The sequence below is a fragment of the Mauremys reevesii genome, linkage group 7 (assembly GCF_016161935.1).
Source record: "Mauremys reevesii isolate NIE-2019 linkage group 7, ASM1616193v1, whole genome shotgun sequence".
NCBI lineage: Eukaryota > Metazoa > Chordata > Testudines > Geoemydidae > Mauremys > Mauremys reevesii.
In genome coordinates, this window is record NC_052629.1 from 45,269,885 (window position 1) to 45,414,063 (window position 144,179).

Here is a 144,179-nt window from a genome sequence, read left to right on the forward strand (position 1 = left end):
CTTCTCTACAAGGGCCTTCATCTTTTTCATCTAGTTTCTTGCTCAACCCCCAGCAAGCTGTAGAGGGTCAGCAGTCATCCACACATTCCCCCACAACATTTGAGGCAGTGTCTGCATCCCCACAGTGGATTGTACAGCATCTGTATTCAATCTAATTCTGACCCCGTTTGTCTCAGGGATAGTACTTCTCTCCTCCATGCTTCTGTAGACTCCTATTGGGTGAGTAGCTGTAAGAACCACTGCCATCACCACCAGATCTGCTTTACCTACAGCCACTGATCATCATCAGATGAGAGGATGCCACTGGCAAGTTACTGGAGAAAGTACTCACCAACTCAAGCCTGCCACTGCACAATGACCTTTTAAAACCACCTGCTGCATGTTTGCCGTTATGTCGCCCATTATGGTCTCATCCGCCACACCAGGATGTAAGGGCAGGAAAACATTCTGGCAAGAGGAATCGATATCTATTATAATCCCCAACCAGTCCCTTGTTGCTGACCCCACAATTTGCCCGCCTGGCTTTGACCTGCCCCATTGCCAATGGTCCCAATTGAACAGGTTATGGACTGGGCAAGGTTACTGTGCAGCCAGCCAGTATTGCTGGGGCCTTCATGACAAGCCCTTTGTGCCGCTGCGATGCAACACATATGATGATGCACATCGTTGATGAATGCCTGCTGACTAGGTTCAGCGGTGGCCTAGAAGAACTGCATCACGCCACTGAAGATGCCATCACTTGGCTAGTGACTATGCACATGCTAAATAAATACTGAATTTGTGCTGCTGGAGATCCACTCCTTTGTTTGTCTGTTGCTTCCTTTTTTCTATCTGCAGTTCACTTTCTGCTGAGGGCAGCAACTTCTTACAAGTTCACTTCCCAACAAACAAAACCAAAGACCTATGCCTCTTGTCTACTCTTTAACAATAGGCCGAGCTTCTGTTGTTTATCCTGTGCTCTGGACCCCAAAGCAAGCCTTCATATCCCAGTTCACATAAGAAATGCTTGCCCTTATGTTCCCCACTTGCCAACAGGCATTGCACACTCAAATGTAGGCCTAAGGCCTTCCCACCAATATATTTTTCCTACGCAGTACTGTGGCCATTGATTGTTTCCTTTTGCAGGTTCTGAAGCAGGTCTTGCTGCTGCTCTTTTAATATCATCAGTCACCTCTGCAGATCCAACTGCACACACCTCCCACTGCTTCTTTTTGTTCTCCAGGAACAGCAGGAGGACTACCTGGTCTGCTTTGCTGCCTGCTGAAAATGAAGCAGGAACTCCAGTGGTCATAGTTGCCCCACCAGCTTGGGAGAATGGACATTTCTCAATGAAGAAAGCTCACATATTGATTTAAAGCTTTTATTCTGTGGCCCTGTAGTCAAATTTGGAATTCAAGTCCAGGTCATCAGTGATTTTCAAAAAACACATTGGAAGAAAAGTATTCTCCATTTCTATTTTGTAATTCTGTGTGATATAAGGACTACTCTTTCAGTGGTAACAATGAGGTTGTCCTTCATGTCTATTAAGTCCTAGGCTTTTCTGTATTTCTCAAATTATATTTCTTGTAAGGGGAAGTACCTTGTACTCATGAGAAAGTTATTTGCACTTCCTCCCTGAAATATGTGGTTTTGGTGGAAATTAATTCATACAAGCATCCAATGCTCTTCAATGCTTCTTGAGTTAACAAAGAGAAATGGATTGCTGCAGTTAAAGAAGTCACTTGGGAGCTATCTCACAAAGAAGAAAGGCTGATCTTAGGGACATTGAAAGAAAAAGTGATAAACTCTACAGGGAGATCTGATTTAATGACAGTTATTGGCAGCTTTGATGAGATTGTTTGAAATATCTGAATTTACATCAAATATTTCTGTTGCTAACTATATGCTGTTGGATGAGTTCACAAAACCTTAAAACTTTTTCCTCTAAAGAATTAGCAGGAAAACAAACAAACAAAAATATTATGGCAGTACCTCAACCAGAGCTCTTCTAGAATGAAAATATATGCTAAATATCAAGAAAAGCTTCCTGTCACAGAGCTGTAAGAAATGGTGGAAGCTTCATCCCTGGAGATACATAAAACTAGATGAGCAAAAACAGAAGGAAATATACCACAGGGATGAGATGAAGTGACCCAGTAGCTCTGTTCTCTCTCTAATGTATGAGTTTATTATTCAACAAAGCACATTCAACTAGTTTTGGAAGTTTATCAGCTTCCAACCAAAGCAGTGGTCTTTCAAATGAAAGCCAAAATAGGATGGTGCATTGACACTAGCCCATATGGCTTTTTCCAATGCTAGAAATGGTATCCAGAATAAGACAATCCAACTCCCCCCTACAAATTCAGGATTAAGTTGGGACTTCCATTTTGTCTTGAACAGTCCATAGGATATTGGAACAGATTCACTAGATTTAAAACACGTAAACACCTCCAAGTAGAGTGATATTTAGAATTAATGAAAATAGACAATCAGTTTTATCCAATTCATTATATTAATGTATCAGTTTAGCTATACTACCTTTAACAAAAAATAAATTGGAAAGAGTCCTGTGGACAGTCATAGATATGTTCTTACTTAAGTGATAATGGAGAAGGTTTTGCTTTGCAAATGAGAGACTACAGAAGGATTGAAGCAATATAGATTATGGGTCACAGAGTCCCACAAGTCCCAGAGAAGTATAATGACTTATCTACTTTCAGGTATCAATCCTGGATCAGTCCAGTGACCATGTGATCAAAAAGACCTGCATAATCAATTATGCATGAGTTTAGTTCAAAAGAAAGATGGTCAGTCTTGATAAAAAGTATTCCTGTCTTTTGAAAATATCTCTTGTTCTATTGTCCATGTTGGTTTTCATCAGAAAATGAGCACACAAGCAGCTTACACGGTAATAGCTTGTTTCATTTCTAACTTGTGAGCTCCATTTAATAGCCTTGCCAGTCTTTCTGCCTTTCCACAGATATTCAGCCCTCTCTAACACCGCCCACTAGAGTAAATAACAAATCTTTTTAAGGAACAAAAGATTAGAAGAGAGTTTCTTTGGAATCAGATAGCACCACAATTATTATACAGATTTCACTGTGGTAACCCAGATGTATATCTTTGCTTGATTGAATTGCTTATGGATTTGACATTGATGATAGGAGTAAATTACCTTTCCCAGCTACTTCCAATAATCATAAATCCACACTACCATCTGTTCATATTTCCATACAGTCCAGTAATCAGGTTGTTAAAAAGAGAGGCATAGATTATTATTAAATAGTACCCCATAGATTATTGCTCATTAACTTTTCAAGGCTGGTACATGAGCTAGGTAGCAGTTCATGTGTGAAATATTAAGGGAAAATCCTGGAGAATTACAGTAATAGCATTTTTTCTTCCTAATTTATTTGTGAAGTGAAAAGGTCAGTTTTGGGATACCAACATTATATTATCATCTTCATCAGAGCAGAAAGCTAGACAAAACAGGTTTCGAGCATATCTATACATGCTACCATTTTGAAAGCCAGACTGGTATTTATGCATTCTGAATTAGGTTTTGAAAGCACATGCCTGATGCTGCGAGATGAAATCATTGTTTGATTTCTTATTGTATACTATTTTGTTCCTTCAAGAATGGCTCCCAAGGCTAAAGGTGGCATGTGGTAAAATTTGTAATCTATGTAAGGTTTCCTTGCAAAGTAGGATCATTTGATGAATTTTCACTGAGACATTTTTGCTCCAATATTCATCACCACATCACGCAGAAACACCATGCTGACATTAAATGGTGCTTAGGTAATATATAGCATTTCAGTATTTTAGTTGCAAAATCCACTACTCTTGATAGTGTGAAAACCACCAAAAACAGTTGTTCCAGTTCATCTCTAGACAGCTGAATATGGAGGATATAGAGTAAATATTTTAAGTGTAGGGCAGAAGACCAAAACGTAGAGTTCATCTACTAATGATTGTCCTAGCTGTATGAATAAGGTTTCTTTTGTTAAGGGGAAGCTTTTTCAGTTTTGCAATAAAATAATGTGGATGGTAGAAATCCTTCGTACTCACACAACATTCTCCCTCTCTTTCTCTCTCTCTCAAATAAGTACTGTACCTGAAAGCCAATGAACTGATCAAGCTGTTTCTTCCACAGACTAAGAAGGAAGAAAGATTGTTAATACTATTTTATATATTTGAATGCACTCAGACACTATGACAAAGAGGAAAAGAGAGGGAGTATCTTATAGTTACAAAGAAGGTTTAGGTTGCACTTTCTGTACAAGTTTGTAAAGTACTGCAGAGACTCACGCATTGAAGCAGCAGGATCTCAGAGGACAGCTCCTGAAGTGTGCTGTTTCCACAGGATAGGATGGTTCAGGAAGGCTGGGGACAAAGGTGTTCTGCAAGGATTTTTACTGCAGATCCAAAAAAGCACAGCATGTGCTCCTACACAGCACCTAGTGCCAATGGTAGCATGGGAACACAAGTCCTGGTCCTACTCCTTTAGAAACTAAGGAGCAACAAAAGGAGTGTTATTTACACAGAGAGAGAGAACTGAAGGGAGCACTGGGATCATATCCTGCCATGCTTCCCCCACATATTATGTAACTTTGCAAAAGATAAACTCAGAAGTCAGTGTAAAGGGAATATGCTCCTTGTACCCTCTTGCTTCACCCCAGCACACCCACACATTACTGGCCCACCTGTGCCCCAAGAAAGATCTTCCAGATGAAAACTGTTCAATTCTTTCATTCATTGTTAGGATGCCAACTTCTATACTGCAACCCAAATAGATAAGAAACTGAAATCAAATAGACACTACTGCATGTGTCACAGTGAGGGCTGGCCAAAAAACAACAATTATGTTTTGTGAGAAGTGGTAAAGTCTTAGGGTAGGTCTATACTTACCTGCCGGGTCGACGCGTAGCGTTCGACTTCTTGGAGTTCTAACTATCACGTCTAATCTAGACGCGATAGTTCGAACTCCGGAACTCCACCACCGCGAACGGCGGTGGCGGAGTCGACGGGGGAGCCGCGGACTTCGATCCCGCGGCGTCTGGATGGGTGAGTAACTCGAACTAAGGTAGTTCGACTTCAGCTACGCTATTCGCGTAGCTGAAGTCGTGTACCTTAGTTCGACCCCCCACCCTAGTGTAGACCAGGCCTTAGATTTTGTTTTTGTTCCAATGTAGACCCAAAGAGAACCAAACCTTTTGAATTCCCCCCCCACACACACACAAAAATGAGAAAGAGACTGAGACCCACACACCACATAATAGCCACAGACCCGATATGGAGGAAAGGCTTGAACCTGATGTCCCACATACCATGTGAGTACCTCAACCACCAGCCTATTGGCTTTTAGGGTGGGCCTCTCCTCCTGAAATTGATGTGGAGCCGCCACATAATAATCTAAGAATAGTGACATGAAACCTAAACTGTAATTTATATTGGGATAGTGGAATGTTTACGATATGCCTATAATGTTTGAATTCAGTTGGAGAAAGCAGCAAAGCAGCACAATGGTCCCAAATAAGAACATCTGGGCACATACTTGAAAGACATTCAGGGAACCTGTTAGTATCAATGGTTCTAGCTCCTGACTCCAACAAGTTGCAAGTCTTATTTTGCCAAAGCTGGGAGTTACTAGATCAAAGGACTATAAACTGGTTAAAAAGTGACCTGATTCCTATGAAGAGCTGTCAGTTACCAGGGGCTGTTCAGGGTGTCAGTGAGCTGTGACTACAAACTTCAGCATATTCACAGCAAAACGCAAAACCCACTTCTTTGATCTAGGTCAAGATTTTTGAAGTTATTTACATATCTAACTCTCACTGATATCAAATTAGGTGCCTAAATACCTTTAAAATACATCTTCTTACAATATCATGGAATACAATCTAGCTCCAGACTGGAGAGAAATAAACTCTGTGTGTACATTTTATAATTTGGGGAGATGCTCAAACACCACAGGGAGATCATATAAGTATACAGTTAACCAGCAATAATATCAGGAGACAGCTGATATCAGCCATCCTGGCCCCAATCCTGAACCTATTGACATCAGGGACAAAATTTCATTTCAGTGGTGGGAGATTAGGTCAACAGTGGCAGCTGACTATGTCCAACATAAAAGATACATTGCCACCATGGCCAAGATACCTCAAATCGAGCCAATACAGTAAGGGCAGGACACTGTTTACGGCTTCTCTGAGCAGTAGCAACATGCTGAATTTAACTGCTTCTGGCTAGTGCCTGCTGTTATTAACAACATAATAGGCTTGTTGAATCGTTTTCTAGATTCACATCTTTTCTACTATGCTGCATAGAATGTGCTATGAAGCAGTAAGCAGACAGAGATGTCATCATATCCTCTTTGGGCACAACAGCTGCATTTTGCACATCTGCCTGAACTGCACAGGTTTCTTGTGCTCCACTTTGCAACTTCACATTCCCTTTTCCTTTTTAAGATCTGTCTACACAGCCCTTTAGTTCACACCAGAAGGGTGTAAATTTCAGTCTGCACTAGTATGTCTTGCACTAACTGGCCCACGTGGACCCTGCTGGTATGCACTAAACATTCCCATTTCAAATAATATTATGCTAATATGTACAAGGGAACTTTTAGTGTGTGCACCAGCAGGGCTCACACAGGATAGTTAGGGTTGCAATCTGCTAGTGCAGACTAAAATTTTCACCCCTTTGTTGCAGGCTAAAGCATCATATAAAGAAGCCCTTACAGTGCCTATGAATGCAGGACAAGATTTAGGCCTTTGTGCTACATTTTCAGCCAGACCCTCAGAATGTACACAAGAATAGCCAGCTTCATTTGCACACACAAAAATTCCTTGCTTTTGTTTGCATAAAATGGCCAACTGCATGTGCATGCAGCCATTTTATGCACATACTTACTAATTTTGGTAGGCTGTTCCTGATGAGTGCAATATACCCTCAATTCCCATCAAAGTGAGTATTGAGGGCACCCAGCATCTCTCGGATTGGGTCTGTAAGGTGACTGCCATTGGGATTGATGTCACAAAACGTTTTAGTAATATGAACAAGAATGGCAGAATCTTTGTTTCTGTTTCCAAGCCAGAATTCCTTGTCCTATAGTAAAAATGTCCAGTTTGGGTGGATCTATATGTCCATAAACATTTAAGCAGTAAAGACATCAGTTTACCCAACATTAAGTTTATATTCACTCAAAACAGAATAATCAAGACTATTTAAGAAGACTTTACACATTATATTATCAATCATGTTTATTACAGTAGTGCCTAAAAAAATAAAAAGCAAGGGGCTTCATTGTGCTAGGCACTGTATAAACACAGAGCAGCAGATGGTCCCTGCCCTGAAGCGCTCACTAAATACACAAGATGGACACAAGATTAGGGCTCTGTCAGCCGATTAGCCAATTCAGCTGGTGCCAGTGCACAGGGTCCCATGCAATTTAGAGGGCCCTAGGAGGCTCAAAAAGTAGGGTTGTCAGCAGTCCCTTATTTTGATAATAAATTGTCTGACCCATACTAAGTCACTACAGGTCTTCTTTTGCCCCTTCATTTCAACCATTGGTTTGCAAACTGTGACCCTGTGGTTGAAAACTCACAGTGCCAGTCAAATTTGGCCGTGCTACTCTTCGCAGATGGACAGAAGGATGGTGGGGCCAAATTTGAGTAGCATTGCAACCAGTGTTCCCCTTTAGCCCTACCTTGTGGACATGCATTTTGGGTGGCTCATTACTAGGAGTGCTCTTCCTGCTGGCTCCAAATATCCCAAAGCATGGAGAGGAACCACTGTGGGTCCCAGCAAGGGGGATGGGCAGGGTAGGCACTCCTGCCCTTCTGGGAGGGAGAAGCCCGGCTGGTACCAGGTCCTGCTCTACCTGCAGGGCCCTCCTGCAGAACCCATGGCAGTTCCTCTCTGCTCCAAGAGAAGCCTGGGCCACCCTCTCCCTTCCACTGCAGCATCCGCCTACTAGACAACTTGCTGCAAGTGGGTAAGGGACTTGTAATTGGCTGTGTCCCTCTTCCCCCGTCCCTTCCATTCTCCCCATATTTCCCATTTCAATTCCAAACATAACGCCTTTCTAGATAGCACCCACACCCTATCCCCATGCTAGCTGTTCATCCGAAGTCGGAACCAAGAATAACTGCAAATGAGAAAATCATATACAATCCTTGGGAAAGGGGATGGCTCTATTAGACGCGACAGTTCGAACTCCGAGAAGTCGAACTCACCTCGTCGACCCGGCTGGTAAGTGTAGACTAGCCCCAAGAAACAACATTCACACAGCCACTGTTTGAGTTATTTAAATAGATTAGCAGTTTCCTCCTTCCCTTAACAGAGGCAGTAACTCCTAATATCAGGTAGCCCTAACTAGTCACAGGCCAAATTTGACGACAATTACTGCTCTTAGCAGATACAGTTGTGTTCTTTCCCTTTACGTAGAATGTTATCCCTCTCCTGCCAATCCCTGGAACACTTTATCACCTATTTTTGAAAGTTTGGCCAGATTTTAATAAAAGTTTCAATATAGCCCCATATTGGAGTCTAAAAGAGCAGTTAGGATGAAAACTGGAAAAAGAATACTGTGGTGTGGGTCCAGCACTGGAAGGTTAGCAGCAAAAGAGCAATTGCCTGATATAGGTTTGCAATTCAATTCTGGTTCTAGATCCAAATACACCTCTACCCCGATACAACGCTGTCCACGGGAGCCAAAAAATCTTACCGCGTTATAGGTGAAACCGCATTATACTGAACTTCTTTTGATCCACCGGAGCACACAGCCCCGCCCCCTGGAGCGCTGCTTTACCGCTTTATATCCGAATTTGTGTTGTATCGGATCGCGTTATATCAGGGTAGAGGTGTTCAAACTTCTGCAAAACGTTTAGGTGTTTGATCTGGTGTTCTACTAAAGGTGCTCTGGCATTTATGAGCAGATCATCATATTGGATAAAAACCAAGTAGCACATAGCTAGGGCTGATGCTAATATTGCTGCAGGAAGTATAAACGTATACATCGATCATACTTGAACTCAATAATAACAATGAGAAATTGCAAACACTAAAGAAGTCATTATCTCATGAGTCCTTTTAGATTATATGCTATTCAGAAGAGCTGGATGAATACTGAAAATTTGAAAATAAATTCCAATTTTTAAAATAAGTGTATCTAGACGGTCTACTCTACTTTTGGCATTATTTCCCCTCACTATTCTAATAATTTCATAAAGAATGTTTGCTGGAAGATATTAGTAAATATAGCCTCTACTATTCTTTATATCAATCGTTCCTGTGTATAAACCAAAGTGTATTGTATCTATAACATCTAGTGCTCTGTACCTATCAAACTGAAGAGGGTTTTTTGTATTTAACTTCAACAATAGTAGATGACCAAATAAAAAATAATTGTATTTATGTAATCTCTTACTCTGGACATTTGGACACAATTCTCTAGAGGTCAACAGAGTCAGAGGCCTGGTCTACACTATGCGTTTATACCGAATTTAACAGCGTTAAACCGATTTAACCCTGCACCCGTCCACACAACGAAGCCCTTTATATCTATATAAAGGGTTCTTAAAACCAATTTCTGTACTCCTCCCAACAAGGGGAGTAGCACTGAAATCGGTATTGCCATGTCGGATTAGGGTTAGTGTGGCCGCAATTCGACGGTATTGGCTTCCGGGCGGTATCCCACAGTGCACCATTGTGACCGCTCTAGAAAGCCATCTGAACTTGGATGCACTGGCCAGGTAGACAAGAAAAGCCCCGCGAACTTTTGAATTTCATTTGACTGTACGGGCGATACTGGATCTGATCGCTTTATGGGGAGACAAATCTGTTCTATCAGAGCTCTGTTCCAGAAGATGAAATGCCAAAGCATTTGAAAAAATCTCCAGACAGAGGCCACAGCAGGGACTCAACACAGTGCTGTGTGACAAGCGTAACAGAAAGCCAAAGAATCAAATGGATGCTCATGGAGGAAGGGAGGGGGGACTGAGGACTCCAGCTATCCCACAGGCTCCGAAAAGCATTTGCATTCTTGGTTGAGCTCCCAATGCCTGAAGGGTCAAAAACATTGTCCCGGGTGGTTCAGGGTATATCTCATCAATTTACCCCCCTCCTCCCCCCGTGAAAGAAAAGGGAAAAAAATCATCTCGCCTTTTTTCAATGTCACTGTATGTCTACTGCATGCTGCTGGTAGACGCGGTGCTGTGGCACTGAACAGCAGCAACCCCTCCCCTTCCTTTCCTGATGGCAGACGGTACAAAATGGTGGAAAACCGTCTTCATCATCCTGTGAGTGGTCCTGGCTGGCGTCGGTGAGGTCGGCCGGGGGCGCCTGGGCAACAATGGGAATGACTCCTGGTCATTCTCGGCAGACGGTGCAAAAGGTTTGAAAACTGTCCTCATCATAGCAACTGGGGGCTGAGCTCCATCAGCCCCCCTTTTCATGTTTAATGAAGAATCTGTACTGCCTGGACTATCATAGCAGCGGGAGGCTGCCTCCCCCTCATTTTATCTCACTAAAAAGTCAGTGTTTCTTATTCCTGCATTCTTTATTACTTCATCACACAAATGGGGGGGACACTGCCACGGTAGCCCAGGAAGGTTGGGGAAGGAGGGAAGCAACGGGTGGGGTTGTTGCAGGGGCACCCCCTAGAATGGCATCATCATTTCTGCAGGATCTCTGGGGCTCTGACCCAGAGCGGCTGTGCTCTCTGGTTCTCTAGTACACTTGCCCCATATTTTAGGCAAGACTGACTCTACTTTTAGACAAAACATAAAGAAGGGAATGACCTGGGGAGTCATTCCCATTTTTGTCCATGCGCCCCCGACCGACCTCAGCAAGGCCAGCCAGAAGCACCCATGACAGCAGCAGATAGTACAAAAGGACTGATAACCGTCATCGCTAATTTCCAATTGCAAATGGTGCAAAGTGACTGATAAACGTCATCGCCAATTTCCAATTGCAGACAGTGCTATAGCTGGTAGCCGTCTCTGCTACCTTGCAAAGGCAAATGAATACTGTTGTGTAGCACTACAGTACCGCATCTGTCAGCAGGATCCAGTACACATACGGTGACAGTGACAAAAGGCTAAATGGGCTGCATGGTTGCCATGCTGTGGCATCTGTCAGGGCAATCCAGGGCAAAAGGGTGTGAAATGATTGTCTGCCGTTGCTATCACGGAGGAAGGATTGAGTGATGACATTTACCCAGTATCACCCGCGACACTGTTTTTGCATTGGGATCTCAACCCAGAATTCCAATGGGCGGGGGAGACTGTGGGAACTATGGGATAGCTACGGGATAGCTACCCATAGTGCAACGCTCCGGAAATCGATTCTAGCCTCGGTACATGAACACATACCACTGAAATAATGTGCTTAGTGTGGCTGCGTGCACTCGACTTCATACAATCTGTTTTAAAAAACAATTTATTTAAAATCGGAATAATCCCGTAGTGCAGACATACCCATAGATGCAACTAACAAAGGATGCCGGTTACTAGAAATGTGTAGTGTAATGAACAAAATGGTCAATACATAAGGAGGATTTATAATCCAAATATATTTTGTGATTATTAAGGCATATTTGGTACTAAAATGTTTTCTGTAATTTATAAAATAATACATGATAAAGAGATGTTTTAATTCAGGGGTCCCCAACGCGGTGCCCGCTGAAATGCCACTGACAAGGAGCGTCATCAAGAGGTGTTGCCGCCGAAATTCGGCGGTATTTCAGCGGCGATGCCTCTGGATGGCGCCGCTTGCCGCTGACAAGCGACGTCATCGAGAAGCGTCACCTCCGAAATGCCGCCGAAATTCGGCAGCATTTTGGCGGATGCTCGACCGCTGCCACGGTCCTTCATCTGGCTCCTGCCAGACGAAAAGGTTGGGGACCACTGTTTTAATTAATTAGAAATTGCTTGTTTTTAGTACTTATGAATGGTTTTAAATCCCGTAGCTTATCAATCATGTAAACTAAAATACTATAAAAATGTTCCAGAAGTAAAGTGAGATAAATTGAAATATCTAAAAACAAAACACATAGTGGGATCAATTGTGAGAACGTATCTTCAGTTTCCCACAAAGGAATTTCTTTGTCCCACATGCTATAAAAGGGAAAACATTTGGGGAGTTAAGATGGAAGTGGACAATCTGCTATCACTTCACTAGTTATGGAGGATTTGGTAAAGTATGCTTTCTTTCTATATTCTGCTATATTAATCTAATAATCTCTGATTAAATAATTCCAACTGAGCTGATTTTCTGATCTCATGTTATTAATACCATTATTAAATTCAAACATGCAACATTTAAAGTGAATATTGCATAACATTCTCAGACAGTACGTTTCAAAATTTGTAAACATGGTTATTCAATCAAAACCTGATTCTAATAACGATGTGCCTCTAACCAATGAAGAAAGAGAATGCCTGTCTTTAGAGGTGGCATTTCAAGTATCAAGTCCTCGCAGTGAAATTGTCACAAGAATTTGTCACAGAAGCTATTTAGCAAATAATTTTGAATGATGTATAAATTAGAGAAAAAAATCACAATCTATCTGACCATTTTACAAACAGAAAAAGGAAATTAAATAATCTAATAAATGATTTGTTATGAATTATTTGACTAGCTGTGCTATCCGGTATCTGTTGCTTTTGTTTCACTCATCCCTTAGTGGCCAGAAGATATAAAGGTTCTATTTCTTCTGAGACGCATAGCAATCCCTGTTTGGTCCTAGCCAGGACATCCAGGCCTGTGTGTCTCAGATCTGTCTTAAAATTGCTAATGACAAATATGAAATTATGCTAATGGTGTCTCAGCATCCTCTTCATACATTACATCCCCTAAAATTTTACTGGATGATAGTTCGATATTGTGTCCCACAGGTTTGCCATCTGGGGATAATTACAGACTCAGTCATGTAGATGAGCAGCGTGGCATCATCTTGGGAAAGCAGAGATTAAAACCTTGCTGTGTAAATGATATTGTTTTGGTTAGCTGGCTGTTCCAAAAAAAATGGAAAACAATTTGGTTTGACCAAAATTTTAAATTTCACTGAAAATTCTAAAAAGAGTCAGAAAAGTTCCATTTCAGGTAGAACAAAACATTTCATTTTGGGTGTTTTTGCTAAAAGCTGAGGAAATGAGGGACTAGATTCACAAAAACACAGGAGAAGGAGATGGTGCCAGGCCCCTCATGCCCAGTAGTTAGGGCACTCACTTAGGAGGTGAGAGACCCAGGTTTGAATCTCCACTTTGGAGAAGGAACTTGAACCCAAGTCTCCCTCCACTGGGGTGCTTATCCCAACCACCAAGCTATGGGATATTATAGGGTGGGACTCTTTCCTGCTGAAGCTGTCAATACTTGACTAGTCATTGACCAGAGAATGAGCATAGCCTGGTGGTTATGGCACATGCCTTGGACGGAGGGGCATCCAGGTTCCACTCCAATGAGAGTTAAGTATTTATACCAAGTGGAACAACTTCAACAGGAGAGACTGAGAAAGACCCCTCCCCACATACCCTACAGTCTGGTGGATAGGGCATTCACCTAGGAAAGGGGGAGACCTGCATTCAAGACTTTGCTCCAGAGCAGTGACTCAACTCTGTGTCTCCCACATCCCAGCTCAGTGTCCCACGCACAGGGCTGTTAGGTAATAAAGTAATAATTGGAGATATACTAATCTCCTAGAACTGGAAGGGATCTTGAAAGGTCATTGAGTCCAGACCCCTGCCTTCACCAGCAAGACCAATTTTTTTGCCCCAGATCCCTAAGTGGCCCCCTAAAGGATTGAACTCACAACCCTGGGTTTAGCAGGCCAATGCTCAAACCACTGAGCTATCCCTCCCCCCATATGGGTGATTTTATGACTGGTGCCTGAATCAGCCTCCTCTTATCCCCACCAAAAATTACAGTGTTTTGATAGTGTCTAAATGGTTTGTTTTGGCATTTCCAGATATGTCTCAAAATGTCAAAGTGCCTAGTACCACTTACATTGGCCTTACACAGTTTCTGTACTGGAGGAACTCTCCAGCATCTTGCATCTCCTTTACTATCGCTGGAGTGGTGTATAGGGACCAGAGCCGACCCCTCTATGCACAGTGCCTAGCACAATAGAGCTTTAGGGTCTCTATATAAATAATAATGCCACCCCTTCCCACAATCAGCCAGGTAGAGGTGGGTGCCTTCGGAGGGGGCTCAGAGGAGACCTGTGGCAAGCTAGAGGAGGAAATGCCACAGGCACACTTATTGTAGCACTTTCCCTCCCTGCTCTTAGCCCAAACCTTTGTCCTGCCACTGGATTTTAATTTTGATTTGGACCTTAAAACAGGAGGAAGCAATTTAGATTTGGGGTCCAACTCAAATGTCCTGATCCCATGTCAAAGTGGTGGCAAAGGAGAAGCACATATTTAAGGTTTTGGCCATTTCCCATCTCTACTTATACTGAAAGAAACACAATAGTTTAAGAGTTTGGGTCCTTTTAGTTTTATTTTCACTAGTCAGATGTGCAATGGGAAATGTTTCACTTTTATATATCAGATTCTTAACACAAAATCAGATGTTAAAGAGGTCATTGAAAGTGTCAGTCTCAAATGTTCACTAGAGGAAAATAAAGTAGGATAAAAAGCCACAGCAAAGGCTAGAAAATGATTTTTATAAAGGAAAGCACTGCTTTAAAAAGAAGGGGGGTTGGGGTTAGTAGATGTTCAGTGCAAACATTTCCAAAGGAACTTTCAATATTCCATTCTTTTGATAAGCCTCTCATGTGATACTTGTAGTGTCTGATCAAACTCCTCTTCAGAAATAATCAAAATCATCATTGTTAGTATGCTTTTGTTTGACCAGTTTTCCTCTAGATATAATCCTTCTACTGCCTCTCCTTGCACTGTTGATTTAAGGAAAGGTCCCTGCTGACAAGGGCTGAGCAGGAGTAGGAACCAGTGGTTTATGTCTCCTTTACTGTTCAATGGTTTTTCAGTTCAGGTATAGTTCTTTCATGTTTTATGCTTGCATATTTTCAGGGTTTTCAGATTTTTTAAAAAATTCTCATTTCTATTCCATCATATTGCACTACCTCAGACCTCCAGCTTTTTATTTATTCGGTGATCTTTTCTTGGAAAAAAATTAGCATAACTGCAGTAACTGTGCGTTTTGTCTACCTTGAAATAGGAAATACATGGCAATAACATACACAAAAGGAGCAGCTGAAGTCCTGAGAGCCAAATTTATTATTATAACCAGCTTGAGCTAGTTGGGACAGTGTTCTAAAATAACAGCTAAGTATTATATATCATAATTTGATCAAAATAAATTAAGATTACAAAAAGCAGCCAGGGCATGAAAAGAAAAGGTTGACTTTATAAAGTTGTGATGTCTACCAAAACAATAAAATGCCTAGCTATTGAAATAATTTTAAAGGAGATGCAATTAGGCCTGATTACACTTCTTTGGGTCCAAGATAGGGTGTGTCTTGCGCAACTGTGACACTAAAGTGAGCCACCTTTTCTTATTTTTTGTGGGGAAGGTGGCATTGATATTACATTGCAAGCATTTGAATTACTTGACTAGGCTTGTCTTTATATGTGACTTGTTTTAATTAGATAGATTCATAAATGTTTATTTTGTTTAAGTAAAAGGCCCATTTTGTTAAGGGAGAGTTTTTCATCCATATCAGCCAGAAAGAAAAATTAATATCACAGTGGTTTGGTTAAAAGAACCACCACTTCTGAACTTTCACCTGTCCTTTGAACCAATCCTCTGACAGTTCTGAGGTGCTGAAGAGTTCAGTTAAAGTTTGGTGCTTAGATATCAAGGCCATAGACTGCTTCAAAATAGACAGAACTCTACCCATAATTCTTCCACCCTATCTGTCATTCTCACCTGCAGTGTTGTCTTCTTGGGGAGACCTGGGAGACACAGCATTTACTGCTACCCCTTCTAATATGGGGGTCTTTTCCTGGGGTTACTAGATGGTCCAGTCTATCACTGGATCTCTTTGGAGGTCAGTCTGCTTCCCTTATATCTTCTCAAATGGTCTTTTCAGATATAGGGACACTGTAAGACCTTGTTGGGGTCCTTCTTTTGCCATTTTAAAAGTCTAAAAAACCCTTTAAAATTTACCTTGTAGAATGCATCATGATTTCTCCCCCTCAATATCCATGGATATGAGGCACCATAGGGAATGGTGTTACACTAAATCATACTGCACGCCACATCACATGCTCCAGAGCACCTTTACGACTTCAAAGTGGTAGAGCAGACAGATACACCTGAAAAGATACTAAGGACCACTGCACTAAAGTATGTGTGTGGCGTGTATGGGGCGAACAGGCCCTGGGGCCTGCCTAGAAAATGAGCATTATGAGACACCACCACTGTGGGGAAGCAGATCAGTTCACTGGTGTGAGATTCCAAAAGTGAAACAAATTTCTTTGCATTACTATTGATTTTGTTAGCACCTACCCACAAACAGAGGACTGGCTACATGGATAAGCAATCATCTTTCTCTTCTCTAGATATGAGCTCATAGAGAACAGGGCTCTTATTAGCTGATAGGCCTTTCCTACTGCCTGCACTCCAGGGATAGGTTCCCAGAGCTCAAGTTCTTCTGGGGCAGCAGCATGAAGCCAACTTCATGAGGTTACATACTGTTTTATAAGCCATTTGCCCAGCTCTGATCTGGATGAATGTCAGTCTAATCGATTTGCCCACATTTGCTGTTTTGTGCTGTGTTATGAGATCAGCATCATACAGAACTTACATCTAATAAATGCACACAGAAGATTGCTGTTAGAGTCTCTAAGCACTGAAACAAGCAACTGCAGAACCTGTTCTCTAAGGCAAATAGAACGACTTGAAAACCACTTGTAACAAGAGTAAAAAATGCTTTTGGTGCTACAAGTATGATTATACATAGATAACTTTCTGAAGATATAAGTGAAGGAATAAATAGATAATCAAAAAGTGCCAAAATAAGTAGGCTGTTAGAGTATTTTGTACTTAAAGTTGTTCTTATCTAAAGAACATGCTATAGGAAATGAGTGTGCTGGAATAGCTATGTAAGGAGTAGCAATAGTAATAGATTTCTCCCTTCTCTATCATTTTTGCCACTCAGTAATACATATATTTGGATCAATTTGTCAGTGTTTTGAATTATTCTTTTGTTGGCACATTTATCTAAATCTCTCCTAAACCAGTGGTTCTCAACTTTTCCAGACTACTGTACCCCTTTCAGGAGTCTGATTTGTCTTGTGTACCCCCAAGTTTCACCTCACTTAAAAACTACTTGCTTATGAAATCAGACACAAAAATACAAAAGTGTCACAGCACACTATTACTGAGAAATTGCTTACTTTCTCATTTTGTCTGTCGGAAATTTTAGTTTGTACTGACTTTGTTAGTGCTTTTTATGTAGCCTGTTGTAAAACTAGGGAGTAACTGTAAGGTTCCCTCTATAACAACAACACATCACACTTGTCCAGGGAGTGACTGCAGATTACTGTCCTGCAGCCCTTTTCTTCTTTCAGCTGCTGGGCTTTATATATGCTTCTCCTATTCCTGCCCCAGTGAGCCACATGCCTAATCAATTCCCTATCTCCTTCTCCAGGTGCAGCCTGGGCAGTCAATTGACCTGCCCGGCCACCTTAACCCCTTCCAGTCTTCTGTGGGGTGGACACCCCATCACAGCTATTCTCCTGATTCACTAATATTCTTGTTCTGATCCCTACTCCATAATTCAGTGATTCTCTATGATCCACCCTCTGCTCTTCCACTGCATCCAACAATGCAATTTACTTGGTCATCCCTAAGTCCTCCTTAGGCTCTCCTTCTGATTTTTTTTCCTTCACATCTGCTTGTTCTAGTCTTCTTTCTGTATCTTTGATTTTACCTCTCCTCTTCTGATTGCAGCTACTTAAAGTTCTCCTCATGTTTTTTCTAGCTTGATTTAGGTAATGGCATAGAAAGTAGACATATAAAGTTTGCTGTCGATACCAAGGTGGGAAGGGCTGCAAGTCTTTGGAGGATGGGAGTAAAATTCAAATGATCTGGACAAACTGGAGAAATGGTCTAAAGTAAATGGGATGAAATTCGATAGGACAAATGCAAAGTACTCCACTTAGGAAGGAACAATCCGTTGCACACATACAAAATGGGAAAAGACTACCTAGGAAGAAATACTGTGGAACGGGATCTGGGGGTCATACTGGATCACAAGCTAAATATGAGTCAACGGTGTAATGCTGTTGCAAAAAAACCCAAACATCATTTTGGAATGTATTAGCAGGAGTATTGTAAGCAAGACACGAGAAGCAATTCCTCTGCTCTACTACGTGCTGATTAGGCCTCAACTGGAGTATTGTGTCCAGTTCTGGGTGCCACATTTCAGGCAAGATGTGGACAAATTGGAGAAAGTCCAGAGATGAGCAACAAAAATGATTAAAGTTCTAGAAAACAAGACCTATGAAGGAAGATTGAAAAAAATGGGTTTGTTTAGTCTGGAGAAAGAAGACTGAGAGGGGTCACGATAACAGTTTTAAAGCACATAAAAGCTTGTTACAAGGAGGAGGGAGAAAAAATGTTCTTCTTAACATCAAAGGATAGGACAAAAAGCAATGGTCTTAAATTGCAGCAAGGGTGGATTAAGTTGGACATTAGGAAAAACGTCCTAACAGTCAGAGTGGTTAAGCACTGGAATAAATTGTGTAGTGAGGTGGTGGAATCTCCATCATTAGGGATTTTTAAGAGCAGGTTGGACAAACACCTGTCAGGGATGGTCTAGATAATACATAGTCCTGCCTTGAGTGCAGGGTATTAGACTAAATGACCTCTCGAGATGATTCTATGATTTTGCCATCTTATGGCCCTTAATATATCTTTTGCAAGCTAGCATAAACTCAGAGGACAGTGACAAAGATGTTTCAGAGTTAAGACCAGAAAGGAACATTAGGTCTTCTAGTCTGACCTTCCTATCACAGACCATTAAATTTAATCCATATACCCCTCTATTAAGCCCACAGGTTTTAGACTGAGTAAAGCATTTCAGTCTGAAGAAGACTAAACTCTGTGCCCCAAGCAGAGCACGGGAGACCCCAAGGTGCCACCAATGCCTGAGGCTGCATCAATGGCAGGGAATCAATTAGGTGAGGTATACCCAGATAGCTCAAGTAAACTCTACCTATGTAACTAAACACATCATGTGTTTATAGATATGTTCAACTTATACATTCCTCTGATATCATGTGGTATTTTTATGTTACAAAATCATATGTATTTCTTATTTGGAGAAAATATTTTAATAATAATTTGAACAGTGATTGCATTTGATGATTAACACGATTATCTAAGGTCTTCAAACATGTATTGTCTTTCAAAATCCTCTGTATTTTTATAAAAGTTAGCATTTCTTACAGTTTATACAGAAAACCTCATTTCTGAATTTCTTCTTTTGTGATTATTTCAGCTTGATGTTTAGTTGTCAACTATTGCATTCTTCTCAAGCTGTGATATTTTATTCTTCCAATGCTTACCATATGTTGGCTGTTCCTTTTATCTGATTTTTTAATTTGTTTCATCTGTCACCCAATGGTAAGACATCAACACAGTTGTCTGTGTACCTTGTGTGTTGCTGATGTTTCAATTTGCTGAGACTACACCTTAGGTTTTGTTCCCTTTGGAGAAATATGAAGATAAGTACATGAGATAAACTATCATCATGGTTCTTTGTCATTACTTAGAAGATATATATACTGGTGAGACTCAGTGTACAATTGTTTGCACATATTTTAACTTTGTGCCTGACTTTTTTAGATATCCATATGGAGCTGAAAGTGCTATTCTCTACAAATATGCAGTAAAGAGGGTTATTTAAGATCAGATCTTGCACTATTAAAGTCAATGGAAACCTTGCTATTGACTTCAATGGGCAGAGAATAGACACCCACTCCCCACACCCAGTCAGTGAGGTTACTGCACATGCAACAACTTTGGAATGCAGGAGTTACTCTGGATTGCTTTTTCAACATGGAAGCCTATACCCTGGTCATATCGTATTGTGAGTTGCCACTCTTCTGCAAATCTGTACATGAAACATTTTTTTCATGAAAACAGAAGTTTCCACAAGAAATGTGCATTGTTAAACAAAAAAATGGGATATTCATGAAAAACAAAATCCAATTTTAAATGTTTGTTTTCAGCACCCAAAAATTGAAACATTTTGCACAGTAGGGCAAAAATATTCCATAAACCCCAAATTTTTATTAATGATTCAGTTTTCAGTTGCTGAAAACTGAAAAATGAGGTTTTGTTTTTTCCCCAAACATATACCCAAAAAGTTGTATAGAAACATTTCAACAAAGACACATTGAAATTTTCACAGGGAAAAAATCAATTTCCTTGCCACTGCTAGTCAGCCCATCTTTCCACAGACCTCATAACATTCATGCCTCTAACATGGGACTAGATTATTGTAGTTCCTTCCTGTGTTTCCCCATGAAACAGCTCTGAAAACCAGAGTAATTTCAGGATGCAGATTCTTATTTGCTCCTTTGCATAAGGACAATATCATCATTACTGTCAGCTCACTGCACTATGGATAGGTTGCCAGTAAGCCACTGGACCCAGTTCAAATAAACTTCTCAGTTAATAGCAAAAGGTACCTATATTACATTCTCTCTCCTTATATCCCACCAAAATATTTGGGATGGCCTGAGTGATCCTTGGTGCCTGTCTGAAGGGACCATTTCATTCAGGCTGTGGTCTGAACCTTCTCAGTTCAAGAATTGTGTCTGTGGAACTTCTTCTCTAAGGATGTCCATCTGAGTCCCATTACAAAACTATGACTCCATACAAAGACTTCCTATGCATGTCAGACCATCATTAAATAACTATTATATTTCTAGGTGTTATGTTTTTTTATCTCCTGGGAATCATGCCACCTTATTTTTCATTTTGTGATTAACGAACTGACTCCATAAATCAATGTTAGATGAAGGCTATGTGACCTTCATTCTAGCATCCCTTTGTTTATAAAAAGGGTTCACCTCAGTGCCTAAAATATTTTTCACTCTATGCTTGACAGAGAATCATGATGTAAATTAGGACATGGAGTATGCAGATCCAATTTAAATGCATCACTAAACACACGGCTTTCAAAGTTGCCATAATGTAAGTTCTATTATCTTACTAAAAAGAAAGTTAATAGAACTTATCTAACAACTTTGAAAGTCTTCAGTTTTGTCATGCATTCACTGGTGAGATATGTTTTCTATGTAATCTACTTAATCAGATCTCCAGCTGGAAATATTAACACTTAGCTCTGATAGGTTGCAAAATGTAAACCAGGAATCATCATTAAATGGGTGTTTCCCCTCTGAGGTCCCACAGGGATCAGTTCTTGACTCTACACATTTACATTTTTATTATCAGTGACCTGGAAAAAAACAAAATCATCGCTAATAAAGTTGGCTGATTATACAAAAATTTGGGGAGTAGTAAATACAGTAATGAAGGGAACAGGTCACTGATTCAGAACAACCTGGATGACTTGGTAAACTGTGGGATAAGCAGATACTATGCATTTTAATACACCTAAACATAAATGTCTACATCTAGATATAAAGTATGTACTTATAGAATGGGGGACTCTATCCCCAGAAGCAGTGATTCTAAAAAAGATTTAGGATTGGGGGATGGTTATCAGCTGAACATGAGCTCCCAGTGTAACACTGTGGCCAAAAGTAGAATGCAATCCTGCGCTGCATAAACAGGGAAGTCTCGAGTACAAGTAAAGAGCTTATTTTACCTCTGTATTTGGCACTGGTCTCATCTGGCCCTGGAATCTATGACTCTACAATTTAGAGCTTTTCACTGTAGATCTCAATGCACTTTACGAATGAGGTAAATATTATCCCACTTTTACTGATGGGGAAACTGAGGCACGAGACACAATGTGACTAGTCCAAGATCATTCAGAAGGAAAAAACCAGAAATAGAAACAAGGTCTTCTGAGTCCAGCTCCCATGGCACTATCTCCCAGTGCTGTATTAGTAACCTGTCAGCTTTCAGACAGGAGAGAAACATTAGACTCATTCAAGATTGAGAAACAGATTAGAATGAGTGTATTTAAGCATATTTTTAAAAATTATATTTCAGACCAAGCTAGTCACACTGTCTCCTTCACTCCTTCACATTACATAAGTCAAAGCTAGTCCTTATACATCTACCTAGTCTTCTTCAGATTTTTGTTTTTGAGTGGATTGCGACATCCAGAAGCCAGGTCAGTTATCAGAGCAAAAGGTTTAAAAGGTGGGGAAGGTGCAGCTATAAAGCCCTTTAAAAAGTTTTTTTTTCTCCTCAAGTGACAAAAACTGGTAGAGTAAATAAGATAATGGAGGAGTGTTATGTGAGCAAACAAAACTGAACTTGGAAGTGAGTGCATTATTCTAATAAAATCAACATGTGTTGGTGGAGGAGGAAACAAGCAGAGAATGGGAATCCCTACCAGCACTTTCAAGTAGTTTTCTCCATTACTTTAGTCTTTTCCAGGCTTTCAAGCCAGGAGTACTCAAACAGTTTTGAAAAAGAGCTGAATTGTTTACTTCTTCAGCCGAGTGCTCTGCTTGACTTTTTTTTCCATTCTGAGCGCCCCACCAATTTCTGACATTCACATTTGCCAGGGAGTGATCTTATCCCCTGTAATTCTCATTCTATCCACACACTTTTATTTGAATAAAATCAATAATAAAAGATACATTATGGAGTTACTCTTACCACACAGCATCCTTCCCATAGACAGACATCACAGAAGTCAGCATGAAAAACTTATAAACAACCTTAATTTTTGGTGGTAAGTTCAGTTTCATCACTACATGAAAGGTGCATCTCAGGTGTGTGTGTGGGGGGGGAGTTGTTAGAGGGAAGTCGTAGTTGCCATTATGCTTCTAGGTCGCTTTCCAGTTCAGCCCACTTATCCATTAATTAGAACTAAACCTGAAGATAGTGTTTATCCATTTTGTGAACAACACATTCAAAGCTATTGAACTGACTGCTGTTTGCCACAGCGCATCCACTTTTCATCATAAGCCTGAACACATGTATGAAGAACAGGCTTTGAAAGCATTAAAATATCATACTGAAAGAAGTACACTTTGAGCGTGTGATGCGATGGAGCGAAGGGGGAACAGTGGAAATACTACAATGCCAAATCACATTTGGAATGAAATAATTGAAAGTGTCCTCACTATGTATTTTTGGTAGTATGTGAAGTGAGGTTGGATTGGTGTGTAGGAACTTTACACTTCTTAAGCACTAAGAGGGTAGGAAGACCGCCCCCGAATTTAGAGCGGCTGAAGTGGTTCCCCCCCACACACACACTCGGTCAGGAGACTCACTGATTAAGCGCCGACCAGGTGTTTACCACTGGAACACGCAGTGCATAGAGCACCAATCAGGAGAAGGGGCGAGAAGTTGGACTGAGTTAGTACATGCGCATGATAGGATGATTTATGTAATCAATTATAATAAAAGGACGTGGAAAACCCCCGTTCGGGGCGCTCCACCGGGACAGATTGACCGACTTGGCTTCGTTATTTGCAACATTGGTGAATATGATGGAAAGACTGAGCTGCAAGAGAGAAAGAAGAGGAACTCCAAAACAGCAAAACGGGGTTTTTTTTAGCAATGTTATAATCAAAAGAAAGAGAAAGTCAGCATAACATTTGATCTCTCCTTTTTCAGATATGCAAGAAAACTGATTTTTTTCCTTGCAGATTTTTTTAATAATATATCTGAAGCCAGTAAAAGAACAAAACTTTTTGCATTTGAATTGCAAGGAATCTAAGTTTTTTGAAGGATGAAATGATTAAAGAAAATTTGTGAAAAGTTAACTAAAGCCACTTTTCTGGGTTCTGCAGTTTCTGCAACCTCAAACAAGCCTGAGTCAGAAAGATACACAACCCCTTCTTCCACTGTTGTTGCTCTAACAGTCAGTCCCATTGTTAAATAACCATCAGAAACATACCTTCAGAAAAACAGTATTATGTGGTCCAGCATTAGTGGTGAATGCCATCTCAGAAAACAGTGATCATTACAAAGCAACAACATTAAAAGAGCTTGTTACCATTTCCTCCTTCACAGGAGGAGAAAAAAATTTACTTTTGCCCTTGATGATAGAAAAACTCTCAAATTCAGGTCCAGATTCTGAGCTCAAGTATCAGAGGGGTAGCCGTGTTAGAATGGATCTGTAAAAGCAGCAAAGAGTCTTGTGGCACCTTATAGACTAACAGACGTTTTGGAGCATGAGCTTTCGTGGGTGAATACCCACTTCGTCGGATGCATGTAGTGGAAATTTCCAGGTGCAGGTGTATATATATGCAAGCAAGAAGCAGGCTAGAAATAACAAGGTTAGTTCAATCAGGGAGGATGAGGCCCTCTTCTAGCAGTTGAGGTGTGACAACCAAGGGAGGAGAAACTGGTTCTGTAGTTGGCAAGCCATTCACAGTCTTTGTTTAATCCTGAGCTGATGGTGTCAAATTTGCAGATGAACTGAAGCTCAGCAGTTTCTCTTTGAAGTCTGGTCCTGAAGTTTTTTTGCTGCAGGATAGCTACCTTAAGATCTGCTATTGTGTGGCCAGGGAGACTGAAGTGTTCTCCTACCGTTTTTTGTATATTGCCATTCCTAATATCTGATTTGTGTCCATTTATCCTTTTCCATAGAGACTGTCCAGTTTGGCCGATGTACATAGCAGAGGGGCATTGCTGGCATATGATGGCGTATATTACATTGGTGGATGTGCAGGTAAATGAACCGGTGATGGTGTGGCTAATCTGGTTAGGTCCTGTGATGGTGTCGCTGGTGTAGATATGTGGGCAGAGTTGGCATCGAGGTTTGTTGCATGGATTGGTTCCTGAGTTAGTTACTATGGTGCGGTGTGCAGTTACTGGTGAGAATATGCTTCAGGTTGGCAGGTTGTCTGTGGGCGAGGACTGGCCTGCCACCCAAGGCCTGTGAAAGTGTGGGATCATTGTCCAGGATGGGTTGTAGATCCCTGATGATGGATTGGAGTGGTTTTAGCTGGGGACTATATGTGATGGCCAGTGGAGTCCTATTGGTTTCTTTCTTGGGTTTGTCTTGCAGTAGGAGGCTTCTGGGTACACATCTGGCTCTGTTGATCTGTTTCCTTATTTCCTCATGCGGGTATTGTAGTTTTGAGAATGCTTGGTGGAGATTTTGTAGGTGTTGGTCTCTGTCTGAGGGGTTGGAGCAGATGCAGTTGTACCTCAGTGCTTGGATGTAGACAATGGATCATGTGGTGTGCCTGGGATGGAAGCTGACGGCATGAAGGTAGGCATAGCGGTCGGTAGGTTTTCAATATAGGGTGGTGTTAATGTGACCATCACTTATTTGCACCGTGGTGTCTAGGAAGGGGATCTCCCGTGTAGATTGGTCCAGGCAGAGGTTGATGGTGGAGTGGAAGCTGTTGAAATCATGGTGGAATTTTTCCAGAGTCTCCTTCCCATGGGTCCAGATGATGAAGATGTCATCAATGTAGCATAGGTAGAGAAGGGGCATGAGTGGACGAGAGCTGAGGAAACGTTGTTCCAGGTCAGCCATAAAAATGTTGGCATATTGTGGGGTCATGTGGGTGCCCATAGCGGTGCCACTGATCTGGAAATATATATTGTCATTAAATTTGAAATAGTTGTGTGTGAGGATAAAGGCACAGAGCTCAGCAACCAGTTGTGCTGTGGCATCATCAGGGATACTGTTCCTGACAGCTTGTATTCCATCTGTGTGTGGGACGTTTGTGTAGAGAGCCTCTACATCCATGGTGGCTAGGATGGTGTTTTCTGGAAGGTCACCAATGCATTGTAGTTTCCTCAGTAAATCAGTGGTGTCATGGAGATAGCTGGGAGTGCTGGTGGCATAGGGTCTGAGTTGAGAGTCCACATATCCAGACAGTCTTTCAGTGAGAGTGCCAATGCCCGAGATGATGGGGCATCCAGGATTTCCGGGTTTGTGGATCTTGGGTAGTAGATAGAATAACCTTGGTCGGGGCTCTAAGGGTATGTTGATTTGTTCTGGTGTTAGTGTAAGGAGTGTCCTAAGTAGATTGTGCAGTTTCTTAGTGTATTCCTCAGTGGGATCTGAGGGAAGTGGCCTGAGCTCAGTTACACCTGAGTACATTTGGAATAACTCCTGAGTGCAGCTGAGTTACCTTAATGTAACTGAGTTAAGATTCTACCCATAAGTGTCTGATAGCACTGGTCTACAATTTTTGAGAAGTCGTCTGCTTCAGAGATAAAATGTGATATTTATTATGTATTTTGATGTGCTGAATTCAAATATTACAATTAAAACAACTGATTGGCTACTGTTTCTAAGATATTTAAGTTTTTACATTTTATGTCTATGCATATTGTGTAGATAGTAGAGTTTTAATCATAAATTATAAACCTAGGTCTTTTCATGTGTTTATGGTTGCTTTACATGATAAAATTTCACCTGTCCTGTTTATGTAACACTTTAAAAATCAGCAAAAGGGTTATCTAACTAAAATTTATTATGAAACAAAAGGCAAAAAACTATTATGTACATAGTTTAGTCCTATTCAGTGTCTACTCGGCGCTCCTTGGCTTGTCTCTTGTATTCATTAAATGGAGCATCTCTTGTCACTGTCCAGCAATAGTCTGCAAGCATTGATGGGCTCCATTTGCCCTGATAGCGTTTCTCCATTGTTGCAATGTCCTGGTGAAATCGCTCGCCGTGCTCGTCGCTCACTGCTCTGCAGTTCGGTGGAAAAAAATCTAGATGAGAGTGCAAAAAATGTATCTTTAGTGACATGTTGCAACCAAGGCTTTTGTATGCCTTGAGGAGGTTTTCCACCAACAACCTGTAGTTGTCTGCCTTGTTGTTTCAGAGAAAATTTATTGCCACTAACTGGAAGGCTTTCCATGCCGTCTTTTCCTTGCCATGCAGTGCATGGTCAAATGCATCATCTCGAAGAAGTTCACGAATCTGAGGACCAACAAAGACACCTTCCTTTATCTTAGATTCACTTAACCATGGAAATTTTCCACGGAGGTACTTGAAAGCTGCTTGTGTTTTGTCAATGGCCTTGACAAAGTTCTTCATCAGACCCAGCTTGATGTGTAAGGGTGGTAACAAAATCTTCCTTGATTCAACAAGTAGTGGATGCTGAGCACTTTTCCTCCCAGGCTCCAATGACTGTCGGAGTGGCCAATCTTTCTTGATGTAGTGGGAATCTCTTGCACAACTATCCCATTCACAGAGAAAACAGCAGTACTTTGTGTATCCAGTCTGCAGACCAAGCAAGAGAGCAACAACCTTCAAATTGCCACAAAGCTGCCACTGATGTTGGTCATAGTTTATGCACCTCAAAAGTTGTTTCATGTTGTCATAGGTTTCCTTCATATGGACTGCATGACCAACTGGAATTGATGGCAAAACATTGCCATTATGCAGTAAAACAGCCTTAAGACTCGTCTTCGATGAATCAATGAACAGTCTCCACTCATCTGGATCGTGAACGATGTTCAGGGCTGCCATCACACCATCGATGTTGTTGCAGGCTACAAGATCACCTTCCATGAAGAAGAATGGGACAAGATCCTTTTGACGGTCACGGAACATGGAAACCCTAACATCACCTGCCAGGAGATTCCACTGCTGTAGTGTGGAGCCCAACAGCTCTGCCTTACTCTTGGGTAGTTCCAAATCCCTGACAAGGTCATTCAGTTCACCTTGTGTTATGAGGTGTAGTTCAGAGGAGGAGGATGGGAGAAAATGTGGGTCCTGTGACATTGATGGTTCAGGACCAGAAGTTTCATCCTCTTCCTCGTCTGACTCAAGTGAGAATGATTCTGGTGCATCAGGAACCAGCAGTCCGTCTCCATGGGGTACTGGGCGTATAGCTGATGGAATGTTTGGATAATGCACAGTCCACTTTTTCTTCTTTGACACACCTTTCCCAACTGGAGGCACCATGCAGAAGTAACAATTGCTGGTATGATCTGTTGGCTCTCTCCAAATCATTGGCACTGCAAAAGGCATAGATTTCCTTTTCCTGTTCAACCACTGGCGAAGATTTGTTGCACAAGTGTTGCAGCATATGTGTGGGGCCCACCTCTTGTCCTGATCTCCAATTTTGCAGCCAAAATAAAGGTGATAGGCTTTCTTAACCATAGTGGTTATACTGCGCTTTTGTGATGCAAAAGTCACTTCACCACAAACATAGCAGAAGTTATCTGCACTGTTCACACAAGTACGAGGCATCTCTGCTCACTTTGGCTAAACAGAAAAACTAGAGCCAATCAACAATTTTAAGCATCATTTTTGTTCTCAGTGACCTAGAATTAGTAAAGTTTGACTACATTTATTTCAGAAGCATTTTGGCTGTAGAGCAGTGTAGTAAGTAGTTGCTCTTACCACTGTAACACTGGCCAGGTCACTCGAAAGTTCAATCCCCCTCCAAGGTAACAAAAGGTCCTAAATCCAAATAAATATCTAAATATTTCTTCTGCTCTTCTTAGGCTACCCAGAAGTCCTCTGCTTCTTGGGTCCTATAGAGCTTTCTCCTATGCTGCTTCCTTCCAGCGGGTTCCCACCCTCCACACACACACTTCTTCCCCTCCCTAGAGATTCTGGAAGCTTCCCTCAGGGACCATCCTGCTCCTTACAGGCCACCTAACCTGCTCCTCCTATACATCTCTTCCAGACTGATTTCCTGAAGCCCTTTCCAGAGAGGGAGCTCTCCTGGATCTCCTCTCTAGACTCAGTTCACAGCTCTGTTTAAGTAGTCCTTTTCCCTGCAGCTGAGATCAGACACTTTATTTAAGTCTCCATCACACTCAGCTGGGAGATAGCTATCTGGTCACAAGCAAGGCTCAGCCTAGCTTGCCAGCCAGCTCTGACAGATATATGGAAAATTTTCAGCATTATTACAACAGGTATGGTGGTTGGGATCTACTGTGAGACAAATTTCATACTTACTAATCCAGCAAATCTCCCATTAGTTTCAATGTGAGTTTTGCCCTAATAACTACAGAATCTGCACTGTACTGTATTTGCTAGATCTCCACAATAGATAATAGCCTTGGGTGACCGAATGCACCACTGTACTCATGCCCTACACACAATTGTAATAATCTTTGTATAAAATATGCCTTTTGAGGTATCATTTGAAAACTAGTTGCTGGTCAGTATCTCATGATGAAATGTATGTGGCAACATTATGTGTAAAGTTTGACCATAAGCTGAAATTATGACTGAAATATGTTTACCAGACAAATCTGGGAAATGGGTAAACCTGTTTCTCAAAGACAAAGGACAAGTTGATGCCCCTAGACAGGACTCATCAAAGCTAATGGGCAATCACCTATCTTTGGCATGGAAGTGGGGAGGAAGGCAAGAGATATACAGATCTGGATTTTAGCAAACAGAGGTGAAAAGCAGCAGCATAACACCTCTTCCTCACCAGACTCCATATATCCTTGCTCTCAACTGGAAAGAACTTTATATAGGGGTCACTGTCAGGAAATTGGATTTCAAAAGGGTGACTGAACTATAAAAGTTAGATTCAAAACATCCCAAGTTATCTCTCCCTATCCATCTCTCTTTTTTTCACCTAAGGAGACAAAAGAAACAGATGTTGGATCTTGGGAGCAGATGCTGGCCTGAGAGATTGGTCAGCAATGTTACTGGAAACATATGGTCAGAGATTTCACCTTGAAACCAAGTCCAGTTTGTTAAGTTTAGGAAGCATTTTATCTTTATTTTCTTGTAACCATTTCTGATTTTAATGCCTTAATACCTGTAATCACTTAAAACATCTCTTCGTGGTTAAATGTATTTTATTCTTTAATCAAAATTAATTCAATTTGTGAACTGTGTGTGTAACTCTATTGAATGTGGAAAGCTTTTGTACCTTGATCCCCTTAGAGAGGCAACAGACCCAGTGTATCTGGACTATCCAGGAGAGGGCAGAACAGTGCTAAACACATGTTTTTGGTGAAAATCCAGGACAGGGAGGGTGCTGGAGTCACTCTGCAAGTCATAAAAAAGGCTGGTGGAAGCTGGAGTGTGCTGAAGCTATACACAGACACTCAGGGTGTTACCTGCATGCTGGCAAGCTATTTGTGAGTGGCCCAGGTGGGAGCTACAATAGCAAAGCATTGTGAGGCACCCAAGGTTGCAGGGCAGAGGTTATGCAGCCACTCACTGGTCTGGATTGCACCCAGAATGTCATATCTTGATAACAGACATGCAGGCAATATCTACAAACAACTGATCCATTCCTTACCCAGCTACCAAAACTTTGCTCCTGACAATTTCTATGCATCGTCAATAAACAAATCTGTGACATATCACAAGTGCAGGACCAATGTTAAATAAACTGAATTTAGTATGGAACACAGGGGCTATGAGACTGAGTGTACTATTCAATGTCTAATAAATTAAAAAATGTGGAGGTCTAAATATAAGTGAAGCAATTCCAGAATTTTTATTCTGCTGCAAGTGTGTATTTCAGAATCCAGGAATCTTACAACATACTTTAGGTTCATCTTATTATACATTAAACAGTGTCTTGCCTCCACTGATAACTGATAACTATATGGAAGAAGCCCAGTGACCACCTTCCCCTTCCTCTCATTCTTCACTATGGAAAAAAAAAGTAGCACTTATTCAGCTCCGTAAGTCATTCAGTGCAAGAAGCAACTAGTTTTTAATGCTCAACTGAACATGAAAAACACTATAGTAACTCAGTTTAACTGTCCTTCAGGGTATGTCTACACTGCAATTAGACATCAGCGGCTGGCCAATGCCAGCTGACAGGCCCGTGGGACTCAGGTAAAGGGGCTGTTTAACTGCGGTGTAGATATTTCAGGCTTGGGCTGCAGCCCAAGCTCTGGACCCTCCCACTTTGCAGGGTCTTAGAGCCCAGGCACCAGTCCAAGCTGTTACATTAATATACACAATATAAAATATATGGGCTGAGCATCCAAAGCAAAGAATTGGAGCCTAGAGACTTTTTTTTTAAATAAAAATCTAAAATGTGAATCCAAAGTTAGAAAAAGTACACTATATTATTTGAGAAATAGTAATTAATTGTATGAACACAACAAAAAGTATTATGTAGTATTTCAAATAAAAAACAGAAATGCAAATTACAATTTTCCATGACCCTGTTTTTTTTCTAGTCTCCTAACACTTGTATAGGTACATTTTCTATTCACAAGAATGTTTGTGGAAAGTAAAATCACCTTGGATATTCATAAAAATATACAATAGTGCCACATGTACCACCATATATGTTTGGTCCTGATTCAGCAAGGTACTTATGCACCTGTGTAACTTCAAGTGCACAAATGGCCCCATTTAACTTAATTCCACACATACTTATTTACCTTGCTGAATGGAGGTCTTTGGGGGCTGAGATTTAGAAGAGTAAGAAGGAAATGTTTCCTCCTTCTCAGTATGAAGGAAGGACTTGGCATATGGTATCATGGACATATGCCCTGTTCTTCCATTAAAGAGAAATCATATAATTTTCAGCTTTATCTTAAATACAAAAGTAATCTTCTCAACTGTTTAGAATGCGCCTTTCTCTCACTTTATTCTCTTCCATCCCATTCTTGTAACTTTCCAACTCTAGAGTTTTATACTTCTAGGCTTGCTATTTCCAAGTTTGCTCTCTGCACTGCATTTGAAATCCCCAGCCATACATGCAAGGCTAATAAAGTGCTTAGTGAAACCCAAATAACATTCACTCATGTATATATTACAACTTTTGTCTGAACAGAAGTACCACTTGAAATGTACACATATTCCCCATGGAACTGGCCTGAAAAAAATGCAATTAAGTAGAGTTAAAATGAAAAACCAAAACATAAACAAACAAGAACACCACAAAGGTACCTAGAGCCTTTGGCAAAATTAAGGTGAATTATGTAGATTTTTGGATACTGTTGACAGCATGGAATTTATTGTAAAACAATATCACATGGGAATATCACAAAACAAAACCCTGAGCTTCACAGCATTCTAAATAAGACAGAAGATATATCCAAAAGGTTAATTGCTTCTAAGTAGAAACTCAGGTATTACATTTCAGAAATGTTGCTGAAAACCCAGAATGTTGGTTATCTTAAGAAATGAGTAAGCACGGCTTCATTTGATTGATCATTTATGTTCAGAAAAGAAGTAGGATTCAGCTTGCTGGGAATCTGAATTGCTTTTCAACAACATGGTGCTTTTCAGCTCAGTCATAAAAAATTCTCACAATTGTCTCCTTATGGATTTCTCCTCCCCCAAGGGCAACCTCAATAACCCTTGTCTGATTCTCTCAGATCAAGAAACTTACTGTAATCATTACTTGTGCTATGTGTGACTTTTTCAGAGGCTGTAGAAAATAACCTACAATATGTTGACACAGTGAAGTAGAATGTATAACTATGTCACTAACATGCTTAAAATTTTTGCTCTTAACTTATATAAATCCATTCTGAAACTATAAGGAATTTAATTTCTATTTCTCATCAAAACCTGTGTATTTAATATTCTAAAGTTTATTTGATGAGTTTAACAAACTAAATTAGTAGGTTTGATATGTTACTTATACCTGATATCAAGCTACTTAATATTATCTTTCCAACAATATTGTCATTAAACAAATTAAAACATAAAATAGCCAGTTATTAAAAAACTTGTACCCAAGAATGAAGTACACAAAGCCTTATGTCCCCACCCCCACCAGCAGTATTTATGGGCCAGTTTCTACACTTAATTAACTGAATTTCAGCTGAATTACTCAGAATTTACACCAATGCTTTAGGGAGTAAAATCTCTCCAGTAAGTTAGGGCTACTTCCCTGAGTTCTAAGTATGTTTAAATACCACAGAATATGAATTTGTTACATTGATTGTTCCCTAAAAAGTTCATTATGCATGAGATTGACTTTAGCAAGAAGGGTTCACATATAAAATAAGTGACTATTCACATAGATGGCTTATCCTTGAATAATTGTTTAATAATTTAACTCACTTAACTTTTGTAATCACGACGCTCATAATTTACTCCAGAATTTAATGCATTTAAAATTTCTTCTTGCCTCTGGAATGCTTCAGAAGTGATGCCCTTGCATGATAGAAGAGGGTGTTTTACTACCACATCAGTTTGGGGACACATTTACAACCAAAGGAAATAAGTCTTCAGATGTAGAGAATATATCATTGTAACCATTCTGCCTAGGGATATTCTCATAAGGGTAGATTTTAAAATGCTTTGACTAAGAAATTATCCTGGCCTGATTGTGCCAAGCATTAATCCATCTCAAACATGAAAAACTAGGATTCATATTTTAAAGCTGTGCAGTTGCATCTATAACTGCTCAGTGGTTCATGCAGATAATGGTTACCTCATTTAGTATATTAGTAATACAAATAATTACACTGAAACTATTGACAAAAGAAATGGAAATAAGAGTAAGAAACTAGAATGTTTTTAATTAAATACAAAACTGGTTTAGAAACATGGAGATAATTATATTAAAACTAATTGGACTAAAAGCTATTTTTTCACAGAGTTTGATATAAAATTATCTTAAAATACAAGCATGTACACTGGTAAATGAGCAACAGTCAGGAACTACAAAATGTGAAAATAAAAGCTGAACATGTAACCTTAACTCTGCCCTCTTGTTTCTATATATTATGACAGCATTTATTGATGTAGTATTCTCAATAATTATTTATTGCATTACATAGTTTACTATTTTATTTACAATCTGTGTTGAGTCAGTGCTCAGAGCCCTAAGTGGAATCAGGACCCCATTGTTCTGAGCTATCTACTAGTAGACAGGATGGCACATTCCTCCCCCAAAGATTTTACAAAATAACATAATACAAGATGCAAGAAGTGGGTGTAACAAACAATAGGAGTGAAGTGGATCAGAAGAGGAGCATAACCAAAATAATTATTTGTATTTAGGGTGAAATTCACCTATAATGTGGGAGGGACACTATAAGACCTTTCACTCTACTTACAACTCATTCAAGAGCTGCATGGGAACAGGACAGTATGAAAGGCCACTTTGGGAGAAAATCCATGTTTAAACAGATAGCCACTCCATTAGCCACTGCAACTGCTATGGAGGGGCTGACTGTAGAAGCCCCTATCCCTGTGCTATGGACGTGTGTTTCATTTCCCTCAGTTGCTCCACACTCTTTCTGCATAAAGCCCAAATATTCTGGCACTGTTCATTATGCAGATGGAGTGCATTTCAGCCCTATGGCCCTGATCCAGCATAGCACTTAACCACATGCTCAACTTTCATTGAAACTTCTCATATACTTAAAGTTAGATACATGCTTAAGTGCTCTGATGACTAATGATGGATTGTTGAATTGGGGCCTGACTGTGTGGAAATGTGTAACTGAATTAGAATACGATTTTTTATTTCTCAAATAATATATTATTGTACCTTTTCTATAAACTTAGATTCATATATTAATTTGCTTTATAAAAATCTCATCTCCCATTCCTTGCTCTAGATGGAGACCCCATAAATTGACACAATATAAAATAACTACTCCCCAAAAGTTTGGGAAAGGAGATGGGCATTGGACTGTGCACAAAAGGCAGTCAAATCCAGGCTTTGCCTGGCTAAAAGGGAGCAAGTTCCCAATGGAGTACACCAGTGCACTAGCTGCCTCTCACTTATATTGAAAGGGTTCCTGTTCAAGGCTCATCATTAACCTCAGCTGCAGCAGTACTATATGGGGAAATGAGACAATGACACTCTGGTACCGAGGTCCCAGACCACATAGAACTTTATGGGCCAATATTACCAACTTCAATTCCAAAGGAGGCCATCAAGTAACTTATACAATTTGCAGATGGCACCATACCGGAAGGGGTTGCTAGTGTTTTGGAAGACAGCATTAGAATTCCAAATGACCTTGATAATTGGAGAATTGGTCTGAAATCAACATCATGAAATTCAAGACAGGCAAGTGCAAAGCACTACACTTAAGATGGTAAAATCAAATGCAAAACTACAAAATAGGGAATAACTGGGTAGACATTAGTACTGCAGAAGAGGATCTGGGCGTTATAGTGGATCACAAACTGAATATAGGGCAATAATGTGATACAATTGTGAAAAAGGCTGATATCATTCTGGGATGGATTAACAGGAATATCATATGTAGGGCATGAGGAGTAGTTCCCCTCTACTCAGTACTGGTGAGGCCTCAGCTGGAATATTCTGTCCAGTTTGGGATGGCATAATTTAGGAAAGAGGCGGACAAATTGGAGAGTCTCCAGAGGACAGCAACAACGATAGAAGATTTGAAAAACAATACCTATGAGAAAAGGTTAAAAAAACAGGCATGTTTAGTCTTGAGAAAAGAAGCCTTCAATAGATTTAAGAACCTCACTTTGGAGCAGCCATTTTGGAAAACCTTGTCCAAATTTTTAAATGGCTACCGATAGCAAAAAATAAGTAAATATGACTATCAGAGGGTGTTTTCTTCAGAATAAGAGAAATAGTATTATATCTTGAATTTCAAAGAAATAAGCTAATACAGATTACTTGCATTATCAGAACTTTCAACAAAACAGGAGAATTATCCTTACCAGGTTGTGCCTTGATTCAGCAATATGCTTAAACACATACATAACAGCTTTGCTGAGTAAAGACATAAGTTCCCAAGCATACGCTTTGCCAAAAATTCTGTGATTCACTGTGAACAAATCTTAAAAAAATCAGAGCATTTTATGAAAATGTTATCCCGGTTTTGGACCAGATGTAATTCATAGGTTCAATCCGATTCAGATAACCACCCAGAAATACAGCCATTAGTCTAAGGAGTTGCGTATTTCGTTGTAGACTGTTCACATGTGGTAAAAAAGTTGGAAACTTAATTTGACACAACCAACTTCAGAATGCATTGATTTTACCGATTCCCATATGACCACAACTGGCAGAACAGTTGTCAGACTAAAGTGAACAAAGGTAAAATCATTAGTCTTGCCCATCTTATCTGTTCTCAGTCATGTCCAGCTTTCTGTTGTTTTAAAAATCTCTCAAGTACTGTATCAAGTAATTGGAATTTAAATGATTTGCAAGTTCCTTCCCCATTTCACATTTAGGCAAATTATTGACCAGCTGTCACTTCATGTTCTTAGTCTTGACAGATTTGCCGAATTGGTCACAGATTTTCAAAGACAACAATTTTTATGCTGTGTTTCTCACATAGAAAGATAATAAGCTGAAACACAGCAGTCGTTTTTATAAGAACCAGAAAGATAAGAAATGAGCAGCTTCAATGGGAATCACAGCCGACTATCCCTACCTATCTCACTATTCTTAGTCTAACATTTCAAAACTCTAGCATATCACAGATACAGTGGACAAGGGTCTTTAAAAGCTTTAAAACCTTGAATATTTTGGGAGGTAAAAAAATCAGATAACGTGTTTTAATTTGTTTTAAATTGATTAGACAGCGGATCAGGAAAGTAACATGTTTAAATGATGTTTTCTTCCACAGAATCTCAGTTTTTAAAAAAGGTAAGACCCTGCAGGAGAGGGCAGTATCAGCTGAACATCTTGATATCACACTCCTGGTTCCCTGTAAAATAATAACTGAAAGATCCATATTTTTATGTACAGTTTTCTCCAAAATGTTCGTATTTTATGTATGGGAAAACTGATCAAGAGAAAATAGGGAAGCAAGAGGAGAGAGAGCTATTCAAATTGTGGCTAAGAACAATTTTTTGAAAAATCCATATCAATATTAAAATTTTCCTTGTGCCTGGAAGATTGCTAACTTGGCTTCTTTTAAAACTTCTTGGTTTCATCATTAATATAAAACAAAATCTGTCACAGATCATCCACAACTTCAAGGAATTAAAAAACAGAAAAAACAAAAGGATCTCTCTCCTATATTATATATAAATTCTCATTTAAGCAGTTCAGATCTGCATCTCCTAGGTAGCATCCCTTTTCTGACATTAGAGAAGACAGGAATTCTGTTCTTTAAATAATCCTTTTTTTCCCTTGCTTCATCAGCTTTTATATATTACTCTTGACAGAGGCAAGATCAGAGGAGATCTGATGCAACCCCAACGAGGCTCCTGTTTTAACTGGAGCATTTCGTTAAAAATTTGTCTGAATCCAATAGAAACAGCTTGAATAAGCCCCACTGGTTGAAAGTCTTCCAGTAGCATCAAACTCTTCTTACCACACTTGACTCCCCAAAGCTGCATCCTATCTGACCTCTTTAGCAGCATTCCAAACCTTAAGGGGACAGCGCCCAGGAATATATAGCCCGGGCATTCCATCCAGTTCTTCCCCAACAAATAAAAAGGCCACATTGACATTAATACTTTAGCATACATATTCTAACTTATGAGAGCTACAAAGGCAATATATTCCCTTTCATTTCATTTATTAAAAATATAAAAGGGTTATCTACTCATTTGGATTGGGGATAAAATACTTTTGTAAATTAAGCAGGGATCCTTACTCATGGGGTCATTACTCTCTATATACTTGATGGAAAAGTCCTATACAATTTAATAGGGAAGAAACCAATAAGATTCCAAGGAAAGATACTCTAAAAATATAAAGAATTAAACTGAGAATATCTGTTCTATAGGATGTCCCAAAGCCTATAAAATTCTTTGAAAGGAATATAGTTATCTATTAATTTTGCAAAATACACAGTAAGGTTACCTTTTCCAATTAAATTCTATAAGGTATTCTCCATAAGTGAGTTGTTTCAAACAAATATCAAATACATAGATTTGAGATAAATACATTATTTCCTAGAGTATCACCTTTTCTAGGCGATTCATTATTATAATTTCCTCAGAGAGCTACGGACAACTAAGTTTTTTTCATATCTGATTTCATCTTTTTTTTAATAATTGCAATTGTACCTGCAAATTATCCACGGGTCCTTCAATGTTGATTATAGCACTAAAGACACCTAGAGTAAAAGTTTTTAGTGCTTCTAAATGACTTAGGAGCCTAAGTCCCATTTTAAAAGTGACTTAGGCACCCAGGCACTTTTGAACATTTACCCCAATCTAAATTGCTGTCATTAATTTTGACAGCCTCCACAAAAGATTATATAAATTCTTGACACATTTTAACAATATTCTTATTCAGATGAAAGCATAACAAAATGGAGAAAATGTATTTTTAGTACATCGATGACTCCCAGCTGCTGTCTCTCTTATCCAATCAAGCCATGGAGAATGCATGACAAAGTGGTTGACAGAGATTGGGATATGAAGAACTGGTTTACTGAAGCTCAGAGAGTGATTTCAGCATGGCTCCATATGAGGTCAGGCTGCCAGCATGGATCAGCTTGCAAGCCTTAGGCCTTGATTCAGGAAATCACTTAAGCATGTGCTTGAGTGCCCTCCCTGAACAGAGATGGTGTCCTTTATGAGGCCAACTTCACAATCTGAGGCCATCTAACTGTTTGTGCCAATTGAGTGCTCACTAAACATTGCAGTGGGGTCTTCTAAGGCTATTCCTTTGTGTTCAAATGGATTTGATGGTCTTAATATGAATCTTTTATCTGCATTAAAGAGAAGAGAAATCAATGGTTATTGATAGTTTTTCCTTTCATGCATTTCATGCACACCTATCAGAGTCTTTTTAAAAATATGTATGCATGTCTGTTTAAAACAATACTTCAACAAGCTACTTCCAAATCAATAAGAGGCTGAATACATAGGAAGGTTTCTGTTTGGTATTTTGTAGAATAATGGATACTCCACATCATGAAAAGCCAAGTACTGTTTTTACCTAATTGCAATATTTCTGGATAGCTAATGACAATGTTCTGAAGGATATTTTGATCTTAGATGATTGTGGTGTGAAGGCTTCAAGACTTGATGCTAACGCTTTTGTTACGGAATGGCCAGAAATGCTATAAATATGGACTGCGGCTTAATGCATTTATCTTCAGGATTCACCTTTTTCACCATCTTCATTTCAATTTCCTCTGGCATGTTTATTTTTAGTGGGATTTCCAATTATCACCAGCCATGGCAGCTTCTTCTCTTCAGAATTTATTTGGTAAAGCTCAGAAAAAAAATTGTGTCTGTCCATTTGGTTAGGATTGGTAAACTTGGGGTGGGGGGGGAGGGGAGGTGAAAGGATGCAGCTACTCTGGACTGAAGAGTGGGTCTGGCTGATATGTTATTAAAGACTAAACCTCTGACTGGCAATCAACTAATGCGAGAGTTTGGTGTCTAGGTTTCATATCCCTAAAGATCTTTATTTTCAATTTATCTCCATTGCCAAGAAAAAGGAACTTCTTGTGAAGCACCAAGGAGACCATAGCAATTAGGATTACCCCACAAGGTAAAAGTTGCTGGACTGCAAAAGCCCAGCATAAGCAGGGGTTCCCAGCCTCAGATCAACTTTAAGAAGCAAATAAAGTATACTAGAGCATATGTATGCTAGCTTTATGATGTAAAATGATTCTAGATCAGTTATTCAGGTTGCATTGTAGGTTAAACGGGCAGCTGCTTAAGATGTTCAATAAAGATTAGAGGAAAGTGATTTTAGAATAGTTTTTTTCTAATACTGTAGGAAAAGCCCAGACAAGAGGCTTGAAAACTTTAACAATAGACATTTAAAAAGGCAGTCTGAGTTTTTACAAGTGCTTATCTTGTCTACAATTGAAAGGAATAGTGACTCTCACTCTCAGGGCTGAATTGCCTTGCTGTATTGTAGCTTGCAATAAAAGAGAAAGGAGTGCTTCAAATATGAGAATGTTACTCGTTCAAATGGATATTGATTTGTAATCATTTTCCTTTCATGTATTTATTTTCTTATTTCAATAAACCTGGACTTTAGACAGAAGTTATTATATATCATTCATCACTCAATCATATTACTTCATATATAGAATAATGGATAGACATTCTTGATTATGAATATTGGTCAATTGGTCCATCTAAAACTAATTATTTTGTTCAGTGGTATATAATCAATAGTTCTGATAAAGAGAAGGTTTCCTTTAGAAATGCTAAAGTCACAAGACTCTCAGGAAACATTCCAGTGTAGTGGAATAGGACAGCAAATCATTCATTTAAAGATGAAGAGATAATGTAGGGTTTTGTTTGTTTTGTTTTTTGTTTCCCAAATGTCAAATATATCAAGACTGGCCTAAACTCATATTCTTTAAGTGTATCCTGGATCACTATCTTGCACCAATATCTCAAAATAATCAGCTCAGCATAGACCATATTTGCGATAACTGTGTAAATCCTTCTGAGTATTTTCTCGCTTCTCCTAAAAATAATGAGATTTATTTGCACAACAAGAACATGTTCCGTATAACTAGTACTAAAAGGAGAAAAAAATGATTGATACTAGGTTTTAACATAGTTACTATAGTAGTAACTTGGTGGAGGCTTGCAATTTCATGCTTCCCAGATGGTATTTGCACAATGTCTCAGCAGCCAGGAAAAGCTAGAACTACAGCCTGCCCAGTAGCAGATGTCTTCTTTATACAAGTACAGTACATGGCAGGAAGCACAGGTTTCTGAGCCACTAAACTTTTCAGTATATAGGTTTAACTTTTGTATGGTTTCAATAGTTGTATTAGATATTTTTGAGAGGCTAAGATCTTATCTTTATAATGCAAGATTTCTTTGGTATGTGTCATACTGGCTAATACATAATCTCAAGATGGTTGAAAGGGCAACTTTCGTTCATCCTTCTCATACTTCCTTTGTGATCATAGTTCATCATTTGTCTCTGTATGTGAACAAACTAATAATGATGGAGGAAATGCCGCTGCTTATAGGTAGGGCTTCTCTTCTTCAGGGGTTAATTTCATTTTATGAGTTTATTTTATAGCAATTTGAATTATATGTAGGTGTCCAAAAATTGGTGGTTTTCCAGGATCTTTGCATATAATGTAATGAGTAATGCATGCTATACACATTGCTTATGACAGTAGTACATACTGTACAGAATAACCTGTTTATAATGTTCCCAAGTGTGCTTTAAAGGTAGTACTGTTTTAAATAGCATTATGTTAAAGCTATTTAAGTAGAGAACCTTAAGTGCACACCAGCAGAGTCTACCTGGACCAATTATTGAACAACATGGTTTAGAAAGCACATCCCCATAGTCCATATTACTGGTCTGTATAGACAAGTCCCTTAGATACATTTAACTTTTTCTAGTGTTTTTCCAGTGCCCTTTTTTTTTGTAATCAGGGTGTGCTTTAGTGGGATTTATAGGTTCAAGTCAAAAATCAGAAGCCCTTCATGTAAGGCTAAATCCTCAGGAAAAAAAATCCATTGACATTCGTAGGCTTTATGCAATATTATTTTATTTATTTATCTATCAATCAATCATATTACTATAGCACCTAGGAACCTTAGATAGAAACCAGGACCCCATCAGGCTAGGTACTGTACAAAGAAAGAACAAAAGTCCCTATCTCAAAGAGTTTATAATCCAAGTATGAGACAAGGGACAAAAGATGGATACAGATAGACAGATGAAGAGTACAAGGAAACAATGAGACAGTTTGGGTCAGCATGTGATAGGCAGTGTTCTCAGCACACCAGCATCCTAACTGTTGTCAAGTTTTTTGTACGCATGGCAAAGAAGAGCTTTAAGGAGGGATTTAAAAAAGGATAACAAGGTGGTTTTGTAGATGTTTGCAAGCAGCTCCTCCCAACTGTGAGGAGCAGGGTGGGAGAAATCATGAAGGTATTTGCTTAAAAAATTAACAATTGAGTGATGGAGGCTGGCACAATTTTCCAATTGGAATTGGGAGTCAATATTTAGATAGTGAATGAGAGATGGTGAGTAGGGTGGGGTTAGGTCATATAAGGCCTTGAAAGTGAAGACGAGGAGCTTATGTTAGATGCAATAGAGAAGAAGGAGCCAGTGGAGAGGTGCTGCGGTTCACTGTGGTTCACTGGGAACCACGGTCACTGGGAGCTGCGGGCAGCTGTGCCCGCAGACAGTCAGTGTAAACAAACTGTCTCATGGCCTGCCAACGGGTTACCCTGATGGGCCACTTGCAGCCCATGGGCTGCAGGTTGCCCACCACTGGTTTAGAGCATCTTCTTTAAAGCAATACAGCAGCACAGCATTTTAAGTATACACTGCCCTTAGGCACCCAAATAAAGTGGCCTGATTATCAGAGAAGTGTATTGTCTTCATTTAGACTGTACATAGAAATGGAGATCTACATGCGATAGAGTAAATTTAAAAGGCTTTTTATTAATGAGGCTTTTCCACTACACACACTGCTCTCAGCAGCACACTCACAGAAAGAGAGAGAAACCATATAAACGAGTCCCTTACTGTCTCTCAAAAGGGACAATGTGCCAGTTATCTAAGTGTGTGTAAATACAAGACACCGAGTACCCACAATTCCCACTGACTCTTAAAATAAAGCCACTTAGGTTCATAAAAATGGATTTAGCATCTTAACATCAGTTTCCCGGGTTTGGAAATGCTGATCCACAGAAATAACTATATATAGCAAATATAAACCGTGTTTTCCTCAAGCCATAAACATGAGCTAGTTATCAATAAACACCTCACCTTAACTAAAGAATCAGGAACAAAGATGGGTTATTTTGATAGTTCACTGAAAAATTGTTATGGGCCCAGATCCTCAACTCTGTATCTTGGTGCCCCTTCCTTGGTGCAAAGCTGCTCTACAGATTCCTAATTCAACCCCTGTTGGATTTCCCAAATGTGGGTGGGTCTTCAGTTGGTGTTGAAGCACCATCGCGGCCCTTACAACATCCTTACAACATTCCTTGCAGGCAGTGCATTGGGCGTGACTGGGGCCTCCATATACCTCAGTAATCCCAGGCTGTTGTAACAGCTCCTTGGAGCCACAGGCAGCCAGCACAACATAAGCAGCCCTCATGCACGTAGGACCAACCCAGCACTCAGTGGACAAGGATCAGGGTGTGGACTGCAAAGGTGATGTTAAGACCACATCATTCAAGCTCACCATTCTCCTTCAATGAGAAATCAGACATTGCAAAGGGACCTTGAACAAATGTTACTCATTTTCCAGGTTTTCTGATAGGAGCACTGACTAGTCTGCATGTCAACCAAGTTTTCACTTCCTTTGATGCCAGAAAGAGGCTGCTTTACCCAAAAAAAGAAAGAAAGAAAAATGAATGTTTGCTCCCTAAACTCCCTTCACATGCTCAACAGGTACAGAAAAGTACAGCATAATCCTATCTTGCTCAGCTTTGCTTTTAACTGGACCAAAGCTTTTCCTTTTGTTCAGTAGGAAAACACCACATACTGATGTTCACACTCTGAAAAGAAAGCTCACCTCTATCATGTGGATTTCAAAATAAGATTGATTTTGCAAGAATGTAATAGTGCATGTAATCAGGGGTACTCTTGGGGAAGAAGATGAGGCTTTGCTTGTGGAAATCAAATTTAACATTTCTTCAGAGACCACCTACCTAATTATAATTCCTAAAACTCAGTTTATTTTCATAAGAACATCACAGCTGCCCCAACCTGCCACTGCCTCAAGCCCCTGTTCTGAGATCCTGCATTCAGTGGTGCTTCCCTGAGGCACCACAGGAGAAGCAGAAAAGATTTAAGACAGCACTGATAATCTAAAGCTAAATTATTTTTTGTAGATAAATATATTTTGTATGTGCCCCAGGCATCTGGATTTGACATTTGCCTTCTGCTGATCATTTCAAACAATGAAAAGAAACGAGCCCAGAATCGGATGGGAGGAAAAAAAAATCACTTTTAAGCTACTGTTTTCCCCTTCCATCCCTCCCTTCCTCTTTAATCAACAACTTGTATCAGAAGTGGCTCATAGGACCACATTAAAAGAGGTACACATTTTTATATCCCTGCTTCCATCAGCCCAGTACTAAGTGCTTCAGTGCCATTAGGGTCTGATCCAGCTCCCATTAAAGTCAATGGAAAGACTTGAATTTCAATGGGAGTTGGATAACTCTCTCTCTATTCTGCCTCAGCAGAAGATTTTCATTTCATTATTGGGGCAATCTTTCAGCTGAAGATTGCAAATCATTACATAATTTTCTCTGTTCCTGTTCCTTTTTAACACTGATTCTAAAGCTTGACTCATATTGCCATTTAAGATACTGTGGTTGAAGCTGATGAACTGGGCCTCGCAGAGGCCTACTACCAGGATATAAACCCTATGGAGGAGATTCTGCACTGTGCCACTGAGATGCATAGCAGCACAGAATTCACAGCCCCAGTGAAGCAGGGACTAATGGTAGCTTTATGCCAACCTTGTACCTTCCTGATCCTCAGCTGTTCCAAACGTTGGAGAAACCCAAGAGTGACTTAGATTTCCTCCCAAGACTGTCTAAGTTACGGCAACCTCCCCAGGCTGCTCTGTGGGCTTCAGGACCATCCAGAATCTCTGCAGTATTGAATGCTGTGACTTCACCCGGCTTGCAAGGAGATTCTCAAGACGCAGCCGTGTGGCTACCTTCTACTGTGTCTGCACCAGGGGAATGCTGGATATGGGGCTTTTAGAGTCCCTTTACATCACTCCAGCAATTTTACACACCTTAAAGGGACTGAAGCATGGGTGTGAGTCTCACCGTAAATCTCTGGCTGAAGCAGAGGTGAGGATCTCACCCTAGATCTCACTTCTATTTGATTATTTTTAATCACTTATGATTTTTTTAAAGATTATAAAGCACAGTGCAACAAGCCAAATGCAATATAGTTTTCTTTTGGGATTTTTTAATCTAAGGCAGATCTATGAATCATCTCATAGTTCAGAGATAATGCATTAAGTTACATTCAGCCAAACAGTGAAGTGCCTCATGAAATATGACAGCATTGCAGAGATGCACACAAGTCTTCTCTGCACTGTCCTGATGCTACTACTACATTTGCACGGGAGGACTGCGTATGGAGCCCTATTGCCTTCAGTGCAGCTCCTGTTCCAGTATCCTTTTCTGGAGGTCTAGGAGAAGAAAGCTGCTTTACATTTATTTAGATGTTCACAAGGAGCCACTGACAAGTGAAAACTACCTCAGAGAGATGATAGTCCACATCTCATCTTGCTCAAAGCCACTTTTGGAACTGCCTCGGGTGACTGTAGGCCCACTAGAGTTAAGGCAATCCAGGTCTTAGGCATGATTCAGGGCTCCTGTAGCTTCACTTCCATAGCTCCATTGCTATACTGTGGCCACACATTCCACTTGGATTATTGGTTATCACAGTTTGTTCCAGTCCCCTTCTAGGACACCGGTCTGTTCTGAGTGGACCCAACCACTGGATCTCATGTGATTCTAAGATTCATAAGTTAGGATGGAACTGGATCACTGTTCCTAGCTCTGGATCTTTAAAGCACAGTCCCACATCTACTGCCTTTCCCTTGGAACATGGGGTTCTACAGCCCAGCTTCTTTGAACTCTGAAACCTGTGCCTTGGTGCTCCTGAGGCCCCATTTGCTTATACATTCTCCCTCAGTGTACCACGTCTCCATGGGTGCAAGGAACACAGGCTTAGCCAAGGAACTTCTTAACCACAGTCAGAAGGGAAGAGATTGATTAGGGCTGAAACAGGTTACAACACAGCATGGTGCCCCTGAAACAAAATAGCATTCAAGATTGCATCCACAATTCAATATAGACATATCCCCCTTTGTTAAAGAGGTGACAAGCTCATTTTCTCCCCCAGGAACAGGATAACAGGAGAAGCATCTCCCCACTCCAGAGAAGCAGGGCCAGCAACCAAAATATGTCTGCTTGGGTGGGTGAGCTGGCCTTGCTGGACAATTGTCCTCTTGCCACACCCACAGTCCTCTGCTCTGCCCAGAGCAGTGTCTCTTGGAGTTAACAACCCATTGAAATGAAGAGGAGTTAGCACCTTTCAGCTATCATTTCAGCCTTATAACAGTATTCAATTCTTTGTGTAGATTACCTTAATTTATCATAAAATTTAGTTGCTAGATTTTTGGGGTGTTTTAACTAACATTGTTTGATGCTAAGAAATAAATAAATACAATCTTAACTTTAACAAATTACTTCATCTAAAATATTCTTTGTTTTTGTTTGATTGATGCTTTTTAAAAGAAATTTAAGATGTATTTAAAACATACATGTAGGCTGCTTCAAGACTTCAAGTCTATATAGACTTGTAGGGATGTGTGTGTCTCTCTCCCATTCTGACAGGGTGGGCGCAGCTCACAGTCAGTGAGTCCACCTGGTGATTAGTCCAATTAGCAGTAAGTCCTTCTACCAAACACCTTAATCAGGGCAGTGAACAGGCCTGGCCAGCAATCAGCTCTGGCCTTAATTAGTCTTTCCGCCCCAGTTCCGCAATCATGGCAGTTCATAGTTTATCTCAGGCTGAATTCGGGTGATACACACCAGCAGTTCAGGGTGGGGAATTAGCTCCCAACTGGGAGCGACAGCAAATGTTCCTGGCACCCTAGCTCCGGTGGGTACCAGACCAATTCAGTTCTCCTGGCCTATTAGTGTGGAGGTGGCCACCCTTCACAGGTGGGGTGCCCAGGGCAGGGGGATGCAGGCCCTCCCCACTCCACTGCATCCCAGCCCAGGGCCCTACTAGTGGTGGGGTAGTTCACCACTAGGTCAGCGGAGATCCGCTCACAACATGCTGGCCAGTTCACAATAGTTCCACAGCCAAACCCTATTGGCATCCAGGGGCTCCTGCCTACCCTCCCCCGCTTGGGGTACCTGGGTCATCCTCAGTCTCCCCTGGGTAAACAGCCAATGGCAGCCACGGCAGTTCATCAGCATTGCTGGTTTTCGGCAATTCAGGTAACTCCTCTGGTCAGACAGTCAGGTTTTTGGCAGTCTGGTAACTCCTCTGGTCTACTTCAGCTCCAGGCTCTGGCAGCAAGGAAGAGACATCCTGCTCCTCTGGCAGCTCTCCCCCTACTGAGCTAGGAGGCTGGCCTTTTATAGTCTCGTTTCCTGTCCTGCCTTTCACCTCCAGCAGGGTGGCCACAGGTGGCCTGGTTCTGGCCTCCAGGGGCTGATTTTGGGTCTCTCCCCTTCTGACAGGGCGGGAGACTGAGCCTCCTTGCTACAAGACTCCTAAAGACCTGAAACTGCTCTCCAGAGCAAGTTACATTTTGAAATTTGACCAGGTCTCTCAGTCAAAGCTCCTGCATCTCTCTCCAGATCAAAAATGAACCTGTTGCTTGTTGGCATTCTCTTTCAGCAATCCCAGTCCCAGATTCTGCTTCTAAACTATGCTTTATGGGAGTTTGGAAGCTCATCAACTATAGTACGTGCTGTAAGTTATGAAATCAGCACCCAGACCTGATTTCAGCAGGAAAAAGCAAGAGCAACAGAGAAGAAAGGAGAATTGGACACCACACTGTTCATAAATCTTTAGACTTCTTACCTATTCTATGTATACATTTTTATGTTCTGAAGTCTTTTTATCATATAAAGTGATATTGTATAAACAATAATGTTGAATTAGTTTCAGTGTATAAAGACTTATGTGCCTAATACTGGATGCAAACACTTCAAGACATAAGTACTTATATACCGAAACTTCATGAGCTGAACTGTATCTTTTCCATCAGTTGACCCAAAACTCTCAGTCCAAAAAGTATGCATAAAGTCCCAGACCACATTTTCTTCCATTTGCTGTAGTCAATGTAGTGCTTAAAAGCTCAGCACAGACTGATTCTAATCTTAGAAGCATTATATAGCCTGATTGCACCAAGCATTTAAGTTCCATAACTGTCTTTGAGAAGCTGAGTAGCACTGCCTAGAGTGCAAGAGGAATATGACCCAGAGACCATAGGTTAGGTTTGGTTTGGCTTTGGAAGAGGAGAGGCAGTGTATTACAAAGGGAGAATGAGAACATTCAGCACACCCACACAAAAAAAGGCAATTCACCTATAAAATTTCGCTGCTTAAATTCACCAGCACGCAAAAAGATTTTTGTGCAAACATTTCAGCATGTCTAAAATATACTTTGTTGAAAAGATTCACTGTACGTTCTCTCTCAGAAGAACTTATACATATACTTTTACCTATTAGCTTTGATAGAGACATTTTTCTCTGTGCACATTCAATTTTTATTCAATCACTTATTTGGGAAAAAAAAATTCCTCCTGACTTTAATGGATATTTGCCTGAGTAATGACCTCCAGATTTATCATTGTATTAATACAAATAAATCTTTAATATTCATTGATTCTATTAACTTATTTCTACTGATTAAGAAATTAATCAATCAGAATACAGAGGTCACTTCTTAAAACCAGTAGCATATATTAGCTGAATGGTTATTATAATGCTATTATGTCATTTTATATTGGACAAAGGTATTCTAATGAATATATATTCTTGTTTGTTAATAGGCTTTTATATTTTCAGGAGAAAGGAAATAACCTTCTAGAGAATTTTGGTGGCTGGTACTTGATTCCAAGTTTTGGTACTGGTTGTCCCATACATTTTTATTCTGATCTCCCCACTGCTTTCAGTGGGGAGTTCTGCTTAAAATAGAGGGTAAAATATAGCCTGTTAGCCTTCTAGTTAGATTGCTTTTAAACAAAATCAAACAAATAATTTGTAATTAAATCGAACTGATAGCTTTTTATAACAGTGCTTTAAAGTAAATCAATTACATTTTTAGTCTGATGTATGACTTATGAGATAAATGTGTAATTATTCTATGTATAAAACAGAAAAAATTTGGACAATCTAAGTTGACCCGCTGGGTGCATAAATCTGTTTTATATTTTCATTATATGTAGCCGCCTTTTAAATTGACAAAATAAAATTAAGTTGTAGTTTGTACTTCCCATTTCTGTGCAATTAAAAGATAAACCATACAATACTATATATTTTTAGTCTGCTTTACAAGTGCATCGTGACTTGATGGGCCATCATAGATTAATTGGCTATTACCGTGATCTATGACTTTAGTAGTTATTCATCAGTGGTTTTCATTACACAAATAGGAGCGAGAATCTGTTGCAAATGTATTTTTTTTCAACTGGTCCCTAAACATTTGATCATGCTTTTTATGTCTGAAGCTTTAGGTTGCAAATATATACAGTTGTGAAATGTTTTTACCTCTGAAATACCCATTAATCATGACTGACTCACTCATAATAAATGAGACAGACTGGCAGTCTGGTATTGTCCCAGGTTGACGGCACTGCAGAGCCACACCTTTCAGGGAAGCCCATAAACCCCTCCCCCTCAGCACATGGAGGGAAACACATTTTCTGTGCTATTCCTTGGGAAGGTGTACCCTGCAATCCCTTCTGTAGAGAGACAACTGCTTTGGCCAGTGTTTGTCCTTTTGTGGAGCTGGCTTTAACAGACAGGAGTTGTCATGTTCAAGGGAATGTCCAAGACTGCATTTATCACTAGCCCTTCACTTGTGTCTTCCCCTACCTCTGCATTAGCAACTCACAATCCAGTCCTATCTAAGTTTATTTCTCATTAATGAAATATTATTGGACCATGGCCTATTAGTCGAATAGGTGCCCAGAGAGCTACAGAATAAACATTTTCAGATCAGTTGTGTTGCATGGCTAAATATTATTTGAATGTTGGAGTGCAACAGTCAAACAAATGTTCATTGTGGAGTGCCACTGACTGAACACAGTTCTCAAAAGGCAGATAGACACAAAAGCTATGGGATCCAATTGGCATGTACATGCCTAGATGCCAACTTTCAGAATTATGATTCCAAATGCCTTAGGCACCTGCCTCCTTGTTGCACTCAATCCTAATAGAGCCGGCAGGTGTTGAAATGTCTCTGCCGGATGCAGACTAGAGTCAGGCTGCTGCAGAAATGGTTGGTTTGGTTCCTTAAGGATGTAGTTCTTACATATTAGCTTTTGATCGCTGAATACTTGCTAGTTTTTTGCAGGGGGCAGGCGGTTCTTCTTTACTGGCATACAAATTACATTTGAGAACAACATTCTTCACGAATCCCTCATGACCGCCGGCTACTATGCCATTTTATTTTTAAAAGAGTGGTCCCAAAAGCCCATACCTATCTTTGTCAAGAATTGATGAACTACCCATAAGCACCACTGAAAGCCTGATACATGGGTCACTTGCACATCTGTTTTTCTTGGTGAATTATTAAGCTATTAAACTACAGCTATCTCAGCTTTACACCATGCACTTTCACTGTGTGCAAAGAATGAATAGCTTCAGTAAATTCTATTATACTAAAGAACAATGAGAATAGTGTATCTCTGACTTTAGAACAATGAAAGCAACACTGGGACTCTGATTGTTTTGTTGTGATTAGTTTGGTATTCTCATTTTTCTAGATGACTGATTTTCCTCAGGAGACATATACAATAGCTGAATTTCAGGACACCGTTACATTTTTTTATTATTTCTATTACTGTACTGTCCAGAGCTCTCAACTCAGATGTGATCCAATTGTGCTGGGTGTTCTATATAGCTATAGCAAGAGATGAGACAATCCCTACTCCAAAGAGTTCAAGGTCTAAATTTCTGACAAAGGGGTGGCAAAAGCAAGTATTATTTTTCCCCTTTTTATAGATGAGGCATTGAGACAGATCCTACCCCACATAGTCTGAGTGACTTGCCCAAGATCACACAGGAAGTGTGCGGTAGAACGAGGCATTGGAACCCCATCTTCTGAATGTCTTATGCATTAGACCATTATAGATTTATGAAAATGTGGGCCAGTCCCCTCCTGGTCTATTAGTATTAAACCCTACAAATATTTAATTCTTTCAGCTTTTTGAAAAGTCACTTATTTGAGTGCCTAAATATAATTTTAGGAGTCTAACTATAGGCACCTAGGTTGGAAAATTTTAGCCTATGCATTTTTATACCACTGCTATCATCAACACACCTAAGAGTACAGGGAGCTGAATAACTCAGGAAACGACTAATGAAACATGGAGCTTTCACATAGGTTTCTGTTTAAATTCCACCCCAGACACTGATGCCAATAACTGTTACCATCCAATAGTTATTTCTCTTTCTTGCTGTTCAGATGTCTACATTACAAAGCCATCACCACAACCGATTCCCTGATTAGTAATTGCAGAAGAACTGAAGACAGAAGGGTTGTCATCATTCTTAGAAAATGTCAGTGGATGCTAGCAGTTCCTACACTCTGAAATTTTTCATTTTAGCTTTTCTTAACAATACACACACACCCCAAGAAAAACACTCGGTAAAACTAACCAAGCTTCATTCCTACAGGCTGGGAAGAAACAGAATGTGGTTCTGTCGTTTTTATTTTGAAATATCAAGGCGATACTCTGATACTATGCGGGGGGTGGGGGGGGAGGTCAGATGATAAAAATACAGACTTTAAGGCCAGAAGGGACTATCACGATCATCTAGTCTGACCTGCACATTGCAGGCCACGGAACTTTCCCACCAACTGCTGCAATAAACCCATAACCTCTGGTTGAGTTAAAGACTTCAAGTTACAGAGAATCCACCATTTGCACTAGTTTAAATCTGCATGTGTGCCATGTTGCAGAGGACAGTGAAAAAGCCCCAGGGTCTCTAAAAATCTGACCTGGGGGACAATTCCTTCCTGACCCCAAATATGGTGATGTTAGACCCTGAGCATGTGGGCAAGACCAAGCAGTGAGACATCTGGGAAAGAATTCTCTGTAGTAACTAAGCCCTCTCCATCTAGTGTCCCATCACCAGCCATTGAAGATATTTGCTGCTAGCAGTCACAGATTGGTTACATGCCATTGTAGGTGATCTCATCATATTATCCCCTCCATTAACTATCAGGCTCAATCTTGAAGCCATTTAGGTTTTTTGCCCCCACTGCTCTCCTTGGAAGGCTGTTCAAGAACTTCACTCCTCAGATGGTTAGAAACCTTCATCTAATTTCAAGCCTAAACTTATTGATGGCTGTGTCAACATTGCTGCTTAGCTTAAATAACTTCTTCCCTTCCCTGGTATTTATCCCTCTGATGTATCTGTAGAGAGCAATCATATCTCCCCTTAGCCTTCTTTTGGTTAGGCCAGACAAGCTAAGCTTTGAGTATCCTCTCATAAGGTATGCTTTACATTCCTCTAATCATCCTAGTAGCCCTTCTCTGCACCTGTTGCTGTTTGAATTCATCTTTCTTTAAACACGGGTCTCACCAGTGCCTTGTATAATGGTACTACCCTATCTCTGCTGGAAATACCTCACCTGATGCAGCCTAGGACTGCATTAGCCTTTTTTGCGGCTGCATTACATTGGTGGCTCATAGTCATCCTGTGATCAATCAATACACTAGGTCTTTCTCATCCACTCTCTTCCAACTGATGCGTCCCCAGCTTATAGCAAAAATGCTACTTGTTAGTCCCTAAATGCATGATCTTGCACTGTTAAATTTCATCCCATTTCTATTACTAGAGTTTTCAAGATCATCCTTGTATCTTGATCTTCTTGTAGGATATTCTGATACTGCTCCATATTGGCAATACCTCCCAACTTTGTGTCATTTGCAAATTTTATTAACAAACTCCCACTTTTTGTGACAAGACCATTAACAGAAATTCCCTTGTCTTGTCTGTTTAGTCACCAATCCAGCAAATACTTATGCGTGGGCTTCCCTTTAAGTCAATGAGACTACTCCTGCGTGTAGTTAAGTACAGGGGCGGCTCTAGAAATTCCGCCGCCCCAAGCAGGGCCGCCGCTCGCGCCACCCTGCCCCGGTCCCGCGGCCGGGGCAGAAGTGCCTGCGGACGGTTCCGTGGTCCCGCGGCTCCGGTGGAGCATCCGCAGGCATGACTGCGGAAGGTCCGTCGGAGCCAAATGCCGCCCTGCCAGGACAATGCCGACCCACGCGCCTGCTTGGGGTCTGGAGCCGGCCCCGGTTAAGTACATATATAAGGGTTTGCATGTTAAACAGTAAGATCTTTGGGACAGGAACTCATTCTTACTATGTATTTGCACAGTGCTTAGCACAGCTGGACACTAATCTCATTTGGATGCCCTAGATGCCACTGTAATACAGATAAGGAATAATAATTATGTTTGTAAAGACTTTGATTTTTTTTTTGGATAAAGATCCAATATCAGTGCAACAAATTATAATAATTGCCTGCCATGGGAGAACTTTTGAAATCTTTTGAAGTATCACAAAAATACTCTATGATATGGGAAAGTCAACTTCCAGAAGATAGTTCTTCTCTAATAAATACTTTTCATAAACTGTTATTTGATTAGAAAATGGAATTAGTTTTGGAATAGTTATGATAATCCTAGGACTAGCAGAACCATAAATAGCACAGAAATGATTCATTCCTGAGAAAATATAAAGTTACAATAAGAAGGCAAAATGATTTAGACAAATGTTATACACCATATTAACAGAAGCATATAGTGTATAACCTCAGTAGAACCACATTAAAGTATTAAGGACTCTAACATTTTGATTTTTTAAAGATGCACAATAACAATCTGTCAATTTCGCCCCCAAAATATCCTTTACTGTGTCTGATTGAATAGATAAACACAACATATATTTCATCTGTCCCTTGAACTTCAGTGCAAGTGTCTGCGATCTGGAGAAATCCTATTCACGTTTCATTCCAAAAACATTTCAAGCTCCATTTCCTGCAAAATGCTGATACTCACCATTACCTGAACTAATTGAGAATCATTATATGCTGCTCTAACTAACATCCCCTTGTGATCTTTAAACCTCCTCTAATGTCTTGATGAGAAACAGCACATAGGGAATGTGATTGGTATATAGAACAAACTACCAATATACAGATAAGGCCGAGGGGAGAGTTTAAATTTATTATTACAAAACAGTGTGATTGGACCTTTATGACTTTGTTTTAAAAGTATATTGAGATTATGAACAGCTAAGTGGCTAATTAACATTGTTCTGTACATTTATATTTTAGATATAGGCTAGCTTATTTGCTATTACTCTCTTTGATCATTTATAATTTTGATTATTCGTAGTAATTATGAGATAGTGCAGTGAATTTAATAAACAGAAAAACTCTTAGGTTAAAACCCATTAAGTGAATAAAACCACAATGTGTTTTAAGAATTAAGGATTATTAAGCAAAAACTGCTAAGAAAGAAGTTTATAAAAATAGCTATTACATTTAAATAAAAATTCCATTTAGTTATTGAACAATATTGTGCAAGAATCACAATATTTAAGGAGAAAGAAATTGTATTTTCTGCTTCAATTATATTCCTGTTGCTAGGAAAGTTTTATGCTATCTTTTTAGACTTTTAAATAAAATGGGTTTGGCACGTGAAAGAACTCTTCAGAAACTGGATTTCTGAAAATTTAAATACTGTAAAAATTAGAGTAATTTTAAATGTGGCGGCTTCAGAGCAATTCTTGGGAAATTTCAGATTTATATTATAACAAATAATTTTACTTTTATATCCCTTTTCTCTCCTGCTAATATGCTTGGATATCTTACAGCAGAATAAAGACAAATAAAATATCATTCTCTTGGAACACAAATAAAGGACTGGTCTAATTTTAAAGTGGGAAGGAAAGGGAAGCTGATAAATATAGCTCCCAAACTAGCCATTTTAAACAATTTTATGAAGGAGAAACAAAGGACAACCAGTAGTTGTGGTTTGTTTTTAATGAAAAGGGATAAAATAAATTGTATTTCAGAGGCGGTACAATTTCTACATAGTAGCATACACCACATCAAAAGCAGGTTCCCCTGTCCACAGAATGGTGGAGTCCTACCATTCCTACACAGCAGTGAATGGCACATGAGTTCAGATTATCAGTCAAAAGAAGCCTCGAGGTGCAGGATTTAATTATATCCAGGGCCAACAAAATTAAGGACTTTTAAAACCAATAGAGCCAACTCAAATGGATCAGTGGTTGCATAGGCAGACAACACAAATAATGTAGGATGTGCATAATGTCTCTATTCCGAAGCCCAGTGAAGTCAACTGAAGGAGTTCCACTGACTGCAGTAGGCTTTGGATCAGATCACAATAGCTCAAACCATGCTACTTCCAGAGGTGAAAGCAAGTCGGTACGGTACGGTATGCCATACCGGCAAGAGCATACTGGTACACAGCCGACCGTACCAGCAGGGGGACAGCTTTCCCAGGTCGGCGATTTAGAGGACCTGGGGCTCTCAGCAGCAGCCAGATTTTTGGTGACTGAGACATTCCTGGTGAGACTGGGGCAGCTTCCAAGAATTCAGTCAGTGATAATGAATAGTTGCTTTGTCACCAAGGAATTTGAAATATGATGTCCCTCAACAACTGATCCTGTCTCCCATGTTGTAAAATGTATATACAAAACTTAATTAGATAATTTCTAACTCAGGGTAAAATAATGTTATGAGCTGGACAAAACCTTGTGATGGGTTGAGTTAAAACCCCATTTAGATTGGTAGGTGTGAACTCACCCATCAATTAACATAATGAAGCATAAGCCCTACTTAAGACAACAGGTGGGTATGAACCCACCCAGGAGCTTTTGGCAGAATATTGTTCTGGATAGGGGTATATGTGTGAGAGAGAAGAGAGATCTCACATAAACTGAGGTCAGACCAGAACAGATGGAGTGAGACTGGTCTACAAAATTTACATTGGCATAGCTACATCTCTCAGGAGTATGAAAAATGCAGGAACCCCGGTCAGAACCTATTCAGAATATTGCTGGAGTCTAAGTGCGCCTAGATTTGAATAACCACCACCTTCTAGTCACCTTGAAAGGTTTGTGACTAGACAGTAGTAGGCAAACATTCCTGCATGTAAAAAAGTTTAGATATATTCTAATCTGTGACCTGTTTGTTGGTTTTCAATGGAACCATACACTTGATTCAATAGCTTTTTCATTCTGAGTTTTATAGCCACATCTTGTTTTAATCAAACTTCAACAGCCTTTGAATATGGCAATTTTCTCCAAAATAAAAAATAATCAGATACTGCCACAATTATCCATGTCTTTATCTCCTCCAAGTGGAATCTAACATGGCCTTTGTTAGCAAAACTGCTAAACAAATTTTGCCTGCAGCAATATACATAAATCTACTTCAGATAAACCCTTAAGTCTTTCACCTGTTTACAAATGTAGTGGGAGAAAAACATTTTCTAAAGCCCCATCCAAAACAAATGTATATTATTTTTGTGTTTAACTTTCAGCTGCAGCGGAATGAGATCTATGAGAAACAAAAGCCGCACTTTGAAATTAAGTATTAGAGGGTGGTGGGGTTTTTTAAAACAAAATGCTTGAGAAGGAAAGCAGAGCAACTTTTATACACTTCTTTATGCAACTGTCAATCAGATAAAGCTGCTTTTTGGGGAGGAGAGGCCGAGTCCTATGCTACATTTATCAGTTAGCATAAAGCTAAACTGGTCTTTAATGAAGACAGGTGATAGAGAGTTTTTTTGTTTGTTTCACTCAATCCTCTTTATATTGCATTTAATCATATTATAGAACAGCCTTTTGTGAACACTGTAGTGCATCCTTGAAACTTGTCATTTGTTTTCACTGTCCTTTAGACAAGTATGGATGTATGGGAGTATGGGAGTAACTGCCTGGCCTTATCATAGAAAAGATGTATATGATTTGAAATAGCTCCAGTAGGTCCTTTGTGGCATGAGCCACTCCAATCTTGTCTCATTGTTTTTACCAATCTTGTTGGCTCCTATGTAAGAAAAGTCCGTTTTCTGTTTAAATGCAGCACAGTGGTGAACACAAGCAAATTGGACTAGATGTTTTACCCCTTGTGAGATAAATATTCTGCTACTGACATTTTACTCAGTCTAAAGTCATGCTACGCATTTATGTGATGAGACTCTGTCAAAGAATGTAAATCTGCTGAAGTTTGGTAAATCAGATTTTCCAGGCAGAACAACTTTGACCTCAGTCAAATCTGATAATCCCATTGATTGGCAATGGTGTTACTTGTGTTTGTCAGGGTACAGAACTTGGGACGACCAATGGTCTTGATCTAAAGCTCATTGACTTTGATAGGTACTGGCTCCAGCCCTATCTGGTAAGGTCTTCAGTCTGTTGGATACATTTTAATGGGGTGGGGGGCATCCTCCACAAATCAAAACCCCTAAGAACGTAAATGTTACATTATGATTGTTTCTCTGTTCATGGTGAAGCTGAAGTTAATTCTGAACAATCACCACTGGAGAATGGCTTGGGGTATTGATTGTCCAAAGCCAAATTCTGATTGGCTACTTAGCTTGCTTTAGTTATGCAAAATTCCCAGCAGTTCATAGTCGGGAAAAATATCCCTATGTCCATTGTCAAATAAATGGACTAGTGGGAGCAAGCGAGAGAAGTTCTCTCTCTCCAGCCTCTCCCCTGCCATTCTACACAATGGTTGTAGACATTCAGAGCTAGTTATCACCCTTGGGCCTCTCTCCTTGTGCCAAAATTTCTTCCTCACAAGCCCCTCAGTGTGCTCTTCTCTCTCCCCACCGAATCTGCCCTCTCTATTCCTTTCCCATCACAATACAGTAGGGTGACCAGACGTCCCGATATTATCGGGACAGTCCCGATTTTAGGGGACTTGTCCCGCGTCCCGACCTTACATCGGTTGGGACGCACTTTGTCCCAATATCGGGACCGTCTGGCCAGGGGCGGCTCTACAAAGTAGCCTGCCCCAAGCAGCGCGGAGCGCTGCGCCGCCCTTCCCCAGTCCCGCGGCGGGTCCCCTCTTCCCGCGGCTCCGGCATCCTGGGGAGGGCGGCATTTGGCTCCGGTGGAGCTCCCGCCGGCATGCCTGCGGCAGGTCCACCGGAGCCCGGGACGAGCGGACCTGCCGCAGTTATGCCTGCGGGAGCTCAACCGGAACCGCGGGAAGACGGGACCCGCCGCAGGCATGACTGCGGCAGGTCCGCTCGTCCCGGCTCCGTGGACCTGCCGCAGGCATGCCGGGCGGGAGCTCCACCGGGGCCAAATGCCGCCCTCCCCAGGATGCCGCCCCAAGCGGGCGCTTGGCCCGCTGGTGCCTAGAGCCGCCCCTGCATCTGGCTAGAACCGTCTGCAAGCTGCCACCGGCGCCGCTGGCTCACCTCCCTGGGGCAGCTCCCGGCGCGCGCGCCCCCCGGCAGTAGCCTGCAGTGCAGCCCCAGGCAGGCGAGGAGGTCTCCGCCGCGTGCTGCGGGGGCGGGGCTTGCAGGCGCCGGCAGCAGCAGGGCCAGCTCCACGGTTTTGCCACCCCAAGCGGCAGGAGAGGGGGAAAAGAACAAAAAAAAAAAAGCCGCGACCGCGATTGGCGGCAGCTCCACCGCACCGCTCTCTTCCCCCGCCCCCGCCCCGCCTTCCCTCCTCGACCCGACCTGACCCGCAACCCTAGGAGCCAGAGGGACCTGCCTGCCGGATGCTTCCCGGGAGCCACTCCAGGTAAGCACCCGCTGTGACTCACCTTGCTCCTTGGCAGGTCCCTCGAGGGGAGGGAGGGGCTCTGCATGCTGCTGGTGCCTGCAAGCCCCGCTCCACGGCTCCAGCAGCTCCCATTGGCGCCTTTCCTGGCCAATGGGAGCCACCAGCCACGGAGCTCGTGCTTGTGGCGGGTGCAGCACGTGGAGAGTCTGCAGACTCCATTTGCCGCTCTCACCCTAGGAGCCGGACACCTCCCAGCAGGGCTGGTGAGTGCAGCCAGGGAAGGGGGCAGGGTGTGATGGTGAGTGTCTGGGAGGTGTGTGTGGGGATGCTGGGCTGTGAGGGTGTGGAGGGTGCTGGGCAGTGGGGGAGGTTTGTGTGTTTTGGGGTGCTAGGCAGTGGGGGCCTGTTGGGGTGCTGGGTTGTGGGGGCGATCTGTGTGTGTCACTGGGCAGGGGGGATCTGTGTGGGGCATTGTGTAGTTGTGGTGGTGGGGCTGTGGGGAAGGGCACAGGGAGGTAGGGAGGGGAAATCTGTATGTATTGGGAAACTAGCAAGTGGGGGTGTTCTGTGTGGGGTGCTGGGCAGCTGTGGTGGGGCTCTGGGTGGGGGGGTGCTGGGTAAGGGTGGTGGTGTGCACAACACTGTGCATTTGTTGTGGGGGAGCTCTGGGCATAGTGGGTTCAGGGGGTGCAAGACATAATGGATCCAGGGGCACTGGGCAGGGGAGCTGTGTGGCGCAGCATGGGCCCACCCCCAACAGGAAGGGGCATGCTGGTAGCACAGGGCCAGCCGGACCAGTGTGCCTCTGGCCACGCCATGCATGCCCCATTTCCCCTGGCCAGCCCTGCCCTTCCTGCTGCTCACCTCCTCAACTGAAGGCGGGGGTAGGGAATGCAGGCGTGGGTCCCGGCAGTGCTTACTTGAGGTGGCTCCCAGGAAACGGCCGGCAGGTCCCTGAGGTAAGTGTGAGAGGCTGCATCCTCCTCCACAGCAGAGTGTGTGCAGACCGGTCCACCTTGCTCATGGCAGAGCTAAGGAAAGGAGGCACCTGCCTCTGCACATGCTGATTCTACGCAGGGCAGGCTGGGGCTGAGAACTGCTAAGCTGCTGCCCAGTTCACTTACCCACATTAGCAAGCAGGGATTGCACCTGGCAGTGTACATCTGCTTGATGTACAATCGGGACGCCATTTGTCCCGATATTCAGGTAAAATTTTACATTTGGTAGTGAAATAGAAAATTAGTTGATTGGGAATGTCCCATTAAACCCGATTGTGATCGGTTATCTATTGGCAATTTTGGTTTTTCAGGTTGTTTTCCGGTGTAACACAAATTTACAGTAGGAATATGTAGTTTACAGTTCTGAACTGCAGTGCATACCGTAGGACAAACTACAGTGAGCACGTAATAACACGTAAGAAGCACAGAGACTGCTCAGTTCTTTTCAGTGGCTAGCTATCTAGCTAACGGTCTTCAGCCGAAAACCCCACCTGAAATGGCAATGGCTAGGGAGGAGCAAACTACCAAAAAACAAAAAAGACAGTGCAGATACAGGACAGAATGGGAAGCCACTTACACCTGGATTCGGAAATCCTATGAGTGTGATGCAAAAGCCTTTTGTAAAGCATGCAGGAAGGAATTTAGCATTTGCCATGGTGGTGAGTCTGATGTTAAGCATCATGCTGAATCAAAAAATCATGGACAAAACACCCAGACTCACAAGAGCAATACCCTGGTCTCACATTTTTTCAGCAAGCCAAATGAATCCTTCAGTAACAAGGTTATCGCTACTGAGCTAACTCAAGTTTACCACACAGTAGTCCATCAACACTCCTATCGCTCATGTGACTGTGAACTTAAACTGGCGCCTACCTTGTATCCAGATTCAACGATTGCGAAGCACGTCAGCTGTGGCCAGACTAAAGCGGAGGCATTGATCAAAAATGTGCTGGCACCGCTCTCAACAGAATTTTTAAAAGACCTCAGCAAACCAGATGGTCCCTATTTCTCAGTTGCCACAGATGCATCTAACAAGGGCAATGTGAAAACTTTCCCCTTATCACTGAGATACTGGACACCTGAACATGGGGTCCAAGATAAACTGTTAGACTTCTATGAGCAAAGTGAAGAGACTGCAGAGGCAATAAGCACCACATTACTTGAAAAACTTGCAACACACAAACTAGACCTAAACAAAGGGTCTTCCTACTGTGCTGATAATGCAAACGTGAATTATGGAAAGCGACAATCCGTGTACCAGAATTTAAAAAAACAAAATGAAAATATCTTGCCAGCAAACTGCCCTGCCCATGTTGTGCACAACGCCGTGAAACATGCTAGCAATACCCTACAAGTTGACATTGAGACTCTGGTGATTAAGATGTTCAATCATTTCAGCAGTTCCGCTAAGAGAGTAGCAGCATTGAAGGATATGTTTGACTTTGTGGATATGGAGTATGCCACATTACTGCGCCATGTTCCGACGCGCTGGTTGAGTCTTTTCCCAGCTGTAAACAGGCTTGTAAATATGTGGCAGGCTGTTAAGTGCTACTTTGTTTCTCTGGGCAGTGACAAGTGCCCAAAATTTCTATGGATGCTGTTCTCAGACAGGGAAAATGGTGAACAAGTTGAGGGGCCTAGCAAAGTTGAGGTTCATCTGTTTTTCCTCCAGAATGTCCTGAAAATCTTCAATGATACTGTGCTCTGTTTGGAAAATGAGAGTATGACAGCATGTGAAGTGTATGCCATAATGAATACTCTGAGAATTAAACTTCAGCAACGGAAAAATGACATATTCTTTGGCTCCAAAGTTGAAAGTGCATTAACTGAGATGCTGCCTGTCACTGCTGCATGTCTCCAGAAAGACTTCATGAAATTTTACGATGTGTCGATCCTATATTTGGAGAAATGGTTTGATTTTTCAACAACTGGCTACTTGTTCAATACCCAGTGCTTGAACATCAAAGTTAATAGGGTATTCGAATACAAGGCTCTGTCTGCGGCCGTGACAGCTGTAAACCTTCAGAAAACAGTGGATCTTGATCAGCTCTATGATGAATACTGTATCATCAAAAAAAGGAGTACTTGTGGCACCTTAAAGACTAACAAATTTATTTAAGCATGAGCTTTCGTGAGCTACAGCTCACTTCAATCACAGCCCTAGGCTGGGGTTTTTCCACCTCTAAAGCAAACCAAACCAGCCAGACAAAAAGGACTTTGGTCTCACCCCACTGGCTAACCACAAGTCACACAAGCAATTTCCTTAGACACTCCAGTTTCCCAGTATCACCACCAGTGCACTCGTCCTGGGGATGAATGGTTATGAACACCAACACCCCAATAAAAGAAAAAGGTTCTCTCGATCCCAAAGGACCAAGCCCCAGACCCAGGTCAATATACACATCAGATCATACCCACAAATCACGCTGTTGCCAATCCTTTAGAATCTAAAATCTAAAGGTTTATTTACAAAGGGAAAAAGGTAGAGATGAGAGGTAGAATTGGTTAAATGGAATCAATTACATACAGTAATGGCAAAGTTCTTAGTTCAGGCTTGAAGCAGTGCTGGAGTAAACTGCAGGTTCAAATTAAGTCTCTGGAATACATCCCCCGCTGGGATGGGTCAGTCAGTCCCTTGTGTAGAGCTTCAGTTTGTAGCAAAGTCCCTCCAGAGGTCAGAAGCAGGATTGAAGACATCAAAGACATCATCAAAGACATCAACTCCAAGTTGGAGCCTGGAAACTATTCAGTTGGGGAACTCTGGTCTCCAGTGCTGAGAAACAAGGACAGTAGCACTGAATTCCTGAACATGGCAAAGCTGGTGTCATACGTGCTCAGTATACCCGTAAGCAATGCATACTCAGAGCGTGTATTTTCAATCATGAAAGGTGCATGGACTGATGTCCGGAATCGAAGCAGCATAGACTTGGTGCGGAGTGAAACCCTTGTCAAAATGAATTTCCGGATGAGTTGCAAGGACTTCTACAGCTTTGTGATTGCCCAGAAGCAAGTCATGACTATGGCAAAGTCATCCAAGAAGTACTAGACTTCTGGCATATCTGAGAGGTCTGCAAATTGGGAAGTTGATTTATTGACTGAATAAAAAACCCGGCCCTTTACCCCTGTTGTTTGTTTAGTGTACAAATAAATCTGTATGTTTAAATATGTATTATGACTAAGTCTATAATTTAGACTCACTGATTCCAGACCTGTGTGATGTAGTTTGCTTCAGCTGTCAGTGGCTGAAGCTGGGGCTGAAGGCAGGACTGGGGGCCTCCCCTCTGTGACTGCGGCTGGAGCCAGAGCTAGAACTGGGACCCTTTGCTCCCCTGCCCTGCAACTGGATCTGACTTTGCAACCAGGATTCTGTGCCCCTGTCCTGCAGCTTCAGCCGGGGGCTGGAGCTGGAACCCTGTGCCCCTGGCCCCATGGCTTCTACTGGGGGCTGGAGCTGGGGCCATGAGTCCTTGCCATGTGGCTTGTGGTGTGGGCTGCAGCAGGGGCTGTACAACCCCTCTCACAGCTTCCTAGGGCTGTGTGCCCCCTCTCATGGCTCTGGTCAGGGCTGTGCACCTGTGTTTATCGTCATCGTCTCCCCCCCCTCCCCCCCCCCGCTCGCCCAATGTGTCCTGATATTTCACTCTTGCGATCTGGTCACCCTAGGCTTATCAAAAGAATGGAATATTGAAAGTTCCTTTGGAAATGTTTGCACTGAACATCTACCAACCCCAACCCCCCTTCTTTTTAAAGCAGTGCTTTCCTTTATAAAAATCATTTTCTAGCCTTTGCTGTGGCTTTTCATCCTACTTTATTTTCCTCTAGTGAACATTTGAGACTGACACTTTCAATGACCTCTTTAACATCTGATTTTGTGTTAGGAATCTGATATATAAAAGTGAAACATTTCCCATTGCACATCTGACTAGTGAAAATAAAACTAAAAGGACCCAAACTCTTAAACTATTGTGTTTCTTTCAGTATAAGTAGAGATGGGAAATGGCCAAAACCTTAAATATGTGCTTCTCCTTTGCCACTACTTTGACATGGGATCAGGACATTTGAGTTGGACCCCAAATCTAAATTGCTTCCTCCTGTTTTAAGGTCCAAATCAAAATTAAAATCCAGTGGCAGGACAAAGGTTTGGGCTCAGAGCAGGGAGGGAAAGTGCTACAATAAGTGTGCCTGTGGCATTTCCTCCTCTAGCTTGCCACAGGTCTCCTCTGAGCCCCCTCCGAAGGCACCCACCTCTACCTGGCTGATTGTGGGAAGGGGTGGCATTATTATTTATGTAGAGACCCTAGAGCTCTATTGTGCTAGGCACTGTGCATAGAGGGGTCGGCTCTGGTCCCTATACACCACTCCAGCGATAGTAAAGGAGATGCAAGATGCTGGAGAGTTCCTCCAGTACAGAAACTGTGTAAGGCCAATGTAAGTGGTACTAGGCACTTTGACATTTTGAGACATATCTGGAAATGCCAAAACAAACCATTTAGACACTATCAAAACACTGTAATTTTTGGTGGGGGTAAGAGGAGTCTGATTCAGGCACCAGTCATAAAATCACCCATACAGGGGGAGGGATAGCTCAGTGGTTTGAGCATTGGCCTGCTAAACCCAGGGTTGTGAGTTCAATCCTTTAGGGGGCCACTTAGGGATCTGGAGCAAAAAAATTGGTCTTGCTGGTGAAGGCAGGGGTCTGGACTCAATGACCTTTCAAGATCCCTTCCAGTTCTAGGAGATTAGTATATCTCCAATTATTACTTTATTACCTAACAGCCCTGTGCGTGGGACACTGAGCTGGGATGTGGGAGACACAGAGTTGAGTCACTGCTCTGGAGCAAAGTCTTGAATGCAGGTCTCCCCCTTTCCCAGGTGAATGCCCTAACCACCAGACTGTAGGGTATGTGGGGAGGGGTCTTTCTCAGTCTCTCCTGTTGAAGCTGTTCCACTTGGTATAAATACTTAACTCTCATTGGAGTGGAACCTGGATGCCCCTCCGTCCAAGGCATGTGCCATAACCACCAGGCTATGCTCATTCTCTGGTCAATGACTAGTCAAGTATTGACAGCTTCAGCAGGAAAGAGTCCCACCCTATAATATCCCATAGCTTGGTGGTTGGGACAAGCACCCCAATGGAGGGAGACTTGGGTTCAAGTTCCTTCTCCAAAGTGGAGATTCAAACCTGGGTCTCTCGCCTCCTAAGTGAGTGCCCTAACTACTGGGCATGAGGGGCCTGGCACCATCTCCTTCTCCTGTGTTCTTGTGAATCTAGTCCCTCATTTCCTCAGCTTTTAGCAAAAACACCCAAAATGAAATGTTTTGTTCTACCTGAAATGGAACTTTTCTGACTCTTTTTAGAATTTTCAGTGAAATTTAAAATTTTGGTCAAACCAAATTGTTTTCCATTTTTTTTGGAACAGCCAGCTAACCAAAACAATATCATTTACACAGCAAGGTTTTAATCTCTGCTTTCCCAAGATGATGCCATGCTGCTCATCTACATGACTGAGTCTGTAATTATCCCCAGATGGCAAACCTGTGGGACACAATATCGAACTATCATCCAGTAAAATTTTAGGGGATGTAATGTATGAAGAAGATGCTGAGACACCATTAGCATATTTTCATATTTGTCATTAGCAATTTTAAGACAGATCTGAGATACACAGGCCTGGATGTCCTGGCTAGGACCAAACAGGGATTGCTATGCGTCTCAGAAGAAATAGAACCTTTATATCTTCTGGCCACTAAGGGATGAGTGAAACAAAAGCAACAGGTACCGGATAGCACAGCTAGTCAAATAATTCATAACAAATCATTTATTAGATTATTTAATTTCCTTTTTCTGTTTGTAAAATGGTCAGATAGATTGTGATTTTTTTCTCTAATTTATACATCATTCAAAATTATTTGCTGAATAGCTTCTGTGACAAATTCTTGTGACAATTTCACTGCGAGGATTTGATACTTGAAATGCCACCTCTAAAGACAGGCATAAATCTGTATGTTTAAATATGTATTATGACTAAGTCTATAATTTAGACTCACTGATTCCAGACCTGTGTGATGTAGTTTGCTTCAGCTGTCAGTGGCTGAAGCTGGGGCTGAAGGCAGGACTGGGGGCCTCCCCTCTGTGACTGCGGCTGGAGCCAGAGCTAGAACCGGGACCCTTTGCTCCCCTGCCCTGCAACTGGATCTGACTATGCAACCAGGTTTCTGTGCCCCTGTCCTGCAGCTTCAGCCGGGGGCTGGAGCTGGAACCCTGTGCCCCTGGCCCCATGGCTTCTACTGGGGGCTGGAGCTGGGGCCATGAGTCCTTGCCATGTGGCTTGTGGTGTGGGCTGCAGCAGGGGCTGTACAACCCCTCTCACAGCTTCCTAGGGCTGTGTGCCCCCTCTCATGGCTCTGGTCAGGGCTGTGCACCTGTGTTTATCGTCATCGTCTCCCCCCCCCCCCCCGCTCGCCCAATGTGTCCTGATATTTCACTCTTGCGATCTGGTCACCCTACAATACAGGAAAAGCAGACAGGTTGTTTCCAGCTGCTCCTGAACACTGCAACACTGCTACGGGATAACATAGCAAATTTAATTTGAAGTGCAGCTGCTAGTGCTTATCCTACAGAGGCGCTTCAAAAAGGAAGTTACCTCCCCTGTGCAGTTTTGGACCTGGTGCTCAGAAGCACCTGGAAGCACCCAGGCTGCTTGTGAATTCAACTTTACACTGCCTTTGTAACGATCCAACAGCCACAACTTAAAGGGATTTGCAATCTGTGTCCAAATTTTGCAGCTTGGGCCCATTTCTAGTTACCACCATTGTCTGGGAAAAAAAATATATGAAGCCCTTTGAGTGAGTCAAACATAAAACCAGGTATCGCAGCTGCTTTTGAATGTTCCCAGAGGCATGTGATTGAGGGAAATGGACCACTGTTTCCTGTTCTGTGGGCTTCTAGAGTCTAGTGCTGGAAGAGACTATCCCAGAGGTGGTGGTGTCAAAGCTAACTCAACAAGCTACTATGCAATGGTTTGGCTGCTTGTTCAAATTTCAGTGACAAACTTTATGCATTTTTCCTCTGCTTCTTTGAGAACATGCCTTAATTTGAGCTATAAACTGTCAAATCATAGCAATGGCAGAGACAAATTTTCTACTTGGGCAGGAATAGTATGGCTGTATAACAGGCTTTGGAAGCTAGTATGCTCTAGCAGGGCTGCAGATTAAGAGCAATAATTTCTGCAACTTTCTGGTTCAGTTACTCTAGTGGGAGGATTTTGAGACTGCTTCAGTCTACTTTGGTAAGGAAATTGTCTAGATTTCTGAGACTAAGCTCTTTTCTGCTATGGTGGTGCTAATGCTAAGTGCTTGTGGAGTGCCTCCGAGGACTGATGGTAGACATAAGAACATAAGAAGGGGCCGCCGGGGGTCAAAGGTCAGGTCCATCTAGCCATCTGTCTACTACCGACAGTGCCCATGCCAGGTGCCCCCTGAGGAGTGAACCTAACAGGCAATGATCAAATGATCTCTCTCTCCATCCATCCATCCATCCTGACCGACACACAGAGGCTAGACACCATTCTTACCCCATCCCTGCTAATAGCCATTTATGGACTAGCCCCCCATGAATTTATCCAGTCCCTTTTAAACTAGCTTCCTAACCCCCCTCCAGTAAGGAGTTCCACAAGTTGGAGTTGTGCCATGTGGAGAAGAACTTCCTTTTTTTTTTTTTACCTTTGCTGCCTTTAATTTATTTTTTTCATTTCCCTAGTTATATTAAGTATGAATATTATAAACTTTTCCTACTTCTTTTTTCAACATCACTCTCATTTTTTTATATGATTATATATGTCCTTAGTCTTCCCTCTTCTCTTCTCTTGAAGAGTAGCCTCTTTAATCTTTCCTCATATGGGACCTTCTCTAAACCCTAAATCATTTTTTTTAGTTTTTTTTGAACCTTTTTTTCTGCTAGAATATCTTTTTTTTGAGAGGAGGAGGAGACCACATACACACACTTCGAGAGAGATGTGGGCGTACCATGGATTTATATAAGGGCAATAATATATTCTCAGTCTTATTCTCTATCCCTTTTATTCCTATTCTAACATCCTTTTTTTTTTTGACCTCTCTGCACACTGCGTGACATCTTTCAGAGAACTATCCACGATAACGTATGTATAGTTGGGGTTATTTTTCCAATGTGCATTACTTTACATTTATCCACATAAATTTCATTTGCCATTTTGTTGCCCAATCACTTAGTTTTGTGACTAGGACTGACCCTTGGGGAACACCACTAGTTACCCCTCTCCATTCTGAGAATTTATATATAATTGAAGTAGATGCTGTGAAACTTTTATGGAGGAAAGCAACAGCAGCAATTCCTCCTTCTCTAAATACACCTTTCTATTTTTCACAAAGCTTGTGATTTGCTGTCTTTCAGCTGCAGGTCTCTTTTCAGAAGCAGCACAAGTTACTATGTACTAAGTCACTTTTCTCCCTTGAATTATGAACATTTTGCAAGAAACACAAACCTCGTGGCATGGCTCGTAGGTGCTCTAAGAGCGATCCAAACACTGCTTATGTTGCACTCCTGCTGCAGAAAGTGCAGGATGATTTTGATCTGACAGAAGCTGGGGCTGTTCGTTTATGTGGGAATTAGAGGCAAGGAGTGTGGGGGCGGGAGAAGAGGGGCTTTTCTTTGAATTCTGAAACAAGATGAACTTTGATCTTTTCCAGTGCTTTTTCCTACCATCTGTTTCTTGCTACTTCCTTTGCTTTGCAGACTGTTACAATGTCACCACAGGCACTGGTGTCAGTCTGTGTTTGCTCTGTACTGCTTGCCTGTCATCATCACCAGCATCATCTAAAGCAAGATATTCCTCAAGGTCAGCAGCAGCCTTACCTCTAGCTCTCTTCCTAAATAGCGTTTCCTTCTATGTCCATCTCTCTCACTGTGCTTGTAGCCATGGGAAGATTTCAAGGACCTTGCAGAGCAGTAAGAGTGAGCAGAATCATGATGTATGGGTGATATGGCGGATGCATGTTACTTTCACCTTAGAAAGATCCATTGCTTGCTTTGGGGTCTACCTAATTCTCTCAAAACAGTTTCAGTTATAGAAATAGAACTCAGGAAAACCCCAAAGGCCACACTTCACTTAATATAGTCTAAAAGAGAGTGAAAGTGCATACAAGCACTGAATTGGGTTGGTTCCAGTCGTCCTCTTGCATTTGTGAACAGTAGCAACTAGTTCTGCATACAGTTAGATGAAAAGAACCTGCCAGCAGCAGTACCTTAACGGGGAAGAGAGCAGCCTTGCTTGTGCTCTCAGACAGACATGGACATTATGCATATTAGAGTTTTTGCCTAGCATCAAGCTAGAAAATTACTGCTACTTTTAATATTGCATTTTCCTATTACTGTAAGAGCAAAACAATTTTTTTTAAAAACCTGCTTTGTTTTATCCGTTTTACTGGAAAAAAATCATGCACAGCCACAAAATTGGGTTCTATTTATCCAGATCTTGCAACAGCTCGCATCCAGCCGCTTTGCAGCCACTAGTACCGTACCCTACACCTTTGTGAGAAAGGGAGTGGTTTTACCAAACACGTTGGCAGGTACTCACACAATAATTAAAATTTACCTGTTTGGGGAGGGAGGGGAACCCATTAGACTGAAAGAATGAAACATTATTTGAAGAGCAGCAGAGAAGGGAAAAGGCAGGCTCTGTCTGAAGGGGAACTAGATGGGGCTTTGTGCCCTGCAGCTGAACTGAAGGATCAGGGTCAGCAGGGGGCTATGTCCAGCAGGGGGACTGTACTCCTCAGGGGAACCTTCGGGTCCCCACTCACAGAATCCCTGACAGCCTCCAACCAGATGAGGTCAACCAGTAGGGCAGCTGCAGCATGGGGGGAGCAAGACAGAAAAAGAGTCCGGTCCAGATAGCATAGATCACCTGCAAAGGGTCTGTCTACTTCTCCTGCCAGACAGGACCCCCTGCAAAGCCCAGCCCTTCAGTTTGGCCCAAATCAGGTCCTTATGTCCTTTGGCCTAAGCCAGCAGTTCTCAAACTATGAGGTGGGCCTCCCAAAGGAGGCACAAGCTGTTGTGGTTTTTTAAGAGCTCTGGCTGGCGCTTCTGCAGAAGGGCCATGCACACCCAGGAGGCAATGCTAAAGGGGACAACCAGAGCCCTGCCACCTGGGCTCAGGCTCTCCTTTTCCCCCCACCCTCCGAATCCCTCACCTGGAGGAGTGAGGCTCCAGCTGTTAGCCCAGGAGCAGCACAGAAGTAAGGGTGGCAATGGGGCACTGATATTGATAAATATCACTTTTCACGTTGCCACCCTTATTTCTATGCTGCTGCTGGTGCAGCACTGCCTTAAGAGCTGGGTGACAGTATATGTACTTGTAGGGGCATAAACGACTACAGACACAAAGAATCAGGGGGCAGTCAAATAAGTCTAGGCAACTTCCTAAAGGATTTTGTTCTCCGGAGATACAATGTTAGCACCTGGTATACATACCAGAAATGGAGTCTCCTATTCTCACTCGTGGCAAGTGGAAAAGAGACAAGCTATCTGATTCAGATGAAAGTCTGGTATTGCTCTGGGAGTTAATCTGGGGTGCAGTCTCAGTGAAACTTTATCCTTAAGGAATGTAGTATATGGTCAACCAGCCATAAGGGCTTCTAGTTCCCCTATCCTTCTAGCTGAAGGGATGGCCACTAGAAAGGCAACCTTCAAGATAAAACGGTCATCAAGCATGTTGCTAAAGGGTCAACAGGGAATCAGTTTTGAGATGCCCAAGTTAAGATTCCATGTTGGAACAGGTTTTGTTACTGGAGAAAAGGTCTGAGTAGACCTTTGGGAAGATGTACAGTTCCTGGATGGGTAGAAATGGAGTGGTTGACAATTGAAGGGTGACTGGTACTGTTAGCCATCAAGTGTACACACAGGTAACAGACCTGAGGTCCTCAATGCAAACAGATGGTTTAAAAATAGAGGGAATGTGATGCTTTTACTTAGCAAGGTAGCACTTTCTGGTAGATTCCTTCCTGCTATTGTTATGGACATCTTGAATGGCTTCCACACGTCTGTTTTAGGTTTGACACCCATCCAAATGCCATGCCGTGAGATGGAGGGAGTCTGGATTGGGATGTCTGAACTCACCCATGTCCTTGGTCATGCTGATCGTTGGGGATGCTGATGGATGGATGAGTTAACATCTGCAGAAGGCTCAGGAATTACAACCATCTGGGAGCAACGAGGACACTCACTGACACATCCGGCTGGACCATCCTTAGAACTTGAGGAAAGAGTGGAATGGGGGAAAGGCGTACCTTAAGTATCTTGCCCATTCGATTATTAGAAGGGGATCTCTGCTGGAGTCCTGACTTTGAGCCCCACTGGAGCAAATACATCTTGCATTTCCTGTTCTCTTGAGACAGACTGGTTCCATGACTGGGACCCCCTTACTGGAATATGCATCTCTACAGAATTGCATAGCTTCTATTTGTGGTCATTTGAGAAGCTCCTCCTGAGGCTGTCCACTAGTGTATTCCTGGAGGTGTACTGCGGGTAATTTACTGACAAAGACACCAGTTCCAAAGATTGAACTCTTCTGAGCAAAGGGAGGGGGGTAGATTTCGCTCCTGGCTGTTTGCTGATGTAAATAATGTTGCCATGTTGTCTGACATCACTTGAATATGTTGGGATTGTACATGCAGTAAGAATCTTCTTCAGGCTTCTCAGTTCTAAAAGATTTATGTGCATCAAGGACTCCCAAGGAGTACATGTCCCTTGTGCTGTATGCTCATCCAGCTGGGTAACCCATCCCAACAAGGAGGCATCTGGGTCAGTAATTTTCCTTGTGAGGGAAGGTATAAAGGGAACTCCCATGCACATATATGCCCTGCTCTCCAACCAAGCTAGACAGTCCCACAGTCTAACTAATTCGGCCATAAGGTATTGCTTTGCACATTGCTGTCTACAGGGTTGGCTTTGGACAGTATATGTCAAAGTCTCACCAAAAGTCTCATATAGCTACAAGATGCCATGTGACCTAGGATGATGAGACACAAATTAGCTGAAGTCTATGGGCTCTTTCTGCATTGATTGGTCAGATTCTGACCTGAGAGAGGTAAGCCCTGGCCCTGATAGAATCTGTTCTATGTTATCCTGCCTCTGGGTTTTCCCCATAAAAAGGGCTTTTTGTCATTACAGGGTTTTGGTGGGTTTTTTTTAACCTCAAAACTTCCTGCACAACATGTTACCTTTGTCTTGGCAGCAATAGTAGCATGTCCAGCATATCAGCAAATCTATATAAAAAGGAAAATAAATGACAATGCAACACATGCCAGGCAACGCCTTGGCCTAACTCATTCACTATCCATAATTATAAATTAAGGTATAAATAACAAATGTCTCAGTCTTACTATTAAATAATTCATCATCTTTATGCCCTTGGTTTACAGCAGGAGAAGAGGAAGGGTGCAGGTTCAGACCAATGAAAATGGCTACCAAAAAATCTTCCTAGCTCAGTTGCATAGAGTGCATGCGATAGGGGCCAGCAAATGAAGAACTAAAGTTTTCAAACAGAAAAAGCTGAACATTGGTAAATGTCTCCCGCATTATACAGGCCAACATCTGCACATGATTAAAAACAAGGCACTTAAGACATGTACTTCTTATAATACCAGAATGAGCTGCTCATTCGGAGAAAGATTAGAATTTATAACATTGCATACATAAAGACAGCAGCTTCACACTCCCAAGTCTTTTCCACTCTAACAACAACTCCTCAAATAAAGTCAAAAGCCAAACCAAACTCTCCCCTACCCACCAAAATATGCCAGCCACACTTACGTCATTGGATTCCACCCAATCTGTTGCTAAGGTCCCAGATATGTCATCACAATCAGGGTATTTGAGCTCTCGATTATCATATTAAATTAGCCATCCAGCAGTTTCACAAATCTGACCCAGTCAGTCAGAGCATTGCTTACTCTCTGATCACAGTGTCACTTGACTTTAACACTGACAGGCTGCAATAAGAATTAATTCCCAGTAGGACTCTTCTACTCTAAGTTTGGAAAGATACACTTTGGCCCAGTTTCCTGGTACACTGGCCCACATAGGTAAAAAAGGGTATCAGACAGGAAGCAGCTGGGGGAGGGAGTATCTTCGGTATACACAAGTAGAGGCATATGGCCATTCATGTTAGTGAGGGAGGTGGATGGGTATCTGCAGACATTATTGTGCATAGGTACTGTGAAACCCAGGACCAGGCATAACAGTCATCACTCCACAGATATTTATACTGGCATTGTTCTTCATATTTTCTTCCATTTTCCCTGATTGTTGCAGTTCACCATTTGCTTTTAGATATTCTGTGAATAATTTACACACTTCTAAAGTCAATATCTTAAGCTACTAGACCTTAAGATCTTTTCCATGTTCAATTAAAAACTGGCAAAGCTTCTTAATTATTCCTGTTGTTCTAGATAATTTGTTCATTTCAGTAAAGTTTCCCTAATATGTGTAAGAGCTGAAAGTTAGAACTAATTACCTATTCTTGAAGTACACTTATACCACAGTTATCAAAGCAGATGTGTTTTTAATGCAGTGTGAAACATGGGCTTTGATTTCTTAAGTTTATTGACTTTTGCTCCATGAACATATCACATGTTAGCACTAAGGTTGCTCAGATATGATTAGCTTGTGCTAATCACTGGATGATGATGTACAGCACACTGTTTTTATCTTCTTGGTAAACAGCCTAGATACTTTGTAATCCTCTCTGGCGCTCTCTTTTTAATGGAGGGGAAAATCCATTTTCCTCCTGTATAAAAATATTTTAATGATGGATATGCCACCAAATTCCAGTGACTGGGATAAGGGCCCATTTCATACTGTAGAAGACTGCTTGCATAAATATTGAATCTGTGTTAAACTAGTCACTGAAACTAGTGGGCTTCTGCTGGTGTAGCAGAGGGGAATTTGTCCCTACTTCTGTTAGAATTAGCACTACATATCTGAACAACATAAGAACATAAGAGCAGCCATACTGGGTCAGACCAAAGGTCCATCCAGCCCAGTATCCTGTCTACCAGCAGTGGCCAATGCCAGGTGCCCCAGAGGGAGTGAACCCAACAGGTAATGATCAAGTGATCTCTCTCCTGCCATCCATCTCCACCCTCTGACAAACAGAGGCTCGGGACACCATCCACATGATGGTGGATGATGCAGCTATCCCCACCAGATTAAAAAAAAAGAAGAGAACCTATAGCCTTTATGCTTCTTTTAATTATTAAAGTGAAATTTACTCCAAAAACTAAAAATAAGTTTGATAGCACATGGTGCAAATATTATTCTAGTGCCCATATTCGATTCTAAGAACATGTCCCAGTGATTCACAGGATAGTGTCAAAACAATGCTGTTAAAGCTTCTTATCAGTCAAAGAGAGAACCATGCTAATATGAAAATAGCAGTATCAGTTCTAATAATTATCAGAATTATTGTTCTACTATGGCATCAGCAACTTGTAGCATTTTAATGCTACATGAATCTATGCACAAGTTCTAATAATCCATTCTGAAAATATAAATAGAATTTTAAAAAATAAACATGAATACTGGAATTGAAAGCTGAGGTCCTGATCCACAGGTCCAGTCAAGATAACCTCAATATACAACTGCCATTTAGGTCCTGCACCACTTCCCCACTCTCCTGGACTGTTGGAGAAGGACCGGCCTCAGTGTTAGTAAGAGTAGCCTCAGAGCTGCTCTAACTTTCGTCAGCTGAGGCTCAGATTGCAGCACCACTCTAACCACGTCCCTTATCCTTGTGCACATCTCCCCAATATGTTCCTAAAGCACCAGGAAGGGAAACCCCCATACTGAGGAAATCTAACCAGTTAGAGTAGCTTTACAGTCATTTTGTGCTGTCTGGAGGTGCAAAGGGACCACATTATGGGCCAGGGACTAGCCTTGAGATCTTGAAACTTTTTAATCAATAGAGAAAAATACCTGTATTATTTATCAAAGTAACCACAGTCTTGAATAACATTACTAAAGAGGATTTTCTAACATAGAAAGTATTTTCTGTTCTAAGAAACAGATTTATTTTTAAACCTGGAGCTAAAAGGTTAAGATCTAGCCCCTGGACTTGACTTAACAAAACTCTTTAGGGAGATGAAAATTTGTTTCTTTTTCGTTGATGGACACTGGTTATTTTTGACCCAGTTTACCAGCTGAATTTTATTGGTCTTGACAGTGAGGTATATTTTAGGGGCACAGTACAAGCAGGAGCTGTGTAAACTTTCATGTTACACAATGCCTCCTTGATTGAAATTTATCCCAGTGTGGAGGACCAGTCCAAGGCTGTCCATGCCATTTAACGCCCCCCCCCACAGAAAGCATGGAGGCTGGGGAAAGGGCAGCAGGATGAGGGGTCATGCAAGGAATCACGGAACTGGTCTCTGCACTGGCCTGTCTGGGGCCAGCACAGAAAGTTAATTTGGGGGTAGGCCAAGGAAGTGGCTATGGATCTGCATTTATGCAGATCCCATGGTCCCCATACCCTGTGCAGCCATCCTGGTGGGGTTAGTTGTGGCCACTAATTAAACCCAGCAGATTTCCTGGTTCATGGGTGTGGGGGGAATTTCTCCACCTTGCCATCCTCCAAGAAGAGCCCTCATTAGAAGCATGTTAAACTAAAATTGTCCTTTCCAGGAATTTTCATGCATTTAATCCAGAACATAGTTTCATTATTTCCCATAGCAATGAGCTAATGTAACAAATAAAATGAATTTCCACACTTTGAGCATATATTAAAGTCCATCTTTTGTTTTCATGAAGCAGAAACAAGTACGTTTTACTTGTGAGAGCCTGAGCAGACAATATTTCAGAAGGGGCAAGACTATCTTCCACATAGCTTTATAGTCCTTAATTTAGTGAGATGGCCATACTGATCTTACATCACATCACCAGGTGCCTCTGCTGATCCGCCAATTTCAACAATTTCTGCCAGTCCTATCCTATACCACATGTTGCCTTAGAATGAGTCCTCATTGACTCCCTGCCTAGTTGCTGCATTCAGCCTTTATTTGCTAGTGCTATTAGTTCTGTGCCAGACTACCATGTGTTTTTATGAAATTCTGCTTCAGTGTTATTGCTGGTTGAATAAACAACCACCCATGATTCACTCATATTTTCACATATAAAATGCTAAGTTTAGTTCACTATCATATATGGGATCATATTAGCTATTATTTGCACGTATTCAAATAACTGCCTGGTATTGGTGAAAATGCCCATGAATCCCAAACCTTTAACAAGTATAAACACAATTATTTGGTGCTAGCACTGTGCTGTTCATTATCTGCTCTATGATATTCTGTGTCTAACATTTTGGTCATCTAATCAGAGAATAGAAAAAATACCATACAACTTAAACGACCAGCTGTGCAGATACAAATAATGAATAGGAAACAGTCAAAACGGACAATGTACAATCTACACTTTGAATATGGTTTACGCAAACTGATCAGCGATAAATATTCATAACAAATATTTCAACTACCTCTGTTCACTGCCCTGACAAGATCTTTAATTTTTACCATTTAATGGGATCCTGCCAATCCATCCAAAACCAGTGATACAAAAGTAATGTAACGAAGATTTAAAGGCCCAATTTGGAAGCTGCTGTGAACAAAGAAATCCCATTTACCTCAGTGAAAGTTATGTGAGGCAATGTTTACTTTTACTGAGTTCCTAGCAGGAGATGCTCAGCACTTTAATACAATACCAAAGTGCAGATAGGAACTCCCCCAGTTCACACACAAGAGTTCCAGGCAATCTCTCACAAAAAGGATTAACATTTATTTTTCTGATACCAAGTTAGGATACAATACAGCCTGTGTTCCTGTTCCTAACTTCTTAAGTTTCTTCTTTTGCCTTCAGTCTCAGTATCTTAGTGACTGGCATGGCTGGATTACCCAATAGGCAGACTAAGCACATGCTTAGGGCACCAGCAAAGCAAGGGGCACCCAAAAAAGAGAGGGTTATTTTTTAAAAAATTGATATTTGATATTTAAAAAAAAAAGCATCAAAGTAGTCATCATGGGAAAAATCAGAACTGTGTTAGACTTCCTTACACTCCACTATACACTCTTCCCCCATTTTTCTGTTCTCTCATTACTTCTGTTCTCTCATTATCTCCACCTAAACCGGGGGGAGGGGGGCATCCTACTAATGTAGATTGAAATAATGCGAGGAAATCAAAGACTGTAACTGATCACCCTACTCCTGGTGGCAAAACAGACATTCTAGAAGGTGTGGATGTGTCAGAGACTGAACCTGCTCATGCTGTAAATAATAGAAGAAAAGATCCTGGTATGTGGGTTGATTTCAGTACCGATGATGTAGCTTACTGGATAGATCGTGGACCAAATGACTGTCAACATCACACTGGGCCATTTGAGAAATCATGTCGGACTTTTACCAACGGCAAACAAACAAGATATTGTCCACAAAAAAATATTTTTCAGCATGAAAGCAAATGGTGAAAAATACACTTGAGAATGGCTACTGTATTCACCATCAACAGGGTCTGTGTACTGTTTTGTTTGCAAACTTTTTGCATATAAACCTTCAACATCCTGGTTTGCTGCAGATGGATTTAGTGACTGGCAGAATACTGTTTTAATTGAACAACATGAAAATAGCACAACTCACGGAGGTTCAGTGTTGACATATTTAAATCAAAGACAGGGCTTTGGATTGACAAAAAAATTGGAACAACAAATTAAAGGGGAGCATGAATACTGGCAACATATCTTGCAGCATGTTATAGCTGTTGTTCAAACATTAGCTGAACGTGGTCTGCCTTTCCGGGGATCAAATGACACATTTGGATCATTGCAGAATGGAAATTTCTTGGGATTGTTGAAGTTTGTGGCTCAGTTTAAGACATTTTTAGCAGGCTATATCTCAAAATATGGGAATGCTGGCAAAGGTAACCCATCATACTTATCCAAGACAATATCTGATGAACTCATTGGTCTAATGAGTGACAAAGTTCGTTCAGCTATTGTGGATGAAATAAGTACTGCTGGGTACTTCAGTTTATCTGTTGACTCTACACCTGATCTTTCACATATTGATCAATTGAGTATTGTACTAAGATATGTCTCTCCCACAGATGGAAAACCAGTTGAACAATTTATAACATTCCTCAATTTGAAAAGTCACACTGGTGAAGAAATGGCAGATCAAGTACTGCATTATCTGTGCAAGTTTGCAAAATAGATTTCTCAAAGTGCAGAGGTCAATCTTATGACAACGCTGCCAACATGTCAGGGCATTATCAAGGAATGCAGAAGAAGCTTTTAGAACAGAACAAATATGTCATATTCATACCACGTGCTGCACACTTTCTCAATCTTGTTGGCCGCGGTGCTGTTGATTGTTGTCCGGTGGCAGTAAGGTTTTTCTCAACAGTCCAGTTACTTTATACATTTTTCTCTGCCTCAATACACCGATGGGCAGTTCTTAAAACATATTTGGGCAATGATTGTGTGTTGAAATCTCTTTTTAATATTCGCTGGGAGGCACATGCAGTAGCAACAAGTGCAATTCTGGAGTCCTACTCAAAGATTGTGGATGTACTAGAAAGTATAGCTGAAGACCAATCACAAAAGGGAGAAACTATATGAGAGGCAGAAAACATTGCAAACAAGATGCAAGAACTAGAGTTTGTATTCATGCTGACCATGTGGAATGAAATTGTATAACACTTTTATCACACAAGTCAAGCTCTCCAAGAAAAAGAATTGGATTTGAAAACATATGCAGACCTCTGTCAATCATTAACAGACCACTTACACACTTTGAGGAATGATTTTGAAAGATCTGAAGACATATCAAAAGATATCTTGCCTGATACTAATTACAAAGAAGCCCAGATCCGCAAGCGAATCAGGAAAAAACAAGCAAATGATAGCAGTGCAACAGAAACAGCATTGAATCCTAGAGACAAATTTCATGTATCTACTTACTACGCTATAATTGATACACTTGAAGCTCATATGAAGAGGAGAGGTGAAGTGTACAAAGAAGTATCAAATAGATTTTCTTTTCTAAATGATATGGACTTATCTGACGAACAATATTCACAAGGTTCCCAAAAGCTGACTCATACCCTGTTGACTTGAACATGAATCTCTGTGGAGAAGAACGGCAATACCATTGTTATACGAGTTCAAAGTTTAATGAAACAGGAAAAATGAAATTCAGTCACATTGATCTTCATGACACAATATTGAAAGACAGAATACAATGTGTATTTCCAAATGTAGAGATTGCACTACGTATTTTTCTAACATTGATGATTACTAACTGCTCCGCAGAACACTTTCTCAGCTGCAAAGAATAAAAAACCCTTAGAGAACAACAATGTGTCAGGACAGACTTGATTCACTTTCCCTATTGTGTATGGAAGCAGACATGCTTCATCGAGTCAGCTTTGATGAACTTATCCAGAATTCTGCAATCAGAAAATCTAGAAAGAAGCTATTTTAATTTCAGCATACATGTAAGTTTTGTGTCATTTCAAAAAATAAAATTTTATTTTGCGGTATAGTATTGTTTTTATTTTGACTTTCATATGGGGAGGGCACCATAAATCTTTTCAGTGCTTAGGGCCTCTAAAGGTCTTAATCCGGCCCTGGTGACTGGAATCTTTCTGTCTTAGATCCTGCAATTCCTGCCATCCCCAGTCCGACGTGGGCATTATCTGAAACCCAGTAAAAGTCAGTGGGAGACTTTCCATTCATTGCAATGGTCTGGTCATGCCCTCTACAGACAAATAAACAAATACTCAAGTTATTCTATTAGGCTGCTGAATTTCTCTTCTTCTTCAAATTGCATAGAAAATGTTTTCAAGTTCAGTCAGTCATGTCTGACTCTCTCAGGGAACTCATGGGCAAGATCCCCTGGGAGGCTAATATGAGGGGGAAAGGAGTCCAGGAGAGCTGGTTGTATTTTAAAGAAGCCTTATTTAGGGCACAGGAACAAACCATCCCGATGTGCAGAAATAATGGCAAATATGGCAGGCGACCAGCTTGGCTTAACAGTGAAATCTTCAGTGAGCTTAAACACAAAAAGGAAGCTTACAAGAAGTAGAAACTTGGACAGATGACTAGGGAGGAGTATAAAAATATTTCTCGAGCATGTAGGGGTGTAATCAGGAAGGCCAAAGCACAATTGGAGATGCAGCTAGCAAGGTATGTGAAGGGTTTCTACAGGGATGTTAGCAACAAGGTGGTGGTCAGGGAAAGTGTGGGACCCTTACTGAATGGGCTCCCTGCCTGCCCTGGCCCTGTGCCACTCCCAGAGGCAGCCGGCATCACATCCCAGAGCCCTCTGCGTGCTGCCCTCACCTGTGGGTACCTACCCTGAAGCTCCCATTGGCTGCAGTTCCCTGTTCCCAGCCAGTGAGAGCTGTGGGGGAGGGGGCTGCAGGCAAGGGAAGCGTGCAGAGCCCTCTGCCCCTCTCCCCCAGGGATGCAGTGTCAGCCACTTCTGCACAGGGGTGGCAATCCCACGGGCCAGATCCAAAGCCCTGAGGGGCCAGATCCGGCCCACGGGCCACAGTTTGCCCACCCCTGAGCTAGAGGGTAGGGATAGGGTCCAGAGTGAGTTAGACAAATTGAAGTATTGAACCAAAAGAAATCTGATGAGGTTCAACAAGGACAAATGCAGAGTCCTGGGGCTGGGGACTGACTGGCTATTCAGCAGTTCTGCAGAAAAGGACCTGGGGATTACAGTGGATGAGAAGCTGGATATGAGTCAGCAGTGTGCCCTTCTTGCCAAAAAGGCTGATGATGTTCGTCCATCGTATTCGAAGAAGACCTTGACATCTAGCAGGTTGTAAGCTGTCCACAGTGCGTCCGCAGGTGGCTGGCAAGGCCAATACGGGCACGGAATGTTCTGCCACATGTCGGGCAGACATGCGTGGGCACAACTGTTACAGCATTTGCAGCTCTAGCTTTACGAAGTGCTCGCTTCTCTTGTGCTATGGTTATCCTTCTGGCTTCAGATGTCTGGCAGCCTTGGTGGATCAGCATACGCCAAGTCGATCGATCTTGTGCCAAGGTTTCCCAGGAGGTGATGTCGATATCCAGGGACTTAAGAGAGGCTTTCAGCGTGTCTTTATATCACTTCTTTTGTCCCCCGTGCGATCGCTTTCCTTGAGACAGCTCACCATAGAAGAGCTGTTTGGGGATGCGGTAGTCTGGCATCCTTACAACATGGCCTGCCCAGCGTGTCTGGGCTTTCATGAGCAGAGTGTAAACTGACGGCAGGCCTGCTCTAGAGAGGACTTCTGTATCTGGCACCTTATCTTGCCACTGGATCCTCAGAAGTCTGCAGAGGCAAGTCATATGGAAGTGGTTCAGCTGCCTAGCGTGCCTCCTGTATACAGTTCAAGTCTCACTGGCATACATCAGGGTAGTTAGCACTACTGCTCAGTAGACTTTAAGCTTTGTAGCAAGGCTTATTCCATGGCGGTCCCACACGTTGGTCAGCAGTCTGCCAAATGCAGAACTTGCCTTGGCGATTCTGCAATTGACCTTGATGTCAGTTCTTACTGCGCGAGAAAGGGTGCTGCCAAGGCATTGGTCCACTGCTTGCAGCTTTTGTCCCTTCACTGTGATGGTGGGCTCTTGGTGTTGGGCTTTCGGAGCTGGCTGGTGCAACACTTCGGTTTTCTTTATGTTGATAAGGAGGCCGAAGTTGTCACATGCTGCTGCGAATTTATCCATGCTAGCTTGCATTTCCTGCTCTGATCCAGCATTCAGGGCACAGTCGTCAGCAAAAAGGAGATCTCGTAGCACAGTCTCCTTTATTTTGGTGACAGCCTGGAGTCTTCGCAGGTTGAACAGTTTCCCATCAGTCCTGTATCTCAGGCTGATTCCCAAGGAACTGTTCTGAAAGGCGTCTGACAGCATAGCTGAAAACATTATGCTGAACAGGGTCGGTGCCAACACACACCCTTGCTTGACGCCGTTTGTGACGGGAAAGGCCTCTGAAGCTTCTCCGTCATCCAGAACACGAGCCGTCATGCCGTCTTGGAATTGACGTACCATCAGGATAAATCTGTCAGGGCACCCAAACTTCGACATGATGCGCCACAGACCTTCGCGACTGACAGTGTCAAAAGCCTTGGTAAGATCCACGGAGATGGTGTACAATTCGCGATTCTGCTCTTGACACTTCTCTTGGAGCTGTCGGACTGCAAAGACCATGTCCACAGTGCCACGCTCTTTGCGGAAGCCGCACTGTGTCTCGGGTAGTAGACCCTGTTCCAGGTGGTCAATCAGGCGATTCAGCAACACTCATGCAAGGATCTTACCTGCGCTAGAAAGCAGTGATATTCCTCTATGATTATCGCAAACTTTTTGATTTCCTTTCCTCTTATAGAAGTGTACGATGGACGCATCTTTCAATTCCTGAGGAATGGACCCTTGATTCCAGAAGGACTGGAACAGCTGAGTGAGTTTGTCAACAAGCATTGCACCACCATCCTTATAGATTTCTGCTGGAATCGCATCAGATCTTGAGGCCTTGCCACTGGACAGCTGGCTGATGGCCTGTAGGGTTTCAGTCTCTGATGGTGGAACGTCCAGGCTGTAGTTGATATCCGCCTGGGGCATTCTGTCAATCGCCTCGTTATTGATGGAAGATGGGCGGTTCAGTACGGATTGGAAATGCTCAGCCCAACGCTGTAGAATCAGAGTCTTCTCAGTAATGAGAGTTACACCATCTAAGTCCAGGAGAGGGGAACTCCCTGAAGGCCGAGGTCCGTACAAGGATCTAAGGGCTTCGTAGAACCGTTTGGCATCATTTCTATCAGCAAACTTCTGGATTTCATCCACTTTGGCACTCAACCAGGAGTCCTGCATCTTGCGAAGCTTGCTCTGTACGGTCCTGCGAATGTTGTTAAAGGCATTTTTCTTAGCTGTTGACAACGGGTCATTCTGATGAGCACGGTGAAGGCGGTGCTTTTCAGCAAGTAAAGCCTTGATCTCTTCATCATTTTCATCAAACCAGTCCTGCTGTTTCCTATGTGAGGGTCCAAGAACCTTCAGTGCAGAAAAGTGCACAATATTTCGGAAGTGTTCCCAGTTCCTCTCAACATTTTCCTCTAATTGCAGCTCTGAGAGTTGGTTGCCAAGATCTTCTACTAGTGAAGCTGCTGTGTTGGGGTTCCTCAGTTTACTGACGTTGATCTTTTTCATCACAGCTTTGTTTTCCTGCGGACGTCTCTTTGGCTTGATGTAAAGGCTTAATTTAGAGATGATAAGTCTATGATCAGTCCAACAGTCAGCACTCGGCATGGCCTTAGTCACCCTTACATCCTGTCTGTCTTTCCTCCGCACGATGACATAATCAATGAGATGTCAGTGCTTGGAGCGTGGGTGCATCCAGGACGTCTTTTTGCGAGTGGGCAGGCGGAAGATGGTATTGGTGATGATCAGATCATGAGCCGCACATGTCTTCAATAGTAGTAGGCCATTGCTGTTGCATTTGCCGATTCCATTTTTTCCAATGACGCCATCCCAGGCCGAGTGATCAGATCCTACTCTCGCGTTAAAATCGCCAAGTAGAATCAGCCTGTCGGTGTGCTTCACGGATGAGAGTAGGGCATCAACATCTTCATAAAACTTATCCTTTACTTCATCCGGATTCATCATTGTGGGTGCATAAGCGCTGATTAGTATAACTCGCTTTCCTCTCGGTAGTGGAAGATGCAGTGTCATGAGTCGATCGTTCACGCCCTTGGGAAAACTGGCAAGTTTGCGGACAAGATGATTATTAACCGCAAAGCCAACTCCAGATTCATGACGTTCGTCACTGCTGCGTCCACACCAGAAGAATGTGTAAGCACCTCCTGTTTCTGTGAGCTGACCTTCGTTGGCTAGACGAGTTTCACACAGGGCCGCAATATTGATGTTAAATCTTGCGAGCTCTCTGGCGACCAGGGCTGTTCTTCTTTCCGGTCGATCTGCTGAGGGGTTGTCTTGAAGCGTGCGTACATTCCATGTACCAATAATGAGTGGTGTCACCTTACGTTTTATTATTTGAAATTTTGTTGTTCGACCGCTTAAGATGGGATCCCCTCCAGCCGCGGTAAGCTGGCCAGGGTTCTATGAAGCAAACAATGTTTAGGGCACCTTTTCTAGCCCCTTCCTCTTACTATGGAGGTGAGCAGTGCGGTCCTAAAGAGGAATGCTCAGTCACTCAGGTAGACGCCGAATCCAGATGTTGCTTCGGTCAGCAGGAAGACTACCATTAGACCTGAGCCGCCTGTGTGCAGGTCCGTGGCTACAGCTCCCAGTGTATCCACACCTGCTGCTTTGTCGCTCGCCCATCGCCACAGGACTTTAAGGTTTACGGAAATTGGAGGGATGTCAAGGCTTGCACGTGAATTGGATTAAAGTGAGGTAGAGGTGCGCATAGTCAGCCTCACTCTCTCTTCCCAGATTCCATCTTGCTCCAATGGCAGGACAAAAGTCGAGATGGTTGGAGATGGGCTGGGCGCAGTGGTTGACCAGGGCGTCTTTCGCGTCTTGCCGTGCTCTTAGTGTACCACATCGCTTGCAGAAACCGCCTTCATGACCGTTGGTCCTATTCTAAAAGGTCTCATCCACTCAGTCCGCCGGAGTTTGTCTTCACATGCTCGGGATAGACAAGGCCCTATCTCACCGTAGGTCTATGCCCGATGGCTACCCTCAACCTGGTTTGGCCAGCCTGTCGAAGCTGTTGCCCGGGGTGTGGCCGCTGTGCATGCTACAGCTACTAGGAGCCACAGGTGAGAGCTGAGTGACAGGTGGGGACCAAAGGAGGACGAGCTGCCCTGGAAGGACACGACATGCCCCTACACCAGAGGTGCTACCCCTCCCTGAACACCCTGAACACCCCAACCAAAAAGGCTAACGGCATATTGGCCTGCATTAGTAGGGAAGTGATCATTCCCCTCTATTCGGCACTGCTGAGGCAATAGCTGAGTCCAGTTTTGGGCCTCCCACTGCAGAAAGGATGTGGACAAATTGGAGATAGTCCAGTGGAGGACAACAAAAATGCTTCGGAGGCTGGGGCACATGACTTATGGGGAGAGGCTGAGGGAACTGGGGTTATTTAGTCTGCAGTAGAGTGAGGGGGGATTTGATAGCAGCCTTCAACTACCTGAAGGGGGGTTCCAAAGAGGATGGAGCTAGGCTGTCCTCAGTTGAGGTAGATGACAGAACAAGAAGCAATGGTCTCAAGTTGCAGTGGGGGAGGTCTGGGTTGGATATTAGGAAAAACTATCACCACTAGGAGGGCGGTGAAGCACTGGAATGGGTTACCTTGGGAGGTGGTGGAATCTCCATCCTTAGAGGTTTTTAAGGTCAGGCTTGACAAAGCCCTGGCTGGGATGATTTAGTTGGGGTTGGTCCTGCTTTGAGCAGGGGATTGGACTAGATGACCTCCTGAGGTCTCTTCCAACCCTAATCTTCTATGATTCTATGTTTAAGTTACAGTTTTTAAAGAGATAAAGAACTACAATTTAAGGCATCTTAAATTAACAAATCTATATAATAGGATATCAATCCTTATGAAAGTTTGTTTTCATTAACCCAAAACAACTTATTATGCACTGCCTTTGAATGGTATTGGGAGGTTCACATTTAAATTATGCTCCCAAAGCTCTCTCAGGACCGCCATAAAAATATGCTAGATATAAGTCTGGGTGCTTATCTGAATTATTTTGTTTTGGACATTAGGCAGAAATCTGATGAGCAGGATCTCTCACACTTGCCAATATTTCTGGTTTCAACTGGGCTAGTCTCGAGAGATTGTCTCATATTTATATTTCTAGTTCTTTACTTTGCTCAAGCAGAGGGGAAATCAGTGAAACTTTTCTGAAACACAAAATTTTGTACTTGGTTTGAGGTTTGGGACAGTTCTTATTGTTTGAATCATCCATAGTCATGATGTAGTGAAGGTTTCTAGGAAACATTTTCTTTAATACCATTTTATAGATTTTCTGTTCAGTTTACTCAACAATCTATGGATTCACTGAGCAAAAACACTTTCATTAGAAGCTCCATACTATTCCTGAAAAGGAACACGTTTTTCAAGAATCATTCATCTTTATGTTGTTGCCATTAGTATTGTATATTCTTACTGGATAAGATCATGGAGAACAGCAAGTGGAATGAACACTGGGCCATATTCTGCTCCCCATTACACCCAAGCAAAGAATGTAAACAAAACACAGTCCTGATATAACATCTAGAGTACAGTGTAGTTACACCAAAGATGAATTTGAACCGTTGTCTTAGCAGGGTGGAAAGGAATGCAGAATCTAGCCCTTTATGCTTTTAAGTGGAATAAGTAAGATCATATTAAAAAATGTGTGAATAATATGAAAAATGCTGCATTTATTTCTTTAAAATCTGATATTTCCTTACACACAGGACTCTTCCACTCATCGGTGAATGGCTCTCGAAACCAATCTCACTGAACTTGCATTTCATCCAATTCATTTCAATGCAAGAAGGACCAAATTGTGCCCTCATATATACCCAGGCTACTCCATTATAAGGATTGAATTTTGTGAGTTAATTGCCATGTGATAAAAATTCCTACCTATAAGAAAAAAAATGATATTTAAAAATTCAATACAAAGTTTTTCAAATTGTTCACACTTTTGACTGTGTGAAAAGTCCAGTTGGACTGGTACATTCGGTTCTTCATTAAAAAAATATCTAACAGTGATAATTCTCTGGCCTAGTATCTGTTCTCCCAAGACCTACTTCTGTGATTCAATAAAATGAAAAATGAGATTTTAAAGTCCTCTATGCTCCTTGAAATATCTCTACAGATTACTGATACTAACCACAATATTGATCTTTTACTATTTATTCATGCAAAATTCCTATTGATGTCAACAGGAGTTTTGTTTGAGTGAACCATTCACAGTTGGGACCCCCTCACAGGCCCCAATCAACCAAAGCTCTTAAGCATGTGTTGAAATGCTTTGCTGAATCTGGGCTATAAAGAATATGGAATGTCTAAAACAAGTCATATAGTCATATATTTGAACATTTTGCTACTATATCCTTTTAAAGTGATACTGAACAAACACTTTTAGAACTGGCCAGTACAAAAATCCCTCCCTCCCTTCTGCCAACCACAGCCCTCTATCCATGGCTTCAGCATGCTGCCTCTATTTCCCTATTCTCCTTCCCGCACTCAGAACAGCTCTTCTAAAGTCTTTTCTGCCATACATCAAAAGAGGAGGGTGCTATCACAGTTGGATACATTCTCTTTCCCACAGGCACATTGGAAATAGGACCAATGTCCCATAAAAACATCTGTCACAGCTCAGCCAACCTTCAGTGCCTGGACACCTCCACAGAAGGCTGGAGCTGAGTCATCTCTGGAGGACCACACCTATCTCCACATCTTAAGAGGGAGTGGATTGATCCCCTTATATCACTAGTAGGATAGGTCTCTGCAATCTAGAACTGATGTTCCTAAGGGGAAACAAAGTAAGAGTATAGAAGTTGTACATATTATTATAAAAATTGGAATTTAACTTGACAGGACTTTTCAGTAACTGAAAGTGTAAGTAGAGGACTTAACCACTCTATTATATGGAGAGAATCTGCAGGTAAATATTTTGCTTTTTTGGTCTGAATTTGAAGAATTCATGATTCCCCACCACTACCTTAGGTATCAGCTAAGACAGTCAGGGTGACTAAGAGAGAAAGTGTAAATATGGAGAAATGGATGAAGTGTAAAGGTTTCTGAAATGATAGAAAACTGCCTAGGGTTTTGCTTATTTAAAAAACAAACAAAAAAAAAACCCCTTTCTATAAAACATATGAGGACATTGGATTTTCTATAATAAGCAGCATTGTTTACAGCCAAACCGAATAGCGTTAACCTGTCTGTATTTCCATGTTTATTAATATGTAACTGAAATGGATGCACCCATCTGTGTATGGTGATTGGTTGCAACAGGTGAATGCAAGAAAGTACAATTGCACGAGGTCAGTGGGTAGTACCTTGGGAGGAATAGCATGATGTATTTGAATACATCTGTGCATGCCCACCTGTGGTGGGAGAGTACAGTAGCTGTCTATGTTGCAGGAATACATTTAATGAGAGTCTAGAGAGATTTTGAGAATGTAAAGGTGAGTTGCATTGGACAAAAACTGCTTGCTAGATGATATGCAAGAACAGTGATTTTGTAATTTTTTAAACTCTATTGATGTATAGTTACTCATGTTTCTCATTTACAGCAAATAGATTTCTGTATACTTCTTATATGGTACAAGACCCATGACCATAGTAAAACATCTTAGATTTTCTAACTGTCAATCCTGCTGAATCCATGCATGTACGGGTAAGTTTTTGCCATGGTAACCTGAGAAGGGCTGCACAAGTTTATCAAGTATTTGGTCAGTTCTACTAAGCTCTCATGAAACTTTCTTCACTGTACTAGCGAATACTGTAAAAGGATATACATACCACATACATGCTGACCAAGTATCATGCACGCAGTGATTCAATGCACTCCCTCGTCTGTAAAGTTAAATATCATGCGTTAAAGCTGTAGGAGTGATTGGTGGGAGGGTTTTTTTTGTTTGTTTTTTTAAAGAGATGCATGAATTAAAATAAATAATTCATCTGTGGTCTTATCTCTTCCCTCCCACAGCATGGTGTTCTCCATTCCATATCAGTACAAATAAAATATAAAGAATAACAGGTCAGTGTGTGTGCGCGCTATGCAAAAGGTCAGACAAGATGATTATAATGATTCCTTCTGGCCTCAAAGTCTGTGCATATATGAATATCCTAGGACAACGGTGCTAATGTGCCGATAACTATGTGTGTTCCTTCAGTTAACAAGGTTTCAATATGAAAAAATACCTGTATTCTGAAAGTAACTGTGCAATAGCCATATTTATTAGCAATAATATTAAGCAGCAGTGTAAGTGAAAATAGATGTTTGAGAGAGCTATTACCATACATCCCTTTTTTATTAAAACTGATTATGTGTATAGCACACCAGTAAATGTAAAAAATGCACAATATTAGTTCCATACGTAAAAAGAGATTTTGATCCTTTTAATAGCTCGCTTGAATTGGTAAAAATGTTCCAATGGAATTTTAGTGAGAACTCTGGCCATCTACCCAAAAAGACAAAAGTGGGATATCAAGCATATTATTAATTTCAGAGGTCCTGTTGCCTTATGGCTTATTAATCTGAAGACTGAACTGGCACTTTGAATGATCTTTACCAGGGGGGCCATTCACTTCCTTTCCAATATAGATATTGCTCATCATAAAGAGAGTTTTCCTAATTTTCCAATACTCTTACAGAAAATAAGTTATTTAGATTAGGGATAACTTTGGACTATACAAAATTGAACACTGCCAGGTTGAGCCATTATGAATCATTAGATAAAAGCAAGTCTAAGGATCTGAAATATAAAATGTATAAAGGCCTGCAAAATGACCAAACTAATCTATCTGTGCAGAATTTAGGTACTATGGAGAGAGGTGTTACCCAAAAACAACAACAACAAAAACCCAACAACAACAACAAAAACCCAACCCACCGTAAGATACATGCCTCTAAAACCTCTCAAGCTTGGGCAGCATTTTTTGCTGACTGCTGGAGCCCACAAGATACTTCACACCCATACCAGTTTTTATGCTTCTGCAAACCTCTGCAAAATAAATCAGTCTTCTGCAAACACACTGTAAAACCAGCTCCGATTTAATGTTGAACTTACAAACCTTTTAGAACATTAAGTAAATTGAGTTTGATTCCAACCAAAGCCAAACCTTTGGCAGGTTCAGCTATCCCCAGTGGATATGTACCTTATCAAATAGGATTGTGATTAAGTAGACACAGCATAGTATCAAATGGAGCTAAGCCAAGCCTGTCATGTTATTTTCTATATTATTTGTTAACAAATCTTTTATTGTTAGAGAGGACTCAGAGCCACAAAATTTAGCTCCAAACTTAAATTCAAAGGTGCCAAAATTAGGGGGAGTTTGGATCCAGCATCTTGATTCAGGCCCATGTTTAATTAAATAATGTGAAGAGGACTTTCATAGACTTTTAAAGCAGAGGTATTTCTCTGCTCCTCAGAACGCTGTCTGCTTATTGACATCTCTTCTAGTTCAGGGATGTATCTATCACTCCAACTTAGAACCCAGTTCAGGAAAGCATCAGCACTCAGGAAAGCACTTAATATGCTTTACTTTAAACATATGCTTAAATCCCATTTAATTCAACGGGAACATAAAGAGCTTTTTTCAATCAGTGCTTTAGAGTCCATTTCCACCCCCATTAAATTTGATAGCAAAATTTGATTTCTGTGGGAGCAGGATCAAGGACTAAGTAGCAAATGGAAAACTGCATGCAAGTTGTGTAACAAAAATGGATGCAATAAAACCATCAAGGCTAAAACCACTCAACTCTTGTAAGACAGTAATTGGCATTTAAGACATTCAAGGCTTTTGTTGTTTTGTCATCAGTTGGTGACACACAATTTTAGACTCATTTACTTTTAACTGATAGATATCTTGTACAAAAACTAATTAAGTCAGCATCATTCCATATTTATCTTCAGTGATCGGCCCATTATGTTGTAGCCTCTAGGTCTTTCTGTATTAGATCTATTAACTTTGCTTCCATTTACTTAACCTACAATTATTCTTCTTCTATTAAGGTGTTATGAGTAAAATAAGAAAATACAGGTAAATAGGTTGTCTTTACTTATCTAGGCAAGTAGCACTGTAGCCCCACTGCTCCAAGTGATTAAAATAAGAAATAAAAATAGGCTTTGATTTATCACTCCCCTTATCCACAAGGAGCCAAGAACCAAATCTGGCTGTCGCATAGCAACCATGGTTGTCTCAGTGTTGGGGCTGTGGTCTCATTGTCTCAGGTAAATCAAAATGAGACATCAGAATTCCCATGGGTGTCTCCTGCTTGTGTTGTATTGCTATATTGTGCCCGTGTTCCTCATTTTTAGTCTCTGGTTCTCAGTGTGTCTCTCTTTCACTGGGTTTCACGGTATATGTTTAATGTAAATTAAAACGTCATTGCCGCCACTACCAGCCATACTGCATTGCAACAGAGACAAGTTTATTTCAAGGAGGGGGGGAGAAGGGAAAACAGCAAAAGAACCTACTTCGTCCCTCCCATCTAAAAATCAAGTCACCATTTCTCCCCAAATCAACTCTTCTTCCTACTACCCCACCCAAAGCCATCTTCTCTTCAACCCTATATTTTTATCATTTAAAAGGAGAGTAAGTCTGAAATGGGATAAGGGGAATGCAGAAAGAGCACACATCTGCCATTGTCATTCAGAGGGAAGCGACTCAGGGTGTCCTGCAAACCCACTTTCATGCAAACCCATGTCCTGCAAACCCACACTCACTCCTGTACTTTGAGAACTGTGATACCCTGGCACTAAGTCCAATGGGAAAGGAGTTGGCATGTATGCCCCATACCATTGAAACCATTGCCCACATCAGAGAGGAGCTAGAATACTATGTACTATCAGCAAGCTGTTTAATGAGTTCTATGAATTTTCATAAAACATCATTAATTTCTTGCAAATTTAAAATCTACTTTAGTTTGGGGGGGGTTGCCAGTGAAAGTTAGAAGGGATGTCTTCTGCTGCACTCGGTGACTTTATTCCTTGATATGTTTTATTCCTGATCCCCCTTCAGACCAGTAGAGAATAATCTGATGAAGCTGGAAACCAATGACATTTAAATCACTCTTCTAGGGCATCAAGTCCTTGAGTGGGCGTTGCTGCATATATCTGGATCAGCTTATAGTAATAGTCCTCGGGCACTGGAAAACGTTCAACAGAGGAATTTTCCCCTTCCTTTCTCCCCCATATCCATATCTGAAGTATGGTGAATCACGCCCTTTAGAACAGCAAGTGTGATTGTGTGCATGTATACACCCTACACCCACCCACACATACAGACCAAGAGAAAACTCAAGTGAAAAATCCCTGTGGGAAACTGTTAAATTATAACTGCATGAACATTGTCAGTTATTAGAAAGATTGTGGTAGAAAACACAGAGGAGTGATTGTCTTGATTTCCTCCAAGATTAAGAACTACTTCATATCAGCCCATAAATAAGCCGCAATGATTTTCGTTGTTATACCAGTTTACAGTTCTCTGTATGGAGAAATAAAGTCCACTATATTTCAAGAAAATAGTGTATTAAAATAAATATTTATATAGAAAATGGATGTCTTGGGTGTCTTTTCACTATGTTGATGTTTATAGGTCTTGCAAAAATCAGATTTAGACAGATAATTTTGTTTCCATCCAAAAAAAAAATATCACAGTATTGAAACATCCATGTCATTCATTGTTATGCATCAGTGTTCATCACCTACTATTATGGGAATCAATAAGAAGGTCTGATCATCACATTATTGCTATAAATCATGGTACGTCAACTAAACAGAGGTTCTTCATCTTACAGAACTGTGTCATGGTAGTTATTGGATTTATCTTGAAACAATGATTTAGCAAAAGTTATAATAAAAATGTAGTGGTCATGCTATAAATTACCCTGAGAAACTATAGAATAGAACACCTGTGAAACGTGCCCAGTGCTGGATCCAGCCTCAATGAGAGCAGCCAAATTCTGGGTATAAACAACAGGTACTGGAGGCATAATTCTGTTCAAACATTCATTTTGCACCAGTGTACCACCACTTATTCCTGACTTATATGCATGTAACTGAGAGGAAAGCCAAATCCTGCTCCTCTACAGACATAGTGGCAATTCTTTATACCTGGTGTAAATACACCAGTTTATACCAACAGATGATCAGAGAGTTAAGGTTTTCAATAACCTTAGGTTTTCATATAGCTCCTGTCACTGTGGTATCTGGGGTCCAACCATCATAGTAAATTAATGTTAGTTTTTCACTTTCGATCTGATTACATTACATAAGCCTTCCACACAATTTGTTATACTTTGGTGTAATTGGTATATAAAATGCTTAGAACAGTGGAAAAAGAATCCAGAGAGTGTATTTGCAAGGCAAAGTATAAGGAAGCTTGCAGTGCACCTTGAAACACTATGCCTTATAAGAGCTAGTACAAATAATTAAATCTCTAACACCCATTTGAATCAACTTATGCATTTTTAGTATAGTTAAAAATAAACATTTATGGCTATTGCTGCTCTACTGCTATTAAAAGTGATATAAACAATTTAGCTTATGAATTGACAACTCTAAGAATCAACATTCATTACAAATTGTAAGCTAGGACTGTTACTATGAGGATTTTCCTTGATCTATTCTATCTATGCAGCTTTAGATCTCAATGCAGCAGATTAGGGACTAATTTAATTTATATGGTATAAATAATAGAGAACCTCTGCCCTATGAAGCCCCTCTCTTCCTCAAGCACTAACATTTAATAGACACTGATAATGAAAAATAATTCAAATACGGTATAATCATTATCATCAAGGGAGTCTTGGATGCTTAGCACCTCTCAAGATCAGACAATTTGAAGAGCTGTGGCCAGGGCCGGCTCTAGGTTTTTTGCCGCCCCAAGCAAAAAAAATGTTGGCTGCTCCCCATCCCAGCCCTGGGCTCCCCCGCCCCCCACGCCCCTGCTTCCCCAGCCCTGGGCTCTCCCCTTCCCCCTCCCCCCCACCAGTGCCCTCCCCCTATCCCACTGCCGCCCCAACTCTGGGCTCCCCCCTTCCCCCCACCAGTGCCCCCCATCCCACTGCCGCCCCAGCCCTGGGCTCTCCCACCCCCGACCTGCACCCTCCTTCCGCCGCAGCCTTGGGTCACTGATAACTCGCTCCCAGGGCGGGTAATACAGGAATTTTGGATGAGCACAAAACACAGAGAAGATTGGTTCCCATATGGTTACAGAGCTGCAGTAAAGTGGAAGAATTTTCAGCTTGAATGATTGGAGGATACCTGGATGCATAAGACTGTCCTCCATAAATGAGGAAAAGTTGAGGTGCCTTTATTATTCGTTTGTTCCTCTCTTTCTTTCTATGGGGAATTTGCCAATGCAATATCACTGTCTTCCTTTTAAACAAACAAACAAACAAACAAAAAAGGCAATGGCTGTTGAAAATAGCAATTCCAGTCCTAATAACCACTGGGAAGCATTTCTTGCTCAATTTTATCCTACTTTTTGTACAGCAAGTTACAGTGGGTCAGTATATTTGATTTGGGAGAAATGAAGTAACAGCTGCCCAAACTGAGCTTGAGCACTCCTGAATTTTGAGGTGTTCAAATCTGGAAGGCAGGTGCTGGGTGTGTGTGTGTGGGGGAGGGGCTGTGGGCTCAGTGGGGGAACACAGCAGCGTGTCTGGAGCTGCGTGGAGCCAGACACGCTGGTCTAAGTGGCATGGTAAGCCGGCTGGGGGGTTGGAGAAGGGGTAGAGGGTTCCGGGGTGGGGGGGGGCAGTCAAGGGACAGGGAGCAGGGGGGGTTGGATGGGGCAGAGGTTCGGAGGGGCAGTCAGGGGACAGGCAGCAGTTGGATAGGCATGGGAGTCCCAGAGGTTTGTCAGGGGACAAGTAGGGGGTGGAGTCCTAGGGGGGGTCTCAAGAGGGGGCAGTTGGGGACAAGGAGAAGGGAGGCTTAGATAGGTGGTGGGGTCCCAAGGGGCAGTTGTCCCGGGAGGGGGCAATCAGGGGACAAGGACCAGCAGCGCTTAGATAGGGGGTGGGGTCCCGGGAGGGGGTGATCAGGGGACAAGGAGCGGGGGGGGAGTTGGATGGGTTGGGGTTTCTGAGGAGGGCAGTCAGAGGGAGTGGATGGTGGCAGGGTGGGGCTTCCCTCCGCCTGAAGTGTCCTGTTTTTTGAATGTTAAAATATGATCTCCCTACCACTCTCCACTCACAGCATGCTGCCGCATGAGGTCCCCATCCCTTTCCAGTTGGCAGTGGCCAGGGGAATGCTGGGAAATGTAGTTCTTTCCCTGCTCCAGGGCTGGCTCTATAGGCGGGGAGCTAACCAAGGAACTACAGCTCCCAGAACCCCCTGTTGGTTCTCAGCTCCCATGCCGCCCCTGCAAATGGGCTGCCCCAAGCAGGTGCTTGCTTTGCTGGTGCCTAGAGCTGCCTCTAGCTGTGGCCTCACCATTATAAAAAACCAGGCAGTCTTTCCACATCTCCAATAATTTTATTGATGAAAGGAAATGGGATTGTTGTTCTTGTGGGGAAAAATTGCATATGAAAGTGGAAATGAGTGGGAAATACATATTCTCTTTAAAATCTGGATTGTCTGCTTTACAAGGGATCAAATGCAATTTGGAAACGTTGGAAGGCCACAATTCAGGTAACATTTTTTGTGAATCTGTTCATCCATCCCTAACACTGCCTGGTGCCCCGAACCTTTTCAAATGACTTCACATGAATATACACAGTCCACAGATACTTCAGTAGTATTTTAGCTGCAACCCTTAATTTGTCAAGGTTCAAAAAGCAAATCCTTGATACAAATCCTTGACAAGTGGGAGACCTTTAAAAATGATCATAGAGGATTTATTTTATTCTTTTCAGCAGACCTTTTGTGCCAATTATTAAAATAATGTGTTTACATTTCCCATGTAAATAGCATCAGTCAGATTGCATTCCACAAAATGACATGTGTGACATTACCCAAAAGGTATGTGGCGCTGAGTGAAGTGCCAGCTGGAATGCTAAAAATATTTGCATTAAAACACACCAAGAAAATGTTAATGGAAAAGAAACTATAATTGAAAATATCCTCATGTGAAACAATTTTGTACACTCACTACATTGTTCTTTAAAAGATAACTAGCTCAGAGAAGTGTTGTTAGCAAGTAGAATCTCCTTTCAATACTCTTAGGCTAAAATCAAGTAATAGGAGCTTCATTTAGTACCACTATGGCAGATGACAACCTATTCTTCACTGTAACAGCTATATATGTACCTATCTTTCTTATTTAGAAATTAGCAATTTTGGAACAACTGTTCACACCTAGAAGATGGCCTTGTTAAATGTTAACATGACTTTTCTATGTGCCTTCCAAGTTATGCAAAACTGTTGAGCTGTAATCACACAATCCAGCTGGATTGTCTCAAGGAAAAAGGCCCTTATCCAGTCACATTGTGTTCTAATCATGAAATCCGGAGTCATGGCAGGGTATTTCCTCCCCTCCTCCCTTCATTGGCAGGAAGACAGCTATTTCAAAGAACGCGTCCAGGTGAACAAAGCCTTTTTGGTGGAAATGCCACAGTCTGCACAGCTGTGTAGTTGGACTGCTGAACTCCCTTAGATCAGCTGTTTTATGTTATTAGTAGAGCAGTATCCAGAGCCCCAACCAGGCAAAGGCACCATTGTGATAGTCACTATACAAGCAAATACAAGAGAGAATCCTGATCCTGAGCTCACCCCATCTTTTCTCCTCCTACTTAGAGGGACTGATGATTAGAGCCACACAAAAAAATTTGGACAGTTAATTTTCTGAACCATACAGTTTCAGGTTGACCAAAACTATGTGTTTCAAGTTTGTCAAATATTCTTCATAGAACCAAAAATGTCAGTAATATCAAAATGAAACATTCTCTTTAGACTTTCAGGCATTTTGACAAAAGCAAGCAAAGGATTCCAAAAATGCTCAGAGGCGTAGTGGGCACATTAATTTTGAATGTCATGACCTGTATGTTAAAAATGTGTTTGTGTGGAATTATTTTTAGTATAGTATTTGCATTTAATATTAAAAAAAGACAGGCCAGTATGTTGGACCCTCTTCATTTAAAAAAAAAGGTATTTCATTTATAATGATAGCTAGTTTCTGCAAACCTGTTGAGCATACAACACTCCCAAAAGCGTCAAGTTTGCAGTATGTTTAATGTCTGTACTTTTAGAGCACATAAGTGTTTAACAAGTCCTCCCTGACCTCAACAAGAAACAACTCAGATTCAACTACATAGAACAGGACCCCTTTCAGAACTAATTGCTTTGGGTGTCAACTAGTTTGCTAGAGAGGCTTCCTAAATTTTAATCTGCTGATTTGTATGGATTTTCACTACAGTGATCACTCAGTCTATGGTGGAATAATTACTTTACTAATTATTATTCTAGCACTTATTCTCTTACTAAACTAATTCCACCTACATCAGAGGAGTGATGGGACATAAATGCACATACAGATAAAAACAAAATCAAAATAGTGTTCACAATAATTATACTTTCACTTTTGAATAAAAACAATATTTACAGCTTAGTTCATTGTAAATATTGTTCACTTCCACAAAAAGAATGAACTAGAAAATGTAACACTGTCTTTGCAAAATGCAGTTTATATTTAATCTACATAGTGGGTCAATACACGCCTACAGCGCACTAAGAATGCCCCTGTGGGCAGTAGCTTAGGGTATGTCTACACTACGGGATTATTCCGATTTTACAGAAACCAGTTTTTTAAAAGACTGTATAAAGTCGAGTGCACGTGGCCACACTAAGCACATTAATTCGGCGGTGTGCGTCCATGTACCAAGGCTAGCGTCGATTCCCGGAGCGTTGCACTGTGGGTAGCTATCCTATAGCTACCCCATAGTTCCCGCAGTCTCCCCTGCCCATTGGAATTCTGGGTTGAGATCCCAATGCATGATGGGGCAAAAACAGTGTCACAGGTGATTCTGGGTAAATGTCATCACTCAATCCTTCCTCCGTGAAAGCAATGGCAGCCAATCATTTCGCGCCCTTTTTCCCTGGATTGCCCTGGCAGATGCCATAGCATGGTGACCATGGAGCCCGTTTAGCCTTTTTTCACTCTCACCGTATGTGTACTGGATGCTGCTGACAGACACGGTACTGCAGTGCTACACAGCAGCATTCATTTGCCTTTGCAAGGTAGCAGAGATGGTTATCAGCCCTGTTGCACCGTCTGCTGCTTTGGAAATTGGTGATGACAGTTACCAGTCATATTGTACCGTCTGTTGCTGTCATAGGTGCTCCTGGCTGGCCTTGCTGAGGTCGGCCGGGGGGGTGCATGGACAAAAATGGGAATGACTCCCCAGGTCATTCCCTTCTTTATATTTTGTCTAAAAATAGAGTCAGTCCTGCCTAGAATATGGGGCAAGCCTACTAGAGAACCAGAGAGCACAGCCGCTCTGGGTCAGAGCCCCAGACATCCCACAGAAATGCTGATCTACATGCCATTCTAGGGGGTGCCCCTGCAACAACCCCACCCGTTGCTTCCCTCCTCCCACACCCCTCCTGGGCTACCATGGCAGTTATTCCCCAATTTGTGTGATGAAGTAATAAAGAATGCAGGAATAAGAAACACTGACTTTTTAGTGAGATAAAATGAGAGGGAGGCAGCCTCCCGCTGCTACGATAGTCCAGGCAGGACAGAATCTCCAGGAGACAAAGCTTAAAGAAGGGAATGACCGGGAGTCACTCTCATTTTTGCCCAGGTGCCCCCGGCCGACCTCACCGAGGCCAGCCAAGAGCACTCACAGGATGATGACGAGGACATTTATCAGTCCTATTGCACTGTCTGCCATCAGGGAGAGGAGGGGAGGGGATGCTGCTGTTTAGCACTGCAGCACCCCATCTACCAGCAGCATCCAGTAGACATATGGTGACACTGAAAAGAGGCGAGAAACTATTTTTTTCCTTTTCTTTCACGGGAGAGATGGAGGGTAAATTGACGACATATACCCTGAACCACCCGCGATAATGTTTTTGACCCTTCAGCCATTGGGAGCTCAGCCAAGAATGCAAATACTTTTCGGAGACTGCGGGAACTGTGGGATAGCTCGAGTCCTCAGTCCCCCCTCCCTCCCTCCATGAGTGTCCATTTGATTCTTTGGCTTTCTGTTACGCTTGTCACGCAGCACTGTGTTGAGTCCTGCTGTGGCCTCTGTCTATCATAGCCTGGAGATTTTTTCAAATGCTTTGGCATTTTGTCTTCTGGAATGGAGCTCTGACAGAACAGATTTGTCTCCCCATACAGCAATCAGATCCAGTATCTCCCGTACGGTCCATGCTGGAGCTTTTTTTGGATTTGGCACTGCATGGCCACCCGTGCTGATCAACGCTCCATGCTGGGCAAACAGGAAATGAAATTCAAAAGTTCGTGGGGCTTTTCCTGTCTACCTGGCCAGTGCATCCGAGTTCAGATTGCTGTCCAGAGCAGTCACAATGGTGCACTGTGGGATAGCGCCCGGAGGCCAATACCGTCGAATTGCGGCCACAGTAACCCTAATCCGATATAGCAATACCGATTTCTGCTCTACTCTCCTCATCAGGGAGGATTACAGATATCGGTATTAAGAGCCCTTTATATCGATATAAAGGGCTTCATTGCGTGGACGGGTGCAGGGTTAATTTAGTTTAACGCTGCTAAATTCAGTATAAACGCGTAGTGTAGACCAGACCTTAATGTACTTTGGAATTGCACTAAACCCACCTGGGTGCTCAGTACACTGTAAGAGAGTCCACCTGGGGAGTTAGCCCAGAGTATCTAGTGAACTTTAAATTCACACCCTAACTGTGCACTAACTTCCCCATAAACAAACCCTTATTCTCACAAAAAGTGTTGACAAACAATGTTACCTGTTTTGTTTTGTTTTTTTTAAAGAGTCATTAGCTGAAATTCACACAGCATTTATTTGCAGATGAGTGAATTTTAACCACACTCTAGAACAAAAATGGCCAGAGCAAAATATTTCTTCTGCCTGTAATAGTACATTATGAAAACAAAGACTATATAAACTCTTATTTTTAGGTACAATTTGTTGGATTTCTTTTCAGATGTTGGTAAAACTGAATCTGAGACACATCACAAAGTATTTGTACTAGTCTGGGTTAATGTTCTGCCCTTAGAGCACTTTGTTTAAACAACTGTTTTGCAATATTTAAAAAAAAAAAAAATGCTGGGTATTTGGACTTTCCTTACCACTGCACCTCAGTATTTGATGCATTGAAGGTATACAAACAGTTCTTTCCCCCTTCCACATCTTCTATGTTATCTTACAACACCACATGGAATTAACTCAGAGGGCCCCAACACACGAGAAATATCAATACATCAACTGTTCTCTTCAATCGGACAACATCAAGTGAGCCATGTGTTATCTCACAATGACATATGGAACTGAATTCCGGAATAAACACAATGGGAAATATCTACATGCAGAAACATTTCTGCCACTCAGAATGAAGTATTTCTTAAACTCTTTACTTTTACAAAAGAGTGAAACTAAATTAAGACATGAAACAGACCTGGCTATTATCTAATACTCCATTTGTTCAGTAGATGCACAGATTCATCACACTCCTGTATATATTATTAACTTCTCCAGAAATGTCTCATGACTTAAAATAAATTGTGTTTTCAAATCAAGGCAAATAGCACGTGGAGTGTTGAAATTTCTCAAAATGTAAGTTACAATTTAGAACATTTAACAAAGCAAGAGATGGATCGTAAGAGAACATGGACATGGTTACACAGTGTTAGGAGAAACAGCCCCTGACAGACTTCAGGACATTTTGTTTCTGTGCAAGTTTTACATGAAGTGTTGGCTGGCACTGTCTAAATTAAGTTACTTGCCAAACTGTTTTCCTCACCAATAGCTAGTGTTATACTTTGAGATTTACATAAGTGTGAGCCTGTTAGACAGCTACACTAAAAAGAAGTGGAGGTTGGCAGAAGAACTTAAGAGATGGAAAAATAACATCCTGACATGAAAAAGAACCCCCAGAAAGAAAATGAAACCCAAAGGGCATGGTAAAAATTCTAATGATTCACTGGCAGGCTGTATGATAGGACACTTAAAATTTATTTTTAATTCTGTGTATGTGGTCTAGGACTTACTGATTTAAATTTAAAAAAATAGCCTCAATTAACCACAGTTAATTTAAGATGTTAGCTTGCCATTTCTGTGTGTTCAAACCTGTGTCTTTATACAAAATACCTGCACAAGTACTACTAATCTGGATAATTCCTATAATGTTGGCTTTGAAAAAAAAATACAGATACCTCTAATTATCTAATTCACAAACAGAAAATTAGCCTGTGGAAATCTCTTTAGAAATTACCATTATATCAGAAACTTTTGAGAAATGCATTTTGCAGCTTTTGGGGCTGACAGAACAAATAGTAACAGATATAGTCCAGGGTTTACTGTCAAAAATTAAACCATTTAGAAAACAAAATGCTGCAAAGTATTAAGTTACCATGTCATCAATAAGCATCTAATAAAGCCGCTGAGAGACTTTATTAACTCTCTAAAGCAAACATACTGGGAAAATACAAGGCATAGTAAATTGCCATTGCAGCATCATTGTGGGTAGCTTTCTATTTGAATAAATTATGTAGACTATCAAATCCCCAAAGAGTCCAGAATTAGTATAGCACAGTGGTTGCTACATTATACTGATGGTGAGAATTCCCTTTCTGAACATTCATTTTCATTTGCTTATAGTGTTCTCAGATAGACAAAGAAAATACCCTAGTCATTCATGGTTGCCCATCCAAGTTTGACAGCCACCATCTTGGCTAACACTGGAGATTGAACTGGTGACATGCAGGGGAAAAGCATAAATTTCTACAGATTGAGCTAGAGAAACACATTCTACAGCTGGTGTTTGTAACATTCACATCCTCTGGTGATTTAGGTACAGAGGAGGATGCATAATACACCCTCGACAGTGGGTGACACTAGCAGAAAGGCCAGATTCTCACCTGCTGTGCTGCTTCTTTTGTGTTCAGTGTTGCACCTTTGCGGGCACGGCTTGCCAGCACATTTTGTTACAGTGTATGCTGGACCAAAAACAACAAAAAATTAAGTATGGCAAGGAGGTGCCTGTTCATTTTTCTATGCCAGAGCCGAATGTGGCTAATTTTGGAGCATCCATTAATTCAAATACATTCATTAGTAGTTTTTCCCCAAGCTCAAGGAGGAAGAGGGGAAAAGCAAGCAGTAATGTGTATAACCTGGACAGGATAATTAACTTTTGATCAGATGTTCATTTTATTAATATTTACCTGGGCATTCCAGGATACAAACAGTCTTTACTAATGGTTCAGATAATCAGTCATACTTTGAAAAAGAAGAAAGTAATTTACTGTGAATAAAATAGTATAATGCCTAACAAATAATTCCTAACTAGCAGATAGCATTTGGAGCTCATATGAAGGCAAAGTTACCTCTAGGGAACTCCATAAATAGGTGAGAAATGGTAGTGGGTGGCCTCAGTTCTGTTTAATTTTGAAACAGGAGATGGAACCATTCCTGACGCCCCCCATTTAGGTTTTTAAAATATAAGCAGAGAAAATACATTTTGTTGCAAAACCAAGTGTGTCAGTCACACACACAGTTACTTTTGTAATTACACTCCTCCTCTGATGTCTAGCCCAAAAAGTTGTTGGATGCTTAACACTTTTCAAAATCAGGTCACTTGTTTAGGTGCCTAAATATTGATTATTAAACATTTATACTTCAGTACCATCTAAAAGCTACTGCCAGGTTCAGTCCCATTGTGCTAAATGCTGTACAGACATACACTAAATGAAGCTTCTTACCTCAAATAGCTTACAGAGAAGACAAATGTTGTTTGAGACAAACGAGGAGCAGGGTGGGGTGAGAGAGACAAAGACGGGTGGAATTCCTAGCCTGTCAGTTGTAATTGGCTAGGCAGAAATTGTGGGTAAACAACATCGCTTGCCTCATAACCTAAGGCCTGGTCTACACTGGTGGGGGGGTCGATTTAAGGTACGCAACTTCAGCTACGCGAATAGCGTAGCTGAAGTCGAAGTACCTTAGTTCGAATTACTTACCCGTCCTCACGGCGCGGGATCTACGTCCGCGGCTCCCCCGTCGACTCCACCACCGCCGTTCGCGGTGGTGGAGTTCCAGAGTTGACGGGAACGCGTTCGGAGTTTGATATATCGTGTCTAGATGAGACGTGATATATTGAACTCCGAGAAATCAATTGCTACCTGCCGATATGGCGGGTAGTGAAGATGTACCCTAAGTCATGCAGAACGCAATGCCATCCACAGCCTCAGAAACCATCCTGGCATTATAATCAAAGAGGCTGATAAAGGAGGTGCTGTAGTCATCATGAACAAGTCTGACTACCAAAAGGAGGCTGCCAGACAACTCTCCAATACCAAATTCTACAAGCCACTTCCCTCAGATCCCACTGAGGAATACACTAAAAAACTGCACCATCTACTCAGGATACTCCCTACACTAACACCAGAACAAATCAACATACCCTTAGAGCCCCGACCAGGGTTATTCTATCTACTACTCAAGATCCACAAACCCGGAAATCCTGGACGCCCCATCATCTCGGGCATTGGCACTCTCACTGAAGGACTGTCTGGATAAGTGGACTCTCTACTCAGACCCTATGACACCAGCACTCCCAGCTATCTCCGTGACACCACTGATTTACTGAGGAAACTACAATGCATTGGTGACCTTCCAGAAAACACCATTCTAGCCACCATGGATGTAGAGGCTCTCTACACAAACATCCCCCACACAGATGGAATACAAGCTGTCAGGAACAGTATCCCTGATGATGCCACAGCACAACTGGTTGCTGAGCTCTGTGCCTTTATGCTCACACACAACTATTTCAAATTTGATGACAATATATATCTCCAGATCAGTGGCACCGCTATGGGCACCCGCATGGCCCCACAATATGCCAATATTTTTATGGCCGATCTGGAACAACGCTTCCTCAGCTCCCGTCCACTCACGCCCCTTCTCTACCTATGCTACATTGATGACATCTTCATCATCTGGACCCATGGGAAGGAGACACTGGAAAGATTCCACCACAATTTCAACAGCTTCCACCCCTCCATCAACCTCAGCCTGGACCAATCTACATGGGAGGTCCACTTCCTAGACACCACGGTGCAAATAAGTGATGGTCACATTAACACCACCCTATACCGAAAACCTACCGACCGCTATGCCTACCTTCATGCCTCCAGCTTCCATCCCGGGCACACCACAAGATCCATTGTCTACAGCCAAGCACTGAGGTACAACCGCATCTGTTCTAACCCCTCAGACAGAGACCAACACCTACAAAATCTCCACCAAGCATTCTCAAAACTACAGTACCCACACAAGGAAATAAGGAAACAGATCATCAGAGCCAGACGTGTACCCAGAAGCCTCCTACTGCAAGACAAACCCAAGAAAAAAAACAACAGGACTCCACTGGCCATCACATACAGTCCCCAGCTAAAGCCCCTCCAACGCATCATCAGGGATCTACAACCCATCCTGGACAATGATCCCACACTTTCACAGGCCTTGGGTGGCAGGCCAGTCCTCGCCCACAGACAACCTGCCAACCTGAAGCATATTCTCACCAGTAACTGCACACCGCACCATAGTAACTCTAGCTCAGGAACCAATCCATGCAACAAACCTCGATGCCAACTCTACCCACATATCTACACCAGCAACACCATCACAGGACCTAACCAGATCAGCCACACCATCACCGGTTCATTCACCTGCACGTCCACCAATGTAATATACGCCATCATATGCCAGCAATGCCCCTCTGCTATGTACATCGGCCAAACTGGACAGTCTCTACGGAAAAGGATAAATGGACACAAATCAGACATTAGGAATGGCAATATACAAAAACCTGTAGGAGAACACTTCAACCTCCCTGGCCACACAATAGCAGATCTTAAGGTGGCCATCCTGCAGCAAAAAAACTTCAGGACCAGACTTCAAAGAGAAACTGCTGAGCTTCAGTTCATCTGCAAATTTGACACCATTAGCTCAGGATTAAACAAAGACTGTGAATGGCTTGCCAACTACAGAACCAGTTTCTCCTCCCTTGGTTTTCACACCTCAACTGCTAGAACAGGGCCTCATCCTCCCTGATTGAACTAACCTCGTTATCTCTAGCTTGCTTCTTGCTTGCATATATATACCTGCCCCTGGAAATTTCCACTACTTGCATCCGACGAAGTGGGTATTCACCCACGAAAGCTCATGCTGCAAAACGTCTGTTAGTCTATAAGGTGCCACAGGATTCTTTGCTGCTTTTACAGATCCAGACTAACACGGCTACCCCTCTGATAATGATCACACAGTTCTCCATCTGTTTATCAGTAATGGGTATATTTCACTGAATGCTTTATGGAAGAAATGAGTTGAGGAAGCAGTTGGAAGAGAACTTTAAAGATTTTGATTAGGAGCTTTACAGTTCATCTGAGACAGCATAGGCAAGAGCACAAAATTGCTTGCCAGAGACTGAACTTCAACCCTTTAAAAAAAAAACAAAAGAAAAAAAAAGGCCAAAGAAAACAATTGTTTGCTTAAAAAGATACCAAGAGTCTGAGTCTCCTCTCAGGTAAGGGCTTAAACACTAGTTTAAGGCAGGAGTAACTGCCCTACAATTGCAATGATGCAAAATATGGCATAAGTAAGAGGAGGATCAGGCCCTTAAAGTCTGGAAGCCATGCTTATGCACAGATTAGCTGAGGAATTAGAGTCCAGATCAGTGACAATTTTGGTAAACAGTGAACAGGTGTCACTGAACAAAGCTGGTATGTCTTTGGTGATCAGGGCCTTCCAGAATTCACAATCATGGAGTCACCAGGCCCAACTCCATTCTTTTCAAGAGTCTCCATAACTTGCTCAGGGTCAAAGAAGATTGTCTTCCCTTTATAGTTTAGTATCAGGACTACAGGGCATGTTGCAATTTTCTTGACCTCCCTCACTGTATAACTTGGGACTGAATACTCCAGTGTTAACACAATTAAGATTTGGGGCTCTCATTTTAGGCTTTTTCAGTAAGCCCCCTATCTGTGTTCTACATGCAGCAGGAATAGGAAGAGAGTCATCTTGACCCAAGAATTCTTTAAGGAAGTTTAATACAAAATCCACCATAGAGCCTTTTTTGAGAGCCCTCTGGGATTCTATTTACAGTAGGGTGACCCAATGTCCCGATTTTATAGGGACAGTTCTGATTTTTGGGTCTTTTTCTTATATAGGCTATTATCCCCCACCCCCATTCTGATTTTTCACATTTGCTGTCTGGTCACTCTAATTTACAGAGTTGCTTTCAAGCTATGTTTGAGAGAGACACCCCCCCACACACACACACACCTACACCTTTTTTTCCTTATATTAGGTCATTACTAGAGCCTTCAGTAGAGCAAATTCTGCTCTCTTCTGCTGCCCTTCTTGATGCAAGGTCATGATGGATTTCTTCACTGGGGAGATGTCAGATTTAATGCCACAGTTTGTCCAGCTGGGTAGGATTTCCATTTTTGAGTTCTTTAAGAATCAGCAGTATGCTACTCACAGCCTAGTTAGTCTTTATGGATAGTTGCAGATCTTTGCCTTGCCTCAGACATTTCCCCCTAAAAAACAGTGCTAAAACCAGAGCCCAATATCATTTGGGCAATACATTTTGAGCTTTGGCAGATTAAAATCCCCACACCCAAAAATGCAAATCAGGGCCTCAAAATTCCACAGCATCGCAGTATTTCATTTGCACATTAGGCAGATCTTATACAACTGTTAATGCCTTTTTTTCTTGTGCATATTAATACACATAAAAAGAACAAGAAAAGGAAGTTAATATTGTTGGACAACAGCAAGATTAAAACAAGCAGCAAGGAGTTTGAATCATTCAATTCATTTACCCCAGGCAGGGGCGGCTCTAGCCATTTCGCCGCCCCAAGCACGGCGGCACGCCGCGGGGGATGCTCTGCCGGTTGCCGGTCCCACGGCTCCGGTGAACCTCTCGCAGACATGCCTATGGATGCTCCACCGAAGTCGCGGGACCAGCAGACCCTCTGCAGGCATGTCTGCGGGAGGTCCACCGGAGCCGCCTGCCGCCCTCCTGGCGACCGGCAGAGCGCCACCCACCCCTGCGGCATGCCGCCCCAAGCACGCGCTTGGCGTGCTGGGGCCTGGAGCCACGCCTGACCCCAGGAAGGGGGGAGGGATAGCTCAGTGGTTTGAGCATTGGCCTGCCAAACCCAGGGTTGTGAGTTCAATCCTTGAGGTGGGCCACTTAGGGATCTGAGGCAAAAATTGGTCCTGCTAGTGAAGGCAAGGGGCTGGACTCAATGACCTTTCAAGGTCCCTTCCAGTTCTAGGAGATTGGTATATCTCCAATTATTATTAAGCAAAACTTAGAGGGTCTCAGTATGGTTAAACTGTTAAAATTACAAGCTAACATTTTAAATTGTAAGGGGCATACAGGTCCTGCTTGCAGGCTGAGGTGTTACAGGGGAAAACTGAGTTCTGATCTGTTTGGGCAGTCTGCAAAGAGCCAGCCTACAGCAAGGTGGATTTAGTTATGCCTCTCTGTTTGAGGTAGCAGCCTGCTATGTCTCTCCCTATTTTGTTGTTATTGTATGATATGGTTCTGGATACTAGAAACAAAGTTGTGTAACATTGCAACCTTCCAGAAAGAGTATTTATTTTTGCAATAATTCATCTGAGAATATATCATGAACATAACCATTGGGGATCGTCAAACCACAGAGTTCAAGTTTTTGTAAATCTCAACCTCTGAAGTTGTTTGGGGGGATTGCAAAGCTGATTTATGTCCGAACACATTTGTACTTAATCATTTTACTCTAACCCACTGTCTTCTTCCCAGCGTTATTCAATTAAAAGACAAGCATGTTTCTCTAGCTTTAAAGGGGTCTTAGACTGGGCACCCAAAAATTCCAGCATTCAAATCACCAGTCACTTTTGACAATGTAGGGCAGACATATAAGTTTCAAACTATACTCATTAGAAACCTTACAAAAATCAGATCTGTCATTCTAAAAGCCAAATTTGCCCATTTATGTTGCTTGATAAGTATAAGGAAAAAGGTTTCTCCTGGTTATATAACAGACACAATGCCTGAAAATATTAGTCAATTTTATTTGTATTTTATTGTTTTTTAATATGGCAATTTTAGACTGCATGTAGTCTCAGCAATCCTATCAGTTCACAACAAAGCATGATTAATTAATGGGTTCCTATCTGTCTGTAAAACACTAAGGCAATTAAAGATGAGTTGGTGTTTCTCAACAGAAGTTTTTCCAGCTAAAAATAAAATACAGGATAGACAGTGACTGGCATCATTTGTATCAACAATTCTACTGGAATGATAATTCAGCAGCTTTCACATGCAAATATACATACATTTAAGTTATTTCAGAAGGATTATAATAAGCAGCTTAATACATTTCTTTTCCTTAGCTCAATCTTTTCATTCACTCAGAACTCTTATCAGAAGATAATTCTGAAGATGATTCTTTGGGATTTTGAAGAAATGTCAGTAACACTTAATTAAGAGAGAAGAATTACTGTACAATAAAGATACAGCAAATACATATAGTGGGTGAAATTATGCCAAGATTTGTGCAACAGCTGTTAAACTTATTTTAGTTGCAGAGTTCCTCAGTGATATTTCATCCTCGTAAGAATTGTTTTTATAGGATCCTAGAAGACAGGGATTAGTATTATGGAGTATCGTAATAAAAATATTTGCTCTTAATTTGAAAAATCTAGTATAAGAACATTTGAGACAGTAGCCATGTTATTTTGATACTCCCCCTACACACACACACCCCACACCCCACCACCACATGTTGGTTATCTTACTCGCTAATTTGCAAATTTTGTTGCTCTCCACCTCTTAGAGTCATGTAATCAGGATAGATTCTCACCACTCATTTTAAAGAGCATTACCTAGTCATTATGGTTCCAACATAAAGCTTGAAAAGGTGAACTCTAATGGCTGGACCCACACAGGAAATAAAACATCCTTTTTACAATCTTATAACTGAAACTAAATCTAATTATTTTACCATTTCAGGTTGACAATAGTGTGATTTGCAGTGGGTCTTATAGTCATAAGTATAACTGAACATGGCAGTATTTTTGTTAGCTAATTTCTGGCATGTTTAGAAAGGCTAAAGGAGTGTGGGGGGTGTCTAACGCTCACAAGATTTTAAAAAAAAAATATAAAATAAGTTCCAAGATGTCTGTGGGGTTTTTTATCTGTTGGTTCAGAAAGAAAGTGAATTCACCCAAGCTGAAATACAAACCTTTCCCATTTGAGAATGGACTGTTTTTTTCCAACATCCCTTTTTTCACACCAAAACTAAAATAAAAACCTAGAAGGCTCTTGAGTAGGCAAATGTTTCTTTTTTTCTTAATATAAGAAAGAAAAATTACAAATAAGGCTTCAGTTATGGATTATTATATTCTCCGTAGAGGAGACTGCTGTACTCCCAGCAATAGGGATAATGAATAATAAATCAGGCAACCATGTTGACAATGCAATAAACTAGGGTTTTCTCCTCATTTGAACATTCTGTACTTTAATGACATTTTAATTTTTAAAAGATCATAATGCAACTGATATAAAAATTATTAAAATGACCAAAATGTAAATAATTTCTGTGCAATATCTCAATTTTATAGGTAACGATTATTTATTGGACAACCATGAATATACAACTTTAAAAACTTTCACAGTTTCCTGAAAAAACAAGTTTTTATTGCTTTATAACAAGTGCCTATGCTCATAGGAGTTACATTTTGACAGCACTAGGAGATACACTGATATAAAACAATTTTACCACTGCATGACCTTCCTCACAGAAACATGACAGAAGGGAACCATTCAGTCCACCTGAAGTTGTGTCAAGGACCCCAAAGTTTCCCTTTGATTCTGTAAGTTGCGGGGAGCTGAAACCCACAGATCTGAGTCAGAGGAAGCATGGATTGAAACAGTGCCAGCACTGTTGCATGCTCCCCCAGTCTGCAGAAGTTCTTCCCCGGGAAGCCTACTTCATGGTTGAGCGTAGACAAGACTGGCTCGCCTGCGTAGTACACTCACCTCTAAACACTGTGAGGCACAAGTTACTGCAGAGGAAGGAAGGGTTCCAGGGGCAGCATGATATGGGGCAACTTCTGACAACAAGGTTCTTACTGAAGCTATAGGAGCCAGGGAGGAGGTATCAGGTGACACTTAAGAAACAAGAGCACCTTGCTCATACCTCCACTAGGTCATGGTGGAGGAAACTGCAAGTATAGGTAACCAACCACTCCCCATCTCCTGAGTCTCTTTAGGGAAAGGGGAAGAGGAAATCACACCTTGCCCCTTCCCCCCATATGAAAGAATATGAAAACTGTAGAGGAAACAAAGTTGAACCCCATGGCAACTATCCCAACCATATGGGAATAAATCATGTAGGATGTTAAATGTGTATCTTATCTGTCATAAGACAGAGGGCTTGTCTAGACTAGTGTTTCTCAACCTTTTTGATACAAGGGGCTGGCTTGCCACCTTCCTAAACTGTGTCAGGGAGATCTCAAAGACCAGCACCAGTCCATGGACCAGTCATTGAGAAACACGGGGTCTAGCCACACAATTAGCAATAAGCTGCTGTGTAAGTCTACAAAGCTCCAGTGTGGCATGCACTAACTATCCCTATGAACCCTGCTGCTGTGCATTACAAATAGGAAATTTCTAGGGTGCAGCAGCACAGGGATAGTTACTGCACAGCATGCTGGAGCTTTTAAGATCTACACTGCAGTTTGCTGCATGCTCACTGTTTGTCTAGACATGTCTGGAGATTAGTATTACTTGGTAGATAAAAAAAAATAACTGATCTTTTACTTCCTCCTGTTGCCACATTCCCACCATCCTTCTTCACAAACTCTGGGATTTCCCCTCTTCTTGCCTTAGGATCAGAAGATATCTGAAGCTTGTTGTGGTTAAGTGGTGAAACTGAGAAGATGGCTGGTGGGTGAGGGAGGTTTGACAGCATTACAGCTCCATGAGCCACCTTCCTCAACCCAAGTTTCCCAAACCTTCAAAATCCTGGAATGAGGCTTTGGAAGGCCTTAAATCTCAAATCCTGGGCCAATTTCAAGTGGTTTTTCTTTTTAAAAAGTTCTCTGTAGCTGTTTTGGCTACTCTACTGGCCATAAATTATGGCTTGTTTAAGTGTGAACCAAGGGAAACTTCTCAATAGCAGAAAAATCACAATTTTATTCCTCCATAGGCAACCCAACCCAATTCTAAACTATTGAATTAAAGCAGATCAGTATCAATACATCTCTAGAAGTGATATTCTCCTCAGGAATCTGCTCAAATTATTCAAGATGTTTGATGGGAAGTCTTTTAAAAGCCTAAATTAAAGGACCAATAGTCTATTTATTTCATGTTAGTAAAAAGTCAGCAATACTATGTATGGGTAATATAAGGTATATATAGACACATCTCAGCTAATTCCAGGATCACCTTTTTGAGGCTGGATAATACAAAAAAAAATGAACTCAGTTCAGGTCTTCAAATTGTGAAGTAGGAAAAGTTACATAAATACTCTGTATTATCTAAGTTAGACCCACTGAAAATGAGACCTCTACTCTGGCTTCTGGTTACATCACATATAAGTGGGATCACTGTGGATTTAATAAGATCATGTTTCAATTCTAAGGCTACCTCATGTTCGTCTGCCCCTTACAAGAAATTAGATTTGAGTCCAGAGGAAGAGTCAAGAGGAAAAGGAACAGAGTCAGAGCATCATCAGTGCACATCACAAGTTTGTTTTCCTCTTCTAGTCACAGTCAGGCCTCCAATGTTAGTGTTAATAACTGTGGTAGCTTAGTTGCCAATGAAATCAAAAGTAAACAACCTTGACTGGTCCTTTTAATTTTGCAACCTCTTAAATTCATAGGGTGGTTATGGCTTTCATGGGTCTCTCCTAAATCCTGTAACCAAAGAATGCATTACAGTGGGAGCATCCCACATTTATTTTGAATTTTATGATATTATGGTAATATGATGAGCAATTTACCAGAACATAAAGATGCAATGTCACTGTGCAGTGATGCAATGTCTTGACAAAGACACAAATGACGTGGTGCATCATAATGTGACTGTTTTGGCCTCCAGTACAAATATATAGGAGTCATCTAATGTCAAGTTTTGAGCCTTAACATTTTAAGCATAACCTTTAAGAATATTTCATGAAAGTATTTTTTGAAAGGAGGTCAGAATATGCCATGAACTTTAAAAAATAAACCTCTCAAAGTAGGTTTCCTACCTCTTTGATTACATTATTACTTCTCTAGCATCAAGCATGCTAGCCATTTAACAACCAGGTTAGAAGATGTGATTTCTGATTCAAATGCTTTGCAGTCTTTAATTATAACTTGCTGACACATTAAACTATCTTATTTCTCATGACATGGTGTTGAGAAACAAATTAAGTATTTTAAAACCACTTTAGAGATTTGTGACTCTTGAAAATACATTACAGTTTCTCAGATTAAGAGTATTCAGCATTTAGCCACTATATGAAACCATATCAGCTGTGTTTTTCTTTTTTCAACAATGCATTTCAGCAGAATTTGTCTACTCTGTGTGGGCATTGGAAAGTGTATTCCGATAATCCTAGAACACTAATTAGTGTCTCTCCCTTCAGGGAAGGAGAGTGGTTGCAAGTCAACATTTGCCACACAGTAAGATGAAACATAGTATTTTCCTATGCAGTGGTTGCATTTTAAAAGTTTCTTGCATTTAATTTAAATATAAGAAATCTCACTTAAGAGAACATCAGTAGACCCAGCCATGTCTTTCAAATTGCTATAAAAATGTAAATAGAAAAGTTACTCATGCCTGGAGGTGCCCCGTCATGGCTGAATGTGGCATAGCAGGCTTTCCTCATCTAGTGCCCTATGCTGACAGCCATCCTTGGGCCTTGTGATGGTTGGCTTCTTTTTGTAACTCAGCCATCCAACCAGGCCATGTTCAAGTCTCACCTCTTCCAGGATAACCAAAGCCTTGCAGACTCAGGTCAGGTCTTTGGCCTGAGACCTGACTCAATAGTTCTTCCATCCTGGTCTCCAAGGTGTTTGCACCACCATTTCCAGTGACCACTAGGGGAACCCAGGCCCTCCCTTTTCTCTGGGTTCCAGTCCAGGAACCACCTAATAAATAGGCAAGAGCTCTGTATTTAGGCCCCCTGCTTCCTTCCTGGACTTCCTCCTACCTCAGCCTGTCTTCAGGCCTGTCCAACCAGCCTCTTCCTGGGCTCACTGTGCACCTGCATTCCTCTCAGGCATCACCATTCCTTCAGGGCAGTGGCTCTCAGGATTCCTCCCTGGATTTCTCCAACAAATCCCAAGCCCAAAAGTACAAATTCACTTCCACTCCTTCTGAGCTTGAACTTTAGTCCTTCACACATCTCCCCCACTACTCTGCTCCTTAGCTGAACAGTAACATGCCAAAGCTGCCTCTCTGGAGCCTTCTGCCTATTTTGAGACATGTCATAGGAGTGAACTCCCTTGACCTTTCCCAGTTCTCCTTGCTCTGAACATCAGACCATTTTCAGAGAGCAGAAACTCCTAGCTTCCTCTCTTGGGTGTCTCCTTAGCTGAAATGTCAGTCCTTTTAAGGAACCTTGACTCCTTTCCAGGTGGATCAGCTAATTGACCGACTTCATGCCCCTCCAGGTGCCAGCAGCTGGGTTAATTGAGCCCTCAGGCCACTGCTAAGACTTGCAGTGCTTGTGTGGGGTTTACACCCCATCATAATGTACTTAGAATCAGAAATAAGTACAGTATTTGAAATACCACTGTGTGTTTACTCCTGGTAAATGAGAATATGCTAATGATGACCACTGTAGGTTTCTGATACATGGTGAAATTCTGAAATACAAAAAATATAAATTACCATGTTGGGTCAAATGAGTAGTCCAATTTGTCCACTAACCCCTTTCCTATGCTGTTCAATTTTGTCATAATTCTTACAATAAAAGTTTGAACTTCACCATATTGTGGACACTTTTACTTACTACATCTACTTCCTGAACCAATTCCTGCTGTATTATTTCTAACTAACCTGAGAGTAATCTCTCTTCTCATGTATCAGAGGGGTAGCCGTGTTAGTCTGGATCTGTAAAAGCAACAAAGAATCCTGTGGCACCTTATAGACTAACAGACGTTTTGCAGCATGAGCTTTCGTGGGTGAATACCCACTTCTTCGGATGCAAGTCCGAAGAAGTGGGTATTCACCCACGAAAGCTCATGCTGCAAAACGTCTGTTAGTCTATAAGGTGCCACAGGATTCTTTGTTGCTCTCTTCTCATGTGCTTTGTAGCTAGATATTCTAAGAAGTAACTTTTTAAGGCATTGAGAAATTGTTTCTCTAAACTTTGATAAAATGTATTTATATTCTGTTAAAGTCACCCATTATTACTGGTGTATTTGATTCTGTTTCCCCTCATCTGCTTCAGTAATTCACACTAAAAATCTTTTCCTAATCCAGAGACCTGAATTATAATCCAACCACCATACTCAAAGATTTAGTATTTGTATCCCTAATGGATGATTATTCAGTTATTCGATATCCACTTGTGGCATAGATCCAAATTGTATGTTAGGTGAGTCTTGAACGAATGAGATAGATTTCTCATCTTTACAAAAAGAGTGAAGAATTTAATCTATTTCAATACTATTACAACCCAATATTTTATACTGTTTATGTTAAATGCAATATTCTGTGTGTAAACAGTTTTACTTACATTAACCATAAGGGCTATAAATAGGAACTAAGAGAGCAATCAAATAATTTAATAGTAGAACTGCAATGTTGCTGATTTTCTTTTCCAGGTTTCTGAGCAGCTGACAGCAGAGGAACACAGTTTATATTTTAAAGCCCCATGGTAATTGAAAATGAGCGCTTTGTTGCTCTCGTCATTGGAGCAAGCAGCCTGGGAAACATTTTGGGCCTCACATCAACCCTTTTGACAACAGATTGTTAGATGGAAATTTCCAACAGTGTTACTGCTGAACTTTTCCCTTGTTCCCCTGAGCATGGAGTCAAGGCTTTCAGTCTCCATCAGGTGAAATATTTACAGTATATACACACACATTTCAGAGGGCATCAGTTACTTTCCTGCAATGAGAACAAATCTCTCACCTGGGATCGTTCATGTGATTTTTATGATTATCAAAGGAACTTCTGATTGTTTGATCAAGCTGCAATGGCCAGCAGAGGCCAGAGGAGACACTACATTCTGTTACTTAATACCAGCAACCACATGAAAAACAAACATTACCATAAAAATCACTGCCGTTCCTAAAATAAATTAATTCACAAATAGTTTCCTTATGACCAAAAAATGCTCCCCTCTGTATTTTATAGAATATTCCATTAAATGTAGCTTTTTTCACGTAGGATTCTAAACTGTGACAGAGATGTGATGCTTGCTGACATGACTCTGGAAAAACACACATGCAGCAATATAAATTACAAACAACATTCTGCTGACATTGATTGACTGGGAAGAGAAAATATTTGAAAATGAGTTAATACTCCATTGACAAGATAAACTAAGAAAAATAGTCAGCAAAGGTGACATAGGGTTGTTTCCTTACAATGTTTCCCTTACAATGGTCAAAAAAATACATGATTTCAAAATAAAAATAGCTGATTTGTGAAAGTAAAAAACAAAATGGTGGGAGATGACAATAACAAAACAGCTTTCACAGAAAGCAAAGTTATTTCATCACCACAAAGTCAACCATGAATTCCTCTATCACATTCTCTGTGTTTGAGGGAGTGGGATGATATTTATTATGGTTATTTTACTACACATTTTTAGATGCATCCTACCTCTTTTCTATTGTACCAGCATACAATACAGAAAGAACGTTAGCTTATGCACTATTTTCAGTAACTACAATGAAAGCAAAAGGAAACAGCACACATTTTAATTTAATTTCCAAGAGGTATTAAAATATATATATAAAAACATTACTGCCAGAGGTATACATTGCACAAACTAATGCCATGTCAACTGGGAAGTCACCAGTTCCACTGTTGAGTGACGTGAGATGCAATCTCTTGCACAAAAGGTTTGTTTGAAGTCCCAACCCCACATAATGGATGGTTTATTTCAGGGAAAGTGGCAGCAACCCCTATGATTACCTTGCGTAACAGTTTTCATTTTAAAAAATAAATCTTGCAAGCTTCTGTGCAGCACTCCAGCACCTACACAGTTTGCAACAGGTCTTTGAAATGTGTTTTCTTGTTTATTTTTGCCTAATTAGATCCATGGCTACTAGGAAGAGTCTTCCCTCAGAAGCAGCCTTCTCAGTGGCATCTCTTGTCAGTTTTGCTAGCATTAGCAGCATTGTAAACCAGACAGATGAAGGAATAATTTGCTTTTCTCCCCAACTCCACCGTTCATCTCAGCTGTGGAGGACCATGGGGACTGTAAAAGAAAGACTGCCTCAGGAGCCACCTTCTGTCACTGCATTGTAGCAGGAGGCAGACACTGAACAAGGGAATAGAGCATTTCTGAAAATTTCCTTGACTAGCTTTATGAGATGATTTCTTCCTTTCTGATTAGGGGCTCAGGATCAGAAAGACTGACACCATCTGGCTCAAGTTCAATTCCTAACCCATCCTCTGAGGCCACCATGGTGTTTCAGCCTAGGTCATCCCCTTGAACTGTCCAGGTTGTGGGTTTTAATTATTTACATGTGCTTGTTTTGTGATTGTTTTTTTAAGTTCTTAGTGGGGCTGGATCTTCAGCTCTCTTTCCTGGACAAGGAACTAAGAGGGGAACACTGAACTTGCAGAGCTCAGCACCAGCCCTCCACACCCCCTGCCTTTTCAGGCCCTTCTTTGCCTGTCTGAAACATAGGCAGAGAAGCAGGAGAGAGGAGCAGCTTTAAAACGAAAAACTATTCAAGATCAGCAGTAGTCCCCTTTAGGTCTTTTATTGGCACAAGCTCACTTAACTCCCATTCCAACTTCCAGCCTGCAGTGGCCCTGATTCGGATACATTTAATGGTTTCCTCTGTAGTTCAAGTACCACTTCCAAGTGAACAAGTATTCAGATGCCTGCTAAAAGACAAGTTGGTCTTTATCAGAGAAGCTGTGATACTTCTAAGGTTACCTGATGTCACAGTCTGTGATTCAGGTAATAACATGTATTCTGCTTAATTTAAAACTAATTCTGTCATCCATCAACAATATTCAGCTCATGTAGTCTTCTTGATAGTTACTGGAAGAGTACCTGAATAATTGAAGCTATTAACTGCATGGGAATTTAAAAAGCACAGCAAGCACTCTGTTCCAAGTCATACATAGTATTAATGACTGGTTAAAATGATCCTGGCAGGAGGACATGTTGACTCAGGAAATTAGTAATGAGCTATGAAGGGTTTCACAGTGAGGGTTGCCAGTTCAAATCCAGATGAGCTTGATAATATCTTAAATTTGTGAAGCATTGACCGTTCAGTGGATAAAGGTATGGGAAACAAGTGAGTTTCAGAGCTGGTCAGAAGTGATTATCTCCCACTGAAATTCTCATGTTTTCATTTAAAAGTGAAAAATGAAGGTTACTTACCTGTGACAGATGTTCTTCAAGAGGGACACTGCATATTCCCACTCAGGGGGTGCTCTGATCAGTGCAGCTTGAACAGTAGAATTGTAGCTAGCAGTAAACACTGTAGCGCTCACACTCCTCTCTTGCCCTCCCCTTGGTGAACATCAAACATTCCAGGGTGAGAGTATAAAAGGAGTATGACGATCCAGCCACCTCAGTTCCTCCTCTGCGACCAAATCCATTAGTAAGTTGGACTTAGAGAAAGTGAGGAAAGTGAATTTGAAGAGTCCATCTTGAACTCTGGTTACAGGTAAGTAACCTTCATTTCTTCTTGAGCATTCTCTGCATAGTCCCATTTATGGGATAGATTAATAAGGAGTAGTCTGATTCAGGATGATGGGACTATACAGTCCTAATTGAATAAGTATTGCAGAAATGCCTTGCCAAATTTTGCATCAGATCTAGATTCGAAATCTAAGAAGTAACGTTTAATAAATGTGTGGACAACATCCCATGTTGCTGTTCTACATCTCTGTATCAGAGGAATATGTATAGAAAAAGTCATAGATACCCCATCTGATCTAGTAGAATTTGTTATAATTCCCTGAGGAAGGAACAAACTACTTATATGCCTTGCAGAAGTGATAGCTTTCAAAAATACTGTCTTAATAGTCAGATGGAACAAAGCATCATCTCCCAAAGGTTCAAAGGGAAGCTTCATCAACTGTGATTGCACTAAATTCAAATCTCAAGATGGCACAAGGTGTCTTACTAGAGTATATAAATTGTTACAGCCTAAGAACTTTTAACTGTATCATTAGTAAAAAGTGATTTACCATCCACAGGTATAGGGTATGCTGATAAGGCTGAAAAGTGAACTTTCCATGAAGATAGTGAAAGCTGCTTTCTTAAGATACAATAAATATTCTAATATATAATTGGTGCTATATATGGATCTATATCATACATAGAAATCCACAATAAAATATTTTCCATATACAAGTATAAGTTTTCTGTGGACTCATTCCTGAACTTATCAATACAGCTTGCACATCTAATGAACAAGATCCAGAGGCATACTCCCCATGCCATTAGCTGAAGAGACTGAAGATCTGGGTAATAAACCAGCCCTTGTTGTAGTGACAAGCCCAGTACTAATGGCAGAAGCTCAATTAACCCTTGACAGATGAATTAAATCTGTTGTCTGGGCAGGCTGACACTATCAAAACTACCCTGGCTTTGCCTTGTTTTATTTTGTTTAATCACCCTCTTAGTGAGGGGAAATAGGGAAAACACATACATTAAGCCCCGACATCAGTGCATTAGAAACATCTGATGTCGAGTCCCTTTGTCCCTCTGCTCTCGCATAAAGTTTGACACTTCCTGTTGTTGCTAGACACAAAAAGATATATAATCAGATTCACCCATAAACTGAAGAGGTGTGCTACTACTCTGTCTTTCAAAGACCAGTTGTGCATCTGAAAAATCATCTTGCTCAGATGGAGCTGCAAGGATGTTTTCCCCTCCAATACACAGATTGCTACAGAGGAAACATCTTCTATACATGACTCCCAAAGATGCTTTGTCTCGATGCATAATTGTAGGGAAGTGAGCTCCACCTTTTTGTTTAGATAATGTAATCATATTGTATTGTCTGTGTCCACCTCAACTGCCCTGTGTTTGACCTGAGACAGAAATGCCTTTAGAGCCAACCTGATTGTGCTCTTCTCTAAGATATTGATATGTAGATTCTTTTCTTCTGGTGACCACTGAGCTCTGACTAACAGATTGGGATGGGGAGCCCATTTAAAGATCAACATAGGTGCATGAGAAGTAAGTATTACTGATGGCAAATGAAGACTGAAAGGTGTACCTGTAATTACATTTGAAGTGCTTGTCCACCAGCCATGTTAACACCTACTATGGTACTACCAGTTTGTGATGCACGCAGTCTACACCTGGTTTGTATTTTTTTGCTAAAAAGTTCTGAAGGTCTCCGAGATGAAGACAAGCATATGGTGTCACTGACACAGTTGATGCCAATAGACCCAGTGACCAAAGGGAAGGGAAGTTTGACTGTTGCAGGAACTGGAGAAGGAAATAACAGATCCTTTTATTTTTATAAACCTCTCCTCTGGGAGAAAGGGATTCTCCAAGTTGAATTTAGGAACATTTTTTCCTCAGTTTACACCTAATCCCAGACTGGCAAAAAGCAAACATTTGTTTTATGTGTAAGAGGATTTTCTCCCTTGATGATACTTTCATTAGCCAGTCACCTAGGTAAGGAAACACATACCCCCCCTGCCTCTTTAGATATGCTACCACTATCAACAGGCATTTTGTAAACACCCTCAGAATTGTGGTAACACAAAAGGGAGGGACTTTTACTGAAAATGGTCCCCTCCACCCATGAAATGCAGATATTTTTTGTGACATGGCCTTATTGAAATGTGTCTTTTAAATCCAGAGGGGCAAACCAGTCCTGAAGAGAAAGAAGATTACAGAAGTTAGAGATAACATGCAAAAATGATTTTTTCTATGGGTGTTTAATTTTCTGAGATCCAAAATAGGATGGAGGGCCCCCATCCTTTTTTGGAATTAGAAAACATGAATAAAACCCCATTGTTTTCTGATCACATGGCACTGCCTCTGTTGCTCCTGACTGCAATAGAGATTGAACCTCTTTTCTGATCAAATTGAGATTGTGCCAGACTGACAACTTCCTGAATAAACCTCAGGGAATTAAGATAAATTTACTGAATAAATTAAGCCTTATTGAATTATGTTAATACATTTGGGGAACATTGTATTAAAAATGCAAATATGTATGTATTGTAGTGGCATTGTATGTACCTTCTCTAGTAGGGAGGGGGAATACTAATGAACTTCCTCCATTATCAGTCTTTGAAGCCTCCTGGAGAGATATGCATATACTAGTTCAAACTGGATTCTCCAGAGACCAGACAAAGCAAACACTTTTGGATCAAAGCCTAGGTTTTAAACTGATTCAGCGCCTTCTTCCTGGTCCACAGAGGGCCCTAATCCTTATGGAAAGCCTCATAAGACTGTTTTAGCTTATTCTGAGCTGAAGCTATGATGAACTTGTAACCACAAAGAAACCCCTTAGTTAGGGGTGTTACTTGGTAAGCTTATTAGCATGTGTGCATTTATTGTTTTCTCTGTAATGCTTTTTACCTTTAGGATGAAGGAGGCTTGCTTAGAAAGAAATGTGAGGTAACCTATATCTGTGGCATTCTCTCTATTATCAGTCTCTGATGAGCAAGCAAGCCTGGTTAGGCAAATGCCTTTGCTGAGAAATACACAGTGCAGCTTGAGAGCCGCCCTGTGAGAAAAGATGCATTTCTGGGTGGAGTCCCGGGTCTCTGTAACAGCTGCGGCTCTAAAAGCCACAATGGGTGCCCTTCCTGAATTACTGAGGGGAAATACAGGTGCAGTTGCCTTGAATAGTGAAAGATTAACAGGATCCCAAACCAGAAATGAAACTGGTGAATTGTTGGGAGGAAGGTTCTTGAACTGTATTGAATAACTACATGTTTTAACCTCAAGAATCTGTTTGCTATTAATTCCCACTGATGACAAAAGTGGGACAAATAGCCCCCAACCAGAGGGGTAAAGATGTTTAACTGAACTTCTTTTGAAGTTGTGTTCTTATGTCAAATCTGAGATCTTGCAGGAATCATGGAAGATAAAGAATTGGAAGTTCCCCCGATTATTGGGAAGTTAATTGACTTTTTTCTTTGCTGTTCATGCTGAGAAGTATGCTGCTAAGGCTAGTGGTTAATTATTCCTTCTTTGATAGCAGCAAAAAATTGCTGAAGAAGTTGGATATTGTCTTTGGTATTTGACTAGTGGAGCCAAAGATGATCTCTTTGCTGTAATAAAGACACCCAAAGATCTATCTGTAGATTTACATTCTTAATTTTTCCAGCACCTCTTCAGTCTGGACACTAAACAGACTGTTTCCTTCAAAGAAAATATCTTCAATCCTCATCTTTGTCTCATGAGGGAAACCCACCAACCTCAGCCACACATGCTTTCTTAATGTGATATCTGAAGCTATTACCCTTGCAAAAGCAGCTGAAGCTGCTCTTAGCTGAAGTTTAGCAACATTCTGCCCCTCCATCAGAAGGGCTTTCACTGACTTTTTAATGTTTTTCTGGCACAGCTTTTAAGAATGGAGCACTTTCCCCCATAAGTGGTATTGTTATCTAGCCATGACAGCTTCATAATTTGATATATCCATGGTCAAAGTAGCTGAAGAAAACATTTTTTCTCCCAATTACCCTCAGTCTTTTCCTTTCTTATTGGAAGGAGTAGAGTGAACTTGGGCATCTTTTCATCTTTGTTGTGCCACCTTTATCACTAACAAATTAGGAGAGGGGAGAATATGAAACATAACCAGGCTTTCCTGAGAAAATGGATACAATTTGTCAGCTTTTTTTTTTTTAAAATAAAGGCTGAAAGGATGAGAGAGTTTTCCAAACCTTTTTCTCTGGCTGAAACAATCCCTCCAACAAGGGAAGTGAGACCTCTTGTCTGGTAGATTGCCCGAAAAATATCAAAACCAGGATGAGACTAGACAATTCAACAAAAACTGAGGAAATAGCAATATTTTTGCCATGTGGTCAACCAGTCCATAGAAAGTCATCAAATTCTCTGATGGCAACAATGCTGAGCTATCACCAACATTTTCATTTGGAGAAATCCCTCCAGAGTCTGTATCCAACTCTTGTAACTCCATTAATGTTTCCTTTTCTGATAAGGAATCTGTTACTACCATAGGCTACCTGTCAGGACCTAGATGCATTGCCAGATGGGAATCCTTTGGACCTGATAATTGAACATCCTCTCAATACCAAACTGGCAAAGGTCTATTCTTATACAGAGAGACCTCTTGATAAGGTGCAGGACATGGCCAATGTGACCATCCAACCTAAGGGTTTTTTTTTGCCAGTCAGGCCAGAAACCATACTCCGATCCAGTTGGAAATATTTTTGTCTATATGGATCCAGGGTATGTGAATGAGGATGTTAAAGTACACTCTCTCTGGATCCAATTCATGATCTGTATCCCTTCTCTGATCTGAGTATATTCTTGGTCAGAAAGAACCAGAGACAACAATCTCCTTGGTTGAGTAAAGGACAGTGGAGAAAAAGTCTTCTGTGGGGACCCAGAAAGAGACTTAGGTGGAGGAAGTAGAGGAGAGATCTTAAGTTCTTTCACTCCTCCACTCTTCCCTGGGAAAACACAGTTGAATTGATTGTAACAATATATCCAATTCCTTCTCAATTGCTATACCTGGTTCGATCACCAACAGATCTGGTCAATGAACTTGTGCCTTGACTATCTGCCACAGTGTGGTGTTGTTACTGGTTACTGCCTCTATCACTTCCTCATCATATAGGTTTGTTAGCTCTTGCTTTTAGAACCAGCTCATCCTGATCCAACACTATCCATCCCTCCCCCCGCAAAAAAACCCACTGTCTCCTAATTTTACAAGGAGAATCTGTATCCAGAATGGATTCCCTGAAGAGTTCAGATTAGATGAGTCTTTGGGGTAGATTGCCTCTTTACGAAGAGGCAGACACCATCAAGGACTGTGTGCTCATTCTTGTCATAACAGCTGAGTCCTTTCTAACGGGACTGGTTCTGGAAACAGAGGCTGACACCCCAGTAGTTTTCCTCTTCTCATCCTTGTCACTACTGGATCTTTTAGTGCTGGATATTCAGGAAGAGGGTTTGTCCTTCTTCCCAGCAGACTCACTCAGAGACACTGGTCTGAGACCTGCTCAAACTCTCTCTGTTCTGGATTGTTTTGCTGACAGTGCTTCTTGTACTAAAATCTCCTGAGTTCTATTCTGTCTCTTTGCTCATGTTGTAAAAGTCAAGCCAACTGAGTATTTCAAGAGTGAGTGTTCCTCTCCCAAGTATGCATGTCAGATTTATATGATACACATCTCTTGAAACCAGTTTTTTTAGTCTTTGGTTTATTCTTTTGTTTTGCCATCTCAAGTTCAACTATCTACACTACACTGAAGCAAGTACTTTTTACAGATACAGACTAACATGGCTACCCTTCTAATACTATTATACATAAATAGCTAACAAAGTACAGATACAGGAATTCCCTGGAGCATCTCCTGAATGGTTCAGCTTGACATGGTTGGAAGGAACTGAGACAGCTGGAGCACCATGCCCCTTTTATATCCTCACCCTGGAACTTTTTGACATTCACCAAAGGGAGGAGTGAAGAAGGTGTGTGAGCATGAGGGAGATGAAGTCTACCATGCAGGCTGTTCCAGTCAGAGCACCCCATGGGAGGGAATATGCAGAGGACACTTTAAAAATAATATTTGGAAAATCACATGTGCAAAAATACCCATTTAGAAGATCAAAGGAAGATTTTCAACCAGCTCTACCAGTTACCACTGACTAGGTGCATCACCACAAAACCACCACATAACTGGCAGACTAAGCAGAAAGCCAAGTTTTGAATAGCATGAAGATGTAACTACCATCCCTACTCCAGTGGTGATCCCTGCAAAAGAGCGCTGAGACACATTCACGAGGTAGTATATACACAGAGGATTTCAGTCTCCAGGGCTGCCAACCTTCACAAGCTCTGGAAATAAATGAGCTCCCATGCATTTCTATCTCGATAGATAAGATTAGATTAGATAGATACAAACAATTTAAGATTAAAATGTTCAAGAGTCTATGGAGACTTTTTGCTACTTACAGATCTGCCTAGTTCTCAGCTGTAGACTTATTTTACCTATTGCACTAAGAAAAAAAATTGCAAGGCTAGGTTTGCCAAGATGATGGAATTGTTTTCTGCTGCCTATATCTAATTTTAACCATTCTGTTTATCCTGTTGTATGTAAAACATTCAAATTGATGTTTCTATTACAAGACGAATGAAATAAAAATAGATAGGCTGCGACTGAGTTTGAGTGTTCATCACCCCAGTGTCCTTAAGAAATCAGATATAAAAGTCAGGTGGCCAGTTTCCTGAGACAAATTGAGCCAGATGTCAAGTTGTTCTTTACAGCAATGCGATGAGCATTTGTCCTCAAAAGGACAGGAAAAATTGATAGATTCCTCATGGGCAGAACCACAGACTTGAAGCTCATCAGGAGGTAACAGTGGGGCAGATAATTATGAAGCTTGCAATAGTTGCTTACTCTAAGCAGGTTAAAATCTAATTTGCGACAGATATTTTAAGCAGAGATAGGCTGAACTGGGCTTAATGAAATGGAGAATGAAATGATCCTTATATACATTAGAGATGTTGTGAGGCTTAATTAATGCACGTAAAGTACTTTGCAAACTTCAGATGACATATCTCATAGAAGAATAAAGTATTAGTACTACTCAGATGTGGTACTGCTAAGCATGTGTTTGGCTGTAAATCAAACTAACATCATTTCTATGTACTCACAGTTTAAAGGAAAACATACTTTATTTTAAAGACTACAGGAAAAGTATATGAAAAAGTATTTTTTTTAAATCAGCAATTAGGTTGAACTTCAGATATTTCAGAAGTTCTGTTTAGAAATGTAGGCTTTGTTTTTTAAAGAACATCTAAAGATAGGCATTTAAATGCATATATAGGAATCTAAAGAAGTGACCTGATTTTCACAGGTACCGAACATTCACAATTCAGTTGAATCACTGTGAACAAGGATTGTAGAACTGGAACCTTTACACCTAAAGCAGTAAGTGTAATTGTCTCCAGCATCTCTATCTTCCTCCCTCCCACCTTCATCACCAACAGAATCCCCATCTCTTGCTCTAAGCCAGTGGTCCCCAACCTTTTTGTCTGGCGAGTGCCAGACGAAGGACCATGGCGGCGGTGGAGCATCCACCGAAATGCCGCCGAATTTCTGCGGCATTTTGGCAGCCATGCCTCTCGATGATGTCACTTGCCGCCGACAAGTGACATCATCAAGAGGCGTCACCACCAAAATGCCACAGAAATTCGGCGGCATTTCGATGGATGCTCCACCACCAGCCAGGACGCGGGCACATTTAGATGCCCCTGTGGGTGCCATGGCGCCTGCGGGCACTGCGTTGGGGACCCCTGCCCTAAGCCTTACCATAAAATATATCACTCATCTCTCTGGTTCCCAGAGATACCTAGATATATTCCTCTTTCTGATGATATTCATTCAGTTTTTCTATGGGATTTGGACTGAACTCAGTCAACATTTAGGAATGGATGGAGAGGGGATGTGGAGATGCTCTACAATCTTGGGCATTGTGATGGGGTTTGACTCACCACTGTGGCACCTCTGGCTGGCTGTCCTGGGAATTAGCTTAGTTCGCCCATGTGCCCTCATCTGGTGATGTCTCGCTGCCATCACCTCTGCTCCAGGAAGTAACCTTAGTTCACTGTCCAGCTGCTTCCTCAGTGGTAAGTGGGGGGAGGGGGACCTGGCCCCGCCCATTACTCCAGGTCCTGACCCAGGGACCCTGTAGATGGCAGCCATGTGCTGCGTCCCCTCCAACCCCACAGTCTAATTCCCTGGGCCAATTCCCTGCAGCCCCAGCACCTTCTACGTCCTTGTCTCAGGGCCTCAGCATGCCAGCAGTTAGCTGGGAGCTCGCTCTCACTCCCCTGATCCTGTTTAGCACTGTTCTATCCAAGGTGCTAGCTGCCTTCTGCCCTCCTCAAGCTCCAGGGAGTGACTGACCTGCTCTGCCCTGCAGCTCTTCTTATATGGGCCTGCCTGGCCCTGATAGGCTGCTACTCACAGCCCCTTTGCAATAGGCTGTCTCCTGCACAGCCTCTTTGGAGTCCTCTCCAATTGGCTGCCTGTTGTGCAGCCTCCCTAGGGTTCCCTTAAATCCTTTCAGGCCAGTATGGGACAGGCACCCCATCACAGGCATACAATCCTATTAAAAACATTGGCTAATCTTACAATGAAATGTTTTAAACTCTGCAACCACAGAGTATTATATAAATTAGATTCAGCGACAAAAATTGCTTGAATTTTTTGGTTAAACACACGTCGTGGCCTGTTATTGTTGCAAGCAAGCTATGATCAGATAGCTCAAATGTGAAGACCGAGGTCACGGATTAATAGTCTAATGAAGAATGCCAAATAGCAAGCATATTTCACATAATTAACAAACAAATAAAGGCTCTTTTCTTATTTAGCCTTCATGCTTCTTTCTATCATGGTATCTTAATTTAAGAAACAAAAACAAAAAACATTGAACCAATAACACTGAACAGCACACTAAATTGCTATCCATCTATGCAATTACATAAAACAAAACTGTGTTCAAAGAACATTATTCAGGTTGCAAAGTCAAGCATTCAAAAGTTAGGAACAGTCAGATTTGCAGTTGCCCATGGAACCCTAGGTCGGCCCCCTTGTGCATTCCACACATGCACTGAATGAGGCAGAGATTGAATCCAGTGGAGGTGGGGTAGGGGGAATCAGTTGACAATTTATGTAGACTTTCAAAGGCCTTTAAAAAAGTCCCCCACAAGAGGCTACTAAAGAAGCAAAGTAGTCATGGGTAAGAGGAAAAATATTGCCATGGATAAAAAGCTTGCTAAGAGGCAGAAAACAGAGCAGGAATACATGGTCAGTTTTTAAGCATGGCAAAAAGGTTAACAGTGGGATGCCCAAAGGTTCTGTACTAGATACAGTGTTTAATATATTTATTAACAATCTGGAAAAGTGGGTGAGTAGTGAGGTATCATCTTCAAATTTTGTTAAAGATATTTAGGTTAGACAAATCCAGACAAGACTGAGAAACTTAACCAAGCTAGGTAAATGGACAACACGCTGGCAACTGAGAAATGTAAAGTAATAGCCATTATAGGGAAAAACTTGAATGACTCATCCATTTTATAGGCTTCTAAATTTAACAGGAAAGGGACACGAGTCTCATTGGGGACTGCTCAATAAAGACCTCTGCTCAAGATGCAGCTGCAGGCAAGATGGAAAATAAGATGTTAAAATATACAAGGAATAGGATTAAGAACACTAAACATTATAATTCCATTATATAAATCAAAGATTCACATGTTCTGGAATACTGTGTGTACTAATGGTCACCCATCCCAAAAAGGATATTACACAATTAGTGTGTTCAGTGAAAGGTAATGAAAAAGATTAGGGGCAGGGAAAAACCCTCATATGAAAAGAGCCTGAAAAGAAAAAGATAGAGATTGTTTACCAGATGCCCAATAAGAGTGGACATGATTAAAGTATATAAAAATAATGAATGTAACAGAGAAGATAGATCATGAGTTTCTGTTCTTCCTGATTCATAACTCAAAGGGACATTCAATGAAATTGAAAGGTAGCAAAATCAAAACGGATAAAAGGAAATACTTTTCCACATAAGGAATAATTAGACCGTGGAATGCATTGATATACGATGTTGTTGAGACCAAGAGTTTAGCAAGGTTCATAAATGGACTGGACATTTAAATGGACAGTAGGAATAGCCAGGGTTATAGGAAACTACTAGATATGCTAACAAAAATTTTAGAAGGGATATAAAACTTCATGCTTTTGTGCTTAAGACAATCTCTAATAATTAGAGAGGATAATGAGTCTTTCCCTGAATGTAGATTATCCTACATCTGCTTACTGCAAGGTCCACTGCACCTTCCTCTGAAGCATCTGTTACTGGCCAGTGTGAGACAGGATTCTGGACCACAGATCTGATCAAGGATAACATTGCCTATGTTAAAGGTTCATATAAAATGGCCAGTCATTATACTATTGATTATTTTTCAAAATACTCTGGGAAATTCAATTTCCACCTGAATGGCAGGAGACTGGTAAGAAGGACCTCAATTAGATGTCTTAATGAAGTGTTCACAAAAAAAAAAAAGGAAAGAGACCAACTCTTAGTGTGGAAATGGAACCCAGGGTCTTCTGTTCCAGAAGCACAACAACATGTTCACATATGACTTTTTCAAATGAGAATGAGATGTGTCAGGAATGGAAGTCTCAGCTTCTACTAAGAGGTTCTATTTCTGGCTCTAGTGCCAACTCAATCTGTGATCATGGCAAACTAATTAGCCCAGTCCTGTAACTTTGTATCCAATTTCCCAATACTTGTGGGCAGGGGCGGCTCCAGACCCCAGCACGCCAAGCGCGTGCTTGGGGCGGCGTGCCACGGGGGGCGCTCTGCCAGTCGCCGGGAGGGCAGCAGGTGGCTCCAGTGGACCTCCCGCAGGCGTGCCTGCGGAGGGTCCGCCGGAGCCACGGGACCAGCGACCAGCAGAGCGCCCCCCGCGGCGTGCCACCGTGCTTGGGGTGGCGAAATGTCTAGAGCCGCCCCTGCTTGTGGGCATTTAGACCCAAAGTTCTGAATCCAGATAAAACTTGATTCAGTCCACTTGGAGAACCACTGCTGTGGTCTGATTATGTTTCCTTGAATAAAATATTTTGTGCACTAACAACTATAAAAGTTCTACCACTGTATTGTAAAATTGTACTCATTCTTATGAGATACCAGCAAGTATAGCTATTCTATAAAGTCAGAATTTAGAGGAATTATACAGAAATAAAAATAAGCTACATACAAACTGTTTCATGCTGTGGTAGTTACAAACCCACATCTAATTGTATTATTCTTTCAGCAGTTGCAGTACTGTATTGTATATAAAACTACAGGTACAGCAGTATTCAAGGAATTTCATACAAAGTTCAGTCAAGTTGAAGAGATATAATATCATCTGGCAGTGTGTTCAATATATTTAATGTATCTCACCTGAATACCTTCATAAACAGGTAACAATTTTTCATTCCTTACTAGCTTCAAGAGAGCTCAAACACTCTCTCCAGTCTCAGAAGTTTGAGCCAAAGGCCAGATACTTATCTGATGTGATTTGGTGCATCTCCAAAATAACTCAGAAGGGCTATTTCAATTTACATCAGATGAAGATCAGGTTTTCAAAACTGAGTAGTTATTTTGGAGGGACTCCTTTCTGGGTGCCTAACCTGAGAACCCACCACCTGAAAATCAGGCTCCTTTAAGATGTTCTAGGTTGGACACCCAAAACTGAGGCACATAAAATCACCAATCAGGTTTTTTTTAATGTTGTCCAGTATTTCTTTCACAAGGATATTACATTTTTAGCAGTATCAACTCTGCAGCATTGTCAAGGCATAATCCTTCTGTCCTTTCTCAGGCAAGGGTCTCAATTAAGCCAAAGGGAGTATTACCTTTTAAAGGACCGCCCCTTAATACCTCCTTCAGTTATCTGACAGCTGTTTTAACATCTCCATCTCATTGTACTGTGTGCTTGTAGGTCTATCCCAATGGAAGAAATGGATTATTGGCTACTTTATCATTTTGACTCAAGGGTTTTTTTTCTTTATAAGCAAAAGTTATTTTGTACCTTCTATCTACATTGACACAGTAATTTGGGAGTATCCTACTGATGTTTCTCAATAATAAAATGTAATATATTATTACACTATACTTAGAATTGGGGGAAGGCAGCTGTTGTTCTTTAACTAGTAGCCTTACACCTTGGCTTCACAACACAGATACGCATGAGAATACTACTGGATCTCTGCAGACCTATAATTACACTACAGTCGTTGTGGCTATTTTAAAGTCTTAAGTAGCATCTGAAAAATTCACTAATTTTGTTTTAATATCTCAAGTTCCAAAAAAGTCTTTACAGAATCCTGTTCAATAAGAATATTTATTGGTGCTATAATCTAGCGTCAATAAATAAATTCACATGGATTTGACTGGGGAAAAAAAAATTTCACCTCTAATTGGTCTTCCTCAGTTCCTCTAGGTACTATGCACAACGACTTGATCTTGATGAACAATGAGTTGATTCTTTTTTAAATAGATAATATTAAATTATTTGAATAAATCTGGTCTCAGCTTGGGCTTCTTCCCAACTATCTGCATTCCTTACAGAGAATTTCTTCTACTGAGCTTATGCTAAGCAGGAAAAAAAAAAACACCACATTTTGGAATGTGTTGGAAAAACTGACAAAAGTGGTGGCTACAAAAAAAAGTACTTATAAAATATGTATTCTACATATATGCATTGTTGCTGTATAGAGTATGTCTTCAAATACCAAAATCAGAAAGTCATTGCTATTTACTTGAAGACATATTCATGAAGTTATGCAGCAGATTTAGGAAGCTTTCATTTCTTTGCTGTATATATAGGTGTTGTGTTTGATAAGCTTTGATTAAACCTTTTATTGGTTTTGATCATTCTTTGTCAGCTATAGCCAAGTGAAGACAGTTTAATGGAGATAATCCAATCCATTTTGGAGCAACACTTTGGAAGGTGGTACACACACACACAGCTATTGCTTGTGAAAGATGCAAGATTCACAGGCCTTCAGATTGAAATCCTTAATATCCACATATAGCAGGCATAGCATGGATTATGCTAATTTCCCTAATGCCACCTCAGCAATATGCCTCAACCTTAAACTGGAAGGATCTTTTCAGGAGATTCAATTTAATTCCCATTTCAGTTTTTGGCTTCTATATTGAAGCAGATGACATGGACAGTTGTAGAGGTATTTTTTCTGATGTGGACCCTTGTCCATGAGGTAATGGAATGAGCCTCATTTTACATAAGCCTAGAGATAAGAGGTTTGGGGCCAGGTTCCCTGCTGCATCCAGTTTATGCTGTGTAGAGCAGAGAATTGGAGGTTCTCAGTTAGTTGGCTAGAATTCCCTGATTCTCTACCCCAGCCTTGAAATAGTTCAGAACTGCTCTAAATTGCATCAGTTGGCTCTGGTCCCCTAGGTGCCATACACCATCTGCAGGCTCCAGGAACCACTTCTCGCTCCAGGTATTCTCCCTGTCCATGATGCAGTTTCTGTAATAAGGGCTGCAGAGAGGGAGGCTTAGGAGCTAGCACCGTTGGCTCCCTGTGGACTCTCCCATGCCAGGAATATCCTGAGCAAAGAACTTAAGTGAGGTTTCCCTTTGTGCCACCTGAGTGATGCAAATTAGCTAGTCTCCAAATGAGTCTGTGTTTAAGGATCAAAGTCAACATTTGACCTCCTTTATTAAAAGTCTCTTTCAGACACTTAAGATTTTTTAGACATTTTCCTTCATTTATGTTTCCAAAGAGATATTTCCCATCCCCAACCCCTGTCCCCACTGGTGTAGCCTGGCTAGCCTAGCACCCACTTTATGAATCTCATAATGTCTTATTGCAGTAAGATTTCCTTTGCCTCTCTCCATGTTGGCCCTTGCCTGTTTTACTAACCTTTGCTCCATTTTGCTATTTCTTGGGGTCTTGCTACATGCTCCATTATATCTTGATTACATTTTGTTATCCTCCATTTAGATGTTTGCTTCAGCTGTATATTTATTATGCTTTGAAGTATATAACTTTGCTTTTAAAGGTCTGATTCTGCAGTCTTTAAGCAGCCAAAGTTTCCAGAGCTTCTTAATCCAATTTCTTGATATTATTTGTAGCTAACCTTGTCTTAAATTTGGTATCTACTTAGACAAGATATTACTTAGGAACAAAAAATTAAGAGTGATTTCTTGATATACATATGAATGATACAGCCTGGCAAGGAATCAGTAGAGCCATTAAAGGACTTGAGAGAGTGAAGTTAGTGACAGATGCTTTTGCTTTTATCACAAGTATGAATTAATTCTTTGTCTTAATAGTATAAGGACCCATACTTGGGACTGGAGTCTTTTTTAGATGACAGGGCATAGAATATTAAACCATTTTTATGATTATGTGAGAGGAAATAATTAGGCACTTTAAACAGACAAACTCAGTACCAAAGGAATAAAATATGACCTATTTTAAATAGGTTGCTTAAATGACTTGGGATGTACCAGAAGGCAGAAATGCAATTCCTATATTTTCCATATTTAAGTGGGTTTTTTAAAAAAAAAACCTAAGCCCAAATGAAGTCAGTCTGCACTGGGAACTTCTGAATTTAAAATGCATAACTTATGGTATTTAAGCTTAGTTAAGTGAAAAGAGACATAATACCAAATGAGTTAGATTCACTGTTTTTTATTTTTTTAAAGCAATTTGAAGAAGTGAAAATAACTTCCTGTACTGTATCTGGATTTAAAAAATAAAAACTGCACAAACCAAGCAATGGCAAAAACGGAGATATGATTAAATAGAGTAAATCAGCAACACAAAGGTGAGAGAATGTGTTAGAAGCTCTATGTGAAGAAAAGCAACATTTAAAGAGATCAGTGTCATGTGATACATCACTGACAATGTCTGGTTGCCTTAGGATCTAGGGAACTCTATCATGTCCTACAAGTTTTGGTGCACTGTGAAGGGAGTCACTCACTGCAGACACTGCCTAGTTGGTCAGGCAGAGGCATAGCAGGCTCTCTTCTTGTAATCCCTTGTTGACAGCTGCTCCAGCCCTGCAGTGGTCTACCCTTTTAGTGACTCAGCCCTCCGGCCAAGCCATGAGTTATGTCTGCCCCTCTCAGGGTATACAAAGCGTCCAACAAAGGATAGCTACAGAGTCAGGCAAGGGGTTCCAGGCCTCACTAGGCCAAGATCTCAGCATCATAACTCTCCAGGTTATAGGGTGTTCTGAGTCCACATTCTCTTGTATCCAGGGTAGGATTTTCACCTTCAGCCCCATCCAGAGGTTGGTAGGGAAACCTCTCTACCATACTCCACTCCAAGGCCCTGTGGTAGGCAGCAAGTTTCTGCACCCTCAAAGAGTGCTCCAACTCCACTCCCCTGGATTTCTTCTTACCAGTCTCCTTATATAAAATGACAAATCAAAGTCACATAAAACAAATCTAAGGATAAATCCCAGATTTTACAAGTGTCCAGAGTCCTTTTCCCTCAGCAGGTCAGGACCAAGTAGATTCTCAACAGTCAGGGGCCCCAGGCAGCTGGATCTCTGATAGCTTAGCTCAGATTGTATCCCTGTTCATCTCTACTGGTGAGCAACTACTGAGCTGCTCTTCTCCTCTTTTAAGCTCCTCCTTCAGCCCATGCATGCTTTGCAGGTGTGGCGAGGTGGGGCTTCCTGGGGCTAAAGTAGCTCTTTAACCACTTTCTTTCTAGTGCAGGGTCTGTACATCCTATCACATGCAGATATTAGAGAGTCTTGATTTATGGGTTTTGAACTTGAACTTAATGAAATAAGTTGTAGTGTGACCAGACATCCCACTTCCAAACATCAACTCAGTGAGCTGGATTCTTTTTTTCTCCACAAAGTTAAAATCTAGCTCTGGGACATTCAATTAGTGCTCATGCTCTCAAATGCATGGAACTTGCATATGTTTTCTCTAATACAGAAATATATTAATATATTTTTAATTCTTGCAAAATCATTTAAAAATATAAAACTGTATAGGGTCTACACATCCTTTAATAATGTTCTAAGGTTAGAGACCAATCACCACCATAGGATGCAATCCAAACCACAATGCTTGGAAGCAGTAAAGTATTATTCAGCATTAGTTAATAAAGCTGCTATAGTATTTAAGATACCTTTAGAACAACATCTGAATCATCCTAGTTTGCACAACAAAATTCCACTGATAAACCTTTGTCCAGAACATCCTAATGTAAGGTGGATGGGATCACCAGCAGGGCAAGACCCCAAAAGATGTCCACCTGCTGTTGATCACCAAAATTAAATGGCCCAGGGCCATATTTTTAAACTCAGAAATTGGTGTGTATGTGCGTGCGTGCATCTCTCTTTAGATATGAATGCAATAGAACTTGTCTCAGTTAAACATCAGGTTATACTTTTGGTTATTGCTCTGAATTACTTTAATCCTGAAATCTATAAATCAAAATCTGATTCTATGTCAACACACCAAAATTGTCCTTCATAAAATAGATTGCTCAGTACTGTGAAAAATATCTACTGACAATATATGTATAATAAATTAGATTGAATTAGTTCAGTTCAACTTATGAAGAAACTGTATGCATATTATATGAACTAAATTCAAATATTTTTTTATGTTTTGCCATTGCAGCATAAATTATTCAGTATTTCCTGCAAAGATATAATGCAAATAGTTCTCAAATTAACAATGTAAATTTGGGGCCTATTATTTAGAATCCTCTACCTTAAAGGCCAAAAGAGACCTGTTTGCAAGAATCACTGGGGTCCATAAGCACGAAGAACATTTTAAAAAAAAGTTCCTACACTGTACTGGAAAAGAGGATGGGTAGCGCCCTTTCACGTAAGTATTTGGGCACCACAGGTTGGTTGGCATTTCTCTAAGGTGGCTCTCTGATACTGTACACACAAAATTAACTCGGTTTATATCTAGTCTTTTTGCCCCTTCAATCCTAGAGATACTTTCCAGTCTTACATGTCTATGATTCTATGAAAACCTCAAGAGGTAATCTAGTCCATCTTCTCATACTGCAACAGGATAAAGTACACATAGACCAGCCCTGACACGTTTTTGGCTAACTTGTTCTTAAAAACCTCCAGTGACCAGGATTCTGCACCCTCCCTAGTTACTTATTTCCAAGTTTAACTATCCCTGTAGTTAGAAAGATTTTTTTAATACTATCTAGCCTACATCTCCCATGTTGCAAATTAAGCTGATTACTTCTTACCCTACCTTCAATAGACCTGGAGAACAACTGATCACTGTCCTCTTTATAACAACCTTTTAGATATTTGAAGACGGTTACTCCCCCACTCTCTCCAGCCTTCTCTCCTTTAGAGCAAACAGGCCCAATTCTTTCAACTTTTCCTTATAAATTGTGTTTTTTTAACCTTGTAGTCTGCCTTCTGGACTCTCCAAATCTTTCATAAAGTGTTGTGCCCAAAATTAGATAGTACTGCAGCTCACCAAAGCCAAATGGAACAGAACACTAACCTCCCATCTTTTACATATAACACTGTTAATACACCCCCAAATAATATTTGCCTTTTCCGAACAGTATCACAGCATCATGCTGTTGAGTCATTCAATTTGTGTTACACAGTAAACCTCACATCTTTTTCTTCAGTACTGCTGCTAAGCCAGTTTCCATATTTTGTATTTGTACATTTGACTTTTCCTTCTTACATATAGTGCTTTGCACTTGTCTTTATTGAATTTCATCTTTCTGATTTCAGACCAGTTCTCTAATTTATCAAGGTTATTTTGAATTCTAATCCTGTCCTCCAAAGTGCTTGCAATCTCTCCTTGTTTGGTGTTATCTGCAAATTTTATAAGTACACTCCCCACTCTATTATCCGAGTCATTAATTAACATCTTGGACCAATATAAATATATAATATGTACATATAGTATATATTTATACTTGAGCCAAAGTATATGTGATTATAATCATCAAGGTTAGCTAACTTTGGTGAAGTTGCATTTTATTGGTGAGCTCTTGTGTAATATCACCGCTCCCACAAATTACCACACAGTATCCAATCCTGATTCTGGGAAGTCATTACTCTTTAGTTTGTTGCTTCTTCAATTAACTTCTGGTTGATGTTGAAGATACATAATGACACTGTAATAGGCAGGGTTATTACATTTCCCTCTTTACTTAACATCTCATTGCTGTCACATGTTGATATTATTGGCATTAAGATCACTGGCACTATGCCTGCTACTGATACAAAAATATCTCTGCTGAAGGCATAGGAGCATCTACACAACTGCTAAATACACTTGTCCTCAGTTTCTCTAATGAGGAACATGCACATTTCCTTATTCATCAGTCATTAAGAATATTTCCATATGCTTCATCTTTTGATTGCCTCATGTTAAGACTAAACTTCCCATATTTATAAATGTCCACGCATTTACATTACTAATGCTATTTACAGTCTGTCTCTCCCCCCCCCCCCCACCATCACATGCATTAAGTCTAGTAAAGGCTGGTTTGCTTCTTACAGGTCATGGCCTGCAAGAACTCAATAAAACCATTCATGAGCCTTCACTAATCACACCAAATTTTCTCCTTATTTAATATTTCTTAAAAACGTAAATGTATAAAAAAGTTTAGAAAATAGGCTGTACTTAATTATGGAGTGGCAGGATCCTCTCCATAGATAATTTGAAGCTAACTTTCCATTATAACACTGATTTTAAACACCTCTCCCCTAACTTTCACAACCAGAAACCAAACCCTCTGAAATGTTACATGCCATCTCTTGCCAGGATTCTTTTCCTCCTGAAAAGTTTGGGGAGTCGGAGGGGAATCAAAAATATATTCTATTCCACTATCCCCATATATCCCACTCAGATATAAACACACATACACACCCCCCTTATGGAGTCCCTTAAAATCTGCCAGAGCAGAGTTCCTGTCCTGCAGGCCCTATATGCCAATCTGATTACAACTTTTGGAGCTCAACCCAGAAATTTCCCACAAAATGCTTATTTAAGAAGATTAAGACTTAAAGTGTGCTTTCAACTGACATCCAAACTACTAATATTGTTTCTTTACAAAAATTCTACACCTTTAGGGTAGGTCCATACTTACCCGCCGGGTCGACGCGGAGAGTTCGACTTCTCGGAGTTCGAACTATTGCATCTAATCTAATCTAGACGCGATAGTTCGAACTCCGGACGCGCTCCCGTCAACTCCGGAACTCCACCACCGTTCGACGGGGGAGCCGCGGACTTCGATCCCGCGGCATCAGGACCGGTAAGTCAGTCAAACTAAGGTAGTTCGACTTCAGCTACGCTATTCATGTAGCTGAAGTCACGTATCTTAGTTCGACACCCCCCCCCCCCCAGTGTAGACCAGGCCTAAAACAAGGCAAAAGGCTAAAAAGTCTGGAAATGAACAGTTAACATATACAGCAAATTCATTTTCGTATAATCCCTTCTTCACCCATCATTGCACTCAATTTACTCCTGCCACCCAACCCAATTTTTGCCTATTAAAACTTGCCAAAATAGAAGCAAAGGTCAAAATAATTTATAAAAACCCATTTCCTATTTGAGCATTCCACTTCCAGTATCCTATAATGCAACACTACTCATAAAAAAGTCCTACATATGCTGGTTGCTACATAATATAGTTAATATTGTTAAAATTTGAGCCTTACCAACACTTGAATAAACCTACACAGCTATATAAACACCAAGTAGATCAATCATTCCAATTCTACTCATAAAAGGATTCTTTTACTTCACCAAAATATAGTGCTATGAGCAAATGTATAGAACTCTGACATAATTTAATATAGCCTGGCACTATATGCCTTTCAAAATCTTTACTATGCATTTAATAAACAATAAATAAAATCAATAAGATATATCCAACAGCATATTTCCCTTACAGAGCAAAACAAAAGGGAAAAGTCAAGGGGGATATTTATGACAGGTGGCATGACAAAGGATTTTGTGGCAGTGTGGAACTGCCTGGGTTATTTAACGGTTTGTTTCTAGTCATGTAAAGATTTGTGAAGGGCACAGGGTTTTTTGTTTTTGTTTTTAAAACAAAGCATTTTTGTAAAGCAACTATTAGAGAGTGCTCACTGGACCCCACTGAAATACACTTTCAACCCTAACTCTCTTAATCAAGATTCTTGTTTGGGAATTTCCACAACTAATATTTTCAATTTGGCCACTGTCAAAAGACAGGATATTGGGCTAGATGGAAAAGGTCTGCCTAACAATGGTGAAATGGAGAAGAAAAAAAAAAAGACACACCAGAACTTTGATTCCCTGAAGTTTCAGATCAGCATCACAGACTCTTCACCTCCCCACTGCAAAGGGACACCACACTGTGTTTCTTATCATCAGGCCAGATCTTTCTACCACTACCTCTCATTTCCCCTGGCTTGTGCAGCATGGGTCAGTGCAGGGAGAGGCCAGCTACCAGGGACACAAGCATGGTAACAATTGTGTCTGTGACTAACTATTCCTCATGCAATCCAATGTTCTACAACTGTTCCATTTCCCTTCCTGGACATAACTCCCCTCCACTCCCCCATTCTGTGGGTCTCCAATTTGAAAGGAAATTATAAAATGTGGGGGGAGGGGAAGGAGCACTGAAACCATGTAATCTTCCAGGGCACAAAAAGACAGCTCTTGCTAAGTTTACACAACCAACTATAAGTTTTCTACAATTGTTCCAACTCCAACAAGATCTTTCTAACCCACCTCTTCCCTCCCCCCAGTCCACGTGGCCCCAGGATGATTGCTGCCTGCATGACGACTGAGAAGTGCCCAGACACAGGGACACAATGATTTTTCATTAATAATCTGTTTACGACAGTTTCAGCCCAATGCATAATAGGGGTTCATTAGAAATCAATACAGTTATTGATATACAGCCTTATCTTGCTTGAGGACCATTTCAAGGTAAAGTGGAGCAGGGGATGGATGGAGGGGGGAAAGCTAGGGGAGTCGGGTAAAGAAAAAGGGGTGTGACAATGAAGTGGCTTCAGCACTGCAGTTCAGAGGCAAAGCAATGCATGGCATATTATCTTGGCAGGAAAAGTCAGTGCACAGAACTTCAAATGCCTTAGAGCTAAAAATCAGGAATTTATCACCAAAGCAACAGGGGATACTGGCGGGGAGGGTGGGAGTCCATTATAATTTATCGGCCTCACATTCTGGTTCCTGCTACAGCTCAGGGTCCTCCTTGGTTTTGTCAGGGGAGAGGGGCTTCCTAACTGGCTCCTCTGGGAAGATGTGCAGTATCACATGCTCCTCCTCCTCCAGGTCCCTGTTTCCTCCTCGGCCTGGACCTCATCAGCATTTCATCGGACAACGAGGCTGGTGGGATTGAAGAGGGGATCACGAGCCACCTTAGGCTCTGTACTGGGAGCCCTTGACAGAACACAGTTAAGCTCCTTGTAGAAGGGTCATGTATAACAAACCCTCCTGGAGTGACTGTTGGAGTCTTCTGCCCTCTCTTCAGAAGCTTCAATTACATGATGCCTTCCCAGCATTGGCCCAGAGTCCATGCTGCACTAACTAATTATTTACACAAAATGGAACCGTGTCAACAGAAGAGATTGAGGGAACCCCTTCAGCTAGGATATAGGAGACCTCAGGTCAAGTCCCTACTCCAAATCAGGCAGAGTGGGGATTCAAATCTAGGTCTTCCACATCTGAACCAAGTGTCCTAGCCACTGAGACATTGGGTATTCTGGGGACATCATACACACACACCCTACCTCCCCCTACCCCTACCCCAAAATCCTGACTTGCTTGCTGCGGCTGCCTTTTGTGCAGGGCCCAATCCAGTAAGCATGCTCTGAGCATGCCTACCAGGTTGAGCCCCACAGGTGAGAGAATTCCTACTTTGAGAATCATGCCAGGGTTTTGAGTGGCTTGTTAGCTACGCAGTGGCACCAGGACTTAGGAAATTTTGCTCATGCCTACCAACAGAAGCTTAGGTGCCAGGGCACTTTACACACCTACAGGGTTAGGCATTAGGCAACCTGTGGTTTTGAGAAGGTTAGTGGCTAAATGGTGAACTTAGGCACCCAAATAGGTAATTATGTACCTATGTCCCTTTCTGAATCTAGTTTCAGGCAACTAATTTAGATCCTTGAATAGGCTCCTAAATATTAATCTTGGCCTTCAAACATAGTTAAAAGATTTTTGTCTGCCTCTAACTTCTATCAGATCTGAACTATGGTATAGTCATTCTGCAACTTCATAGAATGAAGCACTTCCTTCCTTTCTCCTATTTAAGTGCTAATTACATGTGTAAGATAGGTTTATAGAGAAGAATGCTGATCGAACCATTCTTTTTTCTTGTAAGCTATGAGTATAAGTCAGTGTTATTTGTAATTGGGATGCAAATATTTAAAATCTTAATATAAATAACTATGTAACTAACAATGGGCCAAATTCTTCCTTGGGATAACATCACAAAACATAATTCCTTTGAATTTTGCCCAGTATATATTTAGTTCAACACTGAAGAGATTAGACAGCCAGTTTTTGTTACCTTAAATGCCTTAAAATCCCCTCTTGCTATGATTTCTAGCTTCTTGTAAGAAGTCAGAAATATATTCAAAGTGAATGAGAGTTATTGTAGATGAGTGGACTCACCCCTGCAGCACCTCCTGCTGGTGCCTTCCAGGAATTAGTTCATTCCAGCTCCAGAGCACCCTCTGTAGGCCAGTGATCCACCTGTCGTCTGGCCCCCATGTCCCTCCCTGGGTCCCAGGGCCTCTTTAACTGGGGGCTGCCCCCTGGCAGTACCCCACCAATCTGGGTCTCCCCTCCCTGGGGAACCCCCAACCCACTATCCCCACTTCACCTCAGTTTTGGCTACTGCCCAGTCTCCATCTAGCCCCCATTCATGTATTGGGTTTGCAGAGGGGCAGCCTGAAGGTAGGTAAAGGCAGCCAGTCCAGACCCCTTTGCCTATGATGAGTGGCTGATATTGCAGTCTGCCCCTCTGCAAGCCCAATACCTAGGTGGGCCTAGAACTAGGCCCTGCAGCCTGGGGAGTTGCTGGCCTAGGGCTTCCCAGCTCCTAAGGCCTTTCCCCAGCCCTGCCTCACTCTAGGTCCCCTGGGTGAGTTCCCCAGCAGCAAGGCCTGTCTCCCTCTCCAGTCAGAGAAAGACTGCTACTTCTAGCTTCCCTGGGCTTGTTATAAGACCCTGTTGCTCAGTCTGGGGCATGGCCCCAGCTGCAGCCACTTCCCCCAATCAGCCAGGGTTTTACCTTGCCCAGCCCCAGCCCTCCACAGGGTTTTTCCAACCCCTCCAGGGCCGGAGCAGGTGCTCACCCCACTACAGTTATCCACAAAGGGGATCAATCCTACAGACTTTACTTAGGCAAAACTTCTATTATAACAGGGCAAGATCAGGCTCCAAATGTCATGTGCTAAATGATTTTTAACCTGTACAGGGTATTTTATCATTTTATTTAGTGTCATTATCCTGCTTGTTCAAATAGAGTAGGCATGGTACTTGGAACTGCCTGGAAAGTTATTTCGTCATTTGAAGTGGTATCTTTTATTATTATTGATTTCACATTGCTAGGAGGAGCACGATGTCTGTGCTAATACATTGGTGCTTTTCAGGGATTCACTTTAATAAGAAGTGATGTAAGGCTCCGGGAAGTGTGTTATGTTTTCACACACCCCTCTAGGGCAGAAAAAATGGGATAATTGGTAGGGGCAGTAGAGATGTTAGCATTTTAGAAAGAGAGAGGTACCAACATGTTCACTCCATTTTAGCAGCTTTATTGAACTTTATACCAACATCAACAAGCCCTCCATCTCAAATCCTGAGTGTTTTTACTGAATTTAAATGTCCCTCTATAAAAAAGTCACAATTTTGATAGAATGTTCATCCCATTCCAATAAATACCCAACAGCAAACATGATTATTCAGCCTCTCCATAAAAGACCTAATAAAAACTCATCACATGGTTTACCTTAAATCTACCTTCCTGCTTTTTCACTATACCTTAAATCTACCTTCCTGCTTTTTCCCTATACCTCCCAAACATGTCCTTCTGCATTTCTTTTGCAAATAAGTACACAGGAACTCTGATGAAGTTAGGCTTTGAGCTGCAAATGACTTCCATCCTTTGTCCTCTCCCAGAGCTGGTTGCAAAATATTTTCTCCGTCCACTCTGGTAAATTTCAAAATGACCAAAAATGAAAGTTTTGATTTGGAAATGTTACAGTGTTTCATGAGAATTATAATTCAGGTGTCTCAAGACCCCGTTCTTTTGTGTGGGCAGAGCTCCATGGCCGGAGCACATATCCCATAATGCACAATGTTGTGCTCTCTTGCTAAGCTGCTGTGTTGCATCAGCTTAACATTTTCTTAGGCATTAACTCAATTGTGGTTGTATTTTCCCTTCATATTTTGGAATTTTTTGTTAGTATTGACACAAAATAAATCTCTGATCTTGCATCAGGACTTGCTGGTGCAAACTCTTATGCCTGTGTCAAGCTTTATAGGGTCTATTGCAATAACACTGTATCTTAAGATATGAGATTTTACAAGGTTGTTTCTGGAACCTGATTGTGAAGGAATGGATTAAACATGGCTACTCCCTGCTATGCACAAGTGGTTGCACTAGTTACCAAGCAACTGTTGCATTCATACCTTCGCAATTCAAAGTCAGTACATTTACTCACATTTCCTCCATGTAGTCAGTAGCTACCAGTGTAGTGCTCTGCTCTTGTTCGATGATGTTGATCACAGTCAGCTGTGTGCACGTTCCCTCTGTGTGCTGCCCCGGCTCTGCACAGATAGCTGACGCAGCAGACCCCAAGAGAACCCCCAATGACCACAGACTCTAATAAGGTATGAAGGAACCCTAGCCAGGTTTATTGTCAAATGAAGCACAGTAATAGTTTCCTGTAGACGCTACGAGACATACTACGAATTTGTATCCCCTGGCAATGGACCGGCTCAGGCAGTGGCGGGACTTTCCACTGCCCCCTAGGCTGGACAAAGATGCGCACTCTGGGACCTACTTTTATACAGTTACAGGACAGATTACTCATCCCTACCGACATATTGAAGTACAGTCCCTTGGCTCCTTAGGGTGCTGTCTCCTCCTTTCATCATGTTGTTTCAAACAGATCTATCCATCAAGCTGTCCTTTTGACCCTGTCTTTAAGATGTACCTGCCTGTTCCTTGTTATGTCTGTGGAGTGTCCTGATGTCATCTTGGCACAAGTTCCTCTTATTAGCACTTATGCACTTCTAGCAGCCCTCTTCTCGCCAACTTCTGTGAATGGGGCCTGCCTCTTGCTCACAGCCCAGCTTTTGCTTAGCAATGCCTGGAAGTACTTTGGTTCAGGCTTCAGGCCTCAGACTGGGCCTTTGATACAAGAGTTTATGTTTCAGGGCCTCATCTTCCTACACCCCACTCCAAAAGGTGGAATACTAAATTCATTAGCAATGTCTTCTGAATATCAAATTGTATCCCACATACAGCGTAGACAACCACCTCGCACTCAACACACCACTGTTAAAGCTGTCATTCTCTAATAGGATGACAGGACCCAGGCTCTTCCAATAGGATGAGCCAAGCTTTGCTTTTTTATATAAGCAATATGAAGCTACAATACAGCCTAGCTTCACAAATAAATTCTGTTCAAATAGCAGAACTGGAGGAACTGGTAGAACGGGATGTAATTTCTATTTTTGAAAACATGGCCAGTGTTGTACACTTAGGCTCCAACTCTGTATTGTGATCTGCTATTGTGGAACCTTATATCCATGTAGAGTCCTTTTGAAGTTAGTCCTATATCTACATATTGATATGTGTTATCAAACTACTTGGCTCTTTCTACCGGAAAAGACAGAAAGGTCAGATATTGGATAGGGATTTTTGTGTATAAGGCTGCTGTTGGAATGCTCTGAGGCTGAATGCACTCAATATTACATGCTGTTCGATATTCAAGAGATGCAGCTAATTAATATAGTATTCCAGCTTGAGGGAGGGGAGGAAAGAATGTGAATAAAATTGATGACTTCAAATTTAATCTTGTAATTCAAAAAAATAAAAGCAGCTGAAATAACCTGCATGACTGTCTGCCAATATAGGGCTGGAGTTATCTTTGTCCTAATCTGTGTTATTTAACATTTAAATTACAAATGTTTATAAGTAACTACCATTTAACATTTTTCTCGCTGGGTCAGACTCCAGAGATTCAAATGCATTTTTAGTGAGGGCATTGGGGATGGCAGGCCAAACATGTACAGCCCTGAGTTGGCACCCAGGGCCAAGACATAGTCACAGTGCTTGTGCTCAGGAAGCAGAAGTACAGGTGTCTAACAGCCAACGGGTAGCCCTCCATAGGTGAATAGAGAGGGGGCATGAAGCAAACTATCCTCACACTGGATGCTGAAGAGAAGCATGCTGTATCCTTTTAAAAAGATATAGCAATGGTTGCACTTCTAAACGTATTGTACCTCAAATAGGTGCAATGATCCCTGGTGTACCCACAGAAGCAGTTCCCCTCACCACTACCTGCTGAAGAGAATCTGACCCATACAGTATTACTTGAGCAAACTGCATTCCAATACAAATAATAAAAATCAAGACACTAAAGAAAAAAAGAACATTGGAAATTGCAACTGCTCATTCAGTAGCCATCTCTCTCACAGAAAATAGACTGTGTGTATTATTTGTACATGTTTAATTAAGACATTGGCAACATTCCCAATACCATTATGTGGCTTTCAATTTGTGCCTGCATTTTGGTAGACAAGTCAAATAAATTTCAAGTCCCATTGTCTTGTTCTCAACAAGATTGTGGATTTGTTATTGTTACCTTCACGAGGAAGCCTAAATTATCTATAGCAAAACCTAAAGAAGACAGATGCTTTATCTTTCAGTGTAAAGCTTCAATTGTTTGTTTGAAATATAACATCTCTTGTTGACAATCTC